Source organism: Melanostigma gelatinosum (genome assembly GCF_949748355.1).
Source record: "Melanostigma gelatinosum genome assembly, chromosome: 8".
In the NCBI taxonomy this organism is placed as follows: domain Eukaryota; kingdom Metazoa; phylum Chordata; class Actinopteri; order Perciformes; family Zoarcidae; genus Melanostigma; species Melanostigma gelatinosum.
In genome coordinates this window covers 22,970,711-23,073,914 of record NC_136641.1, presented here as the reverse complement: position 1 = coordinate 23,073,914, position 103,204 = coordinate 22,970,711, and the positions used below count along the sequence as shown (strand labels likewise).

Genomic DNA, 103,204 nt, shown 5'->3' with positions numbered 1-103,204 from the left:
AGCGCGAGATGAAAAGATTGTCCACTCTTATGTTTGTACACCACAGAGCTGTAGCCGGGTCTCGATTAGCCTAATTTAACAACAAGACAGGAAAGGGAAGGAACCAGGCAGCATGGCTCACTCCAACAATCTGAAACATGCATGCAGCACTTCTTAAACTCACTAATTAACGTGTAACACGCTTGTAAAATCCCTACATGATGTAAGAAGTCCACAGCCATCTTAGTTTAGCGTGTTACCATGCTAACATTTTCGAATTAGCACTAAACACAAAATGCAGCGGAGGCTCATGGGAACGTCATTAGTTTTGCTGGTATTTAGTCATAAACCAATACATATTTTCCTCTGGGGGACAATAATATTTGTACTAAATTGTACGCCAATCCATCCAACAGCTGTTGAGATATTTAACTCTGGAACAAAAGAGCCATAGAGCTGCTAGCATAAGTTAAAAAAGCAGGATAACTCTCTGCAAGAAAGTTAATATTTTCCCAAAATATGGAACTTGAAACTCACTCCCTCTCATCGACCCCTATGTAAATAATGTGCAAAGTTTAAAGGGGGGGGGGGGGGGGGGGGGTTCCCATGCAAACAATTCAATATGTAAGTTTCAAACAATAAATATCTGATAAAAGGTAAGCATGTAACACATTTAAGACCGTTTGCATGCAGTTTGTAACTCATTATACCACCAAAAGGAAGAAATGGAGCATAAAGAAGTGAAGCATTAAGTGCCAGTAGGTGTTTGTATGTTATTAGTGTGTGCTGTGGATGCATTTGAAGATAGAAATTGCAATGAAGCATGACATAGAGGGACGTATTTACCTTGTTTCTCTCTGCACCAGGTGGCAGGTGCAATTCATGTCCCCATCCAGAGTTTCACACTGCACATTAATGGCATCAAAGAGGCCTCAACGACAGTTGTTTTCCATTTATCTTCTGCACAACTAGCCATGCTCCACTTCCTCTCCAAATGGCTCACACTCTCCAATTCTGTTATACTTCGGATTGATGGAGCCATCTGTCATCAGATGCATGCAGCCACTCATATGTGTCATGTGAAAATAATTGCATGCGTCCTCACATGGCTGTATATCTCACAGTTGGTCTGAAGGATTTACACGAAACACATCAAAGCGATCATCAGCGGGATATTTAGAAAGCATTTAAAGCAAATTCTCATTCGCTGGATTTCTGCGTGATATGCTCCCACTAATTTAAATATATCGTAGTGAGTAAATGTTTCTGTTGCAGCTGTGACCAAAATTCGATTTTGGGTTTTTATTTTTGATACTTTAAAAGGGTCTACATTTTGAAAAATGACTTCTTTACCTTTACTTAAGTAACATTCAGGTAATTGACCTGTAATGCAGTATTTTTAACTAAAGCAATTATACGTTTACTTCAGTAAAGGATCTGAGTATACCATTGGTGGAAAGTTCTATACTCAAGTACCTAGTACAATTTTAGAGGTACTTGTACTTTCCTTGAGTCATTCAACTGTAGGTTACTTTCTACTTCTACTCCACTACATCAGAGGTAAACTTTATACTCCACATTACATTTAGTCACAGATTCAGATTATTAATACAGAATATTATCATCAAATAGAACAAGATATATCATTATAGATTATAAAGTAGTTTGAATTAGAGATAGTATATTAGTTATTAATAGTGATAATAATGATATCTGGTTCTGAAATGGTCCCTTGAGAAGGTTTCTTTTACAATAGGCTATTTTGATGCTAATACTGATGTACTTTTACTTCAGTAAAATTTTGAATGCAAGACATTTTCTAGAATATTTCTACTGTGTGGTATTGCTACTTAAGGCTCTGAGTAGCCTACTTCTTCAACTCCTCTCTAGTAATATAAATATGAGAGGTCTTGTTCGGTGTGTGTTTAGGAGGTGCATTAAGGGGACATCAGTATTTCTTAAATCCCGGCTATGGCCCTGCGGTTCACCATCCACCATTACCACCATATAGCAAAACGAGAGACCTCGTGCGCTGCCGTCCTCCTCCTCCTTCGGCTCGCGCACAGCGCAGCGCTCATTGGATGGCGCGACAATATAAAGTTCCGCAGTGATTCCCTCATTGACTGCTGCTCTGCCTCACTCACTGACCGGGGAAGAAGAAGAGCAAGAACCGAGAGGATTTACAAAACTTTATCCTAATTATTCCCACTCGTGTTTCTTTTCTCTCTGCCGGCTTGATTCTTCCGCATCATGAAGGAAAGAAGACTCGCGCAGCCGTTTGTAGCGAGGTGTAAACTCGTGCTGGTCGGGGACGTCCAATGCGGTAAAACAGCGATGTTACAGGTTTTGGCCAAGGACTGCTATCCAGAGGTACGAGATCTCTTTTAACACCGTCTACAGTGATCTGTTGAATGTGCGCTGTTCTTATTGGAACTGATAATATACGGATGATGTAAATTACAGGTTATGATTATTAATCCCCCACGAGGAAGAATACATGCTACTTTATCACTCCCTCAAGGAGCAGAAGACTAGAGAAGAGTTTTCTTTCTCTTTGTGTTTCTGATTGTGTGAGCGACATATAACACCAGTAGTACTTCATTTAAATGTATAGTGATCTTATTATCGAAGGCCTGTTATTCTTATTATTCTTATCATTCGTTTTTATTATCAATCAAACCATTGTCACTTTATCTCGCATTTTTGTATTTGCATTTTTTTAAAATCTAATTTTCACTTCACTTCTAATTTTGGTTTTGTATACCTCTTACTGTTTATTTTTTACATTCTCTACTTATTTTATTTTTTTACTGATGTCTGTCTCTGTGCTGCTGCAACAACCAAATTCCCCCTCTGTGGATCAATAAAGGCTTATCTTATCCTCTATCGTCTATTTTATATCTATAAAACTCCCATGGTGGTGCCATATAGCGTATAGTATTACGGAGCGACATGCATGTAGTAAAGGATATTTGAGGCTATATTTTCCATAGGTTTAGTAATTCAGACTGGCCTTCATAAAATCCTCTCAGGTTGGGATTGAAAGTCTTCTGCTGTAAAATCATTGATATATTGTAGGTTAATATGTTTGAGCACTGCTGAATTGATTAAAAAGAAACTACATTTTTTAGTAGTTTATTGCTTTGTCAACAATCCAGCACAAATATTAAGTTTGTCTTTTATTTAAAATAACAACATATTAATTGCATTTTTTGAGTTGGGACTCACTGACTGAGTCTGGTGACTTGATCTGCTCCTGTTTTTGTCATTTTATATTCTAAATGATGACTTAGTTCAAATGTAATATTTTATAATTTGTGATTAAAAACCTTTTTTCGTCCTTGTCCATGTGTAGACTTATGTCCCCACTGTGTTTGAGAACTACACGGCATGTCTGGAGCTTGAAGACCAGCGTGTGGAGCTCAGCCTTTGGGACACATCAGGTGAGGATTATGCTCAGATTTATTTGAATTTTTGTTATTACCGCAGTTTAATCAAACTGGCAGAGAACAAGACTGTGATCACCTGACCCCCCTCTCTCTGTGACTCACTGCCAAGTTAACATTCTCCCCAAGCGTCCCTGTTTGTGGAGCGATGAGTAAAGAAGTCAGGTTTCAGTGCTGCATTCACGGGCTGGTTTGTGGAACTTGTTTACTCTCCCAGCAGCAACAACAACGCAGTCGGCCTGGAGTCGGGTAACAACTGTAAACGAAGCTCCGTCTCACTCATTGTCTTACAAACAGTGTTGCTGGCGTTGACCCAGACGTCACTATCTGCCCGTCCTGTTTTGATGCAGTTCAGCAGCTTTTTTTACTCGTGTGAAATCTGTTGAGAGATCTTCATTGGTGGATTGGTGCCGGCAATGAACAACAGGCCTGAGCAGCAAGACGGGAGTGGGACCCAAAATCCACAGTTTAGCATGAAAACAAAAAGACCCCAAAAAACGCAATCAAAGACAAACAGAGGACCTAGTTTGAGAAATACAACTGAGCTATTACTGGGAATATTAAATCCCTAAAGCCTCCAAATCTGACTGGTTTAATCCTAAGCGTTTCATTTCAGTCTCATCTGTAGGATTCAATTTGTACTTTACAGCATTATTGTAGCTTTGAGCAGTTTATTCTCATTGATGAATCTATACCGGAGTGAGGAGCTTTTCTTATTGATTGTATTTAGATCATTCTACTGTCTGTTAAAGGTCAGTATGTCACCGCAAATACTGACATGACCCACTAAAAGGTTTGAAAAATGTCTCGTCTTTAGTTGCCCAGAGGACAAGGTGACGTCTTCAGATGTCTTGTTTTGTTTCACCAACAGTTTAAAGCCCAAAGTCAAAGATATCAGTTTACAATGAAAAATAAAACAAAGAAAAGCATCAAATCCTCACATTTAAGGAGCTGGAATCATCTAGTTCTTGGCATTTCTGCTTGAAAAGTATACTTTGGTTGCCGATTAATTTTCTGTCTATCAACTAATTGATTAATCGGCTAATAGTTGCAGCTCCAGTATGTCTTCATGATAAAGGGGACTGAAAAATATGCCCCACACCTACTTTATTTATAACCTCTGTTATAAATTATGTATGTAAAGTTCCTTGGATATAATATCTGACTCTCTTTTGTGATATTTGAAAACTTGACTTCTTCCCCATAAAGGTATTGCGGCATTACAAGAACATTGTCCATTGACAAAAAAATTACACAGCAACTATCATTCATATAAAGTCATTTTTCAAGTAAAAACAAACAAAAATATTTCTTCGATTTGCCTCCTCTAATTTGCTGCTTTTCTCTGTCTTTGTGTCGGTGATATGGAAGGAATTTGAAATAATAATCAGCATTTTTCAAAATTGTTGGACATTTTACAGACAAAAAGATCTACCAATGAATCAGGAAACCTATCTGCTACTATCTTAGCTACAGCCCTCATGCATACAGCTCAGAGAACCATACTTGTCCTTCTAATATAATGACCTTAAACATATAGAAACATTATGTAAATGGATTCAATAATAAATCCAATCCTGTATAGATTCATGTCATAACAGTATTGGCGGAGGCATCGTGCTCAGAGGAAGTTGAGCAGTGCCAGTTGGCCTGCTGAGGGGTTGTTTCACGGGGGAGAGGGGAATGCCTCGTCCATGCAGGGGGTGGAAGCGTGTGTGTGTGTGTGTGTGTGCATCCTGTCTATGTGTGTGTGGCATACGGTCGCTGTGAACAGAAGGCACAAGTGAGAGAGAGAGAGTGAGAGAGAGAGAGAGAGAGATATGCATGACCTCCTCACTGCCTTATGGTGTGCGCCGCCTGAAAAAAAGGTCTTATGTAAGTGAAACCAGCACTGAACTGATGTAGGTTTGTGTGTTTGTCTCCCACGGAGTAAAAACTTTCTGGACAGTCGCCCTTTCTCGGGGAAACATTGCATAAGACCTGTTTACTTTTGCAACACACACACAAACACAGTTCCCGTCACTCTTCATGTATATGTTTCTTTCCGTTCTCCATTTTTATAATCTTTATTTATAACATTTAGGGCTGCGAGATATTTATTTTATCAGCGATTCATTTGAATTATTTTAATTTTTTTGAACCACAGTTTCCGAAAGCCACAGTTTGCATTTTCACATGTCTTGTAACAGTCTAAAACCAAAAGATATTCACTGTACCTTCTCTTAAGATAAAGAAAAGCAGCAAATCCTAATTTAGAAGCTGAAACCAGAGAATATTTGGCAAAACATTGTCAATTACGGTAGTTGATAATCGACTAATCCTGTCGGCTCTCATAACATTGCTCCAGGTGTTTTATTATTTTAAAATGTAATCTTTCACATACTAAACAGATGTGAGAAGTCCAGCTCCATGTTCACCCCAATCCCTGACAATGAAAAATGACTCAGAAGCACAGCTTATCTTTCAGCAAAAGATACACAGCCTCATCTCATACGTAGTTCTTTTGGTGTAAAATCCATTCGCTTTCTGTCTTTGAGAGCAGAGGGGGGCCGTTTCTTTGCATCTCAGCTCATGTTTGCTTCAACTGAAAGGGTTGTTGGTGTTTGGCTGTGTGTGTGTTTGTGTGTCCAGGCAGGGGGCTGCTGATGTGTGGTAGGTGCTCGGAGTTGTGTCCTCTTTAGATCTCGCTGCCTCCTCTTTCTCAAGCCTTACATCACCCTGGATAGTTATGTGACGGCTGCTTTGATTCCCTGTAAAAAAGAAAAGGAGATGTTATAGATAGATTGTCGTTGTGTAAGATGTCCTACATAACAGATTTAAGTCAAATATTCTGACAGACTGAGTGAACCAGAGGTTGTTCAAATATTGTTGTAAAAAACATTTTCATTAACGCCTCAGGAGAGAATTCCTCAAGACAACAGGATTGTCGGTTAGTTTCGGGGGAAGCTTATTATAAGTATCTATTCCTGATATAATTATATCCTCTTTCATTTGCAAGGAAGGCTCCTGGTGCACATTTGGCCCCTGAGGACCGGAGAAGGAAATTAAATCTCAGTGTTTGTGCGGGGAGTGATTACGTGGCAGAGGGAAGACAATAGAGAGCGGACATCCTGTCTCTCTGCTTTTAGCACGGGGGCCTTCCTGGGAGTTAAAGGAAAAGGTCCACATGTAGCCGAGCTGTTTATGGAAATACAAGGAAGATATGTTTCCTGCACTCCAAAATCTCATCACTAAAGTGTCGTATTTATGAGGCAACAATCAGGGTAGGCTGTCTGAGTGAGGCAATGAATGGTGTATGTCAGGACTGGTTTACAGTGTGAGTGTTATTAAAGTCCCGTCTGGTTAATAAAGCTGTTGGCCGTAGTGTCAGAAGTCATGTCTGTGCACGATGTCTGAGAAATGCATTTTCTGGTTTTTGCATACAAGTAATTTTTCTTGGTGTTTTGCTGTAAAACTATTACAATGATAGAGAATATACATCGAGTAAATATAAGTTTAAAATGTGTAAAATAGGTCTGATGTATATTACAATGTTGCAACGAAGCCTGTTGCAACATTAATTACTTTTTGCGTGTCTCTTATTAGTGTGACTGCTGCAATCTGTCACACATGCACAATGGTGACTTTTCACATAACAATTTGTACACCCAAAAACAAAACATTGCATTTGATGGCATTAGGTGTCAATACAGTAAAGTAAAGACGCCATTTTCGGTGACTATCCAACCCTAGAGCCAGGCTAGCTGTTTCCCCCTGTTTCCCCCTGTTTCCAGTCTTTGTGCTAAGCTAATCGGCTGCTTTGCCATTTCTTCATGTTAACAAGATATTAAACTTCTGCTTTAAGAGGAATACTGTTCAATTACCTAACTATTGGTTATATATAGATGTTGTTTTTTCTTTATGCAGACAGGGACGTAATTTAATAGACATAATTATTAAAATTGCCTTTGACATGGTGTCTGTATTTCGGCACTTTATCTGATACTGAAGCCAAACAAAAATGATTGAAAAGTTGATCCTACAGTGTGATGATGATTTCGTTTCACAGGACATCTGGTAGTTGTTGTTTTTTAAAGTCAAACAAGAGTTTTGCAAATAAAGTTTGCGATTGACCAATAATGGAAAGATGTGATTGGTGCAGAGACTATGACTCAGCGAGTTTACTTTATTGGAAACATTCCTGTCAGTGGGAAGGCGTCAGGCTCAGTGAAATGATTTGCTCTCTTATCAGTTTGGCAGGGGTGTATGTGACTGTTTGTGTTTGTACTGTGTGAAAGTGTGGAGGATGATTAAGATAGAACATTGTAATAGTGTCAACTGGATTCAGCCCTTCAAAAATAAATATTTAGTTTCTATTCAACAATGTTGTTTTGAGCTAAATGCCCACAACGTTGTTTGTAAGACATTCCTAAGTGTGTGTCCTGACTTTGTCTCTCCAGGTTCTCCATACTACGACAACGTCAGACCCCTGTGCTATAGCGACTCAGATGCAGTGCTCTTGTGCTTTGACATCAGCCGACCAGACACAGTAGACAGTGCGCTGAAGAAGGTATTCATATTATTAACCGCTGCAGTGTGAACATGACGGACGGACACCACAATCCTCCAACTTCATTTTTTACTTGTGTTCAGTCTTTATCTGTCGCTGTCATGGACAAAATGCTGTTTCTTGACACTCTCTCTTCTGCTTGCAGTGGAAAGCAGAGATCCAGGACTTCTGTCCCAGCACACGGATCCTGCTAATAGGCTGCAAGACGGACCTGCGCACAGACGTGTGCACTCGCATGGAGCTGTCCAATCAGAAGCAGGCTCCCATCTCTCACGAACAAGTTTGTTCCTGTGACTCTTTCGTCCTCTAGGTTTCTGTCTCCTGTCTAGACCGGCTCGTCATTTCAATCCGCCAGAGCTCAACTTGCATGTTTCCTTCACGCTGCAGGGTTCGTCCTTGGCCAAGCAGCTCGGAGCAGAGGCTTACCTGGAGTGCTCGGCCTTCACATCAGAGAAGAGCATCCACAGTGTTTTCCGTACCGCGGCTCTGGCCTGCATGAACAAACTCCAGCCCGCCAATAAACCCAGCCCCGTCCGCCGCCTCTCCAAGAGACTCCTGCACCTGCCCAGCAAGTCGGAGCTGCTCTCCTCCACCTTCAGCAAGGACAAGTCCAAGAGCTGCTCCATCATGTGACTACTGCTGAGATCATGCTGGGGGAATGGGGCGGGGCAAGGACAAGCAGGTGGTTCAGCATGGGGCCCAAGGGTATGCAAGGGAAAGAGAGCAACGGTTTCTACAGAGCATCTCTCTCCTTTGCAGCATCCTCCCCAAACTCCCCGACAACTACTTCAAAAAGAAAAAAAAAAGTTTGCTACACTCTCTATATTCAACTCTGACACTGGACTTTTTGATCATGACATATCACCAGTACACAGTGCAGAGACAGAGTGGGAAACTGATCTGTTAAATACAACCTGTGCAAAGAGAGCAATTCGATTCCTCACATGAGAGCTTAAATAAGATCAGTGCCTCCTCTTTTCCAAGTGGTTGTAAACACTGCTTTTGACTGCATTACCCTGATGGGAGTCATTTGAAATTCTGATCGCGGTGCCCTTTCCCATCCATCTCTTTTTTCTGAATGTCTCTTTAAGGTCACATGACGAGATGAAAAGTAAAATCTGACGGCACGGGGAATTTAAAACGGCAGTCCTTGAAGAAATTACCCCCACCCCCTCGACCCCTCGCGGTATTTCGTTTGGAAATTAGAGCTGACAGTGGAGAAAAAAAGGGGGAGAGAAGGGAGGGATTTGGCAAAGCAGAGTGTTCAATTGCAAAGGCAGTCGGGGGACAAACTGAGAGCACGTCTGAAGGAGCGCAGTGTGACTCAGCACTCACACCAGCTGCCAAACAGTCCAGGGGTGGACATGCTGTGACAAAGCAAACACAACATCCTGGGCCATGCAAAGACCATCTAAGCATGTTTTTCTCAGATCCCCTTATCCATTACCCATCACCTCAGCAGTCTTATGTGTTCAATGGTAGTAATCACACGGCTTCATTTTAGGGATGGTACATCAACGATGCATCATGTCACTGTTCCCTGGTACTTTAAGAGCTGCCAGCTTTTGTTCCAGCGAAAAAAGTAATTTTCTTTTCTTGGTCTTTTTAAAAGATAAACTATAAAAATATTTTTGTTTTAGACAAACAAAACTGTTTTTGTACCAAAAGGAGTCTTGGAAATCGTTTTTTAATGATCCGGTGCCTCACGGATGTAAAAAACAAAAAAAAGTCCTACAATTTGAACTTTGGACTGTAAACGTGTAATAGATTGATGCAGGATGACGTGTTTTCGCCACGGTTCCCTCTACAATGTTTTTTTTTGGGGGGGGGGGGGGGGGATTGTTGCAGAAAATAAGCTCTGTGGCAAACAAAAGCTTATGATACTGACACCAAGTTTTGTTCAGCAAGCTGATCTTTACAAATTATCACGACTTGTTTGATTTTAGAAGTGTAAATGCAACAGTCAGAATTAAAACGTTTTACTCTACACCACGGTCACATGACGTCACAACCAGCTTCCAACTTGTAATTTTACTTTGCTTACCTCTTCCACAAAAGTGACCGGATCTAGCTCGTGTCAGTCTCAAAATCTAAATCAACAAGTCGAAAAATTTGACTTAGAATAGTTTGTGTTAAGAGGATAAGCACAACGAGCTGGCTGTATTGGTTGACTCGCGAGTAAATGAGTTTCCGTGTTCAGCCAGATGGCGTTTAATCGTCCCAGATAACCTAGTCTCATATAGCCACGCCCTTTTTAATTCAAAATTTTGGGATCATATTCAAAATTTCTTTAAGCTTGTGTTGTCCACAGACCTCTTTTCAGATATCTAACCAAAAACCCATTAAAAACAAACAAAACATTGACTTCAAGATGAGGGAACCGGAAGGGCGAAACTAATTTCCGTGTTTTAGGACTCATTCCTGCAGCACTCTATGTGGACCGTCAAACAAGCTCAGGTGCTGAATATCGTTGACAGTTACCCAAGATGCACCTGCTGCCATTTCCAGCCTGGATAGCTGCATTAACACTGAATGTCCCTGAGATGATGGGTAGGAAGTTTGAATTGAGTCACACAAACAGGCTGGTCCTGTGTGAGTTATCCCCCCCCCCCTTTCCCATTCATGCTTTAAAAAAATCTAATTTGTCAACTTCCCTCAAAAGCATCTTGACTTTTTCCATTTGTGAAATAACTTTTTCTTCTGGGTATTTGTACTTGCCTGTAGCTTGTCTTTGGTGTTTGTTTGTTTGTTGTGTTGATGTTGTATTCACTTGAGTCTTCTGGCATTAGCCTCTGTTGACAGCTCAGCTAATGGAGGACTTGATGATTTGTAGGTCTGCACCGAGAAGCCCGGAGTTCTCTGGATGTAAAGAACACTGGAGGGGGGGGGTGAGCGGGGTTTCCTCAGAGAGAGAGGGGGAGGGATGGCTCTCCGAGAGGGTGCCTCACCTTTTATTTGTAGCATTAGACAGAAGACCATTGCGAAGGTGACGGCTGGCCATGTTCAGGGCCCGCTCGTGGTCTCCACGTGGTTTTAAAGACCCCACGCTGGTAGCAGCCATGAGTGGGTTGTTGGAAGCAGCATGCGGTCTGAAACATGTCTCTGTAGCTCTGCTTCAGTCGTTATTTCAAACAAGCTCCGTTTGGTTCAGATACACAGCCCGTCATTTCACTTTTTCTTGCTCGTCTTTTGACAGACGGGCTTGTTTTGTTGTACATATCCTTCCTACTGAAACTGTTTATTAGAAGTCCCTGAAAAGAATGTTACTGAAGCGAAACTAAATGTTTGTGTCAAGTTGCCTGTTACGGCTTTAAGTTATTGACTGAATTCTGTATTTGTTATTGTTATACGCTACTTTCTTTAACTCTTTATTTGAATAAATATGTCTGAAGTTCATTTGCAAGTGTTTATTTCTGTGTTAAAGCTATTATGGACAGACCTTGGACCTTTTATGGACTGATCACTGTTCATGAAGCACTCTTAATTGTTTCACCTTTAGAACTTGTCTGAGCAAAATACTTTAGTAGTGTGTAGTATATGTCGTATCATAAACTATAACCTCCAAAACAGCGATTTTTAGGACGGAAAATGACATATAAAACTATATTAACTATATGTCTACAGTTAATTTACAAGTGTCAGTGTAACAGTTACACTGACCTTTGACCTTTAATGGATATCAAATATTTGGAACGATAAATTTGTCTGTAACCGTAAAATGTAAATTCACGTCAATTGATTTCTTTATCTTTATTCACGTCTAAAAAATGGTACTTCGTATGCATATGAGTTCAAGGAGCTGTACCAAATTAAAACAAGAGATTATTTGGGTCATTTTATCAAATTTTCGGCAGCATATTGTCTATTTTGTCTTACGAAGGAATGATACCATATACTTATTTATCAGGTCAAGGGTACAGTGGTTCACTTCGCACTAATAAGGACACAATATTCAACTGATGCTGTCTACGGTGTTATTCATCGTGGTTATTGACCGTAACTCTACAAAATAATACAAGTGACATCAGTTTTAGAAATAAATAGTCAGGTTTTTATTCATATAGATTTGTGAACATCAACCCTGAACTTTTTTGTTCCGTCCCTGACTGTGTGGCCTTCAATTAGATGACGGCAGCCACACAGTATGGTGTCAAAACAAGCCTGTGGATCTTATACCACTCGAGCATGAACACAGCCTTAAGGGATCCCCCTTCCCCCAACACACACACACACACACACACACATGTATAATGCCACCGCATTTATCATTTTTCATACATGATTCATTTTGAAAACTTGCCACTTTGTATTGTTTTCTTTGAAGAAAATGGAATTGGTTGCTGGGGAAGATTTACAAATAGCTGGTGCAAACCAAGCTATGGCTGCTCAAGTAGAACAACACGGTACTCCAACCAAAGTTTGTCTGTAAAGTCATTCCTATGGTTATAGTGACTATGTTGTACCTTTAGAAATGAAGACTTAAACTGGCCAAAGACTAATGCAAAATTAGCATCGCAAGCTATAGCCTCCAAAAATAACATTTTAGAAGGGCACATTTTATAAAACTATATTGAATAAACAATCTGGAGGTATTTGCTTGAATCAAATACATGCAGAAATATGTTCAGGGTTAATCTTCAGTACAGTGAGAGAGAAATCTCATAAAGCGAACGTTGTTCGGGCATAATGTTTAGTCATTTGAAGAACCTTTTGTGAAATATAATTTAAAGCCTTCCCAGTTTATAGCGTCGTTAAACGGCATTTTGATCAAGTGTCATGAAAGTGTTGACCATTCTACCTCTTTTATTTAGCAATACAAACCAGCTAATGTAACGTTAGCCTAGCAGCAAGCTAAAGTTAGTTGTGTCAGTTAGCTCTTTCAGTAACGGTTGCAGTGTGATTTACTAAATTGTGTTGCACCTTTAGAATTTAAGACGTAGTGTGTAGTAAACACAAATAAGATCATAAGCTATAACCAACAATCTCTAAATATATATATATATATATATGTTTAAGAGGACCAATTATATATGAAACTATATTAACTATATTATACATTAATATATATATAGCATTTTCCTGTCTCTTCACTCCTTATGTCTTTGCCATTTCCCTTTCTGTTTCTCTTTTCTTTTCTTTTCTTATGTAACCAGCCATCCACCCTGACCTCCATTACTGTATTTGCTTGGTCTTTCCCTGCCCTGATATTGGCTCTTATCAGGATCACCGTGGCTGCGTCCTGCGGTCACACTCTGCCCACTGATGGTACGACATGGATGAAGTAGCTGAATGTTTGCCATTCCTGAACTATCGCACACAGGATACAGCAGTGACTCGTGGCCTCCTTATCCTTATCCTTTGTACGATAGCAGACAGGGAAATTGTAAGAATATACTCTGCATCACCAGTCCCAGATAAATGTTGTCTCTTGTCTGCTCCAACATTGATTTTCTGCAGCTGAAAATGGACCAGTGGTTTGATCGTCTTTTGGATAAACCAACAGGGCTGCCAGCCTGTCTGTCTGCGAAGCTCCTCTCTTATCTCTATCTGCAGTTTCTCCAAGTCTCTCACACAGATACATGCACACATTAATCAAAAAATGGCCCGTACATTACATGTCTCTGTAAATCATATTAGTTTCTGTCATCCATGGCATGTTGCTCCAAGGCATGATTATACTCCACGACCACATAGTGGATGTGGAGCTCCTGCACTGCCATGGTCCTCAGACAAAGGCTGATTCTGTCATCTTTTTACGTCCCATTGTCCCAGACTTTTCCAGGGATGAGATATATTGTTTTATTTATTATATCAGTGTGCCATTGTTTTTATATACTGTGTAATTTCTTCTTCTTTTTCTTGAGTGTGAATAAAGAAAATAAAAATGTGTATCCCCCCAAAAAACGGGAGGCTGCACCGCTGATTTATTTATAAAACATATAACCTCCATGTCCTGGTGAATTTCTGAAAATCAGTCCATGCTTGAAAGTAGATCGCACAGGCCAACAAAGACACATGTATGGCACTGACATATTTGATGTAAACTAATGAACAGGTCAGCAGCAAGTGATCTGTGCTGTCTTGACATTTGTCCCTTCCTCCTCTTGACATACATGCCTGCAGCAGAGACGGTGAGACCGTTCGAGGATCAGGATCGGGAGCCATAGGGAGGATGATTTAGGGAAGAATGCTGCCATCTGAAACCCTCTCGGGGAGTCAGAGAAAATGGTTGCAGTGCAGCGTGGCTCATTACCACATAAGCACGTCATCTATCAGACATGGCAGCGCAGACACGCATAAAAACACGCACATGATGCAAGCTCACACACAGCCGCACAATCAACCTATCAGACATCTCCAGCACCACGGAGGCACAGAGAAGGAAGCAGAGGGCTGATGGGAGGATGGGGGGTTTGCAAAGCTATGCTGCTTGGTTACTGATGAGCTGTCTGCAGACTGACATATAGGTTGCATTCCCTTATATGCCAGAGTGTGCCGAACACACACACACACACACACACACACACACACACACACACACACACACACACACACACACACACACACACACACACACACACACACACACACACACACATCCTCTATAACTGCGAGCTTTGCCACAGCTGCTCTGACAGTGTCATAACTCCTGTCTCTGGATGGAAAATGGGGTTGTATGTCAAAGGCTCAGCTGGGTGAGGACTGACATTCCCCATGTGTCCCATGGGCACCTGCCTCTCTGTGGCTCAGTCCAGCAGACGTGGCCACCGTGATGTCGTTCCACATATTGGTATAATTTCCCAACCTATGTCTGCATAGGTTTAAAGCAATCTTTTGACATTTTGGTGAAAGATCTGTTTTTTTGCTTTCTTGCAGCGAGTCAGATGAGAAGATCGATAACCAATCTCGTGTTTGTACGGTTTGTGTTAGGCAAACCCTATCTTTCCCACTGTGTGTATGTGTGTATGTGTGTGTGTAATTCTCCACCATCAACTTTGATCTGATTCGACTGAAACTGTTTCACCTTCAGAAGGGCTCCATAAATCTCTCTTGATCTCTGCGTGGATGAAAAGGCAGGTCCGGAATATGAATCAGCATCGGGCCAATCCAAACTGTAGTCAGGCATCTAAAATGTCTTTTATCTGTCTGCAGGACCATGTACACACACATACACACTAAGACGTTACACTGACTCACAGTATAAGGGTATGAACCCATTCCTTGGAGGAGACTGGAAGATATGGACACCGTGGACATTGCTACGTTAGTGACCGACTACTATAGACGACACAAGGTTTTATGTGTCACATTGAATTTTTTCCAAAAAAGCGTGAACTTGTTTCCTAACTGGAATGAAACTGAATGAAGTCTGATTCACATTTGCCTGCCATACCTTTATTGAAGGATTTTATAGTCTGACAGGAGTTTGTTTACTTAATACTCGATTCATCAATTTACTAATGCAATTGTTACAGTTCATGTGAAGCCCCATCACAGAGTCAGATTCATCGTCCTGTTCCAGATGTAAACACAAGAGGGAAAAAATCTGCCGTCATGCATGACAGCTGGACAAGACCCTCACAATTACTTTGACTGATTTTCAATGAAAATGCAAGAGACCATTGACTTCCAACTGAATTGATGTTCTCAGGGACTGGAAACTCCCAGAAGTCTGTCCCGCTGCTGTCCTTGAGGTGGCAGTATTGCACCATTTAGCTCTTTGTTGACTGAAAGAGGAGGAAGAACACGACATTGAGCTTTTTTTGCTGCTGGTTGGGGGTTTCATTCTAGACTTAAATCTTTCTGACATTATTGAAATGTAATGTATTGCAAAAGGCTGTCAGGTCACCAGTTTGTTAAATCTGTTAAGTCTCACCACCTTTAGACACTTTTTTAGAACATGTATGTTCTCCATTGCTTTTAATTCCATCTTTCCATCTACCTTGGTTTTGCTATTGATGGACCCCTGGCATATGATATCCAGTATGAAAACTAGGGTGGCTGATTGTTCAAACAAGTGCACCGGAAGTGCAAAGACATGAACTGTACAGTGAGAGAAAATCTGTGAACTCACTGTGACGGAATATCAAATACAACTCATAAAAGCACATGAGCATTTGATAATGAGGCAGATTGCAGGGTTAAATGGAAATCCTTTAGCTCAATATAGCTGCATATGTACTGTTAGTTTATGTATTCTTTTCATGAAATCTAATATTTTATTAACATGTATTATCCATCTTCTGAGGAGTATTTGTTGTTTTGTTTTTGTTGTCTTTTGCAGATGTGGCATATTTACCAAACTATCTCCTATTGATTTATTTGAAAGTGCAAATATCATAATACAGAAGTTATTTTTGTACAAACAGCTGACGCATGAACTATAGATTTTGAGAAACAGGTGTGACAGCCAGTGAGTCACTGTGATGGACTTTGAAACACACCTCATAAAAGCTAAATGTAAGCGTAGCTCATTTTTGTACAAACAAGTGCAACACAAGCAGAAAACAGTGAAAATAAACTCTCAAAGAAATAGAGAACCCTGGAGCTCCCAAATCCCAGCTGAGAACCATTGATCAAGCCCTCAATCATTTTGTAGTTGTTTTTTTTGACTGTACCTTATAACACCTTTATAAACATTATTGAACAAGTTAACGTGAAATGAATCATGTGTGACAAATGTGATTGTTGGTGGTTGGCCAACCATCAACCATTTTGCCAGAAATGGTTTGTGAACTGTAAATGTATCCGGGGTGTGACCACACAACCCATAATACTCAACTACGATTTGCTGTTTGCCCTTTCAGAGGCGGGACATCCATGTGTTGCTGTAAGATACTGTAATGTGAGTAAATATTGTAGATAGAAGTATTAAAATTATAAATGGTAAATTAATGTTATTTGACGTGTGTGTGTGTGTGTGTGTGTGTGTGTGTGTGTGTGTGTGTGTGCGCGCGCACAAATGTACTTCATGCCACATTGTGGCATCATGGTACTGATCATGGCTGCACTATAAAGCGTATGGTCAACAATGGACTGATAGGCCATTTTCATTTTTTTTATTTATTTTTTTGTCTTTCTGTAGAGTTAATAATTCCTCTCTTCTTATTGTTATATGACAGACAGACAGACTGGACAGACAGATATATCGAGAGATAGATAGATAGATAGATAGATAGATAGATAGATAGATAGATAGATAGATAGATAGATAGATAGATAGATAGATAGATAGATAGATAGATAGATAGATAGATAGATAGATAGATAGATAGATAGATAGATAGATAGATAGATAGATAGATAGATAGATAGATAGATAGATAGATAATTTCCTCTGAATGAATACAGAGGTTGTCCCTGCCATTCTGTTTTTCTGTTGTTGTTATGATTGATTGATATCACTGATGCATTTTATACAAAATTTTCTATAATAAAGACATTTTTTTTTAATGAAAAGAAAAAAAATAATTCACGGTTATTCTGTTTCCTTTGTAAAAAATATACACATTTATCATGTATAATACAAATTCTGCGAGATTAAATATATAAATCTGTATCGCGCTGACGTTAACATGGAACACGGTTGCCACCTTGTGCCCATAGTTTGTGCCTAAAATGTCATACACAGATCGCCTAATGGTATTTCTAGTCAGGCATTTAGTTGTTCATGTACCAAACAATTGGGGCCCTGAGAAAAATACTTTGGCTGGGAAATGTAGTGGCGAGAGCCGTTGTCTGCACTTTGTACGGAACGCTCAGTACTACAACTCCCACAAACCCTTGCTGGCATTCGCTCGTGTCAAGCGATATGGCGTCTTCTTGAAGCGTACATACATCGCAAGTGTTTTCTTGACAAGTTATCAAGGTAAGCTGTAAATGTTGTAAAACATCAAACCCCCCTTGTTGTGTTTAATGAAGTGAAGTCGTTTGACTCGAGGGAGGTTTTAGTTTTGCATGTTTGGGCCGTTTATAGAAGACAATTAGCCTTTTTGCTAAGTTGTTAGCTAACGTAAGGACCTAGCATGCTAACACTAGCTAGTTGTCTGCATTCATTCTGCAGAGTAACTCGTGTTGTTGTTTACGTCCTAAATGAGATGTTTAGTCTTAATAATGTCGGTAAACTTTGGTGTGAAACTAAAAGAAGGCTCAAACTTTCACCGTCAGACTAATTAACTTAACGTGATATTCATGTAAAATTCAAGCGGACACACCAGCAACATTATCATGGATTAACGTTAGAGCTGTTTCCTAAACCGTGGAGTCATTACTACTTTTATTTTAGTTTTTTAAAGACTAGTGCATGGTCTGTTATCGAAAATAAGCACGTGACAATATTTAACCTTTAACATTGTATCTTAGGTTGTATTGTCCCCAATAAGAAATGTGTCTTTCTTTCAAGTAAAACACAATACCGGTACTAAAACATAACAATTAAATCATATTTTATATTATACGATTATACAAACCCACCACACAATCAGTTTGTTAAAGAATGACGTAGTTGGCTCATGTTTAGTGACCATTTCTTGTAATACTTTGTCTTCCATAATTTTTATGATTGCCTCTTTATCGACCTAATTACACCGAGGTGGATAATAATCACCCGGTTATTTCATCATAACATCCTGCTGTTTTGGGCAAAAACGAAAATAAAGAAGTTACTTGAAGCTCTTATACATTAATTATGCGTCCATCGGTTTAATATATTTATGGTCTTTTGATAATGTCTTATCTTTTCTATTGGTTCTATCGTGTTTTATTTTTAGCTAACTTCTGCTCAGCTTTTTTTGTTTTATGAACTTTAGAGTTCAATGATGTTGGAACATAAAACTTTGTTGCGTTTTGGCATGCGGACACTGAGCGTTATAGTTAATATGTTTAGACTACCGGTACAACAAAAAACGTTACACTTTTCACTAATCAGGCTCAAACTACCATCATCCATGGCTTGAGTTGTAGTGTAAAAGAAGGTATACTAAAAGAATACTTTGTGTCATACACATAAGAGCATAACTGTAGGCTGTTCTTTACTTTATGTCCTCTCAGAAGTAATAGAGTACAATTCTTTATCAGAAGCCTACCCTAGTGAATGTCAAGTAACTATCATTTATATTTTTTATCATATTTTTCTTTGTTTGCAGATGGCAGCCGACCCGACAGATAAGAAAGATGCTGAACCCTCAGGAACCAAAGACAGGGAGAGGAAACCTCGCAGCCGCTCACGAGAACGTAAAGTCTCACCGACACGCAAACGCAATCGTTCTCGTGAGCGGAATCGCTCCAAGTCACCAGAAAGGCAACTAAAGACTTAATTATCATTCCTGCATAGTTACAGAGCATTTGTCTTGTTTTGTTGTATTTATTTTTTGCATAATGATGTTGACATTGCATGTGATTTGTATTATGATAACAGAGACCGACGCATGAAAGACAAGGATAGAGAAAAGGAGCGTGACCGGGATAAGGACAGAGAGAGAGGCCGCAAGGACAGAGACAGCCATCGGCGTGATAAAGATCGCAAAAGGTCCAGGTATGTGAAAGATCACACGACATGTAAATGTTGAGACACTGTCTTTGGCCCACCACCACCAAACAATCACACCAACGTCCAAGTTTTAATTATGACTCAAACTGCTCCGCTATAGTCGACATGGCATTTTTATGCCGAAGTGCCTCACAAACCAAACAAATGTTGGATGTCTTACCCCAGACAAAAGGCAAATAATCTGTTTTATACACGACAGTGTCAGTTAAATCTGCTATGAGGAAGTAATAACCTCATAACCAGTTAAAAGTTCCGTATATAATTTGAATATTTAATGGAAATGGTACATTGTAATGAGTAAAATATATAATGAAAGCATGATTATCTTTGAATGAGATTGATTACATCTGTTTAAATTAACTTTCGTTTGTAGAAGTCTCTCACCCAAGTCGAAGGAAAAGTTAAAGAGAGACAAGGATATTAAAACAGAAGAGGAAGAAGAGGAAAAAAAGAGGAAGGAAAAGGTAAAGATCTGGTTCGGCTGAATCTTTCACGGCGTTGCATCGTTTCTTTGGTTATTTTAATGTTTGACCCGTTGCTTCTGTTCAGGTCCAACCTTTATCTTTGGAAGAGCTTCTCGCCAAGAAGAAGGCAGAAGAGGAAGCAGAGGCAAAGGTGAGTTTCCTGAGGTTCACATTTGTCTTTTCCTTTTTAAACCCAAGATCATTTTTCCCTCACTACTTTTTTTAAATTTTATTTTATTTTTGATTATTTGTTTTTAAATATTTTATCCTCGTTAGCCCAAATTCCTCTCCAAAGCAGAGCGAGAAGCCGAGGCTCTGAAACGGAGGGAGCAACAGACGGAGGAAAGGAGGAAGCTGTTGGAAGATGAGAGGAAGAAGAGAAGGATGTTCCAGGACATGGGGAGAAAAATGATGGGTGTGTATCAGATGCTGGTGTATTAAATTTTAAGCAATCTGCATGCAGCTTATAGAAGCATAATGACGGGAACCGAGACTGTGTGTTTACAGAGGACCCCCAGGAGAGGGAGAGGCGCGAGAGAAGAGAACGAATGGAGCGAGAGAGCAATGGGAATGAAGACGATGATGGAAGACAAAAGCTCAGAGAGGAGAAAGATAAAAGCAAAGAACTCCACGCCATCAAGGTAAGCCTAAGAGGAAATTTAGGAGAGCAGAGGAAATGGTGGCGGTGACCGGCAACTTTATATGTCGAGTCTAAAGCCTGATTCGGATCGCCAATCTCCCCGGTCCTCTCGTCATTTCAATCCCTTCCGGAGAAATTACTTCAAAAATTTTAAATAGAAACAAAGAGATGCTTCTCCTTCTAGTTTATGATTTTCAATCAGCTCAGTGTGAAATTAGTTTTGGGTGAGAAAATGAAGGGAGGTCAGAAACATGTAAACACCAACATTCCCAATGGGAACGTTTATGATGACAGGAGAGCAAGATGTAAAACTAAAAGAAATGTGGCACATGTCTCAATTCAATGCCGTCACAATAATTAACAGCACCAAGTCAAATACACTGAGACATTAACACGTCATCGCGTAAGGAGGTTCGAGCTTGCGCTCGTCAATGTATTTACAAATGTATTTAAATTGAGGAAAAGTCGCCCACGCCCGCAAACGTCATAAATTCAGATATCAAATGACTGTTGTGGCAAATGTTCTGTCATCTCTTAAAAAAACAACGTAGCAAAGTGTAATAGTGTGTCACCTCTGCCTGAACGATAAAAACCAGAACTTAAAGAGATGAAGCCAACAATGTAATGTATTGTGTCCTAATAGCAAAAGCTTAAAAACTGATGTGTCTAGTTTACTTGTAAACTTTTGGTATTCAAGCGTCGCAAACATCAAAATGTCGTCCTTCTTAAACACCTGTTCATTAACACTAAACATTTGAATCATGTAATTTACCAAATTAAATACTTTTAAAGGAGCGTTACCTTGGCGGGCTCAAGAAACGCCGGAGAACTCGCCACCTGAATGACAGGAAGTTTGTGTTTGAGTGGGACGCTTCTGAAGACACCTCAGTCGACTACAACCCGATGTGAGCAAACGCCAGCACATTGCATCCCCTGAATTGAAGCAGGTGTTGTTGTTTTTTTAATGAATGTGCACCAGTCTCAACAACGTGATGTTCCCCAATCTGTCTCCCAGTTACAAAGAGAAGCACCACGTGCAGCTGTACGGGCGAGGCTTCATCGCCGGCATCGACCTGAAGCAGCAGAAGAGAGATCAGTCACACTTCTACGGAGACCTGATGGAGAACAGACGCACGCTGGAAGAGAAGGAGCAGGAGGAGTGAGTCAAACAAAAGCATCTTTACGTTTGTAAACCTAATACGAAATGGTAACACTGCGTGTATATAAGTAGAGCTGACTGGAAGGTAGATAATAATGTTTATGCAGTCCAAAAACGTCAGAAGTATACACGATTATTCTAACTCTCTTCTCCTCTCAGGGTGAGGCTGAAGAAGATGCGTAAGAAGGAAGCGAAGCAGCGCTGGGACGACAGACATTGGTCTCAGAAGAAGCTGGACGAGATGACGGACAGAGACTGGCGAATCTTCAGAGAGGACTACAGCATCACCACCAAGGGAGGAAAGATCCCCAACCCCATCAGGAACTGGAAGGAGTATTCTCTGCCCGACCACATCCTGGAGGTCATCGACAGCTGTGGCTACAAGGTAAAAACAATGATCGCTCTCAATTGTCACATATGACCCACTTGACGTGTGTGGTGGTGTTATTTTACCTTCTATTTTCTTCTAACTGACCTTCAAACTGATATACCCTCACTGCTTTTTTAATGCTTCAATTAAAACATAAAATCTGACTAATAATGACTTTTCTCTCTTGAAATCCAGGATCCGACTCCTATTCAGAGGCAGGCCATTCCTATTGGCTTACAGAACCGTGACATCATTGGTGTGGCCGAGACGGGTAGCGGTAAAACGGCTGCTTTCCTCATTCCACTGCTCGTCTGGATCACCACGCTGCCGAAGATCGACAGGTAACGCAGTCCACTCAAATCACGTCAAGTGAACACACCAACAGGGTCCCACTACCTTTTTATTTTACTTTACATAACCGTCTACTACACTCCTCTGTTCGTGCAGGATTGAAGACTCGGACCAGGGTCCTTATGCCGTGATCCTGGCTCCGACTCGTGAGCTGGCGCAGCAGATCGAGGAGGAGACCTTAAAGTTCGGTAAACCTCTCGGTATCCGCACAGTGGCTGTGATTGGAGGAATCTCCAGGGAGGACCAGGGCTTCCGTCTCAGGATGGGCTGTGAGGTGAGACATGCAGACATTCAGCTGTTACGCTTGTGCAGAAAAGCTAGCAACCTCCTGAATGCACTGAAGTCTGTTCGCATACTCTCTGTGAATAATTTACAGTTTTGATTCATTTAGTTTGGCTCTACATTAACACACTTCCTGCTCTTATACCCCAAAGTATTGTGGGAATTTTAGTTCCTCAACTTAGAGCATGATTATTTAAAACAAGAGTAATATAAGAACAATAGACAAAATCAGAAATACCTTTTGACGTGTTGCATTATCAGAGATTTGTTTACTGAGGCCAAAATATTGAGCAACTTATGTGTGTAAAATAGTTTTTTCAGATGCACATTAATGTCATCTTGAAGTATCCTTACATATTCTGAAAAAAACAATACGGTGGTTTCATGTCATCTGGATATCCTGTCTAGATAAAGTAGATTTATTAATACCTGGTGTGAATGCAGAGGCCCTTGGATCAGACGTCGTTATCGTTTAACAAAAACAGCGTCTCTTGGCAGGAAGCCCATCCTGCCATTACATTCCTAAGATGAACGACACGCATTCACCAGCTGCGCGTTTTCCTCCTCCCAACAGATTGTGATCGCCACCCCCGGCCGTCTGATCGACGTGCTGGAGAACCGCTACCTGGTTCTGGGCCGCTGCACCTACGTCGTGCTGGACGAGGCCGATCGTATGATCGACATGGGCTTCGAGCCCGACGTCCAGAAGATTCTGGAGTACATCCCGGTGACCAATCAGAAACCAGACACCGACGAAGCAGAGGACCCCGAGAAGATGATTATGAACTTTGAATCTGGAAAACATAAATACAGACAAGTATGTTCATCTGTCAAACATAATTTATACACAAGACTGTTGTGTTGCTGCCTGGTGCTCTCGCTGTTTGTGTTTTTCATGCTTTATTGTTTTTGCACCTTTTCAGACGGTCATGTTCACAGCCACTATGCCGGCAGCTGTGGAGAGACTGGCCAGGAGCTACCTGAGACGTCCCGCCGTGGTGTACATCGGGTCTGCCGGCAAACCTCACGAGAGAGTCGAACAGAAGGTGTTGCTGATGTCCGAGGGAGAGAAGAGGTGAGACGGACGCAAATGTAAAAACTGTGAACGTCGTGTCTCTCTGTTAAAGTGTCAAACTAAGCGGGTTTTTTTTCTTTGTCTGTGTGGTGCAGGAAGAAGCTGCTGGAGGTGTTGTCGCGTGGCTTCGAGCCTCCCATCATCATCTTCGTCAACCAGAAGAAGGGTTGTGACGTGCTGGCCAAGTCTCTGGAGAAGATGGGGGTAAGTCGCTGTAGACTGGACTCAACACAAACATTAAATGTTTCCGTTAAAATAAGCAAAAGTTTAAGCTCGGAGAAAAAAAAACTGAGTTAAATTTTCCATGAGAGTTGGTGCAAACATGTTCAAGTTTTCTGATTGTTATTGTATTGTCTCATACTTAATTTACAACTTAAGTAACGACAGTCCCATGAGCCTGAGCTGTACTTTGTGTTGAGTGCTAATTCATGTTGCTAAACATCCCGTTAACATTCATTGCTATAGTGAGCGTGTTATAAAACAAGATGTAACCTCGGTCGTCTTCTGCTTCACGCAGTACAATGCGTGCACGCTGCACGGTGGCAAAGGCCAGGAGCAGCGAGAGTTTGCGCTCTCCAACCTCAAGGCCGGAGCCAAAGACATCCTGGTGGCCACAGACGTTGCTGGTCGAGGTATCGATATCCACGACGTCTCCATGGTCCTCAACTACGACATGGCTAAGAACATTGAAGGTAAGAGGCCTCATTCTCGGCGTTGGTTTATTCTTTATTGTCTGTTTATTTCTTCTTTTCATTCGTAACAACACCTTTGCGTCGACCTCCTGCAGATTACATCCATCGTATCGGTCGTACGGGTCGTGCCGGTAAGAGCGGTATGGCGTTGACTTTCCTCACCAAAGAGGACGCGGCGGTGTTCTACGACCTGAAGCAGGCCTTCATGGAGAGCCCGGTCTCCACCTGTCCTCCGGAGCTCACCAACCACCCGGAAGCTCAGCACAAACCCGGAACCATCCTGACCAAGAAGAGACGCGAGGAGACCATCTTCGCCTGATTCATCCGGACTGTTTCCACACAAATTAGACTGAATACGCTGAACACACACACACACACACACAGCAGTCTCAAACTGCTTCTTTACGTTGTCGCTGTACACCATCTCTGTTTTGCATTCTGGATTTGGTCTCCAGGTATTTTACGCCCATCTCTTTTGGTTCTTTGTCCACCTTGCCTCCCTCGCTGTCGGCCTGTTTTTCTCTATTCAGCCAGTCTGTTGTCGTTAACTGGTGCAGCACTCGTCACCGTACTGGTTTTTGGGGATTTTAAGACTCAAACGTGGGCAGTTTGTCATCGATGTGTGAACTTGAATATTTCTATTCATTCAAATAAGTGTAAATGTGGACTGGATGATGCACGTTTTGTTTTGCTTCTGCAAGGATGAGATGATGTAACTGATCTGCAGGGTGTAGATGCCACTCTTCAGTCAGATGTGATACATAGCAGCCAGGATGTGAGTGTAGATGAGTAGTACGTGATATGTTTTTATTGATTACCCGCTGACCGTAATTTCCGTTTCCTCACAGTTTAAGAGACCAATGCCAGAAGTGACGGTGATTTTCTTTAGCTTCAGATGCAGCCTGTGACTAAATTGTGAGTCGTCATTTTAAATATAAACATTTGTATGAGGTGACGTCTGACTCGTGACTCTATAATGACACCCCGCTTTCGCCGATCGCGATGAGCTCAATGCGTAAATGTTGGGATGCAGAAAAAGGGTTTAGATCTTTAAACTTGTACGAAAGAGCAAGCTTCTAGCGCCTGAACATTTGGGAGCGGGAGAGATGTGGAGTTTAGATTGTTTTGTTCACAAAACGATTTCCAAAACTATTGTGAAGCTTGGCAAGTCAAATTCCTGAGTCTGACCTTTTTATGAACAAACCAAAGCATTTACATCAGAAACGGTCCAAAAGGCAATAAATTAGAAACGGTAAATAAAGGTAAACATTGTATTCATGAACAGTATGTTCTTTAATTTAGCTGCCAAACCTGATTAATTATATTTCTGAACAAGCCATGTAACCAATAAAGGCTTTTAATCAGAGTTGCTGCCTGATGTTTAAAGGTATTTATTTTGTTTTTTTTTACCTCCGTGTGAATAACCAGTGAGAGTATCTCTCACAGACAACAGCTGCCAACCACCATCTTTGTTTTAAAGGCTCTGAAAACACATTTCCTCTGTCAGCTTCTGACTGAGGGTGATGAAGCTCCACTTCAAACATGGATGCGTTTTCTGCCAAAGTTGAAACGGTTATTGATATTTTTTAATGAGATTGTTTTTGCATTTGTCCTTTCTCACATATTAAAATCCAGATGTGATGAGTTCCGAGGCTGTCGATTAAATCTGGTCAAACTACACAGTCCTGAAAAAGTAGATTAGACGGGTTTTTGTGTAGTAAACTCTTGAGTCATTTTTTGCTGAACTTTAATTTAGATATTTGCTCATTTTGCTTTGAATTTACAGAAATGTGTAACCATGTTTTCAGGGGCTTTTAAATCACCAGTGTGTATTCACTGTTGACCACTGTGTGCGGTCATATATAGAAAGTCAGAGGATCACCAAAGTGATTCTGATCAACTCTAAAGAGAATCTGTATCTGCATCATATTTCATGGCAATCCATCCACTATAGTCACTAAAGAGCACAAATGTCAACCTCATGGTGGCGCTAGAGGAAAAGTCATTACTCCTGGGTCTGTACAAACGTTCAAGGCACCGCTAAAGAGTGGATTGTGTAAAAGTGGGACAAAAAAAAATGACAAACAATTAAAAGTACGTAAAATGTCATGTTTATTTTGTTTTTATGTCATATTTTACTTAGCATTGTAAATCTATTTTCAAATAGAAAGCATTCTATACAGCATCAGGCAGGAAATGTCTCACTTTTTACACATTTGCTGTCTCTTTTGATAAATAGAGGGAAGAGGCGTGTTAGGTCACGCTAGCACGCTGTGGTAGTCTGGTGGATACACGGTTAATATATTTAGTGCAGTTATTGCATCACAAAGCAACCATCCCGAAAAAAAGTAGTGCAATTTTTTCTTCTTTTTTTGTTTGTTTTTTGTTGAATCTACTCACACAGAAAGAGGAAGTCCAGATGGTGTAAGGCGTCTAAAGTTGTTCAATGTTAGGCTTAGTATTGCATACAGAATAAGACAGAGGAAACTAAAATATAACCCTTGTAAAAATTGTGCTTCATTAATTGAAAAAACCTCAACTGCTTTTATCAGCTGCTGAATTGGTCCGCTTTGAAAAACATACTCTGCCAAAAATATAATGAAAATAGCTAATTGGTGAACTAAAACATGCAGGGATTTAATAATAATCATTGTTTTTACCACAAATTGAAAATAAATCTGGCCTGATCTGGGACAATTTCTAAGTGAATGACTTGTAAAAGTGCATCAACCACCCAATGTTGTGGAGAGAGAGAGAAACAAAAAGTTCCCGATATAAATGTTTGTGGATAAATAAAGTGATGCATTCTGAGTTATTATTTTTAAGTAATAGTGTTGTTAGTGGTGTGAGGAGTGAGTAGCCCCAAAGACAAGACTATCACTACAAGACAACGAGGAGAATCTGAATCAATGCATTACTGAAATACTTAACTGTAAAAAGAAACAATCCGATTTCATGCAACACTTGCATAGGTTTTTTTTTCTCAATCATGCTGATTTTCTTTTCTTTTTTTGTCTTCAAAATATACAGAACACTAGATAAGAGATACCTGTGAGACATGGAAGCAGTAAACCAGTGATTCCTACAGTATCGACCCCCCCCAAACTCTTCATCGGCTCGCGGACTAACTATAATGGGTGCGGGGACAGAATGACGTCATGTCACGGCTGCTACGAGTCCTCCAGGAGCGCGACACGTCCGTCACGTGCGAGCGGAGCGCGATGAAGTGTGCAGGACTTTACACCTGAGGATCTGCTTTGTTAAAGAAACAAAGAAACAAAAAGAAACCCAATCAAACTGCAGGACGTAACGCGATGTTTTTGGCAAAGACGCACGAGGGGAGTGAGATATAGGTGTGGAAACTATGGATGCTACAATCAATAACGTGCTACAATCGAATTACAGGGCGATTGGTTGGGGGGTTTGGTGCTGGAGGTGCAAAAAGGCATGCAAGCTTATTCTCTGAAGATCTTGAAGAGGAGCTGCAGCGTGCGCAGCGTGTGCTTAATAATATGTGAGTGATTCGATGTAAACAAGCAAGTTTGGCGAATAATTCACCCTTTAAAAAGAGAAACATTCCCTTTTCTTAGTTGTGTTTACATTCTCTGTGGCCGTTCTTTTGTTTTTCTTCTTCTTCTTCTTCTTCTGAGAGGTGTTGAGAGAGTGATTGTGCAACAGCGAAGACGAGTGATGCCCAAAACGCACGAGGTGACGCTGACGCTGTGCTGCAGCCTCATACCGCGTACTTACATTGTGATAAACTCTGTGTGTGTGTGTGTGTGTTAATTCACCGTCTTCAGAGTAAAAAACTGACATGGGTGGCAACATTTCTCTGAAACAACGAAGAAGTCCATATCAACAAAATCAAACAAATACAGTAGCCATGAAACAAAAACCAGGTGCCCATTCAGTACATTGTGATCAAATGCATTCCTATTTCCCGTTAAATGGACTCAACAGTAGTACATTCCTACGTTGGTTTAACCGTTAAAGGTCATTCAGTTCCTGTTCTGACGTTAATGTGCAAATAGTCTTAAAATAATTATACTCATACATGCAATAGTAAAGATAGTTAAAAGTCTTAGGAATTTTAAGGCCAGCATATATGGGACATCCTACACCAGAGAAACCGTAGGCGAAGCAGCTAAAGTTTGAGTTTGCGTACAGCTGGTAGCCTGAAACCGTTCCATTGCAGAGGTGAGTAGCCCTGTTGACTTTAATCTGAATGAAGTGACCCTGGAGAGGTCAGCGTGTCCCCTAAAAATAAATCAAAACTGGGAGTCTGGAAGAGAGAAATACTGTCATACACCTAAAGTTGTGAACTCAATAAACTGGACGTCTGTTTCTGATTTTTGGGGCTTTTCATCTCTAAAACCATTTTGTTTGGGAACGTAAGACGGCCTGGGGTGATCTCGATGCGGATCTGGAGGCCGGAGGAGGGGCCTAGCTCCTCACTAGGTGTCTCGGGGGCCTCGCTCTTCAGTAGGTGTCTCGGGGGCCATCGCTCTTCAGTCGGTGTCTCGGGGGCCTCGCTCTTCAGTAGGTGTCTCGGGGGCCTCGCTCTTCAGTAGGTGTCTCGGGGGCCTCGCTCTTCAGTAGGTGTCTCGGGGGCCTCGCTCTTCAGTAGGTGTCTCGGGGGCCTCGCTCTTCAGTCAGTGTCTCGGGGGCCATCGCTCTTCAGTCGGTGTCTCGGGGGCCTCGCTCTTCAGTCGGTGTCTCGGGGGCCTCGCTCTTCAGTAGGTGTCTCGGGGGCCTCGCTCTTCAGTCGGTGTCTCGGGGGCCATCGCTCTTCAGTCGGTGTCTCGGGGGCCATCGCTCTTCAGTCGGTGTCTCGGGGGCCATCGCTCTTCAGTAGGTGTCTCGGGGGCCTCGCTCTTCAGTCGGTGTCTCGGGGGCCTCGCTCTTCAGTAGGTGTCTCGGGGGCCTCCCTCTTCAGTAGGTGTCTCGGGGGCCTCGCTCTTCAGTAGGTGTCTCGGGGGCCTCGCTCTTCAGTAGGTGTCTCGGGGGCCTCGCTCTTCAGTCTGTGTCTCGGGGGCCTCGCTCTTCAGTAGGTGTCTCGGGGGCCTCGCTCTTCAGTAGGTGTCTCGGGGGCCTCGCTCTTTAGTCTGTGTCTCGGGGGCCTCGCTCTTCAGTAGGTGTCTCGGGGGCCTCGCTCTTCAGTAGGTGTCTCGGGGGCCTCGCTCTTCAGTCGGTGTCTCGGGGGCCTCGCTCTTCAGTAGGTGTCTCGGGGCCAGGGCCGGCTGCGCTGGCGGTTGTTCCTCTGGTTGTGGCCTTGCTGAGCTTCGCGTTGGAGCAGCCTGTCATGTGACTCGTGCCCGTTGGCACTGTGGACACTGCCGGTGTGCCCACGTTGAGAGGGGTACATGTCCCTGTATGTGCGAGCATGGCAGGGGGAGGCATACTCGTCCTCCTCCTCTTCCTCCTCCTCCTCCTGCTCCTCTTCTTCTTCCTCCTCCTCCCCGCCCTCCCTGTGGCACGGGCTCCCCCTCCGGCCGCGAGACAGGGAGTCGCTGGCCTCGTCGGACGGCATGAGACTGTCCTGCTCCAGGGGGGAGTGGGCCTCCTCACCTGCCTCCTCCTCACCCTCCAGGCCCACCGCCTCACGAGGCTGCGGCTGGTTCTTGTTCTGGTTCTGGAGGATTCGAGTCGTCATGGAGGGAGGAAAATGAATAAAGAGGGTAAAAAAAAAAGAAAAGCACTCTGAGAGCAGCTTCACACTTTTTGGTAACAGCCAGTTTTCAAAGACAGTAAACACACAGAGGGTAGACAAAATAATGCAAACACTACATCAAGAAGGATTTTAAAGGAAATCTATCTTAAAACAACACTAACACGCCCGAACGTACATTGAAAAGGTTATTGGTTGCTACAGTTGTTCCTCTTGCCCCCTCCGGGTGAAAACACATCCCCTCCTGGAGCTCATAAAAGGCGTCAGCACATTTAACAAGTAAAGTCAACAATCTGTTTTTTTGTGTTTTCACAGACTGCGCTTCCTTGCTGAGCTGCAGCAGAGGGATGTTTACACAAATATTTAATTTCCTCTTCCATTTCATGATTTTAATCTGAGTCGCTTTTGGAAGAATTCTCTTCACACCCGGTACAACCCGGCGGAACAACCACAGCGACCAGTAACTCTTTCAACCTCGATATAGACATGTCAGTGTTGTTTCGAGGTAAAAAGATAACTTTGTATATGCCTGTGTGTATGTGTATGTATACATATACAGTATGTATAGCTGTGAGAATGTAAACACTGCACTTTTGATGCTAAACATCAGAATTTGTGAGCTATAAATCAGATCTGACAATCAGCACTTGGCAATAAATCACAAAAGGACACAGCTCACTTTACTGATGAATGAAATTAAAGGGAACTATCATTCCAGTGTGCCTGTACTCCTTGTATTTCATTTGTGTTGATTCTTTTTGAATACAGCACCTATGTGCACATGACTAACTTGCTGTACAGTATAGGAAACATTTAAGGCTAAAAACGACTTAAACATTTATCAAATAACAAAATTGTTGCAGATACTCTTCCGTACATTACATATATGGAATACAGCTGAAACGCCTTCGGTTCATGTTAGCAGAGGTAGTTAATATTCAACTATTCATGAGTCTCTATTTCTAGTGTTCAAAGCCACAAGACACAACGAATTAACTGTTCTCTTAAAAATGTTGTTTTAGAAAGTTTCTAAAACCTCAAGATGTGGGAAATCATGACAAGGAGTCGCGGTAATAATCTGCAATTTACACATGTAATAATAATAACATATAATGTACAATACATTGGGGCTTTGACGTGAATTGATATGCAGCAGTGTTTGCAGTGTTGGTAAAGTCTCTTCAAAAGTCCTTCTTCGTTTACAGTGTTTTGTCTGCGTGTACACAGATTAATACCACAGACACCCAACGAAAGAAATGCCGGTGAAAGAGTTGAATGGATGGTCAGGAGATAATTCCAGAACACGAAATGTTACTGTGCTGATGTTATGGTCTCAGTTTATGCATTTAGTTTGGGTGAACACATTATAGAAGCATTGATCATATGCCATCATTCAAGATAGCATTATGTGCCACTGAGGGCGGGGACGCCATTCACGAAGCATGCTCGGGAAAAGGATCATCACCGATCGAAAACAGAGAATAATCGTCTGATAATTACACCTCGCACAGACGTTCTATACTTTCCAAACGCAACACTCTGAGCTATTGTATTACGATTGAAGCTGCTTTGTGAATTTTCCTCCCAGAAAGCCTGAGGAGCAGTGATTCACCTGAGACCATGAACTAAAGGAAAGGAGGCAGGATGCAATGAAGACAAAACACGTCATCTTCTCTGTGGTGAGATCTGAATGAATACAATGCTGTTCATTCACTGTCTCAGCCGCTGTGTAATCTGTGTTCAGGTGTGTAAAAGAGGATTGTTGGGGTTGAGAGTTCAAATATAAATAAATATAAATATGCATATATACAGCATTATATATACATATACGTAGATCATAAACCCTACTACTCACCCAATTTTGTAAGCGATCATTCAATTAATTCCTGTGTTTCAGAAAACTGCAAAAATGTTAAGCGTGGATGAGTGAGAGGACAGACGAGACAACTGGAGACAATAAAAACAAAGGAGTGAGAATCTGAGATGGGAAGAGCTGGTAAAGACAGTGACAACACACAACATGTTCAAAACAGAGACTCCTGCTTATAGAGCCATGAAAAGCGCATTAAAACTTCTTGAACAGATGAAGACAAACTCACCTGCAGGCTGGAGATGGCAGAAGGCGGGGTCATCAGAGTCTGCTCCGATAAGGGGTTAAGAGGGGTGTTGCCTGGGAGGTGAGTGGCACGCCAGTAGATCTCCAGGTATTCAGCCAAATGCTCACATGCATCTTCCAGCTGGTTCTCATCCAAAATGACATCAAACATATCCTACAAATGACAGACAAAGAAAATGAGAAATGAAATCTTTTTTTTTTTTACTTTCATTTCAGCGATCAAAACCCTGAACTGTCGCTGTCGCCCTGCATGGTCTGCATTTGGGTCCTCCCCTTGCTGTATCACACTCACCCCCATGACAATGTATACACCACATCTCGTGGTAATACACATCCAACAGTTGTTGAGTTGTTTCAATTAAGACCGCAAGATGTGAACGTCATGATGGCGTTCCAGAAAAAGGACTGAATGGGACTAGAAAGAAAAGCATCCACTCACAGGCGGGCACTGAGAGAGTTTGTCTGCAGCCATCATCTGCACATTCAGGTGCTTGCTCTGAGACTTCCCCCTGGATTTGACCAGCCTCTGGAGCACCTGAGAGAAAACATTAGAGCAACGCTTCAGCTTTCGGGCGGAGGAAGATGAGACAGCCTGCGAGTGAAGTGACCTACTGTACCTTTGGTGAGGAAACCTTCACGTAGACAATGATGGGTGCGAGGGATGTTTTGGCTAGTTGTGCAGGATGGTTGATGGTGTCCGCGTCCAGAATCACCAGCTGCAGGGTTTTGGCGAGTTCGAATATCCTCTCAATCTCACTCTGAACCTCCGCTGCACACACAGACACGTTCGATTTGAGTTCAAACTCATTGCTTCTTTGTACCATAAAGATTTCAGGAGCTTTCATGCTGACATGAGTCACCTAGGCTGCAGCGAGTGTTGGACCTCTCCATTATGGGTCTTTTGTTGAGGACAGATCTCTTGGCTAAAGACAGGTCGGCAGTTACACGAGTGATTGAGATCCTGCGGAAAAAACATAGAGAGAGAGAAATAAATATGCTGTGAGACTTCTTGGTCAGATTCATTTCATTTTAAGTTACTTTCCACAACTACAGAGATCATCTCTCCGCTTTACTGACCTTCCCTCAAATCTGTGTTTCAGGAAGTCAAAAAGAGCTTTCTGCATCATATCCGTCACCTTAGTGGGAAGAAGAGAGGTAAGAAACAGACGGAACACAAACTTCCAGAGGAAATTATGTTTTGCTTTGATTTAACGTCAGGATACCAAAACAACCAGATTTAAGAAGAGCTTCTCTCTGTATTACTGTACATAAACCGTTCATGTACACAGAGTAGACAAAGGCCGTATTCAAGTAAAAGTATTGCTGCTTTATAAAAACAAGAACTCGAGAAAGACTTCTAAAATATTTATGGAAATAATGTGAGTAGTGAGTAAATTCACGAGTAAAAGAAAAACAAAAGGGAAACAAGTGAACATACACCTGTATTTGAAATCACTTCATCTCATCATTTTCTCATTAGTTACATATTTTCCAGGGCATCATTGTAGTTTTAATCTCTTGATAGTGCAATATAACTTTTAGGCTACATCAGTGTAAAAATAAAAATGGAATAAATAATCAATAAATAAATCAAATGAAACAAATGTATGCAAACGTAAATTTGTGTTACGTTTTTCTCTCAAAAGGTTACTTATGTACACGCAACATCTAAAATTCAACATCAAGAAAACTGTTTTGGTTTGCTTCTCGGCCCCTGACGGAGATAAGAAGACAACAAGTTAAAATAACAACTTAGATGTGATGACTCATTGAAAATGTATCGAACAGGTTTCACCAGTAAAATATCTCGGCCTTATTTCAGGTCCGTTGATTGTGATTCAAACAACAAACTGCGGCAGTGCAGGAACAGGTTCAACGGTGAAGAGTGTGAGGCAGGCATTCTGTGTCTGCTGGAGGTCAAAGGAGGAGAGGCTCACCTCATAGCCCTTCAGCGATGGTCCCACGAGGACCACCGGCCTCATAGAGGGCACCACGTCGTAGGGAGGGACGTGCTCCTGCCAGAAATAGGGGATGACGAGGGGAGGGGGACGAAGAACAGAGAGAGCCGGGGTGAGAAATGATGGGGGCTGGGTTTGTTTGTTGTAAAAAGCTAAAAGCAATTACATAACCATGGTTTCTGCAGAGGCCATTGAATTAAATTGAGGACTTTTTAATACCACCAATTTTTACTAAATAAACTTCCTAACTACTGTGACTAGAAACAATAATAATGAAACATAATTACGCCACAAAAAGCACCTACATGCACAATCCACCGTCACATTTTATAGTGTTTATAGATTTAAAAAAAGAAGCAATATAAAGGTACCCGTCTCCCATCACCTCGTTTATAAAATACAAAAAAAAAAAGACTGTTCAAGACATTTTTAACACTTTTAAAGACATTTTAAAGACATGTAGATATAGATATATATATAGATAATAATAAACTACGTATTATGAGCACATGCTGTGCCATCATAAAGTACCCAAACCTACCTGTTTTTGCTTCTGTTTGGCTTGTGAAAACAAGAAAGTAACAATCAATGACAGAAGGGAGACAGAAGCAGACAGAGGGGAAAGTCGTTTTCTGTTCCAGTAAAGAATTAAAGAGAGATGTTTGCAGTACTTACATTCACCTGCAGATGGCGGTGTGGTCCTCCAACTCCCAGTCACCATGTCCCCTAAACTGGAGGAGTTACCCCCTGTTTTCCTGCAACAGCAACACACTGTGTTATCAAACTTTTACTGCGGGAATGAGTCCTCCGAGACGTCTGATGCTGTGAACAGACCTTTGTTTCTGCTCCTGCTTGAGCCTCATGGCCTCCAGTCGCAGAGGGCTGGGGATGAAGGTGATGTCTGCTCCCTCTTTTACTAGCCGGCCGATCCACCAGTCATTGTTATACTTCTGTTCAGTTCAGTGCGACAACAGAACCGTGTCACATCTATTAATGTTGTTTTAATGTAATGAAGGGGTTCATCGTACTCAACCACACACTGTCACTCACTTCTTTGATGTGCAGGAAGTCTTTGGCATCAAAATTGACTGCAGCTCCTTGGACAGGACAGTCCTCATCCAGAGCTCCGCAGTAACTCACATTCGTCTTTACTGCAAACGCGACAGTTTTGGACTGTGGAGAGAGAAGAAAAACACTCGTTAGCGATGGAAACAGCAGAACAAATGTATAAGTGGTGTGAACTCATGAATCTGGTGACTTTAGCCTCGACTTTTGATTTGACCTGATATCCACTCCAAAGATGAAAAACTACGTTGCAGAAAAAGAGTTCAACAAATTTAGTCCTTATATTTCAGACAACAGATCCACTACGTATCGATCTGACAGCAGCCAATCACGTGGTCAACCTCGAATAATCACATTCGGACATAAAGACAACATGGTGATCAACATAGAACGGACACCAACACGTCAAACACGAGGCTAAAAACTGAAATGTTCAACCAACTTTCTCTGACATTTGACACGACACGAAGACCATAAAGTTGAGGTGCGCATGCTAACAGCGGCTAACGTTATGGGTGGCCATCAGTAAAGTTAACCTGCTGTTGCTGCTGTTCCTAATTTCACAATGACTTGTTCAGGACTCAAAATAGAAAGTTTAGGACTTGGACTTGGGACCTGCTGATATAAGGGCTTAAACTCTGGACTTAACAACCAAGGACTGAGATTTACTTGAGACTTGCAAAACAATGTTTCCCACCTATGTTTTGCACTAAAACCAGCTTTATATATCGTATATATCGTTATCGAGATATTGTGATATATCTCGTTATCGAGATATGAAATGCCTATACCGGGATAGAAGAGTTCGGCCATACCTCCCAGCCCTATTTGAGGGCATATATGAAGGTTCTTCTGGAGCAGCAGAGGCCCACAAGTGGCTCCGGACTTGACTTAAGGCTCCAGTATGCGGCAGTGTAAATCACTGCGTGCCGTACCTTAGCTCTGTCGAGCTGCAGTTGTGCCTGGCGCTCGGCTTCACGCCGATACGCCTCGCGGTCCTCCTCTGCTGACAGGTCTGAATCCGACGGCCTACTGGTGTACGAATCAGCCGACCCCTGTCAGGAGCGAGACGGAGGTTGACATATTAGTTGTAATTAGTAATAAGAAATAATAATTTCCATCTAGTCATGCCGAGACTACTAAAGCTTATTACTATGAGGCTACATAGGCAGACCTTCTGCTTCCGTTCATGCTTTCATCTGTGTTTCTGTTCTGCAGTCTTTGTGTGCAGGTGTGCATGCAAATACGTGTCTGTATTCATGAACACATTCATGCATCTCCAACACAATGTGTTGCTCTCCCACACCAGCCATCCTCTGGAAGACCAAATATAGCACAAAGAAGGCAACCGCTTCCTCTTCTCTCCCGCCTGGCCCCGATCCATTCCATCATCCCCCACAGTGCAGCACATAGACATCCTCTGTTCCCCATGTTTATTCTCCAAGGACATTTGCTCATTAGCAAACTATATGCTGGCCATCATTTCTCATTGTGAGAGGTTTAAGGACATCCCAGGGATGGCTCGCAAATTATGCTGAAAGCGACAGATGAAGCACACAGAGAGACGTTTACACAAAGTCAAAAAGGTGACGATGTGCTGCTGCTGGCTTTTATTCTGAACCTGCAAGGTTTCCTGTGATTATTTACTGAAATGACTGCATCACAACCTGTAGAGCTGAAACGACAACATATGTTATATTATAACGATATTATATATATACTACAATAATAATAATTATGAATATTTTCTAAAACCAACCACCTCCGGGGTGAGCTAACTGCTTCGGACACGTGTCGATAGCGAGACCTTTATATTCGCCATTTTTAGAGTCTCGCGACATCATACGTTGTCTGAGCTGTGCTCTCGCCTCTCCCCCCCACACACACTACATGCATGCACGCACACACACGCACACGCACACACACACACACACACACACACACACACACACACACACACTCTTACCACAGTTTGTTGATTTTAGATAGCGTGCTCATGAATGTATAGTTTTGTTGTTAGTTTTAGATATCAGTTGACTAGATCATCATTATTGGAGCGTAATAAACTCTGTTATACTTTAAAGAGCAGCTGTATGATTACTTTGTGCATGTGTATTGTGATTAGTTGTATATGTGGCCTGTTGCTCGTCCTCAACCTTCACTTACACTCTGAATGTGTAATAGTACTTTGACTGTTGACATTGTGAGTGAATACTAATTATGAGACTGAGTCTATAGTTTGGTTATTGGTCCCTGTTGGTGCCTCGTTATTATTAATAATTGTTAATAATCTGACATTAATAATTCTACTGATGTCAACTATTTCGTTTTTCATGTGTGCTGATAACTCAAACACGCTCCGTTTCGTTCCCAACAATTGCCTCTTTCCATTGAGGACAATCATATGAGGAGAAGAGTACGGAGAGGAGCTGCAGATGCAGTGTGGGTCCTGTGTGTGTGAGCGCTCCTATATTTGGGATTTCTTTGGAGGAACTCAGCCCTGAATCTGTCAGTAAAGAGAACCGCTGCAGCAAAAACAAATCCAAGACAGGAGGCAAACAGGAAATACAAAAGAGTACAAGAAGTGATGAATGAGACAGACATGAAAAGATAAATCTCTCACAGGCAACTCAAGATCCATAATTACAATAATATCTACTGATATGATCAAGCATCTTCTTGCAAATGAAGCAAGATAAAGAAACTGAAGTACACCACACAAAACAGATTTCACTTTGGTTTTCCTTTCCTCTTAAGTGCAGCGACTTAGTTCTGGTCATCCATCTTGTCAACATACACAAACGAATCCTCTGGAGGACCAATTAGCAGCAGCGCAACAAAAGGAAATTCAGGCTCAAAATACAAAAAGAAGTGCCCAGACATGAAGAACAACCACCACCTTTAGCTTTCTCTGCGCCTCAGAATGCATACATACGACCCAAAAATGTGTCAAGCCCCAGAGAAACCGCAAGCGAACGCCTCTCCTGCTTTATTTTGTATGTGTCTGTGTTAGATAACTAGATCTGATTTCTAGCACTCACAAGCTCTGCAAGGCAACACTGCACCACTGCCAGAGCAGCAGAGAGAGAGAGAGAGAGAGAGAGAGAGAGAGAGAGAGAGAGGGAGGGTGAGGAGGAAGAGCAAGATAGCTCGAAAGTCAGACAGAGAGGGGGGGGGACAAGATATACTGAAAAGAGAAGGATGTTTTACGAGGACGGAGAGTGAATGAAGGATGGTTGGAGGGACGGACGAGAGCGCGTATAAAGGATTTATATGACAAGATAAAGCGAGGCTATCTCGCGGGGAAGATGAGATTAGAACATAATAAAATGCTGTGAAGGAGTGGAGTGAGACCTACATATCTATCCTCATCGCAGATAGAAGAGAAGAGGGGAAACACAGCGGGGGGGGGGCATGAGAAGACAGAGACAGGCAGAGAGAGTTGCATACCTGGCTGATTAGGAGGACGTCTTCACACCTCTTCACACCGGGAACACGCTCAAACACACACGGACATAAAAGTGGAATGAATACGGTGAAATGGGTTTAATGATGTTGGGACACAGAGAGCTGTCTGGGCTGTGATTGCTGTTCAGTGGTAATGTTTGGACACGAGGCTGTGGACCTCTGCTGCACACTGGCTATACCGGTCGCATCCGAAAACAGAACACGGTTGCCACCAATGTATCTGAAGGGGAAACTATGTATTTTGCAGGAGAAGCAGAGCTGCAATGCAGAGTGTAACGACGTGAGTTCTTCTTTTTGGTCTGGTCTGAGGATGTCTTGTTTTTTTGTTGTTTTATTTTCCTTACTGCCAAACGTCCCCGTCTGGGAGCTAAAATTAACTGTTCCCTCCTCTTCTGTTTCTGTGATTATTCTTCACACACTGCAACACTGATGGCCTCAACTCCACAGGGAGGGAGGGGCCAACAAGGAAGTGTGTCATCCAGCTCGTCGAGTCCTCGAGAGGGCCAATTAATCCTTCAGTCTAGGGACAGAATGGCAGGAGATTTCTACATTAATTTCATCAGGATCTTACCGATACCTTCTTTACAGTTTACCTTCTAATTTTCTTTTGGGAAGACACGTAGGTTAATTAACTCGTTAGTCATGATGAAAAAATACTTTAAAGGAACAATTATTGATCACAATGTAAACAAAACCCTATCATTGAAAATGTAAATTGGAATGTACCATTTTCAAATTGATTGAGGGGTCTTTTGACACCTGGAATATCACTAGACAAATCATAAATCTGTTATTAATGATATTAAACCTGCGTTAATTGATTTTGGGGTCACTAGGGGGCAGTGACCCCAACGGTGACTTTTCAATTAAATTTATTTATATGACGTCAAATCATAACAAGTTATCTCTACGTGACACTTTTCATATAGAGCAGCTCTAGACCGCACTCTACAACATTCCCCACATGAGCGAGCACCTTAAACAGGAAGAAACCTTGGGCGGAACATATCACCCCATAAAGTTATTTACACGCCCAGCAGACACAGAGCAACATTCATTTGGAGTCATGTTTGTGTCCACCTGTTGAATCCAGGGCAAAATTCACTGCAATATTCACTCTCCTTTTAGTTCTGGTTTGCTCTTCATCAACTCCTGAGGGAAAGGCCTGCTCATTGTTTTGGTTGACATAAACCAAAACAATGAGCTGAAAGAGGTCAAAACGCTTCGTAAAGCTGCAGTGTCTGGTGATACGTCGCTGTGGGTTCATCACTATGAGGTGTATTGTATTTTTGTACAGTACAAACAGATGTTGCAGGCGATGTGGCATCGGCCTTTCATTTAGGCCCGAGGCGGAAGCGGCCCGGTTGCATCGGCCCGGTTGCATCGGCCCGGTTGCATCGGCTCGGCTTCAGGTGAATCGTCTCGCCTCGGTGGCTCATGGGAAGCGTCGTCATCCCTCGCCTCAAACTCGGCTCGCCGGGCCCGTCAGAGGTTGGAATTCGCAGAGAGGGAGAATCGTAGGAAGAGAGGTGCTGCTCAGGAAATTAGACTCATTAATCCTTAATCGCAGACAAGTTCACATTGAGTTAGAAAAGATTGACCTTAATCCTGGATTTCAATCATAACGTTGCAGTGGCGAGACACATGCTAAGGTGGGCTAGGAATGAAGCTAGCAGGCGGGTTTAGCTGGTCCTGAATCCTGGACACATCCCCGAAGAGCTTGCGGAGGCCGTCCATGAAGTCCTGCAGAGCTTGGCTGTGCTGGCCGAGGAGGGCCCCCTGGTGGAGCCCGCCTGGCGGACTGTATCCAGGTGGGCTGAGCTTGCTGCCGTTCCCAAAGCAGCTACAGCCCGGTGGGCTTTATCCCAGTCTGCTGGATTCATAGTGGCCGAGACGTATTGTCACGGTTAAAAGCTGAACTCAAATGCAGCCACTGGACAAGCAGGTGAGGGGAAAACAGGTATTTTATTGACAGATGCAGGCAGAGATGGTGAGTTGTTGGCTGGCTGGAGGGAAACCCGATGCAGTGAGCTGGGGGGGGTCTTGTAGGGAAGATGTCATTACTGGATGACTTGCTGATCCCAGATTGCCAGGTGTGCAGAGAGAGACAGAGGAAGAGTGAAGGGGAACATCCAGACAGACAGAAAGCACTCACACCAGACAGACAGCAGGTGTCAGAGCGTTGACCAACAACAACCTGGATAGCAGGAAAGAAAACAACTCAAAAATCTACTGCATACCTTTGAAATGGTTGGTAGTAATGTTGAATACATATGATTTGTAATATATGGATATAACATGCAAAACACAATTTGCTGATGCTAAAATCTAATTCCTCTGGCTTTATTTGCAGGAAGGAGATTCTGCACAAGAGCAGAATATATTATTCAGAAGACTGAAACACCAGAAGAAGAAAAAAAAAAAACTGCCAGCTCCAGTGATTTGGAAATCCAGTAGCCAAATATCCAATTTCAAAAAGTGTTCGATTAAAGGTGCGGTCGTAATTCAATGTCAGCAAGTTACACATGCACAGAGCTCTCTGATACACAACGCAATAAATCACTCTGTGGTTACATCAATATCAAAGTCGAGTTCAGGCGTACCGTGTTTCAAATTGATCAATCACGAGAGTCAGCGAGGACCCGAGAAGAGCGCACGCGGGACGACGGCAATCACAAAGTGAAGCAGGGGAAGGAAGGAGAGAAGAGGGGGGTTGAAGGAGGAAGACAAAGGAAAACAGAGAGAGAGAGGAGCGGCGACAAAACGATGGAAACGCCACTAAACGATGATGATGGAGGGAGACGGGAGGAGAAGGAGTTTCAGACAGGGAGAAGAAGAAGAGGCTGACTGTGTCGAGTCATTTGTACTTACTCAGTTAATGTGGAGGTGATGCTGCTGCTGCCGCCCCCCCCCCCGCTCTCTATCCACTACATGCTGTATAATGCAGACAGACTGTACTGTGTCCCGTCCCCAAACCAGGGACGACCTGCACTGAAGCAGGCAACACCTTCCGTCCTATTCTTACCCCACCTCATCCCATCAAAACACACACACACACACACACACACACACGCACAAAGAAACAAAGCTTTTTGCGTCACTTCATCAAACCACCTCTCTAAATTTGCACCCCATCCTCGGCTATCAAAGGTCCGATTCAACACGCGCACGTAGACAGGAAACAGAGAAGGCACAGCTCAAGGTCTCTCCTCCTGCTCCGACCCCTCGTGTCCTACATGCAACACATACGTCCACACTTATGGCAGCATACTGCTTATTGTATCCTGCTGCAGAAATGAGTCATACTCCACTGCTCCTTCCATAGACACCCCACCCCTGTCACAGACGAGAAACTATCTGCTCTGTTTGGGAAATCGGCCCCTTCTGCATGAAACAATTTATCATATCACCTTTTTTTGGGCTGTTGTGCAGGGAGAAGGTGTAATGATTAAAAAGAAACTAAAAGGTGCTCGTGTGAACAATGAACCCACACATCACTTCGCCGAAGGCCTTCAAAATGAGCATCGTGAATAATTTAAGCCGTGCAATATTCTCAGGGAATCTGGAGATTGTCATTAAGCCCCCCCCCCCCCCCCCCACCACCCGATCAGAATAACTAATGTCCCCGCCTGAAGAAGATGTCTGCTCAGCCCTTTTTCCCCCCCACTTCTTCTCACTAACGCCTCTCAGTTCCACAGTCCCTCACGCTAATGGTGAGACGGAGGTATTTTTCATCACGTCTGCGGTGACCGTGGTTCTGTGGAGAGACGGGCATCACGCCTCCAGCCCTCACAACCGTATGAGTGGATTTTAATGGGACTTTAAGTTAACGAAGAACTTTTTTTAATGAAGCGTTACTTTCTTTTCGACTGCATTTTGAGTTGAGCTGCAACAAAAACAATCGTTAGATAGTTTTGAGTCATTTTTGCCAGATATGTGCTCAAATATGAGGATTTTGCGTCCTGTTTGTATCATATATCGTCAATCAAATATTTTTGGGGTTTGTTTGGAGTGTTGGTCACATAAAACAATTCTAGGATGTCACTTTGGGCTCTGTGAAGTTGTGATGGCACGACTTGTATCCACTACACTAACAATGAAGCTGTCTTAGCTGTGACAGCTACACTGTTGTGGTGTAATTATCTCATGTTTGCATTAGCTCATGTTAGCTTTGATGAGCTACTTCTCATTCCACACCAAGTAAGAGTGAAGTCGCAAAACATCTGAGCATGCTGACTTCAGCGTTACTGCTTATGCTATTACCTTTTTATAAATACTTTATTACAATTGTCACATATATACAGGGACATACATGCACTCTCACTTTATTAAAAAGGTTAATAATCGACCATCAAAAGTATGAATTTAGTTTCTATATGTTATTTTATTGAAGAGGTATTTCAACTTATTTTTCATCAACATGTTTTGATCTTTAGTTTAGGATTTAGTTGATTAAATTCACACAAAAGCTGGTTTAAACATTTCAATTAACAATTATTTTCATTATCTATTAATATGTTGATTACTTTCTCTAATAATCCAAACATTTCTTGGCCTGTAAAAAGTAGTAAAACCCTTTTATAAAGTCCACGATTATGTTAAATCACTTGTTTTGTGTAACCAACAGTCTGCAAATCCTCTCACTTGAGAAACTGACTGTTTGGTATTTTTACTTGAAAAATGACTTTAAATGATTAATTCATAATCAAAATAGCTGTAGATTCATTTTCTGTCTTTCATTTAATCACTTAATCAACTACCTCATGCTGTCAGTGTTGCTGTGTGGTGTGTGTGTGTGTGTGTGTGTGTGTTTAGTGAACTTCTAGGTGGGCCAAAGAATGTTTCCACCGTGGTGAGCTATTCTACTCTCATCGTTTCAGCTCTAAATGAATAAATCAGGACTAAATCAATACTCGAGATGGTGTAAAAGCCTGCAGAAATATGAATAATCTGTCAGTTTCTGTCATCAGTACATCAGGCTCCAATTTTGAGGAGTGATATTTGAATCCTTCCCAACTCCTGACTTTCCCTCTCTGATGTGTCCAGGCTCAGGAACTTCAGCAGCTGATGAGCTCTGCATGCACAGGATCGAGTTCTCCCTTCTGCTGGACTCTGGGAAACTACAACGACCTCTGCTTTACAACGACACCCAAAACCAATAAATCAAATACATCTTGAGAAACAAACACGAATCAGCTGATCCAGATGAGACCGTATGACTCACATCAGCCCTCCAGTCACATCATGACATCATGAGGCCCAGAAATCAGTCAGAGTTTTGTCTTAAATAACAGCAAATCTCCACCAGAGTCTTCCACACGTGCTTGACCTGGAAACATTAATTAAGAAAACTGGGCTGTGTTGGGATTTTGTAACTCACTGACATTTTTTCACGCATTGTGCTGCTCTCTGCTGGTCAGAACAACAACTGAACCTGGGGAGGATGAAGCAGCTCTGAGGATGAAGATGCAGAGCACATGTTTTGGATGTATAAGGATAATAAATGCACCCCACCAACAGCTTAAACCTGAGACAGAGGTGCTGCATGCCTGCACCAACAGCCAACAAAACAATGCAGAGACACCTGTTCTTTTGAGAAATCATCTTCAACTTACAGGTTTATTCAGACTTAAGAACACAACACGGCCCACATTTTCCACAGAAGCTGCAGCACTTCCCTCCCACTGACAATCAGTGAGATAATCGGCCTGTGACTGTGATGTACCAGCTCAATGATGTAGCCTACGTTGCATAAATAAAGGAAGCCAACAAATGCCTCCGGGAGCTTTTTTCTTTCCCTTACCTGCCGTTTGATGAAGCTGGATGTCGTGTCAGAAGATGTGCTGCCATCTGAGCGTTTGAAGCGGCTCTTGCGTTTCGGCAACTTCCTGGGCAGCTGTGATGAAAGAGACGCACACCAGTGAGGGAATAAATAAAGACAGATAGACAGGCTTTGAGGCTTTTTCTTAAAAAAGAACAAAATAAAAGCGTGTATTTAGTAGGGACTGGTGCAAAAGAGCTGCTGTGCACCAGTCTATATATAACAGCTGTGGCTTTGCCAATAACACATATATTTCAGGACCGAATTAATCCAGCTGCACATTCTGGTCTGTGTAAAGCATATTTTTTTCCCCGGTGCCTCTTATAACACAGTCCATTTATAACAAAGCATGGATGTTGCAGCATGCTGACAGGGCCCTGTAGATTCAGGCTACAGGTGAGTCAGAGTCATAGTGTGCCAGTATCTTTATGCCAATACAAGCCAGGGTATATTCAAGTTACTGATGTGTGCTGATTTACCTACATTAGTTGAAGGAAATGCATTGAAATGAATAATAAAAATCCATAAAAATAAATCCCTGAACAGACACGAGCAGCAAACGTATCAACACGTAAAGGGATATTCATCCCGCGTGTGTGTGAGAGAGACATAATAACCATAATGTGATCAAGCATCAATCTGCAGTTTCAGTGAAGGCGGAGGTGGAAAAAAAAGTAGTTCGTTGCCAAATCGCGACGCCTCAATTTCAACAACAAGTAGCAAGACATCAGCTAACCTTTTCTTCTTCTTCTTCTTTCTCTCTCCTCATTCGCACTTGTGAATAAAGGAATGGAAATGTGTGGTGGTTTACCTGAAAATAGTGCGACTGAGAGCCTGTTTCCACAGCAGACACTGGGTCTACGGGCGATTTGGACATTTTGACTTGCACCATCTATTGAGAGCGGAGGGAGGCGGGCTGCACACAGACATGGGTTACTGGAGGAGACCAGGGGCACGGAATACATCTAAAATGCAGTAAAAGACAGCGGGGGAAGCGGCATGTAGGAGCGGAAAACACGGAGGGAAAAAAGGCGATTAATATCCGAGCTCAGATTATATGAAAAGCTGGTCAGGGTTAAAAAAAGAAAAGAAATAAAACGTGTGTTATAAGCTACATCGGAGGGGTGGAATGTAAAGCGTGCAGGAAAAATGCCGGAGCAAAAATAAACCGTGAGGACTGAAGCGTCATCGCTCGAGCCAGCGAACAGGTCCGTACTAAGTGTGTGTTTCTGCCGGGGGTGTCAAGATTGGCTTAAAAAAAAAATAAATCAATTCACATGATGATACAGATATACAATTAGAATCTTTCTTTATTTTAGAGTTGTGTTGGTTTACATGCAACACCGTGCTCCCTCTCGTCTGTGTTTTTTAAGGGGACGCAAAGAGTAAAGCAGTGGAATCTTCAAAGAGTGGATCTTTGAATTCATAATATAGGGGAGATTTTTTTGGGTAACACAGATATTACACATGATAAAAAGTAAAAATATGGAAAAACACTATTCTTTTAACATTGAAGATATGGTTTGTAACAAAGTGTTCAGATGTCTTATCGGTAAAGTAATACCCCAGTGTATAAATACTCGGCAACAGGTAAGAATCCTGCATGTAATCCCCCCCCCCCCCCCACTGTGACTGTTACAGTATTATACATTCAACAATGAGATTATTACTCATGCATGACTGTAAACGCAGGGTTTTAATGTTGTACTGTTGACTGCCACATATTTTCATCATTGTATTCATCTGCTGATTTATTTCGAGATGAATTAATTAATTGATGATTGGTGTGGAGGGAGGGTAAACACAATGGTGGAAAGGGATTTACCCAAGTATTGTACGATTTTTAGATACTTGTACTTTACTTAAGCATATCCAATTTATAATTTTTTATCCTTCTACTCTGACATTTTTACTTGGGTGCATTTACTTAACTGCTATGGTTACTAGTTTAATTGATTTGTACATAAAACATGATTGTCAACTTCTTAATTATGATGCATTGTGTTAAATTAAAGACCCCACATATCCACACAGTTTTTTTTCTTTAGTTATGGTAATTAGGTGTGCGAAGTTATGCTGGTATTAATGTGCGGTCATCATTTGATTATAAGAAAGATAGAGCCATAAGTTGTCGTGCACCCAAAACTGACAGGAGAGCCCATGAAGTCCTTAAAAATATCTGGTCGCACATGACCATAACGTGTGTGTCATTATCTTGTTTGAGTATGATAAAAAAAAAAGATTCATCATCATCTGAGACCTTGAAGGCATAATGTAACACTGTGAAAGAGGCCATTTTGCATAGTGAATACATTTACTGTTGATCATTTTAAAGCTACTACAAGGAACTTTCATTTTGTGTTGATTTTGGTGGTCCCTGTGGACGAAAGTGGCAGTGTTGTAGAGCACGAGATACACTTTAGAAAAAAGTGCAGGTTGAAGGAGTCCGCAAACACCTGATCTGGGTCTTTCAACAGTGGGCTGGTCACTGAAGGACTTTAAGGTGAAGCTGCATCATTTCTTCTGCTTTTGCACGGAATCCAACCCAGTGGCACCAATGACAAGCATTAAGAATAATTATATTAAAATAGCAAGTCTTCCCGCTGATGGTCTTGTTTACTAGGTCATATAGAGGCATCAGTATTAAATTGAAACATTTTCATAACCTGTTAAATGTTCCTCACAATATCTTTAAGTACATTTTGCTGGTAATATTGATCTATTTTTGCACTGTGGTGTTGCTACTTTTAATAAAGTATGAGTTCTTCCAGTTGTATGTCAGCCTCACAGTTTTAGACACTATTGAGTAAATAAAAATGAAGGTGTACGCTGGCTTTTCCTCCTCCACATCACTGGTTTTTTTCACTGCTGGGAGACTCATGCTGGAGATCATAGCTGGTGGTTTATGACCGGCTGGGCTCGCTACAGACACGGCTTCACCCCTAGAGGGAGTGCCGAGTTACTAAAAGTGGGAATGAAGAGAGTGGTGTGAGCCACGGCGCGCCTGGGCTGAGGAGAGCTGCGTCAAGCGTCAAACCAGCATCAGTTAAACAGCATTACAACGGGCCTAAGTGGAAAGTTTATTTCAGAATAAAAGCTGAAAAAATAAAGGTGATAGACGCAAAAATGATATATTTGTGGAGAGTAAACTTACACAAGTAGTAAAATCTGAATCCACTTTATTGGCCAAATATGTGCACATTGACTCTCAATGCACTTAAACACAGTTCCAATAACAATTTACAGGAAGATAGATTGAAATTTAGACTGTTCTCTTTCCAGGTGGAGAGGAGGGTGTGTGGCTCAGGCTCTAGCTGTACACCTGGAAGCTGCTTGACATCCTCCTGCCATCTTTTTGTCATATGGATTGTCTACAGTATATTGTAATTTCATTATCTTGGTTTATTCTGTTCACACATCTGTGTGTCCTGGGTGAGGGATCCATCCTCATTTGCTCTTCCTCAGGTTTCTTCCATATATTCGCGCTAAAAGAGTTTTTCCTGATCACGCAAGCATTGAAAAGGACAGGGTGGCATATGCTGTACAATTGTGATATTGGGTTATATTAAATATAATTGACTTGACCGGAGCTGAAACAAAAGCTCAGATAAAAATATAGAACTAGAAATACATAGATCAATATGAACATGAAGATCAACAATGAACAACATACAATGTCTTATCTATGATCGAGAGATAAAGACCAAAACATGTATCATGTTAACCATAAACCAGTATCACATATGTTCAACTTTTTTGACAACACAGTTGTTAAGATGTATTGCCAATAGACTGGTATTTGGATGAATGTCTATGGGTACATTATGTGTTGAAATGAGATAAATGCATTATGAAATAAGCAATATGTGTTATACAACCATACAATCTTTTTTTATTACAAAATATATATTTTTTGTGCTAAGCTAACCCGCTGCTGGCTATATCCCTTGTATTTAATGGACAGACATGAAAATATTGATCTTTTCATTTCGAGTTTTAACTTGAAAAACAATAACCGGAAGCGTGATGTCTGTATTGTCCCCGTCTTGACAGTGGTGCTTGGAGCCGAGAGGGTCAGGGGGAGGAGAGGAAAGGGAGTGGAGCGCGAGAAGACGACAGGAGGGAGATCCAACACAGGGTGACCAATTTAACCGGACCATCCTTTGGACAGCCAGGCTACAAATGGTCCTCCACTCCGGCCGCTCCGACCGACCACCACGCCGAACCGGAGGATTGTCTGCTGCGGTCCGGTCCTGGGAATAGAAAAACAGAAGATGATCGCGGTGAGTCCGTCTTTCTGACAGTAACTGCTGCTGCTGCACACTGCAGGCCGACATATATATATCTATATATATAGATATATATATTTAATATATGTTCTCCTGTCACACAAACGTCTCAAACGCGGTTGCACTGAACCGCAGACGCCTCGGACACCTCTCTGTCAGTGCACCGTGTCTGCAGGAGTGAATGACATAGCTGGCAACAGTTGCTGTAAGGCCTCACACACGGTGGTGGTGGTGGAGGAGGAGGATACACGGACAGTTCCCCACTGGCGGCCAATAGCAACATATCTGTGTGATGAGCTGCATCATTGTTTCTTATTACAGCTGACAGTCCTGATGGAGTGTTAACAAGCTACATTCAGAAGCTGGAGCCTCGTGCAGGTCGCATCGGATGCTCATAATGATTCCCATCAGATCATTTTTCAGAACATAACTTTAAACCTAAACACCTCCATGTATCCTCTACTCACACCAACGCATGGGGTTTGTAAATAACAGTTTTTAGAGTATTATGCACAGCTATAGTCCCCCCCCCCCCCCCCCCCTCCATCAACTGACTGATGCTGAGGAATGTGCAGCAGCAATAACGTGTTTGTATCCGTTTATTGACCCAGAACTCGTGTTTTCAATACACACCCTGAGAGCTGCTGCTTTGCTGCAGACTGAAGGACATTTGCACAGATGCAAATCGCTGACGGAGGCGTGTGTGTGTCCGAACATGGTCCACCGGACACAGCGGAATGTTTTTTATGGTCCCCGTTATGGTTGTCACTTAGGCCATGGTGTTATGTAACAAGAAGCCTACGCTGTTTGAATGCGGGCCCTCACACACGGCCTGCCCGTGCATGGCATTTAGACGCTGGATCGGAAACAGATCATCCGCATATGATTATGGAAATAAAAAAAGATTGCACACCACCAATTAGTTGATCTATTTTTTTGCATCTAGATGACAACTGATCCACCACACACACACACACACACACACACACACACACTCAGAGAGATATGCATGCAGCGTCGGACTTGTCTAAACTGGAACAAGCCCACAAGGATTGACTTTATGCTCGCTGTTTGTGACTGTAACGCCAGTGTCCGGTTGAAAATGTCCCCAAGGAATAGTCAGCCTTCCCTTCTCCGCTTCCCCTCCCTCCTCTCTCCTAACGCTAGTGGGGGGAAACCGGAGAGTACAGCCAAGCACCATGCAAACACACACACACACACACACACACACACACACACTCTTACCACAAGCGACTGGCAACACCGCAACGTTTGCAAATGGGTACAAGCTGGTCGACCTTGTGCAGGGGGGGGGGGGGGGGGGAGTGAGGGACGCAGCCGGGGAGGTGGAGGGAAGGAGGTGTTGGTGGAGGTGGGAGGAGAGAAGAGGGGAGGTGTGTGTGTGGTGGGGGGGGGGGGGTTGGCGGTTCTCCTTGAATCTTGTCGATCCGCTGCCAGGGAGGAGGGACACGGCTTGGACGGATACGTGCCAGAGAAGGCGCATGCAGGCAAGATATAGCGAGGAAATGCTATTTTTGCTTCAACAACACAGCGTGCCTCTCCGGTGAAAAATGCCGATCGATGAGGCGGCGGTAGCGGCGGCGGTAGCGGCAGCAGAAGCGGCAGCAGAAGCGGCAGCAGAAGCTGCGTTGCGTGTCTCTCTGCACTGTGTGCAGCTGCGGGTGTCTGGAGGCCTGGTTGGATCAGCTGGTAGCATTTGCTGAGGCATATGTGGACGTTTAATTCAATCAGGACGAAGACGAGCACACTACTATACTATTATTACATGAACTACAAAGATACTGGCGGGTTGTTATAGTAAGATTAGAGATATACATACTATACAATGGGACCAGGTCAGGATAAACCTACAATTTGAATATCTAAGAAATGCACTTTTTCTGTCGACACTACAACCAAAACCACGATGTAGCTTCATAAATGGGATGCACCATTTTACCTTTTCTCTCCTGATACAATACCTCAACTCAAGTTTATCCAATATCAGAACTCTCTTTTCCCCAAATATGCTACGTGTACCTCGCGGTGTAAAAACTCATTCGGATTCTCTTGTTAGGTGACGTGAAGCATGCATTGCTGTGGCACTAAAAATGCAGTCTGAATCAATGCAACTGCGATATCAACTCTGATGATATAAATGCTAAAGAACTTTATTTAATGTAGATGTGTATCCTCTGGTCGATACCCAGTCCTCTTAATAAGGGCCTTATGGTTTAGTGCATCCTAAATGAATGTCATACACTCAAAGACGCACACTGGTTTACAAGACAATACTTTATACAGTGGAAGAGATGAACTAATATCCATAAGATATATCAGATATAGGCTACACGTTCATACAGCGGTTCAAAAGCAAGTCAAACATTGTGTATTTAAACTGTCTACAGTAGCCGACATGTCAAACAAACGTTTTTTTCGGTAAAGCTTAACAAAGACAACAACACACTGATACAATAACATGTATCTCTGTGCTATACGCCTTATACAATGCTTAAAGGGAAGTAGCTTGAGTTTCTAGTCATTTCTAAACAACTTTGGCTTTAACGCTGCAGGGCCCACAGATCCTGTCATGTGTTTCCCATTGCTGTCTTGATATTTGTCTTGACAGTATCCTGTTGTCCAGTGGCATTCATCTGTATTTATTACTTTTATCACAGATTGGGATAATAAACAGAGCGTGAAGGAGTCGCTCTTTATCTTCAGACCAACTGACTCCAAAACGCTGTCGCGTGTTTACACCAGAGGGTTTATTTCAGTACGGGGATCAAATCAAGCAAGTTCTGGTTCACCTTAACAAACCCAGGCCATTAAGCTATTTTGGATCCTGCCCTCCCCCTCTCCCCCGTCCTCCCCCATAGTTTTGGAAGTAGCTTGATCTATGAATCTCTGTTTTTATGAGACACAATCACAAGTGTGTCCGGTTGTCCAGGAAATGGGATTCATTGTGCATTTAGCCGACAGTTATGTTTTTTATTTCCTTTTCAGATTTGGGACGAAGAAGATCTTTGCTAACAAGCTATTGAGAGCGCTAAACGGTGTCCGGCCTGTTCATTAATATGGGTATTAGCATCAAACGACATACTGGACATTACCATCATGATCTGATGTTTCTCACCTGATGTACTCACTGCCTACATTTGAGCCACGACACCATCACAAATATCTGTTCGTGCATCGTTTTAATACAATCTACTGTGTGTGTTTGCTTTTTCCTCTAGGCCCAGCGGAAGCCATGGAGATAGGCCTGGAAGCAGAGACTGGTCGTCTCACTAACCTTGGTCTCTGAGTGCTGTTCCTGGCACAAAAATCTGGGGCTTCGTGAAGCGACTGGTGCGCTTTTTGACCCCATCTAGTCAGTTCCACCCTGTGGCCGTGCAGTGTGGCCTCTATACAAACCCCTCCTCACGACTTAAAAAAATTGTCCGCGGGGATAAATGAGTGAACCGGCTGCAAGGGAAAGGGCTGGGACATGTACCAGAACCCCAACAGGTAAATTAACTTCTACAGGTGGCTGGAGGAGGTAATGTTCCTGCCACATGGTATCAGCGCTGTAGCTGTTATCTGTCTTTGACCTGTTCCTGTACTGAACGTTCCTCTCTCTGCTCACCTAGAATGTCCTGGTTCAGTGGTTTCCTAGTCGCCAGGGTGGACGACCGCAAGACTGCGTGGGGGGAGCGCAATGGCAAGAAGTCCAAACGGAAGGGAGGCTCATCTCTCTGCAACCCGCGTTACATGAGCTGTCTGCGGGACCCAGATGCTATGGACCCCCCTTCTGGAGCCCCCCTCCATCAGCACCACCGCGGAGGGGGGGCTGGGGCCATGGGAGGCGGGGGCAACTTCGGCGTCCGTTGCGGATGGCAGGAGGACCACTACGGCAAAAGGGGAGGGGCTCCCGGGGAAGGGGTGGGGTTGAAATCGGTCGACTTGGGCTTTGAGGATGGCGAGTTGAAAGGGAGGAAAGGGGGGTGTAACGGAGGAAGCGGGGACATGGGAGATGACGGTCCCAACGGCGCAGCAGGGGTGGTGACGGCTGCGGACTGCTGGCTCAGGGTGGTGCAGGTGTTCCAGTCTAAAAAATTCCAGTCCCGCAAACTGGAGCGCCTATACCAGCGTTACTTCTTCAGACTGAACCAGAGCTCCTTGACCATGCTCATGGGGGTACTTGTGATCGTGTGCGGCATCATGCTGACCTTCCACTGTGTCCACGCCGCCCCTCACGTGGCCTACTCGTCAGCCCTGTCGGTGGCGATGGCGCTCTTCATGGCTCTCATGGTGGTCTGCAACCGCAACGGCTTCCACCAGGACTACATGTGGATGGTCAGTTACCTGGTGATCGGAGTCTTGCTGTCCGTGCAGGTGTTCGGGGTGCTCATGGTGGCACCCAGGAGCGCCTCGGAGGGCATCTGGTGGTCCGTGTTTTTCATCTACATCATCTACACTCTGCTGCCTGTGAGGATGAGAGCAGCTGTGCTGAGTGGAGCCTTGCTGTCCATCATACACGTGGTCACAACATGGCAGCTCAATCAGGAAGACCAGTTCCTCTGGAAACAGGTAAGAGAGGCTTGACGTATGACTGTCACTATTTCCCTTTTATGTTGTCTTGCAGATAATATATATCAGCATTTTATCCTATAATTTTTCATGAATGAAGTTCAGTGTGCTCTGCTCATGTGTTATGTGTTTCACCTCCTCTAACTCAAAGACCCTTCGGTTGATCCATCTGCACAAATGCATGTTGTGTAGCTGAGCGTTGTTCCAGTGAAGCGGAAGTCAGAGTGCCTTTTGCTTCTGTACTGTGACGTATTCTTCAGTGAAACTTAATATTTTAGTGGTGTAGAGTTACAAAAGGGATTTAAATGACCTTACGTTGGGCTTCATTAAATTGTGACGGGCATCTTTCATTCTACAGATCAAACTATTTAATTAAATGTGAAAATAATCATTAAACAATCATAATAAATTGTTGTTAGGTGCAGGCCTAAAGATCTTTAATCCAAATTTGCAGCTATTTTAATTAAGTGGAAAATTGGAAAGTATTTGAGAAGCAGTGTTGGGGAGTAACCTCTTACATGTAACACCGTTGTGTAATTTAACTACAAAATAACTGTACCGGTAGTTCTGTAACAGTTACTGAGAAAGAAGTACGAATCAAAAATGTTGGTGTTCAAGAGGTTACATCAGAATATATGTTTTTTTTGGTAAAAAGCTTTTATGTAGGTTTTATGTAGTATGACATTCATTCTGTTGCTTTGCAGCCTTCTGATTTTGCTGAATGATGATACTGAATAGTGTGAAAAAAGTCTTTCAACATCAAACCTGAGGAAACATTTACCTTAATGCCTCATTTTAACCGGGTATCTACTCGTAATCTGTGACCTATTACATTTTAACAAGTAACGTTCCCAACACTATTGATAAGTAATTAAATACACAAGCAAACAGAAAATTGTGATACCTTATCACTGTAGACTGATTGAACGGGACACATTGTTATGTTGCTTCATGTCTGGGGGCCTTTAAAATGTCTCCTCTGTCACGATGTTTACGATATGGCGGTTTCATTCTCACTGAACTGGCCACACAAGCGGACAAGCGTGTGTGTGAGTGTGTGTGTGTCTGAGTGTGTGTGTGAGTGTGTGTGTGTGAGTGTGTGTGTGAGTGTGCTGTTGTGTGACAGTGTGAGAATAACATGATATAAAGCGATATCACTCAGGTCTCTGTGCTCTCACACAAGGGACGCTTTGTACTTTTCTCCAAGGGTGGGGTGACGATGGTGAGGCCGACTGGGGGGGGGGCAGTATGGTGGCGGCTCGCTTTCTGTTGAGCTCTAACCGTTTTCTCCTTGGGGAAAAGTTATGGAAAACATAATGGGAAAGCCATTACATGAAAACAACAGGGGGATATAGGACCCAATGACGAAACACTGATTATCTCCATAATGTCTCTGCCATAACAGTAAGGTCTGCATTCAGGAACATATCCTCTCATGTGTTAGCGGGACAACAACAACCCCAACAAGTCACATAAAGACGGATCGCTTTGTTAAGATATTGTGATTGTTTATTATTCATTTATTACAAAAGTACAGGACTAGGTTCGGGGTTCGTGGGAACTCAGTAACTGCTGTGTACTCTCACATCATGCATGATATACCATATATCCATCACAGGCTGCAACGTTGTTTGCCGTCATTAAGCCAATGAATGTCGTGAGATAGCTGCGGCCCTGCAGTGCTGTTTATTCCAGAGGTCGCCTGTGTACTATACGTGACACAGTGAAACTCTATCATCAATCACTGCTTCACGCTTGCGTGCAAGTATTTCCTCTTTCTCCGATAACTCATTGACCTCACTGGGTTTCTGTTGGTGGTGATGAGAAGAGATAATGATGAAGTTGTGTGTTGAGGAGTGATGTAAATGCAGATCCTCCTTTCTGTCTTTTCGTTGCCAACTTCTGTTTGCTGGCAACGCAGATTTGAAACAGGGGATTGAAAGGAAGTCGGTACAGTTGAGTTGGGTTTCTCCTCAGTCATAAGTGCAAGTTGATTTCTGAAAGTACGAGTCGCTGATCGATCTATCGTCCATGAAGCTGGGGCTGGTGTTTGAATGCCATGTCCCAAAAAATACTGTTTTTTGGATTTATTGTAAACTAATAGTTCATGTAAAAGCAGATATGAGGGACCAGGATTTGGTCACATTACATGAGAGGTTAGTGGGGGTGATGGCGCTGATGTTGCCCATTTGCCCTCAATCAAATCTGACATTTTGTGTATAATATAGTGGTCCAAATCAGTGACATGGAAGACCACAATAAAAAACAACAAAAGTCTTGACAGCTCTACAGGCCATTCGTTTATTTATGACCATGAAGTCTTCCTCAATAAAACAGAAAAGCAGACCAACCGATTCAAGACATCCGCAAAGAATATAACCTGAAAACAGAACAGTAGTAAAAACATGTTTGGCGTCCGTCTTTCCAAATATTGATACCTCAGTAACGTCCGGAGGGAATGTCTTCAGAATTTGCACAAACGGATAAAATGATGAAGCGATGAAATCGTTGGACAGATGTCGACTGCAACTTGACTGTTTGGGGGACTCGCACACAACCGCGAGGCTGCAATTGTAGTTATTCATGTCATGTAAGACCAGAGTAAACTGAGGCTCTCGCGCACATCTCAATGGTGTCTGTCTGCCTCATCAGTATTTAATGTTCGTCTCTCGAAAGTCACGGCCTTTAATCCCTTCAAACCTTTCAAAACACATGCAGTCCATCTGGTTGTTTCCTGAGCTGTATTTCTCTTGGCGTAGTTTGGCATGTGTGTGTTTTTACAGCTGCATAATCCAGTGTCTGTTCTTAGCTTCACTCTGAGCGCCTTATACACGCTCACAACATAAACTACAGTATATAAGAGAGTTTAAACCACCTTGTTTTACGCAGGACTGACTTCAAAACAAACGCCAATCTATCGGAGCTTTAACATGGAGACGACCTGTAACACGGGAGTTTCACTCACATGTTCGTCCATGTTTTCTTTGTTGTGTCGACATGTCTGTGATCCTCGGCTGAAATAAATTAGCCCTATCAGTACATACACATGTGCATGTCCCACCCATCAAAACACACACACACACACACACACATCCCCCCCTTTGTAATGGTTGTCACCTTCCCCTCAAGTCTCTATTGATGTTTGTCAGAATTGCAGCAGTTTGTTATTCTTTGAGAAGTAACATCACGAAGCTATTGTCCTGCCTGAATGTGTGGGCGTCTGTTTGAATGTGAAGACTGGCATGTGCGCTACAGTGGGTGCTTGTGTCCAGGATTAGAGACGCTTTTAATACACGCCACTCTGCTGCTCTTCATGCACACTGATCACTGCCGATATGTCCGTCGATGAAGCTCCTCCTGATTGTACATTCTTCACCCCGGCGTTATTTGCTTTATTGTCCCTGACAACAAGCATTGTTGTGTGGATGCTGTTGACATACGTGCTGTGGGAGGTCAAATACTGGTTCCTAAAAATACCCAGCCCGTGGCGATTCTGCTAACTGTTGCGTCACATGGGACAGTCTTATCAGAGCCTGCGTCAGAGCAACAGGCAGGTCACTCTCACCCCCTTTTCTCTGCATGCACATGGGTCTGCGGTTTTCACATACCCTGAAGGCTAATGCTGTGTATTCACAGATACGACAATGATTTATTCATCTTTTCCTGCTGCACGCTAATGAAGCGTAAGCTAATGCATTTTGGGACGGATCTTTGATCTTTAACCACAGCAGAGATGGAGGGTAAAGTCCCTAACAACCCGTAAGAGACCACATGGGGCAAATCAGGCTCAGGGGACAGTCGATGTGTTTCACAAGTCTCCCGCTAAGTGTTTAAAGTTTGTTTGTTTTTCATTCAGCAGATAAGATAAGGGAATAGCGTTTAAATAACAATGTGCCGCTTCTGTAGTAATGCGCTCAGTCCACTACGGTCCCATGTCAAACTTTCCAAATGGCTGTTTACTCAATTCTAAAAAATGTCCAGGATGTTACAAAGAGAAAGAGCAAATCTCACATTGATGAAACTGTATCAGCTGTTCACAGTTTCACAGCAGCTCGCGGTGCTGGAATAACCTCGTGCGCGTCATGCATCAAGATGGCCGTACTTCGATCCCAGTGGAAGAAGTGTCGGCGTGTGATGATCATCTGTGCAAAGCTGCAGCTATAGAATGAGACGCCCAGTAAAAGTGAAGGAGGAGGCAGCAGCGAGGCGGTGTGATCGGAGGAGAATCCGATATTCTCCCCACGCAGTGCCTTTCCTCGGCCTCCTTGATAAATAATTTGTGTTTAACGTGGCAGCAGCATTTTAACGAGGATACCTGTCACATGTACGCTCTGCTCACGACCAGGATGGGTGCTGACTGATGGGATCTCTCTCACACACGCACACACACACACACACTCTCAAGACACCCATACCACCACCACCACCACCACCAATCTGTGGACCAATAAGATCGCTGGAAAATGAATTATCAGTTTAGCATCACTTCTGAGAATGATGGGGAATAAACAGCATCGCTAAGTGTCTCCCTCAGTGCTTGTGTTCAGTTGGTCCAACGGTTGCCATGGAAACAACTACGACTCAAGCAGCCAGTTGAGCCGGCTGCTGCACAGTTTGGTAACCGTTGCTGCAAGTGAAGGAAAACCAGGTCAAAATTGTTTGCTGCCGTTCACTCATACATTCTGGTAATCTGGCAGTTTTAGGACCTGGATGTTGGAGGGGTCCGAAGCTTTCTAGACACAGATAGATCCGTGCTTTGTTTCCCCCCCCCCCTCCCCATGCTGTCGAAATGAGACGGTCCATGATTAAACATGGCGATGACAGAGACGAGGTCATATGAGTGGAGGGGAGAGGGGGGGATGCACAGGATGTTGTTTGCCAGTTGTGTGGTTCAGGGAAGCTTATCTCTGGTCAGCGCGCTGTGACTGCGCACGTCTGTATAGTGCAGGACGAGTGTTTAGGCCTCGAAGACGAGAAAGAAAGCTCTATGGCTTGAGTAATTGACCTTCTATGGTTCTGTTACTGATACAAGTTTCTTTTTCTGGCAGAGATAATTGATTTTATTGCTAATTACAACTCTTTTGCATTCCTCTAATGTTGACATTGCTCCTCTAAGAGGCTTTTTGTTGAATCGCAGCAGTCGTCCCTGAACCTGTTGTCTGTCCACAGCACGTAGGGCTCAGTGTGCTTGCAGGGGTCCCGTGCTTTCCAGAAGAACTTGTTGATATCGTGAAAAAAAGAAAGAAAATGGTTTTCCTTTCCTCTTTCCTTTTTCCTTTTTTATGCGGAATTTGCGGCACTTTTGCAACTAGAATGCCAAAATAGTTTTAATAGTCACACTCTCTCCACAGAAGTCACACCCGCCTGGCTGCCAGCAGAAATGTTTCTGGTGTGTAGTTTTCAGCGTTAGGACCCCCAGCAGGTTTACAGAAACATGACAGAGGGAAAAGGAGTTTGAAGCTGGCTTTACACTTTAATTGTTCCGGGCAAGCATGCACATTATTTATTTCAGGTTTCTGGTCTTGTGTTTCAGTGCACAGCCTCGAGAATACTCAAATGCGTCTAAAACCGGAAATGCAGAAAAGACAACAAATAGAACTATTTATGGAAATCTTTTTGGCATCAGTCATACTTTCATGTTTACAGAAAAGAAAAGAAAATGTTCACAAACACAAGTGGTGACAGGGGAACAGAGTTACAGTGACATTCTGTTTTTTTTGGCTTAAAAAAACGTGTTTGCTGTAATAAAGTACATCATGACTGGCTTACTGAATAAATTGTTCTTAGGGGAGCAGAAACAATTGCCGAACATTTGCACCATTTCCTGTTTAACAGAACAGATATAATATCAGCTCCCCACTTCCCGCTCTTTTGTGATTTATCTTATGCATCACGCATTTGTTTGGACTCATATTTTGTACTTAAATGCACAAGAAATACACTCCTTCCTCCACGGATTGAAAGATTCAAACTGCTAATGTACGTAGTCCACAGTAAACTGCATCTATTCAAATATATATATATTTTAAAGCCACATATATAGTGCCTTTTAAAAATTCCCACAATGGAATGAATTCATACAATTCAACAATCCTTTCTGCTAACAATCACACAATGCAAAATCTTAATTAACTGCTCATTATAGAGTAAACTATCATATATAATACTCCCCAGGAAATAATAAGTGAGGGGGCGTTTTGGGACTCTCTAAGCCAGGGGTCTCAAACTCCCGGCCCGGTCATTTTATGTGGCCCGCGAATCCGTCAGCAAAAAAAATCCAAAAATAAAAAAAAAACAAAAAACATCTTTTTTTTAAGTTAGACTTGATAATAAAAATAAATAAAATGATGAGATTGAAAGTCAAAATGATGAGATACTTAAACACACAGTCATAGAAGCAGCTCTTTGGCTGGTTACTGTACATTTGACATGGAAATGTATTGTGAGTACATTGAAGACTACTTTAAACTGTGAACGCAGAGAGTTATTTAACAATATGTTACGAGAAGTTACATTTACAACCGGTCCTTTGTGGGCGACCATGATGCTGATGTGGCCCGGAGAGAAAATGAGTTTGAGACCCCTGCTCTAAGCAATGTAATGAAAAGTTTCCATGTTAACCTTCTTTTTTGTTTGTTTGTTTAACAGAAAGAAACGAGGGTGTGTGGACTGGACTTTATCCCAATAATTCCATGTGAAAGAGGATCTTTTTCTGATACAAATATCTGTAATATTTACATTTATTTAAGTCAACATTTTTCTTCCCCTGGTGTATAAACATGTAAAGATCTATGAAGGGAATCCACACACTGTCTTCATTTACATTTTAAATAAGATATGAATAAAAAGAGACTTGCTGTTCACTGTGATGGAAACAAAATAGATGTGCAATTGGGAAAAACTAAACAACTTGTAAATTCAACTCTGTTGGAACAAAGGCGACTACATTTTGTACCATTGCATCACATGCTGCAGTTCTGTTTAAATGACATCGCTTCATGTCAGTCACAATGATGACAGATTTTAGAAACCAAGAATACATTTAAACTGTTTGATATTGTCCTGGAAAGTGATTTCCTGAGAAAGGACAACACTCTTCCCTGCTATTCATCACAAATTACAGAAATGACAAGACTGCAGGTGATCGTGCTCCAAAACAGCTTTTCATCTGAAGCGTAAAAAAAGACTTTTTTTTAATGGAAAGTTTATCCGCTGTAAGACACAAATGTTTGATTGTAGCGCGTCTCAGTGAGCTGCAGCCGGTCGACGCTCACCTCCAGACAGAGTGCAGACCACCCGGCAGAGTGAGCAGGCGGGGCTCCACTCTTTATCTGTTGATGTGGTTCTGGTCACTTCAGATAAGGGCAGTGCGAGCTGTGTGTAGACATGAGGCTCAGGCTGAGTACACAAACCCAGCAGCTGCCTGGCACCGCACACACACACACACACACACACACACACACACACACACACACACACACACACACACACACACACACACACACACACACACACACACACACACACACACACACACACACACAGACTCTTTCACAAAGGCTAAAAGTGACAGTGAGCGTGAGTCAAAATAAATGAAATGAAAGAATATGGAAATAAATAACCGACCCTCTCAAGGAAAGATAAGGGCCAACCTACGGGGGAGACTCTTATGTTCTGTCACGAGTAAAGCCCCGTCATTGTGTTTCGGGGTGCTGGAGTGTGTTTTACACAGCCTGATATAACACAGATGTTCTAAGGAGTTCCAGATGCTCCTCGAAGGCCAATGAGCTCTGACTTGCACTCTCGTTGGCCCCGCTTCAACAACAATATCCCATCAGTCACTGCTCCCTCTGGGAAAAGGTATTATAAATTCAGCGTCTTGTTCTCCACACATTTTTCTGGACGATGATTTTTTCTTCCATGTGAGCATGAAATATTGTTCCCAGTGTATTTGACTGACTCCAGTAGTCCAAGATGGCTTCAAACGATTTAACGCAAGCAGTGCTCAAAAGGATTCGTTAATTAATTGACCCTTCGCTAAGCCCCGCCCAACTAATGCAGACTGGCCAATCATAGCGTAGCATAGGCCGGCTCTGACCAGGGTCCAACAACTATTGGTCTGTGCTCTGTAGACTCTCATGAAGATTTTGAGACGTGTAATATTAATACTCGTTGCACGTTTCTAAAACATTCAGTTCTACAAAAAGCCTGTGGAGCTAACGTTAGCAGAGTGTGTTAGCACGTCGTGAACTAGAGTCAGCAGTTCAATGCTACGCTAGCTACTGAAGGTATACTGAAAGTATACACATGCTGCATTTGCTTTTTAATGATTGATAAATCACGATTTATTTTAATGTTTTTATTTTTTGCATAGTTTTTTTTTATATTGTCACCATAGTGTCACCATTCTGTATGTTAAAATAAATAAACCTGCTCTCTGAACCGTGTGCATGTCTGACTACAGTAGTAATCAAGTGCTATTTTCAAGAGTTTAGCATATCATTAAGGAACCACGTTGGTGTGTTACATCCCTGTTTACAGCCAGCACATCCCCTGTGTGCAAGCCGGTCCCGGATGATAACAAAGCTTTGTTTGAAGTCAGTGACTCTGTTCCTCTCCGTGTTGGATTTGAGGAAGTTTAGACTCCCTCAACCCCAGCCAATGTCACCTGAGATTGTATTACATTTGACAAACACATTGGTTAGTTACCTAACTATTGGAGCTAACTAGCTGTAGCTGTAGCTGATCAAATCTAGCAGGAGACAATTACAGTTCCAACCAGCAAATAACTACGTTCCCCCCTTGAACAGGCTGTGTAAAAAGGCCTAAAGTCATCTACTCACCCACTTACCCCCCTTACCTCCTCAGCTGGTCCCCATGCGGCACCCTCCCTGAACCTGGGTCGAGGACTGCAGGTCTTTGGTGGGAGGCTGTTGAATGTGGGTGATAGTTGCTAAGTGAAAGCAGCGCTGCCATCTCAGATAATTCACAGTCTCCGTGGGTGTGAATCTCGGGCCAACACCAAGCAGAACCTTTTCACAAGACTGAGAAAGAAGCGCAGAGAGAGGGAGAGAGACTCTTCAACAACATTGAGTTTTATATAAAATCATCATCACATCTCCATCTCCCATGAATACGAGGTCTATAATGACTGGCTTCAAAATGAGCTCTTTCACAGGAATATTAAGTCAGGAGGTGAACAAAATACCTGCATACAAAAAAATGAATTCATTGCAAAGACGGACTATATTTGTTTTTCCTGTTGATCCGTTTTTCTTGTTGTTGGCCCTTTTTAACCTGCAATAACAGATTTTTTCAAATTTCTGGAGTTTTGTTTGTGGCCATTTGGTGACTGTAAGTCTAATATTCACTCTCTTTTAGCTCTGTCGCTCAAAACAGCTGCCTGCCGCGGCTAAAAAACAATGAGAGTGAACTACAACAGTTAAGTTATGGGCCAGAAAACCAAAACTATGAGCTAAAAGATACTTCAACCTTTGTTGAGCTGAGAGAAGCTGCAGCGTTTTGTGATAGTTATCTGTGCCTTCATTGCTACAGGTAGCCATGTGATCCATTGTTTATATAAAACTATTGATCATAGCTGCTTTAAATATTCTTATTCAGGTACATTAGGATGCTGTTAAATGTCCCATTTGTCTGCGGTCTCTCACGTTGCTCTCTCCTCCTTAAAGAACACTCTTTCCCAGCCTTAAAAGTCAATGTTTATAGACTCACTGTCAGGACCAGAGACGTCCTGCTAAAGTAAATGGCTGCTGTGCTAAATCCATCATAAAGGAGGAGCAACATTATAAATAAGGTTTCTGAATGTTCCATTAGCTCACCTCTCACTGTCGCCTGCTCGTCCAACTCTGAGACGGGATCTTTCGAGGGGTGCCATTGGGTGAAGGGTGGTGATGGGTGATGTGTTTGGATGTGGAGGCATTACCAACAATGGACAGGTTGCGTTTACCACTTCTTTGTTTCGACATCTGTATTTTCTTCTCACACCACCAGTAGCAGTATGTTTTTGGAATTGTTAATCGGTGAGTCGGTCCACCATCTCAACTGTTGGGTGGATTGTCCTGAAATGATGTGCATATACAGTGTGCATGGTCCCCAGAGGAGGAATCTGACTGAAAATCCTCTTATCTCACACTATCCGACAGTATTGCAGATCATTCTGCCTCGGTTTGTCCCAGCTCTTCATTGAAGCTATATGATGTTTACACTTAGTGAAGTTAAGAATGCATGATTTTTACAGTTCCCTAAAAAAATATTTTCATGTCTTTGGTATCTTTGTAAACTTTGGGACACCCCATGAGAATTTTATTTGAAATTTCTTTCACAAGTATCAGTGTCAGCTTTCCTAGCTACATTTTTTACTAAGTAATATGTACTTTATAGATTTATTTTTACTTAATTGTGGAGGTGTATCACATATGCAGCAGACGTTCTTGTTATGCACAGAGGTGGTCATTTATTCCAATGCCTCCATGGACCCATGTTGATCAGTTATTGATTCAGCCTGCATATCCTCCCTACGCGGTTGGGGGCTTTTTTTGTGTGGAGAAAATACATTTTAATCTATGTTGTGTGTACTGACGTTTTGCCTGTCCTGTCTAGATCAGAGCCGCTCTTACATAATGCCATTTTGATATCCCGGGATTAGGCTGAGGTCCTCTCCACAGACTGGCTGGCCACTTCCATCATGCCACCCAGAGGGGAAATGACGACAAAAAGCAAACTGTGCGATGTTCCAGTGACGTGATGTTCAATTCCTGGTTTATTTTTGTCTCCATAAACCGAACGTAACCCTTTTAGTAGGCCATAATCATATTGGTAACTCAGTCATAAATGCCACCTGACAGGGAGTGAGCAATGCAGACCATAATGCATCGTGGCTTGATTATAATCGTGCTGGACCAAACCAGCAGAGAAAAGGCCGCACAGGATAAGGTGATAAGTCATGAGTTTAGATAAATGAGTGTGTTGTTGAGCACAGAGGAGCAGGTGCAGCGGCCCTGCACTGGGAGCGTGGCGGCGCGCTCAGGTAGCAGGTAAACACTGCTAAAGCAGAGCTCCGAAAGCAGAGCTCCGAAAGCAGAGCTCCTAAAGCAGAGCTCCTAAAGCAGAGCTCCTAAAGAGGTGGAGTGCGGTTGCGTAAACACAGGACCTCACTGTGTACTCTGCAAACCCACTAGCCCTTGCCCTCTTGAGAAAAGCAAGCAATTAGTTTGCGCCTGTGAGCTCAGACACACGGCGTGTGACACTGTACCCAGGTTAAGTGAGTCTCAACTGATAAATACTTACAGTAGCTGCAGCGATAACACACGTTAAAGTCTTTGACTGCACACACATGTGGACTGACGGGAGGCATTCACCTGCAAACACACATCCTGCCGTAGGTTCCACTTTTGTCTCTGTTTTTGCTTTATCAGTGAGAGCAATGTAAACAGAGCTGAGCGCTTTGAGCCATCTGCCTAATGTCACTATGGCCCATATCTGTCCTGTCCTCTCTCGCTCTCTCTCTCTCTCTCTCTCTCTCTCTCTCTCTCTCTCTCTCTCGCTCTCTCGCTCTCTCTCTCGCTCTCGCTCTCTCGCTCTCTCTCTCTCTGCAGATCTCACTCACTCGTACTCTTTTTTTTGCTCTTGTCATGCTCACATTGTCTTTTTCCTTCCTCATCCTGCTCCTTTCCACTTATTTCCTTCCTCAACATCTGTCAGTCTTTCATTTTATCTGTGTTGTCCATTATGCTGTTTGTGTATGTTTTACCCCCTCGCCTTGTTTGCTTTCTTTTTGAACTCATCTTTCCATTCCCCATCTGTTTATATTCTTGATGCACCGTTATCATCTTTTGCTGTTGTCATTATTCATTTTGTAGCCACCGTATATATTTCCACCATTGTCTGGGTGATTACTTGATCCTGATTGGCTGCAGGGTATCGTTAATTCCTTATACTGAACACCTACTAAGTAGTTCTGAATATCTTATTGACATCATTGAGTGTAGTCCTTCATCGCCTCATCCTCTGAACTCCACAGGGTGGCGACTGAAACACACAATCTGCAAGAAGTAAACTACACCACCCACAGGCAATCGTCTATCACATCCCATTTGATTGTCAACTCCCTGCTTCAGGTTGCGGCCGACAGTACACATGGCCTCTCATTAGTTTGTGACAATATTAATCTTGAATTGTGTGGTGAATAGAAGCGCTACCGTGTAAATATATAAACATATGCAAGATAACGTTTTTCCCCCCTAAACTTATTCTAAATATTCTTTACAAATCTTTTGCCGACCAGAGTATTCTCCGTCCTTGTATGTTGTGTTCTGATTGGTTGATTTGAAGGCCTAGGTCGGAGCTGCAGTCACATTGTGAGAATTTATGTCTTTGTTTTTGGTTGACAAAGCTCCGACGTTGGCGGATGTATCTCCCAGCGTGATCCGGGAACGACCAAAGATTTTAATAAAGTTTAACTCGCGATTGTCAACTTTTTTTCTCATACAGCCCAACATCACACAGAGTGAAGGGGCCTTAAAGCACATACAGTTTGTCTCGAGTCTCTTGAGAGAGAAAGAGAACAGAAATGTTTGAGAAAAGATCATCAATAATGTAACACTCAGAAAGAGTGCAATGAAAGTCTTTCACCAATTGATGTTTTTACGTCTTTTTATGTAAAGACTTTCCGGTAAAGACGAGCACTTGAGATGAACTGTATATCTATCGTTGTCTCTGTCAGCATCACACTTTCTTCTTTTATTGTCAACAAAACAATATTAGTTTTTTATTATGATTTAAGGTTAAATCCACAATCAGTCATATACAATATTTATTTACACAATATAAAAGTGTACATCCTGTGTGTTTTCTCTCTCAGTAATGAAACCATGCTGTCCCGAAAGCAATGACAACAACACTGGTGCATGAGAAATGTGTCATTTGTCTCGTTTGATGAGAAAGTACCTTCACTCTATTTTACTTTACACCTGCTTACTTTCATGCTTAAATCACGATGCATTCACTGCCTCCAATGCCTCTCAGGATTATCCGTATCCTCCTTTCTTAAGCCTGACCACCTCTTCCCTCCCTCCCTCCTCTCTCGTCTCTCCAGGTGAGCGCTAATGTCCTGATCTTCCTGTGCACTAACATCATTGGTATCTGTACCCACTACCCCGCTGAGGTTTCCCAGAGACAAGCCTTCCAGGAGACCAGAGGATACATCCAGGCCAGGCTACACCTGCAGAGGGAGAATCAACAACAGGTAGGTCTGCACACAGATGCATAGGACACATTTGTCGATATGTATTTATGACCAAATTGGCCAGAATATAAGTCTTTTTGCCAACACTTTGGAATAAGTGTCCTTGAAGCCTTTTGTCTTGTAAAAATAAAACATGAAATACATATTCACTCTCATGCCAAGCTCTTGGAGGCAGTTACTGGCAGTTTTAGCTCTTCATCATAATATAAAAATAAAAAACATATTTTGGTCAGATGATTCGCTTCGGTAAAAAACACATCAGGAATGTATTTACTTCCTGGCAGCAAAACATGAGCACAAGCTGTCAGAAACTCTTGCAGGTTTAATCTAAAATACATGAATTAAGTAGCTAGCCTAGCATCATTAAGGCTACGAACGACCCACAATGCAACACACTCTGCAGGAGCCTCGGTTTCACCGGAACTATCTTCAATCATAAAGAATATAAGAATATTTTTTGTATGCTTGTTTTGACCACGGATAACAAATTAACACGACGTTAGCTTACGGTAACTGTAATTAAATGACCTATCTTGAGTAAGCGTGAGTAAACGTAACAATAATAAAACTTTAAAACATCATCTCGTCTGCCACCATGATTTCTGCTTGAGTCACGACGTCTGAGAACAACTCCCATGATCCCACGCTGCATCACAAAGTCATCAAATTCAGTATTTGTTGTTGTTGTGATTGAGAGGGGGGGGGGGGTAAGACATACATGTTCCCTTGTGATTCAAATACAAACACAAACACACACACACACACACACCCTTGACACATTGCACATCGACAATAATATTGTGAATGACACACTCTGCATTTTGTTTCTTTGTGTGTGTGTGTGTGTGTTTCCAGGAACGTCTGTTGCTTTCAGTGTTGCCAAGGCACGTTGCCATGGAGATGAAGGCTGACATCAATGCCAAGAAGGAAGACATGATGTTCCATAAAATCTATATCCAGAAACACGACAATGTCAGGTCAGCCGGGACGCTCGGCCTCAGTGCTGTATTTCATGTTTCACCCATGAATTTATCAACCTCCATATTAGTGCAAGATACCCTTTAAGTACCGTCATGTCTTCCTTAAAACATAACAATGTTTCCCGAATCCTTCCTGGAAATGATTCACAACACATTTGCACACACACACACACACTAACACACGCGCGCTCACAGAGTCATAGGAGGGTAGAGTGGTTTGGCAGAGTGGAGGCTAATTAACACTAGTGAGGGAATACTTAATCACCAGCAGCCAAGATAAGATAATCCCCAAAGATGGAGAGCTTCGGCACACATTCAATTACAGCACTGAGCAAACACACAGCACCCCTCTGTCCCTCACACGCACACACACACACACGCACACACGCACACACACACACGCACACACACACACGCACACACACACATATCTCCTTCAGAAGAGTTGACGGTCAAACTTCCGGCCTCTCTCAAGGCCAGCAGCCCTGATAATAACAAACTGCAACATCGTTCTTCTGCTGCTGCTGCTGATTAGGGCCACAAATATAATCGGTGTTCCTTAGAATTGCTGACGTTGCTCATGCTAAAACTTCAACCTGAGGTTTGCCTTTCCCCGTCTTTTCTCTCGTCCTCAGTATTCTGTTTGCAGACATCGAGGGTTTCACCAGCCTGGCCTCTCAGTGCACGGCTCAGGAGCTGGTCATGACCCTCAATGAACTCTTTGCCCGCTTCGACAAGCTGGCATCGGTAAGGATCCACAGCGTCCGTCTGTCTGTTGTGTTTTCTTAAAGGACTAGTTTGACATTTCGGGACATAGCTTCAGAGGTCCTGATAGTCTGATGTTCTTTCCAGATCCAGGATAACCGATTCCAGTCTCCACAGCTAAATAACATAAGCTAATCATGGCTGTTGCATCATTCTCACCTGAGAGATGACAGCTACCAACATTCTATTCCTTTTATTTCGTCCTCAGATACCTTTTGGACACTTGTCAACCTCATTCTGATCTTTTATCCTCCCTTTTTCTCTCCCTTTCTCAGGAGAATCACTGTCTACGTATCAAAATTTTGGGCGATTGTTACTACTGTGTGTCCGGGCTGCCTGAACCCCGGGCTGACCACGCCCACTGCTGTGTGGAGATGGGCGTCGACATGATAGAGGCCATCTCGTGAGTGGAAACGGTGTTGGCGTTTGTGTGTTTGTTTTGGAGTTTGTGTTATTTTTTGTCCCAGAAGGGACCCTGACTCTCTGGGCCGTGTGTCTACAGGCTGGTGCGCGAGGTGACGGGGGTCAACGTTAACATGCGCGTTGGGATTCACAGCGGGCGAGTGCACTGCGGCGTGCTGGGACTCAGGAAGTGGCAGTTTGACGTGTGGTCAAACGATGTCACGCTGGCCAATCACATGGAGGCGGGAGGCAAAGCAGGGTGAGGGAAATAAACACAGGTTCACAATCACATGCACATGCAATTGTTGAGCTGCTAGGTATGTTCAGAAGAATGTCTTCTGCATATACCAAAACCTTTATAAATCCCATGTCTTTCTGTAGGCGGATCCACATCACTAAGGCCACCTTGCAGTATCTCAATGGAGACTATGAGGTGGAACCCGGCTTCGGAGGGGAGAGGAACGCGTATCTGAAGGACAACAGCATTGAGACCTTCTTGGTTCTCGGCTGCAGCCAGAAACGGGTCAGTGAACAAAAACACAGACCGCTCAATAAATATGTATATCAAATTATGCATTTTAAAACTTACATCACATTTATTTATAATTGTTTTGCTTTAAAATGTTGTTGTTTATATTTCCTTTTTTTAAATCCTTATTTATTCTCTGATTTTATTATTTATATTATTATTATGATTATTGCACATTAGCCTCTTAGCAAATAATTTATTACATGATTGTCTAGTTTACATTTCAGTTGCATTTAATATCCTCACACATTCATTTCATACTATTACGTTTGTTTTTATTTATTCTTCGGCTTTCATTCCTTTCAAAGTCAAAAATAATTTCCAGAGCAGCATGCCATAGTTAACAAATGTGAAATTTGAAACATCGATCAAAGCTACACAATTGAGGCTAACTGAGCCTGAATTGATAGAATCCCCACTGAGTATAACTAGTGGGGTCCAGCAGCTTTATTATCGTGGTGTTGAGGTGCAGGTCAACGGTGAAACACTGATTAACTGATACATAATTAACTGTGAAGTCGGCATAATCTTAACAGGAACTCTTCTAGTTTATTTCGTCGCTTCTATGGTCGTGACCGTGTCTTATGAGAACGGTGCATCAAGCCTTCGTGTTCTTCCCTCTGAGCAGAAGGACGAGAAGGCAGTGATGGCTCGGATGCAGCGGATGAGAGCCAACTCTAATGAGGGTCTGATGCCACGCTGGGTCCCCGACAGAACCTTCTCCAGGACCAAAGACTCCAAAGTCTTCAGACAAATGGTGAGACTCAACACCAACACACTCCTTTCTTGCTGATGGAGCCAGGCTGCAGCTTTTCTGGGAGAGTCATGTTTTGTGCCTCTTTCTCCTTCAGGGGATTGATGAGACCTCCAGTAAAGACAAGTGAGTGTTGTTGTTGTTGTTGTTGTTTACATGTGTGAAAGGCTGCTGCAGTGCTTGACTTGATTTCATTAACAACATTTTTCTTTTTGCAGCCGTGGTGTTCAGGAGGCCATTAACCCCGAGGACGAGGTGGATGAATTTCTGGGGAGAGCCATTGACGCTCGCAGCATTGACCAGCTAAGAAAAGACCACGTTAAGAAGTTCCTACTCACCTTCCAGACGTCGAGCCTGGAGAAAAAGGTTTGAACTAAGACCTCTGATTATAGGGATGTGCCACATGGCCAAAATCCTCTACACTGATGTAGTTCATTTCATATCTCCAGAACAATATATATCACAATGTAGCATGTTTTCTGGTAATTCAAAAAATACTCTATATGAAATAAACACATGGTAAAAGACCTGTGTGAATGAAATACTTGACAAATGAGACGTATTATTGTTAAGAACCTTAGTGGAAAATAAACAACAGTTTCAAGTTACTTTATGGAGATAAAATAAATAAAAAATGTTTACATGCATGCACACAAATACATACTAATCAGATTTAGAAAATAGTTTGATTTAACTGAAGAGTTTAATCAGATTTTCTGAGAGTTTTTTGTTGGTATGAGTATTTATAATTTAGACAACGTAATTGTAGATCACGATATCTCGATATATGATTTCCTCACGATAATGTTCCGTCAAAAAGACGATGAATTATCATATTGAATTGTTGCCCAGCTGTAATTACCGTCTGTGCTTCTTCAACTTAAATATAATTCATGTTTGGAGGAGGAAACCGCTGCTGCTCATATCTGACTCTCTTCTTCTGCCGTTTCCTGTTGCAGTATTCCAAGAAGGTGGACGATCGTTTTGGAGGCTATGTTGCGTGTACTCTACTAGTATTCTGCTTCATATCCTTCATACAGATTGTTATCTTTCCACAGTGAGTACTTCAAACATTCACACACTGGAGATCCTCCAGTATGTACTGTGTGTTTTTAAGGTTGCTTTCACACCTGCAGTTTAATTAATTTGGTCTGGACTGAGTAAATATATATATATATATTTGTGAATACCTTTGTGGTCACACTGACTTATTCAAAATGAACCGAGAGCTAAACAGGAAGCTCATTGGACCGTTTTGGTGACTTTCCTCTGTGTTTGGACTTTTCGTTCTCATAATAAACAAAAAAATAGATAGACTGCAACAAGACCTCATAATTAATTTGTCTTGTTCCATCATATTACCGGTGGAAAGTTGCTGTTTTGAAATGTTTCTCCATAACTGTATTTATGTTTCCTCCCTTGCAGCACCCCGGTCATGCTGGGAATCTACATCAGTATCTTCGTCATTCTCGCCAACATCCTTTTTATTTGTGCCATATATTCTTGCATCAAGGTAGCACAGGTTTTCAAATCACACAAACATATATTCTGCTCGTACGTCATTCACTGTATGTGTAAATCATTTATTTTTCCTCTCCCGTCCTCTTGTAGCTCTTTCCAGCTGCAATGCAGACTGTTTCAAAGAAGATTGTCCGGTCTCGCACCAACAGCACCCTGGTTGGAGTATTTACCATTATCCTCGTTTTCATCTCTGCCTTTGTTAATATGGTAAGATTGAAGAGACAGGCAGACAGCATATCCATATATGATGAAAACCAGGCTGAATATATGTGTGTGTGTGTGTGTGTGTGTGTTTGGCTTCACTGCAGTTTGCCTGTGACACCATGAGCTTGAAACAATGTGTTGCCGAGAAGCTGAACACCTCTGCAGCGCTGGTGACGCCCTGTTTGATCCGCAGCTTGAATGTGTCCATTGAAGGGGGCCTAGAGATCTGTCCTAACCAAGGCCCCTCCTGCCCTTTCCCTGAGGTGAATTCATTGTTATGTCACCACTTCACTGTTTGGGTTCCCTGTGCCACTGGTCGAACCTTTTCAAAAATGAAAATGTCACATTTGCATTTGTGTTCATCTGAGACCTATTGTCGATAATACCTCTTTGTGATGCTGCTCTCCAGTATTTCAGCTACAGTGTGCTGCTGACGTTGCTGGCCTGCTCGGTGTTCCTGCAGATCAGCAGCATAGGGAAGCTGGCCCTCATGCTGCTCATCCAGCTCACCTTCCTGCTGCTGGTGGAGTGGCCGCAAGTAGCACTATTCGACAACGCAGACCTCTTTGTCACCTCCAATGCCATGTAAGTGCCACAGGCTGGAGAATATAATGCCAATGCAGAGGCGGGGGGGGGGGGGGGGGGGGCACAGGATAATGTTGTATGAATTAAACCAGGCAGCTTTTTTCGTGTGTTGAATATAGGGCTGAACCTCAATACTTATTAAAAACTGACTGAAATTTGGCATTGAATGTTTGGTCCGATTCTTTTTTTTAAACTTTTCCACTTCTCAGACATTTCCTGATCTACCATAAATTAATATAGCATACATGACTTTTAATATATAATTCAAGTTTAGTTAAATGTCAAGAGTTTTGTATATTTCATTATTTGTTCTGTTTTCTTTTTCCTCTTCAGTGATTTAAATGAAACTAGTGCTCAATGGTAAGAATTTAAATTTGTATTAAGACTTAAAAGAAACACTTTTAACTAATTCATATTATCATGATTATTTACTTAATTAGTATTGACCAGAATGTTTTTACTTTTAGGTCCAGTTTCAATGAAACTACAAACCAGTGGTAAGATTATATTCAGTCTTACTTTGGCAGGTTTTGATGTCCTATTGATAATTTGAACGTTTTTTTTATTCCATTAATGTGACCATGTGTTCGTTACTCTGCAGCCCATTTGTTGTGACCAAAGTGTCCCTGAGGGTCATGACTCCAGTGATCCTCACAGTATTTGTCCTGGCGCTGTACCTGCACGCCCAGCAGGTTGAATCTACCGCACGCCTCGACTTCCTGTGGAAACTACAGGTATGTTTAGCGTCCACTGGAGGGCGTCTTCTGACCATGTGAACTGCAAACACAATCTCTTCACAATTCTGCAAAAGCTGGAGAAGATGATTGAGCTGCCTTACAGTTTATTAATGTGTTCTAATAGGATATCTGCAATCTTTTCTACACCTCGACCCTGCCAGACATTGTATCACTATATATATATATAATATATCTAATAAAGATCCTTGACTCCCAGGCCACAGAGGAGAAGGAGGAGATGGAGGAACTGCAAGCCTACAATCGTCGCCTCCTCCATAATATTCTGCCTAAGGACGTAGCCGCTCATTTTTTGACGCGTGAACGGCGTAACGACGAGCTATACTACCAGTCCTGTGAGTGCGTGGCCGTCATGTTCGCCTCCATCAGCAATTTCTCCGAATTCTACGTGGAGCTGGAGGCCAACAACGAGGGAGTGGAGTGTCTCCGGCTGCTCAACGAGATCATTGCCGACTTTGATGAGGTAACGTTTGGAAAGCTCAGCGTGTCGTCCCTTTGACCTTTGCTTGCAGCTAATTAAAGAAATAAATAATGTGTAAGTTGCACAAATGTGATCGCCATCTGTTCTCAGATCATCAGTGAAGACAAGTACAGGCAGCTAGAGAAGATCAAGACCATTGGCTCCACCTACATGGCTGCGTCCGGTCTCAATGACTCCACCTACGACAAAGAGGGCCGCTCACACATTATTGCACTGGCCGACTACGCCATGAGACTGAGGGAGCAGATGAAGTACATCAACGAGCATTCCTTCAACAACTTCCAGATGAAGATAGGTAAGCGAAGATTCAAATGTTTGGGGAATCACATTAAAGTTCTCTAATATGGCAAACGGGGAAACAGTAGCAGCTTCGTTGATGCATTGAAGAGTTTTTGTCTTTAATTACCAGGTCTGAACATGGGACCAGTGGTGGCTGGGGTTATTGGTGCACGGAAGCCTCAGTATGATATTTGGGGCAACACGGTCAATGTGGCCAGTCGTATGGACAGCACAGGTGTACCTGACTGCATACAGGTAGGTGTCATGTAACAGCTATTCAACTTCAGTGAATAAAACGAGAGAAACTGTTGCCTCATAAGATCTGACATAAGTAACCTTCCACCGTCACATTTTAATTGAAGATGACGCAGCTCGAGAATAATAAATGTCCTTAATTCGATCTGCTCCCAGGTGACTACAGACCTCTACCAGTTGCTTGCAAACAAAGGGTACGTGCTGGAGTATCGGGGGGTGGTGAAGGTCAAAGGTAAAGGGGAAATGACAACCTACTTCCTGAACGAAGGACCGCCCAGCAGTTAGCAGCCGACGCAGCAGCAATGCTGGGACGATCCCCACTTCAGAGACACGGCACCACTGAGCGAGGACTCACAGTGTGAGCCGACGGCTTAAAAACTACAGACGCCATCACTTGAATCCCAAGTAAAGAGGAAAAGAAAAACTTTTAAAGACTTCAAAAAGGAAAGTGTTCTTGATGAGAGGAAAATGTTCTCGTTTGACAGCCATTTTGGCTCACATACATGTTGAAGGACACGTGTTGTTCTCGTGTCTGGCCTCTCTCTCAGGCTTCTTGAAAGATGCAAAGTCTGTTTATTTAAAACAACGCCTTTTAGCCTGTGTCAAAAGAAGATTAACGCTGTACATAAGGCTACTTTTTATTTTTACTCTGAGGTTTGTTTGTTTTCTTTTTTCGGGTCAATTTTTTTTATTTCACATGAATTATGAACAGGTACTCATACTTTGTTTCTGAATGAATTATTTATTTTGATCTCGATGTTTTGTGCAAAAGGTCCTTTATGAAAAAGTGTGAATACATACGTGCACAAATATCCAGTTCATTACACGTTTATCAGTGTGTATGTAAATGCATATTTGTGTTTGTATGAATATATGTATAAACTGAAGAGGAACATATTGACCAAAGACGAAAGTATTTACTAAAAGCGAGGCAAGACATGTTTGATATGTTCTCGCTAAAGTCGGCAATGATCACCGCCTCCGTTTTTTCGGCAGGAGGCTTGAACCCTCTGTCTTTTTGGCCAACTGCTGGCAGCACCGGCTGCTTTATTGTATAATTCATTTATTTTTGTCATTCAGACAGCAAAGAGCTCACTTTAACTTTAAATTGTGATGTTGCCCTCAACCTCAAAACAAAATTACTTGAGACGACTAAGGATGTTATAAGAAGCTGATATCTGAAATCTATATTTTTTATCTCTTGAGGACTAGAAGTAGCTCCAGCTGGGATTAGGATCCTCTTCATCCTCACTTCATGTCAGATTGGTTCCTTAGAGCTTGAGCAGCCAGTGTGCAGCTGGTTTTCAGCCCTTACAGTATATTGTCATCGCTGCTCTTTCCCTTTTCAGAGAAGTATTTTTTTTTTTCGGTGCACATGGAAATGAAGGAACTTAAAATCAGAGCCATCGGGGGGTGAAAGACCTCGGATTTCAACGCAGTGGTACCACACAGCCCGATTCTTCTGTGAAGAAGAAATAGATGAAGGAAAGAAATATATATTGATTTTGACTGAATACTGTGCTTTGTAATCCTGAAGGGGCATAACTATTTTCACTGTGAGGTTTTTATGACACAACAAAAACTGCTTTCTTGCCAAACATAACTGCTTTGAAGCATGTCTGATTGTGGTATCTTGTTTTTATTTTTGTTTGTTTTAACGTAGGGTATTTTGTATCACTTCTGTATCCATCATTTGTATATTCTTAATGTTATAATTATTATTATTATGATGATTCTGATTAATTATTATGCTTATTATGATGATTCCATTCCAATGAAAAGGATCAAAGACCAGCACGCTTTCTTGTAAAATGCCAGTTGTAAAGCTCAAGCTCACTGGTACCAACTGATCAACTGCAGCCAATGAATTCTGCTGTTCAGTCCTAATGTACAATACAGTATTTCAACTGGCGATAGGTGTGATCATGTATAGTAAGTAATAACCATTAGCTGCCTTTGCAGCGGAACCCGAGTGGTGTATGCTCACATAAGCATAGCAGTAAACACACACATATACAGATGATTCACTGTGCTTTTTTTATTTATTTATGCCACTACTGCAGTATTGTAATTCTCAGTCAGGCTTTACGGTGACCTCTCCCTCCCACACATTCACTTCTCAGTAGTAACAAATTACATCCCTGGTGTTACACTATGTGAAGAGGACAGAATTAATAAACCCATACATATATTTATTGTATTGTTTCTCTCGCCGTCCCCCCCTCCACGCTCAGTAGAAGTACGACTAGCTGAGTTTGATTGCCTTAAGTTAAAATAAAACCAATCATAGAATATCAGTGAACAGGAACAGTGCCTGCTTGCTCTGCCTGGACTGCTGATGTTTGGACGGAGAAAAAGGGATAAGGGCTTGTCGAGAATAATCTCCAGTAAACATCATCGTTGCAGCGACCGGGCTGTCTCCGGCTTCAACTTTTGTAATTGGGAGAATCGGCCCCTGATTTAGCTCTTCCGACCACTCTCGACAATGGCAACCAACAGTTGATCACGTTTGTACCAAAGCCAGCTCACGCAGCCTTGTGCTGTTGGTCCCCTCCTGTGCAATGATATTGGGCCTTGGGGCGCGGTGGGACCGCCAGAGGACAGTAATGTAATAGAGATCACCAACTATCAAGTGAACTGTGAGCAATGAAGGGTGATTCATATGAGCAAAGAGTTTATAGAATGGACATGAGTTTATAAAAATGTGCATTGTATGTATTCTATTTCTATTGCTGTCCATAGACTTGTGTTGATTGTTAACTCTTGGGAGGTTTTGGGGGAGGAACAGGAGAGGGAGGTTGTCCCCATACCACTGAAACAGTGTTTTGCTCAGGCCTGATGAATCCTTCCCTATTTGTTTTTGTTTTATTTGTATTTTCCCTGAGTTGGAGGAGTTGAACGGGGAGTGTTTTTTTGCAAAGGTGAAGGACGAGAAGAGTTGAGGACTATGACAAAGAGAAAAATAGCATTTCCCCTTGAAGAAAAAATAATAAAAAAATCAATGGCTGTTTTGCGTGTTCATAGATTTACTAATGTTGTTAGTTGTACCGCATATAGGTATTACCTGTGGCTTAAAGGAACAGACCCGTCATACATTATGCAATGACTTTATATGTGTGTTTAAAGAACTAGAAAGTGGCTTACTTGTCAATATACACATTGGGGGGGTCGGACCACTAGCTAAGTGGCTACCAAAACAAGGACAATGTCACTGGTGGAAAGCACCAGAGACCAGACCAAACCATTATTATCCAGTTGCAGAGCTGCAGGACCAGCAGTATCACTGAGTGCCACTTTGCACCATCTACAGACAAGTTATGGTAAGTAATAGCCTTTTTAATATTTGTGACATACTAATGTGACACTTTGGTAAAATTGAATAAGGTCCATAAAGTCATTTTTGGGACATTTGATGCAGTTTGAAGAGTTAGTGTTCAAAGCCTGTTCAAAGTCATTTTTTCCTCAGAATTTATTTGGAGATGTTTCTGAACGTCGTGAACTCAGGGGGAGATTGAAGTGCAAGAACTTCACGTGGTACCTGAACAACATTTATCCAGAGGCGTATGTGCCTGACATCAGGCCGGTTAAATACGGACGGGTGAAATACTTAATAATCCATCAACATTTTTATCATCTTCAATGGAATGTTACAGTTTGTATTTCAAAAACACACTTGTGTGCACTTTTGAGTAATTTTACATTCCCAATGTCTTTTTCAAATAGATATTTGAATTTATGCAGAAAATATAAAATATAAATGATTCATAAAATTATTATAAGTAATTCATTAATGTCTTCACTTTGAATCAACCCACAAAACAAAATGGGTTGTTTTCTTGTTTTTTACAGAACATAATTTTAAGAGCCATTTACAGCCAAAAGTTACAATAGATGGACATCCAGACTGTTGGCTGTCCAGTTAATGTGTTATTATTGTTTGTGCAGTTGGAAAACATTGGTCGGAAGTTCTGCCTGCATGCGAAGAAGACAAAAAAAATTGGGAGCAGAGGTACGCTAATTTATTTTTGATCAGTGCTTCTAAACCTGGTGGGTCAGAAAAATCTCGGGGGGGGGGGAATTGTGTTCTGTTACACAGAATTATATAAATTTTTCATCTTAAAAATACCATTTGTTCTATGTGTCTTTGTAGTATTTTGAGTACACATCCCAGAAAGAGGTACGGCTCAGCGTCAGCAATGCGCTGTGTTTACATGCAACCCCTGGAGGAGCTCGTGTGTCTCTTAAATTCTGTCAATTGAAGGGAAAAGTAACCACAGCAGCGCCCCAGCAAGTGTGGATCTACAAGCAGGTACATGTATTTCTCTACATCAACTCAAACTCTGCAGCAACTCGTGTTACAACACTGCATGTCTCAAGCTGCACTGGGAAACACTTCTCCATTTCCTCATTCTGTCTCTCTATCTCTAAGTTTGTTTGACAGTTTCTTAATTTGAACGCGATCCTCTTAGAGTTTACATTGTTGTTGTTGTTTACAGACAAACAAACTGAAGAACCTGTCATCGGGGAAGTGTTTGGCAGCAACAGAAGGAAACGTGATTATGACTGCTTGCAAATCCAGCCAAGTCAACCAAAGCTGGGCCTTCATCTGACTCATGGAGTTCTATTTGTGGACATTTAACTTAAATTTTGTTGACCTTTTTAAACATCCTAACATCCTAAAGAGTTGTTCGTCCCTGTAATTGTTCATACTGGCTGTGACGGAATCCTTAACAGTGCAGCTCAAATGTGAAAGATGGGGAATGAATCCACAGTCTTTGTGCTTGTTAAAGTTCAGCCAAAGCTAACAGGAGCCTTCAGCAGTCAACGAATCAAATCAAGAGATATCTTATACGGTCTTTTGTAATATCCCTCTGCCACAACTCAGACAGAAAACTCAAAACACAAAGAGGGAATCTTGTGACTTTTTGGAAAACACCCTCAGGATTTGGTTAACTCAGCCGGATGAAGCCTCATATTAGCTTTGCCTGAACTTGAGAAGACATATTTTGCGCAGCGCAAGGAGTCACTTCCCGGCTAACAGGAGGAATCATTACACTGACCACCAACTCTTTCATTCAATGAGCATTTGGGCATGTCAGTGTTAAATCAAAGGATGAGTGATATTTTATATTTTTCTTAAGGTCAACAAATTCCATTAAAAGACCAAAAACAACAATTATCCTACGACTATTACTTCTGTAGCCAAAGCTTGATAATATTCCTATAATAGACTGTGGATTTAAAACACATCAATGAGCCACATTGTTGCACCACAGTTTTTAGGAGATTTTATATGGGTCGCCAAATAAATATATAGAACGTCTTCCTCAGTTTTTTATTGATTATTTATATCTGCAGTTCACCTTTAAGCCACATGAGAAAGCCTGAATGTCTGTATTATTCTGATAATTGTAAACTATAACATTGAGTCTAATATGAAAGGGTAACGTGGATTCTTATTGTTTTACTGATAAGAGGAGAAAAAACCCTGTGAACTCTCCCTAAATGCATGTATTTGGGTTCATTTATAAAGTATTTAACATGTGTATGTTTTCAATAACACATGCATCAAACAAAAATGTGATTTATCAAATATCTCTCTTCAACATGCATGGTTGGTTTAACTATTCAAGATAATATACGGTGATGGCGGTAAAATGGTCAGGAGACATTCATTTAAGCACAAAGTCGCTCTTCTCACGATAGACGAGGCCTATTGTGAATTTAAACTATGCCCACAATTCTGAAAACAATTCTGAAAACTTGAAGCTCATTTGTCAAAGATTCCAGACTGCTCAACCATAACAACAACTCTTTCTCTCAGTTAGAAATTCTCAATGAACCAGGACTGAAATACTCCAAACACTTCAAACACTGACAGTGACTATTTACTGCACAATGAGTAGCCTATACTTTTACCTTTGATACTTGAAGTAATGTTGTAAATCCAGGACTTTTATCTGCAGTAGAACATTTTCCCAGTGTGCCACTTTTACTTCAGTAAAGGATCTGAATACTTCTTCCACCACTGGATATACATTTGGATATTGTGTGTAGCTTTGTATTGTGTGTCTTGTGTGTTATTTTTGTATGTCTTTGTATTATGTCTTTACCTACCTTTTGTTATTATGCTTTCCTTGTTTTGACCTGCCAAGGGTCGACGGATGCAAATTAGCTGAAATAATCTGGTATGGTGCATCAAATGGTGACATTTATGTTTTAAAATGTACGTGGTCCCTTTTAAATTAAATAAATAAATGATCACCAGCATTTTCCTTGAAAACATCTTTAATTTTCTTTCAATGTTTTTATTTATTTATTAAATATTTCTTGTAATAAGGAAAACGAGTCAAAGCATTTCCTGCGGAAAATGCGAATGCTGAAAGCTGAAATGAATTGTAAAATAATTGCTAAAAAAAGCTGAATCATGCGGCAATAGCTCAGGTTTTTTTTCAACATTTTAAAGTTGAAATGGTGTCTGTAGCTGAAAGTATGAAGAAGTAGAAGGATTTTAAGAGGATTTGAAAAATGTCTCCATAGACATCCCATTAAAAAAAAATTGAAAAAAGCTAAATAATTCAAAAAGTTGAAAGATTAGAAATATGAGACATAGCACACGTGTCCTTAACGAGCTGAACATTTAGATATTTGAACGGTTTCTGTAGCTTAAAAAATGTGGAGGGAGATAAGTAACAAAATACGTACGGAAGAAGTTGAATAAAGAGAAACAGGATAACAACACAATGCTTATCAGCATTCCAACAATAAACTGAGAGATTGTGTTCAAAGATTAAACAAAACAATTGCTCCTTTTTCCTCTTGTGTGTTTACAGGTCTCTGTAAAAAGTCCGTCAGAAAGCTGCAGCTGATTCAGAACGCTGCAGCTCGAGTCCTCACTAAGACCAGGAGGGTGGATCACATCACTCCAGTTCTGAGGTCTTTGCACTGGCTTCCTGTCCAACAAAGAATTGACTTTAAAATCCTGCTGTTGGTTTACAAAGCACTGAATGGTTTAGGGCCAAAATACATCTCTGATCTGCTGCTACCTTATGAACCATCCCGACCCCTCAGGTCATCTGGGACCGGTCTACTTTCTGTTCCCAGAGTCAGAACTAAACATGGAGAAGCAGCGTTCAGTTTTTCTGCTCCACATATCTGGAACAAAGTCCCAGAAAGCTGCAGGTCTGCTGAGACCCTCAGCTCATTTAAATCAAGATTGAAGACTTTTCTGTTTGCTGCTGCCTTTAATTGAACCACATTCAATTCATATATTAATCAATTTCCTGCATTTCTGCATTTTACTACTGCATTTTATTTCTTACACTGTTTTTTAATTGTTTTTGAAATCTCCTTTTCTTTTGCCTTGTGTTTTGATGCTTTTAATGGTTTTATGTGAAGCACTTTGAATTACCTTGTTATTGAAATGTGCTATACAAATAAACTTGCCTTGCCTTGCCTTGCCTCTTGCTCCTTTCAATTCCCACCTGTCTGGTTTTTCATTATTGGCAGTGTGGTGTGTGCGCGTGTGTGTTTGAGCGTGAGCGCGTGAGGGGGTTGTAATATTAAACCACGCCCATCGGCAGAGTCGATGGCCTTACTCGATTGGACGCGCGATGGGAACTCGAGCGAGCGCTGGTGAGTTTCTCCCCAAACCAATAAAAAAAAAATCTCTCCGTTTCCTCTTTGTCACTTAAACAGGGAAGTCGGCAGGACTCTGTGAGTGAGAGTGTGTACCGTGAAGCTTCTGGTACGACGCTGTCAGTCCACGGTTTGACGCTAAGCTGCCAACGGACCCGTGAGTAGCAGTAGATTCACTTATATTGAGCTAATTTATAATCGTTAGTCACTGTCGCGTGTGTATAAGCTAACGTTAGTTTTAAGCTAGGTCGCTGTTTTGCTAGCTGCGGAGCGGAAGTTTTTGAATTGTATCGCTTGTCAAGTCCGTCATGTTTAAAACATGAGTATGTAAATCTAAAGGGATGATGACAGAGCGGTTTTTAGGTTCAACGTTAGTTAGCCCAGCATGCAGTTATTACTAACGTAAATGTGGTTAAATAGCAGCATATTGTGAGGTGTTTCAGGCTGGATGTTGGTAGCTAACATGATGAACAGCAACATGTCAGCCCTCGTTATCTTGATGTGTTAGCCGAACGTATCCAGTCTAGCGTTTAGCCCTCTAAATACAGGATTATGTGGAGGATTTGACTAATATCATTATAGTTTGTTGTGTGTCGGGCTAAGTATGGGAGCTAGTAAAATACACGTGCTGCCCTTCTCAGTGTTGTTTATGTTAATGCCAGGGATGATATTCATCTGTAACCTCACATGATTATTAATTGTGCTTTTCAGGAATGAGTTGCAGATTGTGTCGATTTTAACGCAGGTTTAGTTAAAGGAACACTTCACCCACTAAATTACCGTTGGTGTGGAAATCAGTGAAAAGTACTTCCTGATTTGGCTCATTGTTGCCATGATTCACAAGGAAATCCAAGTTTATTATCTCTCTCAAAAATCTTGCTCCTTATCTTTTAATTGTTGGATAATCGCGGAAGTAATGGACCAATGCCAGTGTATGTTTTCCTCTTGGCCCATTAGTAAAAGTCACATATAGCCTACTTTACGTCACAGCTGACCATTTTCAAACTAATGCTGTGTTTTATGGTTTTAATTTCGTCTTTATTTGTCATATGCGCAACAATACATGTTACAGGGCTTGTCGATGAAAATGACAACAATGCAACAACAAAATGTAAAAATAAAGAAGATTGAAGACATAAAGTAGTGCAGAGGTCCTAAATATAATATAGTATAAAGGGAAAATAATACTGTGGTTTCAGGTATCCATTGGTTTCTTTATTTACTGGGTGTTGTTGTTTTTTTGTCTCCTTTTTTAGGGAAAATGAGCAACCTTCCCTTCTCTCGGTCGGAGGTGTTTGGGGAGCTGAGGAAGGAGCTCCATGAAGATAAAGAGTTCGATCAGTCCGCTCACATCTTCATCATCATGGGAGCATCGGTGAGAGCAGAGCAGGGGAGGGGACTCAAAATCTAGTCATTGTATATAAATATGGTGCAACACTTGAGAAATACAATGACATGAATAGTCTTAATCACACAAAATGTACTGCGTGATTTTAAAATAAATGAATTCATCTTTTACGATCAACCAGCAGCATGTAACTGTTCTCTGTTACCTTTTTATAATTTTTGCCACATTTACAGTTCAGGCCTCTTAGGCAATCCTTGTTGGCCATGATTACGAATGAGTGTACTGCAATAATTGCACGTGTCTGTGTGATTAAGGAACTGTTGAAACTGATGTCACCAATCTTAAACACACAAGCACCACACAGTCGTCCAAGCTTTCACAAGCCCGACATTGAGGCAGAAACAACTTCAAGGTTCCTCTTTTCAATAGTGTGTAAATCATATCTTTGAAACATAGCATCTTAAAACCCTTTTTGTGCTCATTTAAATGAAACGCACCCCTCAAATGCTTCTGTTCATTGTATTTTCACAGATTAGATAACTTGCAATATAAAATAGTTGTACAACAACTTTCATTAGATTAATTAAAGTGATGCATTCAACAAATGTCCATTTCACTCTGTCACTATTTCCTCATACTGGTCAGGTGTCGAGTTGATGAACTAAAATCATTTCAGGTGTTTTTAGAACTGTTTCCTCGTTTCTTTGTTTCTCTCTTTGCATTCTTCTTCTCTACCCGACGATCTAAAAGTGTCTCCTACTCATTCATTAGTTTCTACCATTTAAAGCTTCTTTATATGGGATTCAAAGCACATCTGTTGGCTCCACACAGCGCTCAACATGGGGAGGGCTGAGCAGTTTTGTTCTGTTGGACAAAAAAAGCATTTGTAAATCAAGCGACATTACAAAAGTCTCAAAAAAAAGCAAACACTTTAAATACATATATATGTGGATTTCTATTACATCTGATTACAAAATAGGAAATATTTGTGAGAGCATCAACAATATATTTGTAGATATTTTCTTTGTATATTTTTTTGTAAATCGTTCTGTCTGCCTTTATTAATATTGAGACTAATCAGATGACCTACATGTCTGCTGCTTTAACACCATACTTGTCGACAACAACCTCCATCTACATATCTGCTGTAGATGCATTGCAATGCTTTATTAACAAATCGTGTTAAAACCACAGAAACTATTATTCTAACAATGCACAGTGTTGACTTGTGTTTGTGATGCTTCTCTATTCTGTGAAACTCCTCGTAGCCATTACTCCACTGTGTGTGTGTGTGTGTGTATGTAATTTCAAATAGTTGTTTGCTGTTCTATTAATGCTTCTCAATACTCAAACTGGAACATCTAGTCAACCTGCATATTAGGTTTGCTCTGTCCTTCCTTCTCTTGCACTGTTTGCTCAGTTGGGGAATTAGTGCTTTCTTTTTTGCAGTGTCACTGACAGTCAGCTGTTTTCTTTCACTGGCACAGGAAGGGATGGGCTGTGTGTGTGTGTGTGTGTGTGTGTGTGTTTGCAGCTGTTTTTAAATGGCTGCACTGCGAGATACTTGCATGTTTATCATCAAGTGTAAACTTACAGTCACGCCACACGATCAAACATTTACTTACTGATACTAATTCAACGGTTATAGCGGTGCAGCTTCCTGATGATATGAAAGGTTTGTGTAACAGGTTTGTCCTTGGATTGTGTTGTAACTTTATACATACCAGACCACATCAATGACCAACTTCCTAACTTAAGTGTGACATTAAAGACACATTTCTGTTCAGTTCTTTTCATCGGCAGTTATTTTAAACACACACCCTGCTTCTTTGTTTAAGACACACGTGGAGTTGAATTTCCAGTTGAGGAAGAGATGAATAAAGTGAGATGTCAGATTGTGATTTAAGCCAACAACATACTGTTAAAGGAACTACGTTTCGGTTAAGTTGACTTCTAATGGCATGTCCTGACGTGTCTTCTCCTTGTATTGATTTGAGGTATGCTTCGGTTCATCTCAGATTTCCTGCTTCCTCCTGTCTTACACATCTTATAGTTAAACTACTTAGCAACTTCAACATGATTTAATTTGGCACCAGGGACCGTCTTTTGTCTCCACCCAGTCTGTTGGTGGTTGGCATTTACTCTCAGTGGGATTACTAAGGTGGCGCAATCCCTAAAATAAGACAAAGCTGCCTACTTACCTGTTGCCAGACCGTGTGACCTCTGGTGCTGCAGCAACTTGTTTCATGGAAAACAAATCGCCACTCTGACAGTGCATTGGTTAAATAGGGTGCACAGTAAAACCAAACACGGCATCCACACCTAATGATTGTGTGTCGTGACCTACATTTATTTGGTGAAATCATATTTGTGATTGTGTGTTTGCACCTGTAGGGGGATCTGGCTAAGAAGAAGATCTACCCAACTCTATGGTGAGCGAACCTCTGACCCCCGTGAAAAGGATGAACCATCAACGGCAAAGCCGAGTCTGAGGAAGGAGACTCTTCTAATCTGGACGGCAGCTTCTGAAGTTTGATCCATATGTTGATCTGTTCTCTCCCAGGTGGTTGTTCAGAGACGGCCTCCTCCCTGAGCAGACTTATTTCGTGGGCTTTGCTCGCTCTGACCTGACAGTTGATGCCATTCGGACTTCTTGCTTGCCATACCTGAAGGTAAAACTGCACTTTTGAGATAGATCTCAAGGAGGATAGAGGAATTTAGAGCAGACAGTAGCAAAAATAATACACAACTACGTAAATAAAAACCTTTCAAAGCAAGAAAATTATGTCCATCTGCCATTCCCCCCTCCTTTGGCCTAATCCTTAAAGCGACGATATACCTACAGAGATTTATCACCTTAATCTGCAGCTCCACTCAGCTTTACAGAGCTTTATAGTGAGTTTAAGCTTATTGTTTAGCTCTACGATCCGCAACTTTACTGTTTTGGTTCACTCTCTCTGCTCTCATAGCGTCGGTTTTGGCCACAGCAGAAAAAAGGGTTTAGAAACCTAGTAACAAGTTTGCCACTTGAACTTAAAAGGTGATGTCAGTGTTGTTAACAGCTAAGTTCTGCTGCCCCCAAGTGGCCAAATGAAGTCAGCCTTTTTAGACCATCAGTCTTTTTAAAAACATCGTCATTTAATCCGTGGGTGTGTAAACGTTCCCACCCTCTGACCCAGGCGACGGATAAAGATGCAGAGCGGTTGTCGGCCTTCTTCAGCAGGAACACGTACATCAGTGGGAAATATGCTGACGAGAGTTCCTTCTCCAAACTCGACACGCACATCACGTCTCTTCCCGGAGGACCCGCGGCAAACCGGCTCTTCTACATGGCGCTGCCGCCCACCGTCTACCACGATGTCTCCAAGAACATCAAGCACCGCTGTATGAGCACCAAGTCAGTACACTACTTCTGCTTTGTTACACTGCAAAGTGATGCATCTCTCTAAAAACGGAACATTACAAATAACAATAAGTTTCGCGAGGTGTACCTTTTTATAACCTGGCAATTTAGTGTATGTGGTAGTAGTTTTCCTTCGCTTGTCTTAATCTTTCTTTTATAAGTCGGTCTGATGGAGGAAACAAGTGATCCTCAACAACTTCTATCATGTTATTTTTGTGATCTTTGCCTCACTTTCTTTTAATTCAGATTCAAGTAGAAAACCAGATTTTTAAACCCAGTTGTATCCCACTAATGTGTCATTGAGGTCAATCAAAGTGGACTTGACGTGTTATTTCCCTCTCTGTGTGTGTAGAGGGTGGACCAGGGTGATCGTAGAGAAGCCGTTTGGACGCGACCTTCAGAGCTCCGAGGAGCTGTCCACTCACCTCTCCTCGCTCTTCACCGAGGACCAAATCTACCGTATAGATCACTATCTGGGCAAGGAAATGGTGCAGAACCTCATGGTGCTCAGGTGAGACAAGCATCGTCCGATAAGAAGGCTTCATTGCGTGCATTTCCTTATTGAATGGGATATCGTGAACGTGTGTAGAAGAAGAAAGTCTCAACCCGTTGAAGATTGTTTATGCATGTTGTCACGCAGAGCGGCTCTCGGGCCGACGCTCGGCTTGGGTAGCAGAGCGGCTCTCGGGACAAAGACAGACAGAGACACAAAGAATAATGTGACGTCATTGCAGGTTTGGGAACCGAATCTTCGGGCCGATCTGGAACAGGGACAGCTTGGCCTGTGTTGTTCTCACCTTTAAAGAACCGTTTGGGACTCAGGGACGAGGAGGCTACTTTGACGATTTTGGCATCATCCGGTGAGTGGACAGAAAAATAAATCCCTAAAGTTTGTCTTTGAACTTCAATATTAAAGTTGAATGCTTAAAGTTTTGAAAGTGAAGTTATATGAGAAACAGGAGCTTTTACTGTGTTACTGTATATTGTAAACAGTACTTTCATAGTGAGCACTTTACTCTGTAACACCCCCCTATTTAGTGTTTATAAATTAGGAATCTTACCTCTTTTTTAAAGTCATCTACAAATAATATAGCATGTTGATAAGAGTATTACATACTTGACTAATCTCCCTTTTAAGGTACATTTCGATCAGATAAAAATGATAAACTATGGACAATCATTCATTTAAACCCATTGATAACCCTGATTATGAATGTTTATGCTTATAACTATTATTATACAAGGCAATAAGCAGAGTATAATGCATGATCAGTGTAGTTTATAACGCATTATAGACATGGGCGTCATAGTAAGTGTTGATTTAACCAGTTTTAACACATCGGTTATCATTTTATGACTGATCACAGCGATCTCCTCTCCCTTTCCGTCTTTTGTGTGACAACCTGTTTGTTCCCTGTGCCCGCCCCTCCGATCAGTGATGTCATGCAGAACCACTTGCTCCAGATGCTGTGCCTGGTGGCCATGGAGAAACCAGCTTCCACCAGCTCTGATGATGTCAGGGATGAAAAGGTACAAAAGCGACTCAACGCCCCCTCAAACACGACTGCAAATATGGAGCGATATGTTACGATTCCTGTTTCTCTTGTGTTCCTTCTCGTAGGTGAAGGTGCTGAAGTGCATCGCTCCGGTGCCCATATCTGATGTGGTGCTGGGTCAGTATGTGGGGAATCCAGAGGGGGAGGGAGACGCCAAACTGGGTTATCTCGATGATCCCACAGTGCCTAAAGGATCCACTCAGGCCACCTTCACCGCTGCCGTACTTTATGTGCACAACGAACGCTGGGATGGTAAACACACCGTGGCCTTTTAAAAAAAGAAAATCCCACTGATGTCTCCCGTGCTCTTTCATGAGGCTTCGGCGTTGTGTTTCGCTCCTCAGGTGTTCCTTTCATCCTTCGCTGTGGAAAAGCACTGAATGAGAGGAAAGCTGAGGTGCGGCTGCAGTTCACAGATGTCCCAGGGGACATTTTTGGAAATCAGTGTCGCAGGAATGAGCTCGTGGTGCGTGTGCAGCCCAACGAGGCCGTCTACGCCAAGATGATGAGCAAGAAGCCTGGCGTCTACTTCAGCCCTGAGGAAACTGAGCTGGACCTCACCTACAAGAGTAGATACAAGGCATGTTCAAGTTGATTTGTTTATGCAAAGAGCAAGTGATTTATATAGCAAATACTAAAAATAAAAGAAAGTAGCTGTCTGTATCGCGTCTCTAATTTCCTAGCCGAATGTTTTTTAATTAAGAAAGAAATGATTTAAAATGTGTCTTGTTTCCAGGACGTGAAGCTTCCAGACGCTTACGAGCGTCTCATCCTGGACGTCTTCTGTGGGAGTCAGATGCACTTTGTACGCAGGTGTGTCTTTGTGTTTCACTAGTGTTGTCTCATGTTACTACCGGTACTTGTAAACGGAACCTGTCAGTAAACCTACCAGTTCTTTGCACTAGATGGCGACACAGTGCATCTTTCCTCTGCAAGAAGGGAAACTGTTGTTAAAACCTTACATACAGCTATGATGTAATGTCCTCCACCACATGCTGACTTGTTTGTCTTTGCAGTGATGAACTAAGGGAAGCATGGAGGATCTTCACACCTCTTCTTCATCACATAGAGAGAGAGAAGCCCAAACCTATTCCTTACAAATATGGAAGGTAGGAAATGTTGTTCAGTATTCCTTCAATTGGAAAATGGGTTGAATACAGAGTGTCGATTGTGATTGTTTCACTTTCTTTTGTCAGTCGGGGCCCAACAGAAGCAGACGACCTGTCAAAGAAAGTTGGATTTCGCTATGAAGGCACTTACAAATGGGTCAACCCTCACAGGTTGTGAATTGTGATGAGGGGTAGAGGTAGGATAGCAGGAGGGGGTGAGTGAGCCGTGTCATGTTTCACTGCTGGAGTGTCTTTTTGGGGAAGGAGGAGTTTCCACGATGTGGATCCATCGCTGTAGCAGAAACAAGCTATCATTTCTCAGGGATGGCAATTATTCCTTGGAACCAGTTCATCAGACATTCAAAATATAGTGATCTATTTGTGCTGTCATCATGGGCTTATACTGCACTTTATACATTCATGTTATATTTGAGAGGTGGGACCAGTTGGAGAGGGAACAAAAGAAATCTGTGAACAAAATTGAACAAACACAACATGTCTGATGAACTAGCTCCATGTCTGGATGGTAAATGGAATGACTGAATATCAATAGCAGAGCAACAACAAAACACTCAGCTGAGTCATGCCCCGTCATCGTAAGCGGTGTACCAAAGACGGTAACTGAAAACAGCGGCGACGAGGAACAACTGATTGGTCACCAGCTGTCACTCTTAATAACATTGTGATTGTAATACCATTATGCTTTGACTGCAGTTATTAATCACACTTAGTGGAATTTATTTTTACAACTTGCTTGCTCTCTCTCTGCCTCTTTAAGCTAGATAGACGATGTGGTTTAAAAAGGGCAATGCGGGCACGTTTCTCTTCAAAGCATTCATACTGGAATAGTCTTAAGAGTCCCGATGGACAAACCAAACGAGGGCTCTGTCTTGTTTAGGAGCCTTCTTCTGAGCTTCATTCCCTTTTTGTTTACATGTTTTTTATGTTTATTTAAGCTGCTGATGTTTATTTCAAAAATATTCAGACGGCAGCGGTGTCTACCACAGGTCAACAGTGAATGTGTATGTACTGGATACTGCTGTTCGGTGCACAGTGTAAAGCTAGCTACAGTTCCACTACTTGTAATAAATAAACTAGCTTTAGCGTCTCTGTAAACGGGTTCTATGCTCTGGTTTTTATTGCTTTAAGCACTATGTTGTACTTTCTTTCATTTTTACAAAGTTAACTAGATTTACCGCCTCACGGTTGCCAGCCTCTGCCAACCAGTCAAGATGTGTCACAAATCATGAAAAGGTCATCGTACGTCATAGAAAAGACAGCGTTCAATTAAAGGTGTTGATTTAAGGGTTGATATTTTACAGTTTCGTTCACATTTGTGTTGAATAAAAAGCATTCTTCAAAAGGTTTGGTGTATTTTATGCATTTCTATCACATATTATAAGACTCGTTGCAGCACGATGTCGTCCATTTCAGCCGAGAAGGAAGAAATGTCTCGAGAATTTCTTCCCGAGTCATGTCATGGAGATGAGCCCAAAGTAATTAAACTTCATCGTGTATCACAAAAAGTCAAAGTCCATCATGCTATAAAGTCCTAGTACAACACGTTAGAAAAATTCACAAAGAACGTCATAATAAGGCAAATATTTTCTCAAATAAGCCTTCCACAATTTTAACATTTTCTGAATAGGTAATTTTCAGCCTTGTTTGAACTATTTTGACATGAAGCTGGGCTAGTACTGTCAAATGACCACTTCACTTGTATTCTCCTGCCACTACGATACTTTGTTTTTAGAGAATCAGTTTGTTCTTTGCTTTTTGTAAATTTAAAGGGTTTTTTTTTGTTGCAAAGAAAAACAAAAACGTGTCCTAAACAAGTAAGAAATAATACTAGCAATTCATGCACCTGGCAAAAGGCCAGGAGGAAATACATTTAAACAAATAGTTAAATTAAACAAAAACAAAATGCATCAAAACAACCATGCAGCATGCCAACAACATTGTCCGTCACTCGTGTCAACCATAACTTCAGGATCAGATATCAAAATTATATATTGGAAGAGTTCTATACACAGCAATATTTATGTTAAGATCTAGATTGTCACAGAAAGTAGCATCCTGTTTGAAGAGAGTACCTGTCTTCTTAAAAGATGAGCTTCAGCAATGAAGTTAAAAAAAAAAAAAAACCCTGTGTGAGGTTAAGGAGGGCAAGTCACCAGCCAAGTTCTTATTCTGACAAATATTTGGTCCATCTTGCTAGGTATGAGTCTTTCCTTAATCTCAGTAGGAAAGTCAGTCTTTCCATATCGTGAATTTCTTTCATGATTTCAATCCAATTTTCGACTGAAGGTGGGTCGGATTGTAGCCACTTACGAGTAATAGCTTTTTTTGCTGCTACCGTTAATATTTTCAGGAGGTATCTGTCATTTCCTGTTGTTCCTTCTGGTAGATCACCCAAATAAAGTGACTTGCATGTGAATAAAATCTGCTGCCCAAGAATATGCTGCATAATTGTCCAAGCGTTTTGCCAGAATGTTTGTATCTTGGAGCAGCACCAGATGATATGGTGGTGGTTTGCACAACCCTCTACCTAAATTTAAAGTTAACAGAATATTCTGGCGGTATTTCTTCCCGCTGCAGTGATTTGTAGTTTGAGATAAATGCCTTTCTAATGTGAGAGTGAAAAAGGATTCAAGCGGTGATTTGAATTCGATTAGAATTAGTTTATTTACAGACAAGTTGATATAATTACCAACACACATGAGCCGCAAATCAATGAAAATCAGGCAGGGTCACAAAACAAATGGAATATTGGACGTTAAGTAGTTAAGTCTTTGGTCTGGACTCAAAAAAACAAATCAATGGCCAAGAATACACAACTGTGCATCCTAAGGCACTCTCAGTTTTTATGTTAAAAACAGTTGTGCGATTGACAGTAGGTTAATACACAGTACAAGACAGGAAACAGTGAACTATGCAAGACACTTAGAGCAAACAAAGAGAATTATCTGAGGTATTACATGACTCAATAACTTGATGGACAGGCTTTCACTGGACTGCAACAATAACGTTAGATAACAATAACTCTCCTCGCAGAAGGCCGAGTGTTTGGTCTTCGCCAAAACCTGAATGCATGTGGTGCCATATGAACATCGTACAAACATGGTACTGAACGAATGGCAGTCAAGGGAGTCAAACATTTTTAGAAAAATATTGTATTATGATCAATTTGATATCCAGTAAAGTCTGGATACATTCATTAGTGTTTTCAATTGGGATACTTTCTAAAAAACAAAACAAAGAAACTCAGACAAAAAGGGAACAAGGGAAAAGAACCCTGTCATCAATTACCCCTCAAGTCATCATGCATGTGTCAGGAAATGAACGAAAGCACTTAAAAAGAAACTGAGCGTTAAGGACAAAGTGGTAAAACTACATCTGAACATGCACGAATGTTACGAAACCTCTGGAGCCGCTCGGTTGCACGACAGCTGTGGAGTGACTGGTCGCCCGTCTATTTCTGACCGGTAACAGGTGAGAAAAGGTTAATGCTCTCCAGTTAAAAAGGCACTTGGTCAGTTTGTTGTTGTTGTTGTTGTTACATGTGCTCCGGGTGGTTCTGCAAACAGCTGATGAACTCTGTGACTGGATGGCCCTGAAAGCAGATCTGATACACGGCATTGAACAGAGGGAACCTGGGAGGAAGGAGGAGGCATTGTTGAGTGCATACATGCAGCTGGAATGATGTCTGATGAGATCCGGTGTGTCGTGCTGCTGCTCAACTTACTTGTCAACGAGGTTTTTGTGCTCGAGGATGAGATAGACCTCAGCTGCTGTTGCTGGTCCCTGCAGCTTCTGGCCGTTCAGCATCTCCTTCTCCAGCTCCTCGATGGACTGAGAAGAAACGAGAAGGGTGGACTCTTTTCATAATCATTTCATAATTACTTTCTATTAACATCGGAATAATAATAACGCCACAAGTGTTGTGAGTATTCCGTTTCATATTGTAGTTAATATTAAGTAACATAATGTATTTTTATAGTATTTTCTGAGTTATGTGTGTGTAAGATAGCCCTATTACTATATCAGCCTTATGAAGTGCCATTTGGATTTGCTCGTCTAAAAATACACTTTACTATTTGAAGTGTGAAGTGCAGAAACTTCCGTGTATTAAAAGATAAAACATTTTAAACAAAGTGGGTTCAAGCTTCATTTCATACGTCACCTTTCTTAAGCTCCATAGCGATAAAATGGAGATTTTATTATTATTATTTTGAAGTTCAATATATTTATGTATCGCACTCTATTAGAGCTCGTTATCAAGTTGACAAGGCTGTGTAACGGTTCACAAAATTCACGGTTCGGTTCGGTACGATACAGTGGAGCCACGGTTCGGTACGTTTCGGTACAGTAGAAAACTATAAATGCCAGAGAAATGTACTTGATTTAAAAATATATTTATTCATTACAACTCACATCATGAAGTTATTCTTTGACTTTGAACAATGATGGAACGATACCTGAGTGACTCATCTTCTGGGGTGTCTTCTTAGCAACACATAAGCATAAAAAACAAGAACTGCTCCTTAATGTTATGTAGTGTTGTTACTTACATCTTGTATTGTTACTTACATCTTGCAAAAGAGATTTTTAATCTCAATGGGACTACCTGGTTAAATAAAGGTTAAAAAAAAAACATATATATATATATTTTTTTTATTCAAGCGTATTTGGTTCGTCATGCGTACCGAACCGTGAGACTCGTACCGAACGGTTCAATACGCGTATCGTTACACCCCTAATACACACACATATATTTCCTTTGTTTTTACTGTCAACCACTTGTGGTCGAATATTAAACCTTTCATTGAAGACATTTAAAGACAGCAGCGTGTTTATTTTAGTTTCCCTTCTTGGCTCGTTGTAGTTTCTCCACAGTGGTCGTGCACCTACAGAAGTGTGTTGTGCTCTTTTACTACTAATTTATAATAATATTCATTCATTCATCAGCTTTGACTGCTGAATCGGACCGTTTTTGACTCTTCTACCCATCAGTCTAAACTTGTACTCAGTTGGCTTCTGTCCTCTTTTGTTTTTGTAGTCTGTCTTTGTCTAAACAATGTTTAAAAAAACCATTTCATTTTCCAAAAAGCGGTAAATGCATTTGCTCTAATCCAAGCGCTCACCTTCCCCGTCTTCGCAAAGGCTTCTGCTACTTTGCGGTTGCGGCCGCCGTAGCAGGTTGTGATGAGGTCGGCCACACCGCAGCTCTCCAGGAAGGTTGCGGAGGACACGGGGCCGGCAGTGCAGAAAATGCGGGCGAATGCAATCATCTCCATCAGGCCTAACCGGATCACTGCTGCCTTCGTGTTGTCTCCGAAGCCCAGGCCGTCACAGAAACCGGCTCCCACCGCAACGATGTTCTGAAGGACGAGGAGGCAAAGTTGTACTTTTAGGCACAAGAGACGAAGACACGCCTGGATACTTTGGACAAGACGCAGACTATCTTGCTCCACTTGGCCAAAGTATTTTCAATGTTGCACAATAGTAATTTAGCCGGATGACTCGGTGTAAGAACCCCACTTCTGCTGCATGCAGCTGTGTTCCTGTAATAAAAAGCTCACCTTCAGGGCTCCACAGATTTCCACCACATCGTACTCTTCGACCACAGTGACTCGGAAGTTGGTGGTCTGCATGAGTTCCTTCAGGAGAGCCCCGTGGTTTTTATTCTTACACCCTGCCAGCAGAAAAAGAGAACCTGCTTATCTTTTGGTTTATCTACAATATGAATTGATGTCGCGACCATTTTAAATAGTTTTACTTTGATTTTAGACTTTGAAGAGTCATGATCAAAACTAGACACCTTCTGATCAGTTAGTAAATATGTAGTTGTCTTGGAAACCTCTTATAGTGATCACGTCTGTCAAAGTCAAATGGATTATTATGACCAATTGTCTTTGTTTTCCTTTATTAGTCAGATTACCTCCTAATTTGACATTTGTGTATTTATTACGGGTTAACCGTGAAGCAAGAAAAGTTAAATTAAATTAAACTAACATTCGATTTAAAAATGTTTTCCCATAAATCAAGTACGAAAAGAGCCAAAATTAAGACTGTCACAAGCTTTTTGATCCATATAAGCGGTTGGTTACTGTAACCGTGATCATTATAAGAGGCTCCCACCGTATTTAACAATGAGCAACAATGTAATTGTCAGTTATTCAGCCTAGACCTTTCCTCTACTGTGCATTGGAGAAAGACCAGCCGCTCCCTGCGGGACGAGCTCAGCACACTGATTTATCACTGAGCAAATAACACAGCAATGATATTGTTTTGTATGGAAAGAAAGGAAGTATTGTGCTGCTGTTTTCATTGACTTTCAAAAGCTTTGATCAATATTTACTTACTCAGACACTACGTCATTTTTGGGAATGAGAATTTCAGTTGACTAAGATTTTCTTTGTTTGATTACAGCCCTCATTAAAACACAGTAACTTTGCATCTTTTAGAGGATCGCTGCAATGCTCCAAGGCCTCAAACATTTCACAGCACTGACATAAATATGAATCCTTTCAAAGCAGTCATGCTTGAAGTTACTATTGTAACTTTAAAATGTGCATATTTGTCCTAATGAAATAATAAGCGTTTCTTTCAAAACATCCCTAAGCTGAGCAATCAAAAATCAGTAGAACAGACTCACCAATGGTGGTCTCACAAAACTTCTCATCAGCAACCTCATTGGCAATGTTGGCCCCCATCAGCACGCTCATGTTGATGCCAAGCTTCTCCTGGATCACATCAGAGATGAGTTTAAGTCCATCAGGCCCCTCGTCTATGCCCTGGAGGAGCAGAAACACACAAGCAGCGTATTTACATGAAGCCATACACAGACGCTGGTATTTGGGTCAAAGACCATACTTCTCCCACTGGCTTACGGCTTCAACCTGGAAGTAAACTAAGTAGCGTCGCACCACTATCCAGAGACAAAAAGGTGAAAGATTCAAAGAGCAGAGTCCAACCTTGATGAGAGATATCCCCAGAGCATCAGTCTTTATCTTGTCCTTTATGGTGTCACACACTTTCCCAACAAACTGATGCGGGATCACAAACACCAAGATGTCTGCGTCACTGGAGGCCTCCACCAGGTCTGAGACGGCCAGCTGAGGAGGAACCGGAGGGTGATTTTGGAAGAGGTCTGACACGTGCAAATCAAATGTAACCGACATTAAAGTCTGGTGCAACAACCTGCTCTACGAGAACATTAAGGAAAGTGATATCAGAGAGGTCAAACGTATACAAATCTATGATGAGGTGATGATAGAGGAAGCTATTTAAAGCTGTTAAATGGTGACAAACCAACAGTTTCTTACCACATTTGTTGGCAGCTTGTGCCCAGGGAGGTACTTCACATTTACGTGGTCACTGTTGATTATTTCAGTCAGTTTGCGCCCGTTCACCATCTCCTCAAACACCCACATCTTTACGGTGGTGTCAAAATTTGAATTCTGAGCAGCATTGGCACCCACTATCTTGGCAATGGCAGAACCCCTGTATGGTTAATAGTTACAGGTTAGCATTTCATTTACACAAGAAAACAGAAGAGTCCAGAAGAGATCCAACACAGAGTGATTTAGCCTTTTTAAGTCTAGATGTTAATCACTTCTCAGAGTTGATAACAACACGTGACTCCTGACAATCAGGGCCCCTCGTGTGGTTTCTCCTGGTTCACTCTGAACGTTGCTGCTCTTTGATCGCCAGCAGGATGACCCGGCAGGCAGCACTGAAGATAAGCTGAAGTCTGTGTCGACACCGCGCCACACTGCATTGAGAACTATTCTGATTTGATGTTCGTTTACTCATGATTTTGAGGAATTCTTCTTATAATTTGGGGCCAACACATGAATCTGGCATAAGAACACAAAGAACTTTAGTTTTTTTTCAACAACAGATACAGTCCTGTAGAAACAGAGGTTTTATCTAATCAAATTAATCAGTTTGGTTGATAAACTAATGCTATATGCCAGATTTACGAGAGAACTTAAAAAAAAAGAATAATGAATTGCCATGCATATTGCAGCAGAAGAACAAGAACACATTCATACTGTACTGGCCCTTTAAGCAGAGGGAGCTCACGTGTTGTATGTCCGTGGCAGACACATGTCATGATTAACGTTAATCATGACATGTGGTCTACTCAGCCGGTTTCCCATGAATATAATCAATGATATAAAACGGGCAAATGTTGCAGTTAACGTTGATTAAATGCGACACAGTATGCAACAACGTATCTCGCTGTATCATAAGAAAAGCGGCTGATTGCTAGTTCTGGGTGCCCAGTGATGCTAAGCGGGCTAGCAACGGCTCACCCGGGTTAACATGCAACGAATTTTAAAAGTTGGACAACGCTATCAACTTGCCAGTTCCCGGAGCCAATGATGCAGACTTTCTTCGGCGCAGACATTGTGTAGCGGTAGCGTTAACCCGATGGACAGCAGGATAAGGGCGCTCTGATCGCCGACACTGCGTGCGGCTGTGAACCTGCAGTGGAGTTACGCAACACGCAGCAGCCTGCTTTTCATTGGTCCATCCGAGGGGAGACGATGACCCGCCCTCTAAAGGTCTGGTCACTCATTCACCCAGCTGATTAGAGGCCAGTAGGCTTATACACACATGACTTGGCAGCATGGACCTCCTGTCTGTCTGTCTCTCTCTATCATAGTCATTCAGGTCTTATCTTTAGAGCCCCCCCCCCCTTCCCATTTCAAAATAAAAGCTCCAGAGTGATTTCTAACTGGAATGCTTGTGATGAAGCCTGACATTTAACAGTATGTCTATAAAAGTAATGAAAAAAATCATTCTATAGCATGTTGAAAAACGTTATCGTATAGCATGTCGAAAAAAGATACCCACAGGTAAGTATCGAACAAAGACTGAATTTGGCTGTGGGGCAGCGACGCTAACCACTAGACCACCTGTGTATCATGAAACATTAAGGGTGTCCTCATAGCATACTGATTCATTGTTAAAGGATATCCTGAAAAAGTCATAGAAGAGTATGTCGAAAAAACTCATGAAAAAATAGTCATAGTATATTAATTCGAAACAAAGACACCCACAGGTAAGTTTTGAACCCAGTTTATTTGGCAGCGAGGTAGCGACACTAACCACTACACCACCTATGTATCAGGGAAACTCTAGTCATGAAACATTCAGCGTGTGTCCTCATAGCATGTTGATTAATTGTTATTTGTCTTATTCAGATGTAACAATAAAAAAGAAAGAGTGTGAAAAAAATGGCATGAAGAAGTGTGAAGAGTGTTGCATGTGATAAAAAAAGTCTGAAATGTCATGAAAAGGTTGTCAAAGAGGTCTTATTTCATTTGAATTTATTAAAACGTCATAGCGTAATATGCAACAAGAAATACAAAATAAACAGACTATGGTATGTCATTAAAAGGTAATTTTCTAGTAGCTCATTAATTGCACCATAACATACAAATACAATAAACAAAGAATCTATAAATTACAGCCAAATAACAGTTGAAGAGTTTGTATGTCGAAAAGACATCATAAAAAGTCAGATAAGTATGTGAAAAAAATATATTTATAGCATATTTTTTTAGTTACTTTATTTTTCAAGTTACTTTGTAAAAAAGTAACTTTTTTAGTTACTTTGTAAAAAAAAGTAACTTTTTTAGTTACTTTGTAAAAAAGTAACTTTTTTAGTTACTTTGTAAAAAAAAGTTACTTTTTTAGTTACTTTGTAAAAAAAGTTACTTTTTAGTTTCTTTGTAAAAAAGTTACTTTTTACTTTCTTTGTAAAAAAGTTACTTTTTTAGTTACTATATTCTAAAAGTTACTTTTTTAGTTACTTTGTAAAAAAAGTTACTTTTTTAGTTACTATATTCTCAGTTACTTTTTTAGTTACTATATTCTCAAAGTTACTTTTTTAGTTACTTTGTTAAAGTTACTTTTTTAGTTACTTTGTTAAAAAGTTACTTTTTTAGTTACTTTGTTAAAAAGTTACTTTTTTAGTTACTTTGTTAAAAAGTTACTTTTTTAGTTACTTTGTAAAACAAGTTACTTTTTTAGTTACTTTGTAAAACAAGTTACTTTTTTAGTTACTTTGTAAAACAAGTTACTTTTTTAGTTACTTTGTAAAAAAAGTAACTTTTTTAGTTACTTTGTAAAAAAAGTAACTTTTTTAGTTACTTTGTAAAAAAAGTAACTTTTTTAGTTACTTTGTAAAAAAAGTAACTTTTTAGTTACTTTGTAAAAAAAGTTACTTTTTTAGTTACTTTGTAAAAAAAGTTACTTTTTTAGTTACTTTGTAAAAAAAGTTACTTTTTTAGTTACTTTGTAAAAAAAGTTACTTTTTTAGTTACTTTGTAAAAAAAGTTACTTTTTTAGTTACTTTGGAAAAAAGTTACTTTTTTAGTTACTTTGGAAAAAAAGTTACTTTTTTAGTTACTTTGGAAAAAAAGTTACTTTTTTAGTTACTTTGGAAAAAAAGTTAATTTTTTAGTTACTTTGGAAAAAAAGTTACTTTTTTAGTTACTTTGGAAAAAAAGTTACTTTTTTAGTTACTTTGGAAAAAAGTTACTTTTTTAGTTACTTTGGAAAAAAGTTACTTTTTTAGTTACTTTGGAAAAAAAGTTACTTTTTTAGTTACTTTGGAAAAAAAGTTACTTTTTTAGTTACTTTGGAAAAAAAGTTACTTTTTTAGTTACTTTGGAAAAAAAGTTACTTTTTTAGTTACTTTGGAAAAAAGTTACTTTTTTAGTTACTTTGGAAAAAAAGTTACTTTTTTAGTTACTTTGGAAAAAAGTTACTTTTTTAATTACTTTGGAAAAAAAGTTACTTTTTTAGTTACTTTGGAAAAAAAGTTACTTTTTTAGTTACTTTGGAAAAAAAGTTACTTTTTTAGTTACTTTGGAAAAAAAGTTACTTTTTTAGTTACTTTTTGAAGATACTCAACTGTATCAACTGTTACAAAAGTACTCCAGGCTATGACACAAATGTGAGACCTCAGAGCCCTGAAGGTATGCTGTAGATCAGGCATGTCCAAAGTCCGGCCCGCGGGCCAATCACGGCCCGAGGTCAGATTTTATACGGCCCGCGCCTTCTGTCTTAAAATGCATTATTTATGGCCCGCCAGCACAGTCAAAACGGAATGAATAAATCATACAAATTCAACATGCAATTCCTATTTTTACCTCATGGTGGCAGCACCACTCTGTAACTGTCTGGCTGTTTGAAATTGGCTCTGACCCTTGAACTGTCATGGCTACGGCAAGTAAAAAAAGGAAAGTCGATAATGAGGGCCGCCGCTTCCAGGAGAGGTGGAGATCGCAATATTTTTTTCACCGAAAACCGAAACAACTGTGTCTCCCTAATTTGTCATGAGACTGTTGCCTTGTTTAAGGAATATAATGTAAAGAGACACTACGAGACCAAACGTGCTAATGCTACAACAAGCTATCAGAGAGCGTCCGTGCTAGAAAAGTGAAGCAACTCCAAGATAACTTGGCCACACAGCAGCGGTCCCTTTCACATGAAAACATCATCAAAGTAAGCTGCGGAGTGGCCGTGGTAATTGCTAAACATGACAAACCTTTTACGGAATGTGAGGTTATCAAAGACTGTGTTATGAAAATAGCAGAAAACATTTGCCCCGAGAAGAAGACAGAGTTTGCTAATGTTTGCCTGGCTCGTAACACTGAAGAGCTATCATCAGATACGAAGAGACAACTTGATTTTTTTCGTGAGCCTGTTTCATGTGTGTTGAATTTAAATGTTAGACAACTTTTCATCACCCTCACTAAGTCATATTTAAGATTGTCTTGAGGTGAGAATATTGATCGGTTCCTATGTAATTAGCTTTTAGATGGCTTGTTCTTTGTTATCTGACTTTCAAGATGTGAAAGAAAGGCAGAATAGTTGAGATGTGTTCAGACATGAATGCTTACATTTGGTTACATTGCTATTTGCTGTCATTGAAAATAAAATGATAAAATAACAATGTATGTATAGGCTACTTGTATTGTTTAAAATAATGTCAGCAGGGACTGTTGGCCCTTGGGCATTTTCACATTATCAAATTTGGCCCTCTTTGAAAAAAGTTTGGACACCCCTGCAGTACATCATCTGGGAAGCACGAATGTCTGGACAAACTCTGATGGGACTTGATCAGAATGAACAGAAAATTCTATCGACTGAAAAGCAACGTATAGTTAGCATTTCATCTTTAATATAACAATCTTTAATACTCTGACTTGTGTTGAGATGCATGACCTCATGCAGTGGACGCTTGACAACAACAACCCAGCTGTTCATCTTTATTCACTGATGATACATTTGAAGCAGCTGTGACCGTAGCAATACAAACAAAAGGAATAGAAATAGCCTCATACTTTAATATCTGATAAATATACTTCTCATAAATAAACCTACAATCATATATATACAGAAAAAGAGACACGCAATAGTCTAGATTAAATAAATACAACAAGTACAACGTTACACAGATCAGACGATCGTAATTACAATGAGATTATTATCCAATATTTACATGACACTGCGGTTGATGGTATGATTGTGCTTGATAACAACACTACACAGCTACACTATATACATTTCACATTTCCTGTTAAGAAAACACAGAACCCAATGGGAATGAGTGCAAGTAGATTAACGGCAACAGAATATTGTTTGATTTTTGTAAACAGAGTTAGAATAGACACAGTATTGAACATGCACCGCCACAGCCCACATGTGTACTAACTGTTGACAGATACGGTGTTTTGGATACGAGGGCAGCATTTAGAATTTTTCCTTTTTCAGCTTCCGAATCTGCCGCAGACGGCGGGCAACGTTGTTAAAAAACACACATACGAATAAAAAAAAACAAATTCATATCCAACCAAACACACCGACGGATGATGACGTAAACTGCAGATGAACCTGTTCGTTGATGGACCACATTAAGACGCCTACTGTACAGTGCTACATGCAACTCAGAGCCCGAGAAGATGGCAAAACACATTCAACATATTTATACTGATTCGTTTTTTCTTGCCATGTTCACTTAACAAACACCGAAGGTAAATTCCCTTAAATGTGATGAACAGCATCTATGTCAAAATGTAAGACACTGCCTTAGATTAATTTCGGTTTTTACGCGTTTTAAATTTCTCTAAACGTCTACAGTGATTGTCATTGAAAGGGAATTTTGAAGGCAAATCATACAGTAAGTAGCACCTGGTTGTACACCATTTCATTTTGTGGCTGTGTCTCAATTTTACTGTATGTTCTTCAAAATACGAAAAGTGTTTAAAAGCAAAAGTTCAGCATTATGGGAAAAAATGGGTTTAGTTCTCGAGTGGAGAATGTTTACAGCCAGTTAGCTTAGCTTAGCATAATGACTGGAAACAAGGGGAAACAGCTAGCCTGGCTCTGTCCAAAGGTAACAATTTCAATTACAGCAAAAACGACACCCGTGGTTTTACGGGCTAGGGCTTATAGGTTGTTGTCATTTGTTGCCACCCACCTGTTTCCACTCTCTGTGCTAAGCTAAGCTAACCAGCTCCTGGCTGTCGCGTCATATTTTACAGCATGTGATGAATGGTATCAATCTTCTCATCGAACTCTCTGCAAATAAGCTTACTTCCTAAAAGTCAAACTATTGTCAATTGAGTTCAGTGCGGTCAGGGATTTTGCGGCTTCTAGGATTACTTGTTCTGATGTGGATAGTAGCTTATGGTGGCCAATGGTAGCTAATATTGGCAAACTTGAGTTAGACACTGCTGCATTTACGCCATTGATTTTCCTACTGTGACAAGTCAGATTCATTTTTTTTCCAACCTGTTCTGCTCTTTTCTATACATGGAAATTACCTTTTTATGAT

General features: G+C 41.6%; 6 protein-coding genes across 6 annotated transcripts; 4 read left to right on the top strand and 2 right to left on the bottom strand.

Moving 5' to 3' along the window:
- Positions 1–2,118: 2,118 nt before the first annotated feature.
- LOC306781070 (rho-related GTP-binding protein Rho6-like) lies at positions 2,119–10,848 on the top strand. The gene is made up of 5 exons (XM_079273736.1): positions 2,119–2,349; positions 3,335–3,422; positions 7,865–7,974; positions 8,120–8,254; positions 8,362–10,848. Exons 1-5 carry the CDS (start codon positions 2,230–2,232, stop codon positions 8,605–8,607), a joined length of 699 nt encoding a protein of 232 aa, XP_079129862.1. The 5' UTR covers positions 2,119–2,229; the 3' UTR covers positions 8,608–10,848.
- A 6,917-nt stretch (positions 10,849–17,765) lies between these two features.
- Positions 17,766–25,510, top strand: ddx23 (DEAD (Asp-Glu-Ala-Asp) box polypeptide 23). Its single transcript, XM_079272967.1, has 17 exons — positions 17,766–17,842; positions 19,119–19,273; positions 19,391–19,507; positions 19,896–19,986; positions 20,072–20,137; positions 20,263–20,401; positions 20,494–20,627; positions 21,419–21,531; positions 21,642–21,785; positions 21,945–22,170; positions 22,351–22,496; positions 22,603–22,780; positions 23,363–23,605; positions 23,712–23,863; positions 23,959–24,067; positions 24,381–24,555; positions 24,651–25,510. The coding sequence occupies exons 2-17, from the start codon at positions 19,119–19,121 to the stop codon at positions 24,872–24,874; spliced, it is 2,412 nt and encodes an 803-aa protein (XP_079129093.1). The 5' UTR covers positions 17,766–17,842; the 3' UTR covers positions 24,875–25,510.
- Positions 25,511–29,700: 4,190 nt separating this feature from the next.
- LOC306780885 (voltage-dependent L-type calcium channel subunit beta-3-like) lies at positions 29,701–45,568 on the bottom strand. Its single transcript, XM_079273403.1, has 14 exons — positions 45,463–45,568; positions 44,634–44,726; positions 36,298–36,417; positions 35,348–35,470; positions 35,132–35,247; positions 34,979–35,052; positions 34,839–34,858; positions 34,277–34,354; positions 33,417–33,475; positions 33,200–33,300; positions 32,957–33,108; positions 32,779–32,874; positions 32,323–32,493; positions 29,701–30,187 (listed from the first exon to the last, which is right to left on the bottom strand). The coding sequence occupies exons 1-14, from the start codon at positions 45,541–45,543 to the stop codon at positions 29,768–29,770; spliced, it is 1,704 nt and encodes a 567-aa protein (XP_079129529.1). The 5' UTR covers positions 45,544–45,568; the 3' UTR covers positions 29,701–29,767.
- Positions 45,569–48,572: 3,004 nt separating this feature from the next.
- On the top strand, positions 48,573–77,293 carry LOC306781287 (adenylate cyclase type 6-like). Its single transcript, XM_079274065.1, has 24 exons — positions 48,573–48,934; positions 52,180–52,450; positions 52,573–53,512; positions 66,627–66,776; positions 67,632–67,753; positions 68,392–68,503; positions 68,797–68,924; positions 69,024–69,182; positions 69,305–69,446; positions 70,081–70,209; positions 70,304–70,332; positions 70,425–70,572; positions 71,166–71,263; positions 71,632–71,719; positions 71,818–71,934; positions 72,036–72,194; positions 72,341–72,516; positions 72,850–72,876; positions 72,984–73,013; positions 73,118–73,250; positions 73,471–73,734; positions 73,843–74,047; positions 74,162–74,286; positions 74,443–77,293. Exons 2-24 carry the CDS (start codon positions 52,431–52,433, stop codon positions 74,569–74,571), a joined length of 3,630 nt encoding a protein of 1,209 aa, XP_079130191.1. The 5' UTR covers positions 48,573–48,934; positions 52,180–52,430; the 3' UTR covers positions 74,572–77,293.
- Positions 77,294–81,971: 4,678 nt separating this feature from the next.
- Positions 81,972–90,721, top strand: LOC306781021 (glucose-6-phosphate 1-dehydrogenase). Its single transcript, XM_079273646.1, has 13 exons — positions 81,972–82,081; positions 83,181–83,299; positions 85,667–85,704; positions 85,836–85,944; positions 86,452–86,669; positions 87,028–87,186; positions 87,410–87,535; positions 88,112–88,205; positions 88,297–88,483; positions 88,576–88,811; positions 88,968–89,044; positions 89,248–89,340; positions 89,428–90,721. The coding sequence occupies exons 2-13, from the start codon at positions 83,186–83,188 to the stop codon at positions 89,516–89,518; spliced, it is 1,542 nt and encodes a 513-aa protein (XP_079129772.1). The 5' UTR covers positions 81,972–82,081; positions 83,181–83,185; the 3' UTR covers positions 89,519–90,721.
- Positions 90,722–91,981: 1,260 nt separating this feature from the next.
- On the bottom strand, positions 91,982–97,853 carry LOC306780886 (glycerol-3-phosphate dehydrogenase [NAD(+)], cytoplasmic). Its single transcript, XM_079273404.1, has 8 exons — positions 97,716–97,853; positions 96,669–96,846; positions 96,318–96,458; positions 95,999–96,137; positions 94,923–95,035; positions 94,485–94,721; positions 93,086–93,192; positions 91,982–92,993 (listed from the first exon to the last, which is right to left on the bottom strand). Exons 1-8 carry the CDS (start codon positions 97,757–97,759, stop codon positions 92,897–92,899), a joined length of 1,056 nt encoding a protein of 351 aa, XP_079129530.1. The 5' UTR covers positions 97,760–97,853; the 3' UTR covers positions 91,982–92,896.
- Positions 97,854–103,204: the final 5,351 nt, after the last annotated feature.

Excerpts from the sequence above, each read along its gene's own strand:
- LOC306781070 (XM_079273736.1), top strand. The coding sequence starts at position 2,230 with ATGAAGGAAAGAAGACTCGCGCAGCCGTTTGTAGCGAGGTGTAAACTC. Across the intron at positions 2,350-3,334 it reads CCAAGGACTGCTATCCAGAG|ACTTATGTCCCCACTGTGTT; the intron begins GTACGAGATCTC and ends GTCCATGTGTAG. Across the intron at positions 7,975-8,119 it reads TAGACAGTGCGCTGAAGAAG|TGGAAAGCAGAGATCCAGGA; the intron begins GTATTCATATTA and ends TTCTGCTTGCAG.
- ddx23 (XM_079272967.1), top strand. The coding sequence starts at position 19,119 with ATGGCAGCCGACCCGACAGATAAGAAAGATGCTGAACCCTCAGGAACC. Across the intron at positions 22,497-22,602 it reads ACGCTGCCGAAGATCGACAG|GATTGAAGACTCGGACCAGG; the intron begins GTAACGCAGTCC and ends CTGTTCGTGCAG. Across the intron at positions 24,556-24,650 it reads CATGGCTAAGAACATTGAAG|ATTACATCCATCGTATCGGT; the intron begins GTAAGAGGCCTC and ends GACCTCCTGCAG.
- LOC306780885 (XM_079273403.1), bottom strand. The coding sequence starts at position 45,543 with ATGGTGCAAGTCAAAATGTCCAAATCGCCCGTAGACCCAGTGTCTGCT. Across the intron at positions 33,301-33,416 it reads AAACACAGATTTGAGGGAAG|GATCTCAATCACTCGTGTAA; the intron begins GTCAGTAAAGCG and ends TTTTTTCCGCAG. Across the intron at positions 32,875-32,956 it reads TGAAGGTTTCCTCACCAAAG|GTGCTCCAGAGGCTGGTCAA; the intron begins GTACAGTAGGTC and ends GTTTTCTCTCAG.
- LOC306781287 (XM_079274065.1), top strand. The coding sequence starts at position 52,431 with ATGTACCAGAACCCCAACAG. Across the intron at positions 53,513-66,626 it reads ACCAGTTCCTCTGGAAACAG|GTGAGCGCTAATGTCCTGAT; the intron begins GTAAGAGAGGCT and ends TCGTCTCTCCAG. Across the intron at positions 69,183-69,304 it reads GAGGCGGGAGGCAAAGCAGG|GCGGATCCACATCACTAAGG; the intron begins GTGAGGGAAATA and ends GTCTTTCTGTAG.
- LOC306781021 (XM_079273646.1), top strand. The coding sequence starts at position 83,186 with ATGAGCAACCTTCCCTTCTCTCGGTCGGAGGTGTTTGGGGAGCTGAGG. Across the intron at positions 85,705-85,835 it reads AAGATCTACCCAACTCTATG|GTGGTTGTTCAGAGACGGCC; the intron begins GTGAGCGAACCT and ends GTTCTCTCCCAG. Across the intron at positions 88,812-88,967 it reads CCTACAAGAGTAGATACAAG|GACGTGAAGCTTCCAGACGC; the intron begins GCATGTTCAAGT and ends TCTTGTTTCCAG.
- LOC306780886 (XM_079273404.1), bottom strand. The coding sequence starts at position 97,759 with ATGTCTGCGCCGAAGAAAGTCTGCATCATTGGCTCCGGGAACTG. Across the intron at positions 96,847-97,715 it reads ATCATTGGCTCCGGGAACTG|GGGTTCTGCCATTGCCAAGA; the intron begins GCAAGTTGATAG and ends TTAACCATACAG. Across the intron at positions 96,138-96,317 it reads TGGGGATATCTCTCATCAAG|GGCATAGACGAGGGGCCTGA; the intron begins GTTGGACTCTGC and ends CTGCTCCTCCAG.